At 39.6% G+C, this 144,179-nt stretch overlaps 3 protein-coding genes across 3 annotated transcripts; 1 reads left to right on the plus strand and 2 right to left on the minus strand.

Annotated features, from left to right (window-relative positions):
- Positions 1 to 8,528: 8,528 nt before the first annotated feature.
- On the minus strand, positions 8,529 to 39,081 carry PROS1 (protein S; the record flags this gene model as incomplete). The annotated part of the gene is made up of 15 exons (XM_080613642.1): positions 8,529 to 8,674; positions 11,286 to 11,499; positions 12,279 to 12,427; positions 14,572 to 14,740; positions 15,842 to 16,009; positions 16,989 to 17,178; positions 19,271 to 19,389; positions 21,904 to 22,025; positions 26,722 to 26,847; positions 28,712 to 28,834; positions 28,987 to 29,109; positions 32,513 to 32,599; positions 32,918 to 32,942; positions 34,038 to 34,195; positions 39,003 to 39,081. The coding sequence occupies 15 exons, from the start codon at positions 39,079 to 39,081 to the stop codon at positions 8,529 to 8,531; spliced, it is 1,998 nt and encodes a 665-aa protein (XP_080469768.1).
- A 772-nt stretch (positions 39,082 to 39,853) lies between these two features.
- ARL13B (ARF like GTPase 13B) lies at positions 39,854 to 78,674 on the plus strand (the record flags this gene model as incomplete). Its single annotated transcript, XM_080614208.1, has 11 exons — positions 39,854 to 39,894; positions 44,390 to 44,553; positions 46,193 to 46,263; positions 47,874 to 48,123; positions 68,443 to 68,548; positions 71,090 to 71,292; positions 72,065 to 72,161; positions 73,333 to 73,564; positions 74,047 to 74,163; positions 74,628 to 74,696; positions 78,598 to 78,674. Exons 2-11 carry the CDS (start codon positions 44,495 to 44,497, stop codon positions 78,672 to 78,674), a joined length of 1,281 nt encoding a protein of 426 aa, XP_080470334.1. The 5' UTR covers positions 39,854 to 39,894; positions 44,390 to 44,494.
- Positions 55,666 to 56,544, minus strand: STX19 (syntaxin 19; the record flags this gene model as incomplete). The annotated part of the gene is made up of 1 exon (XM_080614210.1): positions 55,666 to 56,544. The coding sequence occupies one exon, from the start codon at positions 56,542 to 56,544 to the stop codon at positions 55,666 to 55,668; it is 879 nt and encodes a 292-aa protein (XP_080470336.1).
- Positions 78,675 to 144,179: the final 65,505 nt, after the last annotated feature.

A 144,179-nucleotide genomic window follows, 5' to 3' on the forward strand; every position in this document is an offset into this window, starting at 1 on the left:
GCTGTGGTTTGGTGATTCGGAGCAAAATGTGCCCTAAGGCTTAGCCCGAGAACATCAACTCATTTTCTCTAGTGACCTAAGACAGATAACTAGAAGCTAAGTTTCCAAAGGTGAAAGGCTGCTGTCACTAAGCCACTGCAGCAACTTAATTGAATGTTTTCTCCCAGCTCTAGCAGCAAAGGGTGCTTTCACTGTTTGTTCTGTGTTGGGATTAGTATGGAGTATTTGCCTGACTTGTCTCCAAACAAAAACTGTAAAAGAAAAAAAAGCTTGCAATTACTTATTGAGTGCCATTCTGACATATCCAAGGGTCATTCACACAGCCTTCTAGTCGCTCTAGGTCAAAACTCATTTCTGCTTTGGTAAATCACACCCAGGGTGGCTTTGTTGCATGTTATGACCTGTCCCAGATCTACAGATCATCAGGCATCTAAATTAAAGAGCACAAACTCCATAGTGCCTTTTATTTCTGTTTTCCTGCAAAGCTCCTACTTTTTGGCTTTTCTTTTTTTTTTTTTTCTTTTATTTTTGTTTTTTAAATTATTTTTACCAAAATAAGACAAATATAAAGGTCTAATCCACTATGTTTTGCTTCCTTTAGGTTTTCCAATTTCTAACTTGGCACTTAGGTGAAGGAGGAGCCTAGAAAGGGAGTTACCAGGATGTTCATTAATTTCCCAGTAGGGCTATGCAGATGAGTTCACAGCCTAAATGTGATAACCCTATATGACCAACCAATAAGAAAGAGAAGCAGATTCTTTCCTGGTTTATGAAACAGCAATGGAATTGGTAACTGAATACCAGTGGCAGGCTCCACAGAGCAGGTGGAAGCTGAGCCTGGAAGAACCCATCGTGCCTTGTAGGCTGCAAGTGAAGCTGCTGCACTGGCAGCTGCCGTAGCCATTATCTTATTGCTAAGCTAAGCAGGCCAGCCACGTACATTGGCTGGAATCTCAAAACGCTTCATTTGTACTCAGATGAACTGTGTGAATGTTCAGTGAAGGGCAGCACATCGTGGACCTGCCTCCACTGGTGTGGATGGTGGATGGGAAACTAATACATGCAAGGAGGGGACTGACAGACAATAGGGAATTTGCTTTCAGGGCAGTGGAAAAGACTTTTCTTGCTATAAAGGGAAAATAAAAAGGTCGGGAGCAGGATTAGCTTTTGCTTTATAAAGTAAGGTAACAAAACTGGCATTACGCTCTAGTGAAAAGCCAACCTTGTGACCAGCAGCACAAAGCCAAAGTCATTGAGCAGACAAAGCCTTGGAGCTAATATATGAAGGTGCAGAATTGCTGTGAGGATATTTGCAAATCAACACATTATGCTACGCATTATATATAGTACAATGTACAACAGACATGGGAGGTCGTCAGGTTTCTGGATTGTCTGGAAAGTTGCTTTCTCTCTCTCGGAGTACATCATACTTAGCAGAGACAGGTTAAAATTGATTTCCCAATGCAGTACTGTCACAAGAGGTTTTATTTTTGTTTGAAGTCCGACAATCTTTAAACCTATTGCTTTTCTCCTCTGACTGCAGACATAAACCTCTCCGCTTGTACCCTGGTAGATCTTTATCCTGGTAAAGCATAGCACATAGTTTAAGTCTTGGCTTTGAGATACTGTGTGTAGATCAGGTTCTTCTGGCTTGTCACAAGATAGATTTAAAGAGGCATGAAGGGTAGGTAGTGGCATGGTTGACTTTCAACAGCAGGTGGATGCCTAATGTCCTTTTGCAGCCTTAGAGGTCATTCCTTCGTGTATTGTTTTGCCACCAGCCCATATAAACACTCTCCACAATTTAGGAGTTAAACCCATAATTAGCAGCAGAAAAATTCGTGCACATAATGAACTAAAAACAATTGGTTCTGGGCAGAGGCACAAAGTGCTGTGGGATCTGTTGAATATTCATTGTGCATATTCCTGAGGTACTGATGCCCATATTTAAAGCTTCACTGATTGGGGTTTTTGGGGGGAGTGGAGGGTGCTTTTCAGGTCAAGCCCTACAGCAGGGTATAAGGTAAGACTGATTAAACCAATTTCATCCTTGGTCAGCATCAGTTTCTTCGGGCTTCTGCAGTAGCCGGACATTTGAACTGTGTTTGTCCTTCTTCGTTGTAGATGAGCTGAACTACGTTTTCAGCTCTTGAGATCATCGGTCGTAGCTCTGCTTCACCAGCTTCAGGTAACGACACCATTGAGAGCCAAAACAGAGTAAGGAACTGCTGAATGAATCAACTGCTGATATCATTAGTGGTGGGGAACCTGGGACTCCTGGTATCTTCACCTTTGATAAAAGTCCAAAGCCAGCTCCAAGGAAAGATTGCTACAGAGCATGAACATTGAAGTTACCTGCTTTACAACAACAATATGATAATTAATAATAATATAATCTTATTATAATATATAAACGATATATAAATATATAGATATTATAAATAATGAATAACTTAATCAATGATTGGGCTTTTCAGGGACATGTAAATAGCTTACCAACCCATCTTGCCCCAAAGGATTGGGATCAAATTCTGTCTGCTTGTTTGATAAAAATTCAGCCTGTGTTCCTAATTTTTTGTTGGGTTGTTTCTTTAAAGTCTTCCTCATGTAAATAAAGTTTGGAAAATGCTAATGCAAGGCTCAGTTTGCTTTAAAAAGACCATAGAAAGTGTGCTCATCTTAAAATGTTTATTCCCATCTGTTGTATATTTAAAGAGACAATCTTTTTTCATATAGAGCACGCTTGGAAATACTGTTCATTTATCTTTGTCTAAGAAGCTAAGTGGCTACAAAAGCAGCCTTCACTTGTGAAGACAGGACAGCAGTCCCTCTCTTGACTGTTTGACCCAGACTAATCTCATTTCCCATATGCAGCGGAGCACCCCAAGGACTGAGGTTTTTGGCCCACGCCAGCGGATGGAAAGACAGTTTGGGGCCGATCCTGATGTCATCCTGGTTCACATCTGTGGAAAACAGCAAATACAGAGTAATGACTTCACTGCGAGGAGCTCCTGAAGTTGCCAATGAACTACTTAGAAGTGCTCTGAAGCACTTGTGAGAGCGTGTGTAAACCTTCACTGAGACACAACCTTCATCTGTGCAGCTTGCTTAATGCCTCTTGCCCAGTGTGGTAATATAGAGTCATGAACTACAAGGTGATGGGGTTTGGCCTGTTTCAGGCAAACAGGTTTGTTAAATCTACACAACCTTCTGCTCCAGAAGAAACCCTTGAAGGAAAAGGCTGGCTTCCACCCAGATTTAAAAGAGGAGATTGCTTTTCAATGGGCTGCATTAGTAGGAGTCTGTGGCCTACAGGCTATAGAAGAGTAAGGCTTGCTCTAACAATAGCTTTTTTTCCTTTTCTTTTTTACTTTACCAGAGTTTTGGCTGATAGGAATCATACCAGAACTTGAAGAAGGAAGAATTCTCCCTTGGAAACGTAAGGTAGTGTTGAATGGTAATCAGAAATATTGGCTGTTTTATACATGACCAATTCTTTCCCAGGGCTTGTTTTAAGCAAAGCCATTTTTATTCTGTATCTTCTGTGTGACCCAAAGCTTGCCATAATTCGCATATAACTTGGCATGTGTCTTACAGTGGTCATTTTATGTCCTATTAATTAAGGTCTTACCTTTAATATTTATGATATCATAAATAGAGCCATTAGTAAGCTCTAGAAGTATTGCTCTCCAGTCCCATGGCCCTTACCACCTCTTCAGTTTACTTATACTGGGTGTCAGCATTGCTGTTAGCATGTGCTTCCCTCACTAGTGCTGTGATGGGCCTTCGACAGAGGAGGTTTGACCCAACTGGAGAAGAATGAGGTTGATTCTGGTCCTGTCTCCAGAAAAGCAAGTTATATGGCTTTTTGTAACTGTGGAGTTGTGTATTGTTGTGTTGGGTCTTGTTTACCTCTTAACTGGAGAATGGGAGTGAAGGGAAACACTGCTTATTCATGAGCATGAAGAAACAAAGCACTGCTTTGAACTGTTAAAGCTTGTGGAAGCAAAGCAAGATTCTTCAGTGCTTCAAGGACTTGTTTTGCTTATAAAGGTGAGCAAGAGATTTGGTCTATAGCAGGTCTAGCATCACAGACTAGAGCCTTGTACTTCAATTACTCCTTTAATGACAGCCTGAAGTCCTTGTTTAAGCTCCAGTTTACGTTTGTAAAGCTGGCCTTTGGTGCGTGTGGGGAAACACAGCCCTGGTTTTGAGCAAACTGTTGCCATGTTGGATGACGTACAAGTGCCAAGTGAGGTTAAAAAGTGAGGTGTGCTTTTAAAGAGAGTTGGTTATGTGTCTGCAGGGGCATGGAGTGTAAGAGAGAGGAAAGGCAGTGAAAACTGGACCAAATTCACTTTGTGGGTTTTGGTGAGTGTGTTGTTTTGTGGTTGGGGGTTCTGGTTGATGTAATTTCTAATGGGATGGGGTTTTTGTGTGTGTCCTTCCACACACACTCAGCCGGACTTGATAGAAGCCAGTGCACCAAGGTGGACTGGGCTTCTGCCTGTTTGGTACTTCCAAACTCAAGAGGCAGAAACAAAGCATCATGCTGCTTCAAAACCCTTCTGGCACAGATCGCCACATAGGATGCATTTATGTCAGCGTATGATAATGGTCATTATGCCAACGGTACTTCTTAAAAGTGTTTTTGCACGTTTGACTTTCCCCAAATGCACATAAGTGCTTATGTGAGGGATGTGGTGGTTGTGGCTTTTGCTTTACATGTTGTAGTTCCCATGGTCCTTATCTTGAGTGACAGTGGGGGTGGTATCTGTGGCTCTGCAAACCTAGGATGCGTGATACTGGTTTCTTATCACTTGTGTTTTTAACATGCTCCTAATTTCTTGAGATCCAACAAATTCCTTGAAAAACAACCCAAAAAAGATACTACTTTTTTTTTTAAGCCACGTAATTGCGGATTACATACAGCTGAGTTGATTTGCAGCCACTAGATTTAAGTGCCTATAAGCAACATCCTAGATCCATTACTTGGAACCCAGGTGTGATTTAGCTGCTTATTCATGTCTTCCTATTGAAATGTAATTACCTGAGAGCAGGATACACCTAGTGTAATAACAAGGGTATGGCCATTTTGTAGATGGGAAGCATTTTGTCAAACAAACAAACAGTAAACCCTGCTATTGTGAAGGTCTCAACTCTGGATGGAGTTTTTGGTAGAAGCTCCTTTTGTTTTCCAATGATAACACAAGAGTATTTCTTGTGTGTCTTGTTGGCACTTTTGCATCAATGTGTCAGGCAGTAAGCTGTCTAAAATGACAGGAACTGAGGTGACTTAGCTCTGAACTGCTGCTGCAGGACTGTGGTCAGGTAAAGAAGGTGGGACAAAATCAGAGCCTGGGTATCTCAGTTCTTTGTTTACTCACAAAGTGATGCCTCGCTTACCCCTTTGGTGTTAGCTGTTTTCCTTATATCGAATCTTTTTGGAATGTAACTGCTCTTTTTGGCAGATGAAACATGAAAATGTTCCCAAATCGGGTTGTTATTTTGATATAACAAGGTTGCTGAGGCAACAAAACATTAAGCAGGTGCATATGACTAATGACATCAAAGGACCAACATCAGTGTATTGTTCAGTGATAAGCAGGACTAGAATGACTTACAATGAGTTTGGTCTCTCTTTCTTTGAAGACAACAGTTCTAGAGCTAATCTGGAGCGAAGGTGTTTGCACTTAATCTACCAGGAGACATGCAGGCACTAAAGTATGCAAAGTCAAGTCAGATCAGGCACTTCAGCAGGAAGCTGCTCTAGCATAAATGGTAACAAATTCCATTACTAGATTTCATTTCCAAGGAAATTAGGCCATGCCGATTTGTAGCACATTGTGCACAGGAGATGGAAAAGTACAGAGCAGGCCCAGCTGTTCCGTATAAACACTGAACAGCCCTTACTAAAATGATTATGTCTAAAAATACAAAGAAATACATCCAATGCAGGAGAAAAGATGGGAATCGGTAGCTTTCACTGATCTTCTTTCTTCCCCATGTAGTTTTAAACAAAGCTTAATTTCCTCAGGCAATATTAACAATTACTAAACTTACAAATTTATCTAGAGAATATGGATGCCCGTTTGGATAGCATATTAATTTGAGCCAATTCGTTTCTTTGCTGGATTATCACAATCTCTTGAGTAAGCCATTTTCCACTAGGACAAGTCTTGCACAGCGAAAATGAACAGAGATATGCAAATACAACTTAAAATAAAAAGAAACTTGCAAATGTGGCTTTATTTAACTCTTACAAGAGGGAGGCACTTTTACATAAAAAAATGCAGAGGTTTTATTATAACTACAAAACCCTAAAATATTATTCTGTGGCAAGAGAAACGAATTGTGAATGTGTGAGAAAATGCAGTGATTTTTTTTTTTGTCTTTCATTTCATCTCTATACCATTTATTACACTTAAAATCCAAAACCTAAAAACCAAACAAACAGCAAGAGACAAGCCCTCCAAGACCTCCTTTTTCTTCTATTATCACAGGCCAACATAAGCACTGAGTACTGCTGACACTTTATTTTGTGTCCCTCATCTCTCATCATTTGTATTTGTTGTACGAGGCACAGACAGACCCAAGGGCTTTCAAGAATTCAGTGGGTGCTGTTGAGATACTATAAACGATCACATGTATTTGTCTTGATTCAGCTCTGATTTGCGTACAAAACCTGCTTATTTCAGTCAAGTTATTCATCTGCTTGGGCACAAATGAAGAATGTGTGTGTTGGGATGGCAGGAGAGCAGGGAGGGATGCTTTCCTGCAATTATTTCCCCTCCATGGACTCGGGAGAAATCAAATCTTTTTTACATGCCCTACTAGAAAGCTGAACTAACAGGTCACTGGTAATTAGGTCCTGGGTGTCAAATATATGGTATTGCTGGTGATAAGCAGCTATGTATGAACCAGTGCAGGGCAGGCTCGGAGGCTCTGCTGAGGCTGGTTGGTGTGCAAGTCTGAGCAAATCCTGTATTACATTATGCAAGTGGGAAGTAAAGTTAACAATAGCCTTAGACAAAGCAATGATGTTGAAAGATGGGCTCAGATTCTACAATACTAATGTTAGGACTTGACAATGAGAGAAACCTCGCTAACGTCACTGGGAATATCTCTGCAGAAAGGCAATCCTCAAAATGAATACTGTCACAATCCATCCTTCTGCACATATATTTCCACTTCAGTGTCTTGAGTGTAGAAAGCAAACCTCAGGTCAAGAATCCCGGCAGATAAATGTCTCTCCAGTTGATGGATGAGAGTATGTATTCATCGCCGACAGCAATCCTCTTGCTATTTATTTGGTTTGGGGCTAAAAAAAACACTAGGTGAGCTGAACAGAGTGGTTTCTGGTTGTGTGAAAATGAGGTTGGAAGTGGAAGGAATGCTCAGAGGATGTTAAAGTAATATTAAAATTGCTTGAAATAAGTACACCTGAGAAAAATAGTATTTTTCTAATTACCTCTTCCATTAAAGTGGCTGAGCGGAATATGGCTTTGCATTCTCATGTTACTAACAAAATTTAGGCTTTCAAGTATGTCAGAAACACAACTGCAACAGGACTTACAAATACATTTCTTCTGGGGCTCTGTGAATGCAAAATTGACCTAGATAAAGGGAAAATGATGGACCATTAGAAGGTGCTTGGATTGAGGAGTGCTAGATTTGTCACAAATAGAAGAAATGTCTGCCATAATTTCTCAGCTTTACTTAGCCAATTCCAGTTTGATGTCCCGGGATGAAGACCAGAGCACATTCTTTCCGGCCATCTCCTGTTTTCCAGAATTGCCTGGGGTGTATTTTAACCAACTTTGCAAGTAAATTACCTGACCTAATCCAGAAGTCTTTTAAAAGTCCAAAGCTGAGTCCCTAAGACAGAAGAATTAAAGCTGGTACAGTAAAACAAGAGCTACTTGCAGAAATCGAGCTACTTATAAAAACATTTCGGTTTTGAAGTTGCTTTACCAATACTGATACAACTTGTAAACATGTTCACAGAGAGCTTGGGCTCCGGATTCTGTTGGGGCTTTTTCCTTTTCCTTTTCCCCAAGCACGGATTAGAAGATCTGTAGAGGTTTTTCTTTGTATGGAATGCTTGGAGAAGTTGAATGAGGCTGGTTTGGTTCAGATTCAAACACATGACCAAAACTTGCAACTTGTGGCTTGGTGCTAATATATGAAAACTAAGTAAAATTAGTTCTAAACAGAACTTCCTGGACTCTCTCTCCAAACTAAATATATCAAGAGCATAGTATGAACATGGAAGATAAATCTAGCTTTAAGATTTATCACTGAAATGAATAAAAGAATATCTTACTGAATTTTATCTTGATTGTCTCTTTACAGCTGAAAAGAGGGGATTTCCCTCACCCCTTCCTTCTATATAAAAGAGAGGAAAAACATGCTGCTGATTATTTCCCTGGCACATGTTGAGTAACAGAATAGAGACTTCATTATGGCATGAGACTAATTACACAAATTATATCTGAAAGAAAAAAGTTAAATTAAGAATTGAATGGTTACTGCATAATCAGTGGGCATGAGTGAGATCTAATGTCATTGTGTTTAGAAATGGCTTCATCCAGATCCAGCTGTCTGTTGTTGACCTCCACCTCCATGCAGCCATTGTAAAAAGCGGTTACTAACGTAGCACCCAGAGGAACATCTGCACAGAAACACATTCAATTTATTAGGCCAAGGCATGCAAATTCCTATGTATTTTTCAGATTAGCAAAAACATGGGGAATACTGTATCCTTATCCAATAGTCAGCCACAGCAGACAAGAGGAATTTGGCAGGGAACACTTAGGTTCTTCTCCTTTGTTTAAGGTTGAGATCAAGTCAGCAAAGCTGAGAAGGTCAGTAAAATTTGAAAGGTGCCTTCGAAGTCTATTTCCACTCTGAAACTGAGCTGCATGAATGTTTTTTGTGGTAGCATTTCCTCTATTAACAAGTGATCCAACAGTTTGTTTCTTGGAGTCCTCTGTTCTTGTCCTGACTTACAAACAGATGTTTATGGATCTAGAGGTCACAGAAAGAATCATCTTGCTGTTGCCAGAAAGCTACTCTGGATTCAAATCTGCAAGTTCTCAGAGAGGGGACTCCTGGGAACTCCACACAGTTTACTGCTTCCTTACTGCTTCTTCAAAGTGAGTCCTCTGTAAAAGACTCACTTTATCTGTTGCTAGTTTAGGCATTGTTTGGATCTGCTTCAGGAAACAATATGTTAAGTATAGAAATCAAGCAGGCATTGTTCTGAGGTCTTAGGGTACAACTGGATTCTTACAAGCTAAACTTAAGGTGACCCAAGTACATTCAGCAACTAGGATGAGGATGCTGATCTCCAGAGCATCATCTTTGGTTTCAGATGTTAACGATCCTATCCCTTCTAGAAGATAGACTTGATTGTCTGAGGAACAAGAAATGTTGCTTCCTTGTGATTTTTCTTTTTCTGTAAGATAAAGTACTGCACAGTCCTGTAGAACAGTGCTCTATTGCTCTTTTTACTCCCCTGATAACTCTGCTGCCATAGAATCATGCAAGTCTCATCTAGCTCGCACTGGTTGTGCTGAATTACTCAATAAAAAGGCATGCTCCCAGTGCTGGTACTAGTTTGGAGAAATGTGTATAAAAAATGGGAATTTCTGGTCTTATGAAATGCATATTTTTGTTAGCTGCCTTTTAACCATACAGTTAAAAGCATTGTAGCTCAATGTGGGGATGCTTACCTACTTTTTTATACTTTAGTAATCCCAGAGGCTTTTCAGGGGTAAGTTAGAGTGAGTAAATAAACTGGAGTAGCCAAACTGGCCATACCTGGGAACCTGAAGTAGTTTTCCTATATTACTTTTTCTTTCTTTGGTAGCAGAGGCTGTTGTGGAAAAGGCTTCTTTGGATGATGGGGGTGGTGGTGTAGTTTTTTTTGAGACCTTTAAGTGGAAACTCTTTTTGTGTACAGAGGTTTTTTGTATCTTCAACATGCAAATTAACACTTACTTTAGAGGAGCAGGAAGTGACTAGCTTCCTTTCCTAGTTGCTTCCTAGTTGCTTCCTATCTATTTGCAATAAAAGACTGAAGCTCTCAAAATGCCAATTTCTCTGTGGCTGGCAATGTACTAGCATCATTTAAATATCACAAAGATGAAGATGACTAAGAAATTACTGGAATATTTGTTAAGTTACTATGGCTCAGTTAATCTACTGGCTCTCTTCTACTACACAAATACTGACTTCATCTCTCTTTTAAAACTGAACAGGTATTACAAAACCACTATGGCTATTGCAGTATCTGACAGTACTGCACCTCTAGACAAGAGAGTCTAAAGGGTAGAACCATAATTCCACCTTCTTCTGCGCATGCTACCTTGGAAGAAATGCCTAAAGTGATTATCTCCAACAGGTATTTAGCTCCTCCTCTCTTTCTACTCCTATGTACCCTTGCCTCCTTCAGAAGAAACATACTGCAGATAAAGACCAGCTGTATCTGAGGCAGTGCTATGACACTGCAGCATACATGTGAAATGGAAGTTGATTCAAGACTATGTAGGTCAAACTCTTAGAATTTCCTTAGGAATTGTGACTTATTCTCCCTAAAATAACTTAAATGGAGGAAACGGAAAAGCTCTGCAGTAGTAATGTTGTAACCTTGGTGTCTTTATCAGTTTTCAAGATAGAGGATCTTGTTCTTTGAAAATTCCTCATCTCTGGCAATGCTCTTCTTATGGATTCACCCTAAAGTCAAACTATTTTATAGATAAACGTGTATACTTCCCAAACAAATTAATCCTTACACGTCTTAAGACTGCATACACTTGTAGCTTGCTTTAAACAAAGCATTTGCTGTTTCACCACATTTTCTGTCTCATCAAGAGTGCCGGTCATCTATTGCCCTGAGTTTCATTGCTGAAACCATATTCCTGACTCCTGCACTTCTGACAAGAATGCCCAGCATTCTTACATTGTTAATGCAGTTCCTAAATTGTGCCAGCTGCTGGCATTTCATAAATATGCAGTGCTCACTCCTCTCCAGCTCAAAAATCAAGACATCTCATACATCCAAATCTCTAGAGAGAGGTTCGTACCTTTTAATGGACCTAGAAATGCTACTGTTGAAAAGCAGGGTCCCTCAAAAGCTGAACAGATTGAATGAAACAAGAAGCACTTGGGGGGGAAAAAACCCTGTTTCTTTCAGTACAGTTACAGGCTTTCTCTAGCTTGGGTCAAGCTCAATATAATCAGGCTTGTACAAATAATCAATTAAAAGAAATAGAATTTACCTGGCAGGCCACCCAAGTAGGTAACAACATTTGACATCATTGCTTGGTGCAGGATAGACAGTTGCTCTGAACTGCTTCTGTCTGTGTGCGAATCAACAGACAGTTCAAGTTGCTGTTTGGTCACTAGAAGTCCAATTAGCACTTTCCTGGGTGTACATAACTTCTTTGATTCCAGATGTGCAACAGTGATGTTTCCAATGGTCACAATGATTTTCTAATTGGAAGAATGACAGGTTAGAAAAGGTGTCACATGTCACTTTAACACACAATTATACTTGGTTCTGATATGTTTTATATTTGGAAGTAGAAGGAAAGGTTAGAGCCACATTTTAAAACCTGGTACCTTAAGTAGGAAAAGTTATTGACCTGGATGTAAAATCGCTACCTTTGCTAATGAATGCCATTCATTTATATTCTTACATTTATAAGTGAGAATGTTCACTGTAAAAACATCTTTGGTATGGTTCTGTGGTGAAGTCCTTTTCCTTTGACAGTTTAGAAGTTAACCAAGTGTTCACTACAGGTTCTTATTTCAGGCAAAAGCATGGATTAGCCATGGTATATAAACACGGTCTATTTTGGGATGCCTGATGTGAACAAGTTAAACAGATGTAAATGGAAATATAAGGATGAAAGGATCAGTTTATAAATCAAAACTAACATGATGCCATTACTACAGTATCATCATTCGGCTTCTGTCATATTCCTCTTTCTGTTTTGTGCATTTGGAAGGAACGGTTGGAGAAGATGTGATGTAGTGGACAGTACCTGACATAAGAGCACTTAATACTTAGTCACTGATGTAGCAGTTATGAATAGTACTATATTTTCTGCACAACACTATATGATCTAAGTGCTTTTCAAAATATTAATGTATTAATGTGAGTAGCTCTTTTTAGTTTGATTTTTCATAAATGGAGTAGTAAGTTATGTGAGACAAAACCAAGAGATGTGACTTGTGCGGATCAGCTGCCACGATAATTGTAAGTTCACCTGTGAGTCAGAGGAGTTAGAGTCCACTATGGACAAAGCAAGAGGTACTGTCTCACCAGAAACCAAGGCAAACATAACACCAGTATCTGTGGATGGGCGAACAGTCATAGTCACATTTATTAGCCAATCTTCAGCATTGTCAAGATCATCTGTTTTAGAAAGAATAGTTGAAACAAATAAATCCTGCTGCTAATGAAAAATTAATATAGAGTCAAAAATTAGTATTTAATCTGCTCCCACTGTGGAAAAATTTGTACTAATCTCCAGAAACAAAAAAAAATCCCAAACAGTGAACTTGGAACTTTTAGAAAGTATAAGTCTTTAAAAAAAACCCAAACAACCACAAACCCCAAACAACAACAAACCTCACATCACAAAAAAACCCCCAACCTTCTCCATTCTAGTATGGAAGAGATGCCACATTAATTAAACATCAGCTCAAAAAGAAACATAAAACCCTACTTTACTCATGAATTGCTGCCACTGGGTAGAAGATGGCAGTTTTGATACACTTCACCCTTCCAAAGCAGCTCCACTACTAAATTGTGAGTATTTTCTGGTGTCCTCAACATAAAAAGGACATGGAACTGTTGGAACAAGTCCAGAGGAGGCCACAAGGATGATCAGGGGACTGGAGCACCTCCCGTATGAAGACAGGCTGAGAAAGTTGGGGCTGTTCAGCCTGGAGAAGAGAAGGCTGCATGGAGACCTCAGAGCAGCCTTCCAGTATCTGAAGGGGGCCTACAAGGATGCTGGGGAGGGACTCTTCATTAGGGACTGCAGTGACAGAACAAGGGGTAACGGGTTCAAACTTAAACAGGGGAAGTTTAGATTGGATATAAGGAAGAAATTCTTTACTGTGAGGGTGATGAGGCACTGGAATGGGTTGCCCAGGGAAGTTGTGAATGCTCCATCCCCGGCAGTGTTCAAGGCCGGGTTGGACAGAGCCTTGAACACTAAACACATGGTTTAGTGTGGGGTGTCCCTGCCCATGGCAGGGGGGTTGGAACTGGATGATCTCAAGGTCCTTTCCAACCCTAACTATTCTATGATTCTGTGATTCTATGCAGGTGCATAAAGTAAAGATGCAGATGGTGCAAGTATGATTTCATATGGTACATTCATAGAGAAACTAATAAAAAAAAAATACTATTTAAAGAGGTATTTGTCATCTTCTGTATCTTTTCTTCCAGTGTCTCTCCTCTCCCTGCCCCCTTCCTGCCAAATCTAGTAGCTTCTTGATTTCTAGTAGTTACTTAAGGAAGCAGAAATCCTAAAAATATGAGGCAAGGGTACATTCCTACACAAATCCAAATGGGTATGGAGACAGTGGGCTGTAACAGCTCATGGAAGGGCAGCAGTTAAATGTGGAAAGCCTATTGAGACGGCAGCAGGGGTGAGAACAGGAAAAAGAGGGGGTGAAATTGTGGTACCAGCCCCAAACAAAGATCAGGAGAAGTCATGGCAGCATGGGGTTAGTGAATGAAAGGGAGGAAAGTTGAGGAAACTTGGGTGTTATAGGAAACTGATATAAGTAATTTTTGAAGCACAGAACACAGGAAGCTGGAGACATCTTTTTGAAGCAGGCTACGGAATTTAAAGAAAGAAAATAGAAAAGCAAGAAGAGAATAGGAAGAATAGCAGACTATAAAATAGAATGGGACAGACTAGCAAGTCCTGGGATGAAAGGATTGCGGATCAGAGGAGACCTGAAGGACAGCAGAGTGTTTCAGATGGGGAAGAGTATAATGACAACAGGATTTGAGATGATGCTCAACAGATTTTTCTCATTTTGGGCTCATTTTGGAGATTCTGATTTGGAAACTTTGAAGTTAGGGCAGGTCAGCCAAGAAAGTTCTGCATTCAGGAAGGAGCAAGAGATGCACCTAAAACCTCTAGACAGGTTGTTCATTTAGAAGCAGAACTGCAGTGATCTTTTTCTCCATCCCCAATCTTCTTTTTTGTCAGTAATATGATAGTTTTCCCCATTGCTGAAGAGGAGACAGAATTAGATCATTGGAAAGTGAATGTGTTCAACAGTGCCTGTCCTTTGCAAGTAAAGAATCGCTTTCTAACCTGAAGTATTTCAGAAACTAAATGGATGACATCAATGGGACCAGACTTCTCATTCCAGCAAATTTCTAACAGGATTTACAGGAATCATGGCTGGATGCAGTGGTGTACAGCTTGTGTGGGTCTCTTTCTATCTTTTTTACCCTCCTTTCTTTTAACAATTCATCAGTTCCATCACCAGTCCAACAAAAAATAAAGGAACAAACAGCAGAATACTTACTATAGTTTATCTGAAACATGGCCATTCCAGTGCCAGGGTAGAAGGATCCTCTTTCCACTGCTACTAAACAGTGTTTGCTTTGTTTTTCTTGAATAACTTCTTTCACACCTGAGTGTCCCTGATTCATCAGGTTCCAGGCACGAATGCACCCATCTAGCCGAGGGTTAATCTGTAGAAGAATTACAACACGAGGTGTTTGCAGTCAAAGTTGTTTTACAAATGCTAATAATATGGCATTATTTTACATGTCAGCTTATTTCTGGGCAGCCACAACCAGCCTTATTGATGTGATAGGTTACAGCAATGACGGTGGGAGAAAACAAATGGAATGCATTTAGTACCTCAGCCTTCAAAAGGTATTTCTGATTTAACAACATTTTCCATTTTGATGCCAGCAATCTGTACAAAATGGTTGCTTCAATTTTTAAAATGCTGTCCCTTTGTTCAGGTCACAACAACTCTTCTGTAGCTGAAAGACAATGATCACTAGCACTGTTCCTTGTTTGAGGTTTCGTTTGCTCCTTGTACCGAAGTACAAAGACATTTCTGAGACTACCTTCTATCAGGTAACGGGATGTTGTTGTATTGCTTCCTATTTCTTCTCTCTGATTCACTTTTGACAAAAATGGGTTTGGTGGGGTGGGGGAAGCTGCAGTCTCTACTGTACAGCTACTTCTTGCACCTCTGTCTAGACTGCCAATTAGTTTGGCAACAACTTGACTGTACCCATCCCCAGCATAAGACAGAGCTGTTAAGGATGGAAGACTGAGAGAATCATGGGCCTTGTTTAGCCTGGACTATTATAAAACCTAGTAAAAATAAATGCCCATTGTGCTGCCTGAACAGTAAATTCCACACCTATTCCGAGCCTAGCCAAGGCCAGCACCAGAAACATGAATCACTGTGAAATGCTCCTGCAGCAGACATGATTGAGAGAATCTTAAAGCTATATTAGGGAATGGACTACAGAATCCTGAGAGATTAAGGCTGTGGGGATCATGGCAGAGGAGTTGGAATTAGACGCTCTTTAAGGTCCCTTCCAACCCAAACCATTCTATGATTAGATGGCAAGTTTTTTACCTAACTTAAGAGGGACCCCAAAGCTCCATGCATATTTATTTTCAGAACAGTGTTTTAATAATGTAACTTTGATTTTTCTAAATGGATTCCAAGCAATTCTTCCTTCTTGTGTGGCTACTAAGTAAATAAAATAAACCTAAATAAATGACAGAACAGTATTAATCAACATTACTCTTAGTATTTTAGTTACCTGTTTAACAAGAGTGTTGTCTGCTTTGCGAGGTAATCCTGCAATGTACACCTTAGTTTCCAAGAAGCCCTGTGACTGTTTAAAAAGAGTTCCTGGACTGTTAATACTCATCACGGCTTCTTTAGCTATTTTTACACTGATGCTGTGTTCCAGTTCTTCAACTGATATCTAAAATGAAATATAAATAATTACATATACATACAAACATGTAGAACATTTTAAATACTAATTACATACACCCATAGGAAGCATTACTAATGCTTCTCTAAGTGTCTGACTTGCAAATTAGTTTTAATGCAGTCAATATTTGCAGCAAATTCAAATCTGAATCAGAATGCTGTTCATCTGCATGGCCATGCACAGGAGGATGATCATCCATTCCAGCCCCATCCTGCCCTTGGGAAAACCCATGCAGCTAACTACACAGCTTTATGTGCTATAGTGTTTGCCAGAAGCTGATTTCTACAATTACTCTATATCAAGTCCACATTTGGCACACAGTTCACTATGTCTCCACAACCTGCTGCAGAGGACGGAATCTTCAGATGAAACATAGACAAAATAGGCTCAATGCTTGCTCCCACTGTTATTAGGCATCAAAGTAGATTTTTAATCTCAAGGAAGTTGCACTGAACTGAAAAAGGAGGTCTAAGCAGGATCCTAGCTTCTCTCACCCCCCTTTAAAAATAAACCCCAACTGATGTTAATTTAGTATGATTTATAGATAGTGTAAGTGACCAAGGCCTTTCACGTTAGGTATGCAAGCTTGAAGAATAAGATGGATTTCTGGTCTAGCAAATGTAAAACCTGCACTCTAGATACTTTACCTAATCTAATAATATCTCTTTAATCTAACAATGATACTTTATCTAATAACTGCACTTGACCATGCAATCACACTTTTTAATACTCTGCTGCTTTCTTTTTCATGATTACAAAGAATAATTCCATTGTTGCCAGCTAGTGGTAATTTCCTCTTTCTTTATTGTAAATAGATGTCACGATCTTGGTTGATTTTTAAATCGGAGATTTGAGGGCATCACTTTAAGCCTTTTTATTAGCTGCTCCCTGATTTACTTATCAAGACAGAGTGTCCCCATAATGGGTTAAAGAAAGGAAGGAAAGGGGAGAAGGAAACTCAGCTTACTATATGCCATAGTCCATCATTAATGGCTTTTCCGCCACTGGTGACTTTTGTTACAAATTCATTCTTGAACTGAACTTCAATCTTCCCATCGCGAAGAGCAAGCAAGATCCATGCTGTATTGTCAAGGGATTCTGCATATAGGATAACTCCCTCTGCATCGTATGTCCGGAAATCAAATTCTGCTGTAAATCTGAGTTATGAACAAGGAATCTCAATAAGAAGACAGGAAACATGAAATACTGTATAGCTGAAGATATCTCATTATATAGGGTAAGAAAAAATACTCATAGATATTAAGCTTTTGGTAACTCTGTATCTCAGCACCTCTGATATTTGCACACAATTAGCAAAAAACCCCAGAATCTAATGTAAGCCTTGTTCATACAAATCCACTGAAAAGTTTTGAGATGAACACCCTGAGCTGGGATTTGAAAAAGCCTTGGTTCAGTTCCCAAATCTTCTGTGAGCTGTACATTATAAAGGATATCACACTCCCTTGAGGAAGAAGATAGATGTAACATTCCTACTGCAGTTTGTGGAACTGTGTTGTGCAAAAAAACACACGATCTATCATGTGCTTCAGTGCAACAGGATTGCCAAGTGTCATCCTACAACAATTATAACCTAGCAGTTTGTTTTGGTTACTGCTGCCTTTTATATCTCATTCTCTAATTCAAGGATTTGCTGTCTGGATCTTGGCAGTTGGCTGAACTTGTGTATGTAGCAAAAAATGATGGTTTACATTACAGAACCGGCATAGTGGAAGAGAGTGTAAGTATAGTGAAAACCAGTCCTTGTCTCCTAGAACATTTGGATTAGATAAAATGGAGAAAGGATGAAAGGAGAAAATAAAACATTTGGAAATTAGGATCTCATTATGATAAACAAGTAAGGGAGCTGTAATTAAGGACTCGGGTCACTTTCACTTTCAGTCTTGTTCTTTGCCCACTAGATGTCATTGTCTCTCATGCAGACCCACAGAAAAATCATTCTGTTTTCACAGAGATGCTATTAAGGTAGTGTCAAACATTTATCATCTCAGAAAGGTCTTCTAGGAGAGCATTAACGCCTGGTCAACTTGGAATAGTGGCAGGGGAGAAAGTTCTCAATATTTATGTCCTTCTGTAAGGTTCTGAGGCTCTGGGGATCACCAGCTCAACAGCTGCTGCTGCTGCTGTCACCCTCAAATTGTTCGGTCAGTAAATCACAGAACACTACAATTTCAGCTGCTGCAGTGAAGAGGCCCACAAGTAATAAGAGGGTCACTACCATTAGCAATTGTTCTGGCAGCAGTAAAGGAAATCATATAAACAGTGCTCTCGACAAGGTACAGTGTTCTTCTGGTGTCCTTGGAACACCCTGTGAAAGGAAGCACTGGGGAGGAGAAGGCGGGAGTATTGGCCTGGTTTTGTTTCTCAGCTGTACGTGTGTAGCATGTCACAGCTTCTATCCAGAGCAGAAGTAAAGTAGCAGCAACATCCAAATGAAGGCCTTTCCCATATATGACTGGAAGCTATACAGTAATTATTTTCCTGTAATATCTGAATTTCATGTTAAGAATTCTGAATGCCTTCCTGTATCTGTATCACTGGCTCCCACCTTCCCCAAGCCCTGCTTTTTCCTTCAGAGGAAGAGTAAGCTTCTGTGATGGGGAAGCACCAATCTTTTTGCTCTCTTGTCCACAAGCTAATGAAAACTTACTGCCTTCAATCTTCTTCCTTTTTTGCCCATTCAAGTCTGGATCTCTGAACTTTCTCCCAGTCCATACACTGCTCCCTACAACAGCACTTGTAACCAGGACTGTAATGGCTGAAAGACTCCAACTCTGTTATTCACAGATGCAATCACACCTGAATACCAGTGGTACACGTTTTACCCTAGCTGTGCACTTTTTCCTGGCTGGGACATAGCTGCTATCACCTCCTACCTGCTTCTGAGGTCTCTGGAGGAAACCTGATGACCTATTAGTTATATAGCTATATAGCTGCTGCCTATACTGGTGAGGTGGCTCAAGGACATGGTACAACCAGTAAGAGATGCTGTAAAAATGACTCTAGACACATGACTCATCTGTCCACTTTCAAACGACTCCAGCTTCCTCTAAATGCTAATACATGTAGGAACCCAAGTTAATTCATTCTCCTCATAAAAGGTATCTTAACCTCTGGGGAGATGGTAATATCATTTACTCATGCAATGCGCTCTTTCTAAACCCTCAGAAAATGAATGGAAACAAATGTCCATAATTTCAGTGCATACTTTTATCAATAGCAAATGCTTACCTTGTGACATTTGGCAATTTAAACTTTAAGTACAGAACGGGAATTCCTATAAACTGCTCTGCCAGGTAAAGCAGTTCATAATTCTTTTCAAGGTTCAGTGGGATACATCCAGTAACAGACTGAAAATGGTAGAGAATAAAAAACTGTTGTTAATGCACTGTGATCGTTCATGAAGCAGCTCCTGTTCCTATTGCTGGCTGCTAGCCTGTCTCTTTTTTTAAGCAATGGCTTACCTCTGTTTTCTCTTCCTTTTGTTTTTTAAACTTCAACACTTATTTACAAATGAAGGGGTATGGTTTTGGTTTTGCTTGAGATGTCAATTAAATAATTGTCAATTAAACAATGCTGTTAGAGGACAATTCAGGTTGAAACAGAGTACTGGTGGATTGTAACTAATATTCCATTAGTTAGCATTTGAATCGAGAATTCAAATCCTCCATCAAGTACTTTCCTTTCATCCAGGACCTGTGACACTCACCTACTAGGGTCCTGTCAGGCTCCATTACTGGAGTTGTCTGGAACCTAAACCTGATCAGGTGTCAGAAGGGAATGGGGCAAGAACTGTGTCTTGAGAAGATTTAATTAACAAAATCAAAATCACCTTTTGTTTTCTTTATCGATATTGATGTACAACTATTCATAGCTGAATAATCTCTAGCATTACTAGAATAATTTACCTGCAATAAAAAGCAACAGTTTACAAGTAGATTAAGTAACAGGTCAACAGAAAGTGTTTCTATTTGGCTGTCCCTTGAATGTACTTGTCCTATTCAAGCTCTGCAAAGGAATGTGACAAAATTGACGCTACAATTCCTGCTGGAGTAGCACTGAATTAATATCTCTGAGAACTGTTAGTGGGGATACGGAGTTCTGAAGACCTACATTCTCAGAAAAACTGTAAATGAAATTCTAAGTACTTTTAGCAACTGAAAAGCCTATAACAGTATGTACAATGGATTAATCCTAATGCTCTAGCCAAAGTCAACGGGAGGAAGCACAGACAGCCAACTGCAGTAGCACTGAGAGGGGAAAAAATGGTGGTTATTCTTTTAGGTCCTCACCTACCTGAAGCTTTAAACAAAGACATTTATGTCCAGGAATATCTATTTTATATGTGGTGCAATTTTAAACCTGTCAAACTTCCAGTAATGTCAGGTATCCATTGTAAAACATTGTTGTCTTGTCTTCTGAAACTGTGATATTATAATTAAAGAAATATCTACAGTTTTGTTTTAAAAGTAAAATGCTCAAATCTCCTTTAGGTACAGGGAACTGGGCTTCGCATGTGGAGAGAGGTGGGAGATTATTCCTGAATGTGGTTTACAGCACCTATGTCATTGACTAGTAGGAACTTTAAAGTCTTTTTGATCTGAAATTATTCCTCAAAACACCCCTTGAATATCTTCTTTATGATGGCAGTATAGTTATCGCATAAAAGGGAATGATCAAGACTACATGTGAAGGGCTTTTCTGTTCTCAAAACAGGCTATACTTTGGTAAAAGTTAATGCAGTTCCCAAACTCTGACTTCTGCATTCACGATGCAGCTGTTTCACTAAACGTGGAGGTGTTCATCTTGAATTTTATGGCTTCTTCATTTTATGCCTGCTACAGTCACTTGTCTTCCGACTGCATGCATTTTCAGCTGATTAAACTTTGTTTTTATTATTCTTAAAAGGCCTGCAACTAACTCCCAGATAGAAAGTTCATTGCTTTTGAACACGATGTTAAAAATAACATCAAGCTATAAGATGCTCTTCCTATTTCATGAATAAGCAAAATGAACTATAATAACTGCGAGTGTTGTTCAGATACTAAGTTTCAGAAAGCACAAGCAAGGTCTAACACATACATGCTAGGACTTGCGTCAGACCTTGTTCCTACAGTTCAAGACCAATTTTGTTATACGATGTTAGAGGCATTTTTTCATTGGCGGTTATCTGAGCTCCCTTAGCATAACAAGTCTCAGCCTGCCTGCACCTTTCAGTGTATACAGTGAATCACTCACAAGAAAATCCCTGAATTAGGATTCTTGGGAGTTACAAACTTTCTGCTACGAAGAAGTATAAATGTTCAGACTGAGCAAGAACAGCTGGTCTTGGCTCAAAGATGTTCTTCAATTGGCAAGTATTCCTAAATGCTTTTTCTTCAGCTGTGGCAGATGAGAACTGTGGAAAACAATCCAGGGGTTTTGACCCAAACAGGCAAAGCACAGAGTAATTCTGAAAGAGTGAGCGAAAACTTTGGAGCAGTCTAAAGAAAACCTGGGAACACATGGACAAACGGAGTATTCTGGCTCTGAGTAATATGAACAGGAATTATTTGTTTGATAGGAGAAAGCTGGGCCTTCTTTTGGAAGCAGCAGGGAATAAAGATGACTGACTAAGGAAAGCTGGAAAGCCTCTTTTGACAGGAGTCCTGTAAATGAGCATACATGAACCGAGCATGCATCCAAATCCCTACCAGGTCTATTTCGTGAGCCAAACCACAGCCTGGAGTTCCCAGCACTTTCTCAGCAATTTTGAATCAGTTCTCAAATAGCTGCCTATTTTCCTTAATGTAACTTACAGCTGTCATGAAGAAATACCTAACTTTGTGATTTTCCACATGGACTTTTATATAGCGCAATTTTACCTCGCAATTCTTCAGGTCCTTAGAGAGCTTGTACCCTTTTTTGCCATCACAATAGCAGCTATAACTTCCTGGGGAGTTTACACACAGTTGAGCGCAAACATTTTCAGCACATTCATCAATATCTAGGAGAAATGAAACCATACAGAAAGATTTATTCAGATTATCCGTGGCACAGACTGAAAAGTAACACAATAAATCAATGGAATAATGGACAAGATGGATTCTCTGGCATAACATGAATCCAGTAGGTGTCTGCTGCAAAGCTAATCTAATGCTAATTGATGTCTCCTATGTAAAATTTGCAAACTAGAATTACCTGTTGGATATATAAGTAATCTGATAGAAGCCTTGTGTGCAGAGCTGGGGAGAAACTGATCTCATTTGTGAGGCAGTAAGAAGCTGAGCTTGTAAGGTGGCTGAATTAGTTAAAAAGACCTCATAAATCACTACCATTTATTGCAGAAATGCTGTTTGGGCCAGATCTCTTCCTTTCCCTACCAGATGTCACGAGAACATAGATTATTAAGAGTATATATGGCAAGTATGTGGAAAAAGGATATGTAAATCCAAAATTAAAATACAGGGTAAAAATACCTTTTAAAATAACATACAATAATCTCATAAATACTTAAGTTTCAGACAGCATCTATTTGTGGAGACCAATCTGATTTGAGCTGCAAATAAGCTAAACTAACTAAAGGAACTTCATTTTCTATTTAGTAGGCCAAATACAATAAATAATTTAGAAATGAAAGGCTGTGTAAAAGGCCAATGTAGCTGTTACATTTCTAATACAGAAACAAAATGTCTCCTGGGTAGAGACTCTAATGAGGGTAATTTTGGGCCTGTCATAGTTGGAGCCCAGCTGGCAACAGGTACCATGCAGCTGCTTGCTCACACACACACCCACAGCAGGATGGGAAGGAGAATCAGGAAAAAGGTAAAACCCTGTGGGTTGAGATAAGAAGAGTTTAATTATTGAAATAAAAGTAAAATATAATAATACAATAATAATAAAAGGAAATAGAGAGAGGAAGGAATAACACACACACAAAGTGATCCCAAAACCAAGTGATGCACAGTACAATCGCTCACCACCCACTCACTGACTGATACCCAGCCCATCCACAGACAGCGACTGGGCCCTCCTGGCTAGCTCCTTCAGTTTCTGCACTGAGCATGATATTCTATGGTATGGAATACCCCTTTGGCTAATTTGGTTCAAGTGTCCTGACTGTGCTCCCTACCCCTGCTTCTTGTGCTCGTCCTCACTAGCAGAGCATGAGGCTGAGAAGTCCTCAATCAGGCTAAGAGCTACTGAGCAACAACGAAAACATTGGTGTGTTAATCAGCATTGGTCTCTGACTAAAGCCAAAACATAGTAGTGCACCAGCTACTGGGAAGAAAATTAACTCCACCCAGCTGAAACCAGGAGAGGGCCTCAGATTAAAGAAACTGTGCTACTTGTTTTGAAACAAAGGTTAGTAAAATCATTCTGCTTATGATCATTTGGGGATCTGAAAAGGCCAAGAAATTCACCTAGGTATGAGCACACAGAGAGAAGGGAAAAACAGACCAAAGCCCCAACCCACAAAACCCTATAGCCTGCTCTGCTGGCAAGATGTAAAACAAAATCAAAATTTAACACCTTCCAATAAGCATTAGAGATACTCCAACAAACACCTCTCTTCCTATGCCCTTCCCAAAGGAGCACGACTGTGAGTACATACTTTAGGAGGAGGTGTTCTGTGTACAGGTCTTATAAGCTTTCCAGTACTTGAACACCTAGAAGTACAAAAGTAAAACTACAAGCACAGGTTAACCAGTAGCACTAGAGTAAATCTGGGTGCTGAATTCCCTGAAAGTAGCAGTTAATTCTGATCACCCAGTGCCTGCAGACAGAGACTTATGAGGTTATTATGAAAGCTTATCATGCAGTGTGACAGATGCATTTCTATCATTAAATCATTTATACCCCATCTTGAAGGGGTATATATTTCCCTTACTAAAATGAACCTGCTGCTCAGGGGTAAAGGTCCCCCCTCCATAGTGTACTATAGCAGCAGAGGGACAGCCAAGCTTCTTGCATAGGTATGAAGTCTCCTTCTTCAGCAGATGTTCTGGAATCCTAGAATGCTCCAAATGGCAGGATCTCCCTGTGCAGAGCTAATTGTCCTCCTATAGAAATGCTGATATGCACTGGAGAGGGCCAGGGCTTTTTGAGGTTTTATTCAGTTATGCTGTAAGTATCCTGGGTTTTGGTTGTTTGGTTTTGTTTCTTTCTTCCAAGTTGTAGTCAGCACCTTTGCATGTTTGAGCTTTCAAAGGCTTCCCACAGATCTGTCCGCATGTCAGTCCCACCTCATAGAACGGTCAGCAGAAGCTATTCGTAGAAACCCATGAATCCACACAGCATCCTGGGTTTATCCAGCTGCTTTCAGTGGAAGGCTAAAATAGCTTGCTTTGGGTAAGTTCCTAATATAAGATAGAATGAGCCACAAAGGAGCTGCATACCATGTCCCAGAAGGGAGCTATATAATGCTAGGGAAATACACTGATTTCCCCAAGGCGTGGATGTGGGTAGGCAGGGTTTTGTGTGTGTTAAACAATTAATGTGGGAAGGGGAAACCCTGATTCTTTGTCTCAAATTTTCAGACTGCGTGCTAGGGAGAGCCTAATGCATAAAATACAGACACACTCTGTGCTGTTTGATTAACTGGTTCAGTCGGTTCTTTAAGAGAAGTTCCCTTTTCAGAGAAGACAGAAGAAAATGGGCAAAGATATACCAGAATTTAGGCAGATATTTTCCATCGATAGTGTCTCCCAAAAGGAGGGGATGAAGAACTGTAGCTACATCTCCTAGGAACAGATGAGACAAAAACCCCAAACCCTCTTCTATTCCACTCTACTTGTATCTGTCATCACAGAGACAGTCATGCATACATGTATGTAAATTTGATTTTTCTAATAAGCATAACTGAATTTGGCTACCTACATGCAATATGACAATGAAAAGCTACTGTCATTTAGTATTTCTCTAATGCTACATTCCTGTCAGTTTGCACAATCGTGTCCTTAGGCTGGATTTGGTGACTCAATGTGGTTACAACGAGGGCTGAAAGCTTAGCAGCATAATCCTCCCTCTAGGAGGTAAGACTTTACTTATTTTAATGCCCTCATCTTGCAACCTTCTAGAAACTATGTTTCAGAAGAAAAACAGTGCTTGAATTCCATTTGATGTAACCCATGTCTCTGCAGAAAGTACTAAAAGGAGCAAGAATTAGATTAATTATTGTGAAGTTTTTCTCACTTCAGTGCATGCAGGGACACAAAACCGTCAGTAACATTTTAATCCCGTAGTAACTGGACAAAGAGCAGATGCCTGAAGATGTCATCGTTACCACTGTGCAAAGCTTTATCACAAGAAAGCTGCGTGAAAAGCCATGCAGCAAAAGATTCATAGGCAGCAAGAAGCTACTTTTGCATCCTTCTGAGCAATAACATAAAGGCAGCATTTAAATAAGACACCAATGTATTTTGCTTAACTGGCAATGTAGAAAATTCCCCTTTCTAGTAAAACTCTAAGAGCTTAGATATCTCTTCTACAACTGAAATTTAATTTCTGAGGTGTGTACTAAACAAACTTTAACAAGTAGAGAGAAATAAAGTATGTTCTATTGCGCAAATACCCCCATACTTGAAAGAGTTATTTTATGGTAGTCTGTGTATGAATGGTTTCTTCCTGCTTTACTGCTAGCTATCAGTACTTTCCAACTTCGCTGTAACTGTTACAGGACTTTGGTTTGAAATTCTTTCTTGCAGATTTTCATTTTGGAAAAGAATATTCCTGAGGAAAGATTCTTTCAGTGCAGCTCTGGTTTTTCGTATCCTTTTCTGGATGGTTAAGAACAATTTCATTTTGAATGTGGGGCCTTTATAACAAATACTTTATCCAACTGCTATGCTATCACTTCCAGCCTAGGATGGAGATCAGCTCACTCTAATGCTGTTACTCTATATCGTAACTAGATACCCCAAGGAAGGAATAGACGAATTTCATTTTAAATGGAATTCAGTGACCCCAGTGAAAAGCTCTTTCCAGTATCTGACATCTAAGGACATAGAAAGGACAGAGATGAGGACATGGTCCTGGCCATGAGAGCTAAATAAGCACCTAGACAGCCTATCAGATGGATAAAGACAAGCTTTTTAGGTTTTTGAGACCACTTGATTAAACATGGTTTTAATTTCTGGTAATTATCTCTTTCTAAATCTTCCTAACTGCCTTGCCCAGCTTGGAATTGCCAAATAAGGACTTTTAATTGTGTTTGCTATAGCTTGTCCTGAACTAGGGATATATATTAAACTGACTGATCTCAAATATTCCATCCTTATAACTGTAAAGATGATTAAGAAGTAGGTACAAGACGCTAGATCCTCAAGATGTCCAAATCCTCAACACATTGCTCCAAGTTATCTGAAAGAAACATGCTAGTTGGTTTGAGAGCTTGGATAGGAAGCCCTCTTTACACTGAGGCAGGAGCGTTCCCATCAACTGAGAAAGTTATCTGGCATACAGCAGGACATGGTAGTAAACCAGAAAACCTTTCAACATGATATTAAGTCATTCCACTACATTACACTATATGCAATATAGACTGACTGACCCTCTGAAAGAAAAATAATTGTGTCATATTACAGTAAACGATATGAAGGTACATCACCAGATGAGATGCTGGAGTCTGGCTTTTAAAAGGGATGTATAAGGGGTGGGGAGAAAAGAAAGAGAAAAGGGGTGATAGAGGGAGAAAGACCTACCTTCACAGTTCTTGGATGTCGCATTGTACGTGTAGCCTTCTGGACATTCACATTCATATTTCCCCAGGGTGTTTTTACAGGTGGCAGTCCCACAGATGTTTGGATGTAACAGACATTCATTTATATCTAGAAATACAAATGAGTTACTGAAAACAAGTCACTCTCTAGCATATCATTTTTCTCCTAACTCTATCCAAAACTGCAACTCATTGAGGTGGGCAAACTGGATCTTTCTTGCTATAGGTCTACCAAGCTTTCATAGCAGGCTATAGTTGCAGCCGCAAAGATCTACAGAGGTCCCTAAAAGGCACTTCTGCACACCCAGGAAAACAAATTCCCTGCCTGCATACCTTTGGCATTCTTTTGTCTGTTCTGTGAGTAACAGGAAAAGGGATGCATGTTCAGGAAGGCAGAGAGAGAAACAGCCTGCAGTTTTCCTACAAACTAAACCAGACTGAATAATAAAATCTTACCTTACAAAAAGACATCTAGAAAGCCAAGAGATAATCCTGTCAGAGCTTCTTACATGCTACAATCAATTTATGTCACAATCGCCTGTTAACTGGCTATGCTGACAGGTGTCCAAGTCCCTCACTCTCTGTACATCCCTCAAACCATTTTAGTGTCTATCTTATGTGGTGTTACCAATTTTTCAATGTCATTTTCAAAACGCGTATGTCACAACTGGAAGCAGAGTATAGTATCAATCTTACCAGAACTCCTGTAGACAGAAAAATATCAGATCCCTGTTAGTACTTCAATTCCCACTTGTTTGTGCAGGGCTCATTCTAGTTATCTCTGCGGCCTGTGGGACTTGTGGAAAAGGTGCTGCACAGGGAGAACAGATTCTGCCACCAGCTTGCTAGGATTCCCGAAGCTGTCCTGAATTTGATCTCCTATTCTACAGTTACCGTGGGTACTCCAAATTCCTAGGTGTGTAATTTTGTAGTTGGATGTAACGAAACACATAAATCTGGTTTATCAAATGACCAAATTAGTACTCCAGGTACTAAGATGTATTAGTGCATTTTTGTCTTTGATTAAGTTTTTAACCAACCTTCCCAGTACCTTTCCAAGAATTACAGAGATTCTTAAAAACTTGTCCGCTTGCGCTTTTTGATGAAACAGCAGTCTTCCATTCTGGAATTTCTTTGGGAATTAATTATTCATTCACAAAAATATATAGGCTAAAGGAAGTGACAGCAGGAAATGACCCTCAAGTCTGGCTTCTTGAATTATTTGATATTATCCAAAACTGTTGTTATAGTCAGGGAATAAAATACGACACTAAAATGGAATGAGGTTGTACTCTTTTTCTGACTACGCAATAAGAATTGCTAGTTATGTCAGTACATAGTCTCTGTCTGCAAAGGAACAAAGCATGTACGTCACGGCCAATAATCACTGACACAAGCATGTACAGAAGAAATATTCGGAGTGAATAAAAGACCAATCTTTCTCTCCATTAAGAGCATTTTCAGATTCATTAATAGTTTCTCCTCCAATGAACTTCAAACTCCCAAAAGAGTAGCATCACTAATTAGGAGTGGTTCAGCCTAACCCAGTGTTTACCAGACAGGATTTCCATGGAAACAATATTAGCTGGTCACACCACTCTAGATTCTTGTTTCAGCATGCTTAACGGGTACGTGAAACTAATTAGTGACCAAAGCACGCTTTACAGAGTTCTCGTAACGAAGCAGAATCTAATCTATAGCCTTCCTCTTTTTTCTGTTTGTTTTGTTTTCCCTTTCTAAATTGGTTTCAACCCATCTCAGTTCCTTGATCTGGTTCACTATATGGTTGCCCAAATGCCTGCAATGGTGCCTGCAGGAGGAATGCGCAGCCAAGTTGAAGCAGAACTGCATCTTTCAGAGGTAATGCAAGCTTCTGTTGACTTAGACCACTTATGAAACTACTGGACTAAATTCTTTCTTCTCTCCTAATGTACTGTCATGTAATGATGGTCCCCTTAAGTCTTACTTCTTACCTCCACAATCCCGTTTATTTGAATGCATAAAGTAGCCATCTTCACATAAACAACGGTAGCTTCCAGGTAAATTAGAACAACGTTGGCTACAACCTCCATTTAAGTCATCACATTCATTGATATCTAGAAGGAAAACAAAATAAGAATCTTTGAAAGGAAGGCATTATTTGACCAACTGTGTGTGGGTATACTTAAAGATCTGATACTATTAAATAATAGTAGAACTGTAATTGTGGTTTTGAGAACTAAAATCATCATGAGATTAGAGACTTTACCTTCTTCACATTTCTCTCCTTGCCATCCCGGTTTACAAACACACGTATACCGGGCTTGTCCATCTATGCAATCCTTATATCCATCTTTATGGCATGGCAGAGGGCTACACTGGTTTGAAATGTCTATGGGATAGAAAACATTGGAAATACTTGTTATTTGGGATTATTTTTTCTCAAGGATCAGTTTAGCCTGTCTTCTTCTTACCCCACAGGTACACTTAATGCAATAGGAAAGGGCTTGACATATAACATCAAGTACCCATACAACCATCTCGCTACTAGTTCTATTAGCAAGAATTTGTAATGACTGAGGAAAAGAAAAAGCCACTAGTACTTTGTCAGACGGAAAACAACTAGAAAATGACTTGCTAAACCATGTTAATCCCTGCAAGATGTGACCAAACACAGACTCGATACTATTTTCATTGCATTTTAAGGACATATTTCACTTTTTAAAGAACAGTTCCCTGTCCCATTATATCACCACAAATTTCACTAGAAAGGCCAAATTCTCAAGAATTCAAGATTATAGAGGTCAGTTTCTCTGTTCAAGGAGGGTCACATGTTCAGAGAAACTAATGCCTCAGCTTGCCTTCGTTTTCCAGGTCCTGTGGATGGACTGGATACATCAGTGTTTAATACTGACACCTTTTACAAGTATTAACTTCAATGTCAAACAAATTTGCATCTAAAAGAGCAACTGAAGTCTACATATGCTAGCAAGATCTCAGAAAGCAAGGCTCAAAAGACAGATTGGGGCAGAGAGCACTGAATTCACTGCCTTTTTTTCTCTAATCAAAATACATAAAGTTCATTTTCCCCACCATTTTCATAATTTTACATCAGCATAGCACATAAGGCATTGTTCTGTTTGTGTCTCCTGAATATGCTGGTAGCTTACCAAACATGTGTCAGTATAGTTGCCAAATAAATCTACTTCTAATTACATTCTGCTTCAAGTAAATCCAAAAGCCTAAAGGCCAGCCATGCTCCAAAACTCTCGAGCACCTCTAGAATAGGTGCTGCATGTCATGTAATATCCATAGTGTACACCAAAGGATGTACAGTATGCAAATTGCAGGTGAAGACTGACAGAAGAAATTGTGCAGAAGAAATAAAAAGCATGGTGTTTATGTGTGGATCCAATTTCCAAAGGCAAGTTCTAGAACTCTCTATGGTTTTTAATCCTTTTTGATTATTTCCAGCATTTGTAGGTTCAGGTACAAGTGTGTGACCTAAGCTTGGTACAAGCAAAGCATTTCATAAGTGATAGATGTGGAAGGCATCCTCAGGAACAAGCCTGACTGTAAACATCTCTGATCAAAAAGCAGTGATGGCTTGTGAGAGTCTGATCTGAGAGAAGACTGATTAGGTTGGCAGCATGAAACATGAGTAGATAGCATGAGGTGAATTAAGGATATAAAGGGCAAGAAAATTAGTAAATCAGTGAATGGAAAAAGGAGAACTGGTGAAATACACTAGAGGAAGAAGACAAGACAGAGTGGATAAGACTAGATGGACAAAGAGGTTATGTCCACAGACGAATGATTAAGATGCCACTGCAAGAACAGTAATGTAGCAGCCATTTGTTCTGAAAGCAGGCCTGATGCTCCTCTTTTCCCCATTTGGGGTACCTTCTGACCTCCTAGACAGCAACGTGACAACTAAATGTCAGAAGATATACTCTGCTTGTAACAGAAGAGGTGAGTGGCAAGAGATGTATTGCAGTTCCTCTGCCACTCAGGAGGCTTTGGTATTCAAAAGATGTGTCACGGTGAGATGGATAGACGTAAATGCAGAGATTTTTAAGTATTTATTTTTAAAAGCAATCAAGTATGCAGATTTACGGGGTACAGATGTTCAGGGTCTTAAAAATGCAACTTAGATACATGCTTGGATTAGAAAAGGATGAAAAAGGGTCTCCTATTCCTGTGAAAATTTTCCTTTTCCTTCCTAGAAGGTATTTAAAAGGTCAATATAGTCACAATTTTTTGTACTTGTTTATCCAAAAATGTATGCCTTTAAAATATGTGTTCATCTGTGTAGGTAATTTGGACAAATCTGAAAATAACTGCATTTCTGTCAATCCTGTCAATTCTGTTTGCATTGTTATTTTATTTCTCTGATTTGTTTCAGCTTGAGATTTTAATTCTGCTAATTCTTATAATTATTTCCTTCCCATTAGGAAAACCAGATTTTTGATTTTGACAATATCAAACCAATTTGGATCGGCAAGTTCAGAAAGACAAACCTTGTTTTAGAGAAGTTGATAGCAGTACGACAAAATCGTTGTCTTAACGAAAACACACTTGAAACGATGTCATATAGTTTTAATGGGAATTTTCAATTCCACATTCTCAGCAGTAGCTCCCTTCCATGAACGTGCATAAGTTTCATTGAACATTTAAGCCTTAGAAACACTTGTAAATGTTATGCATACACGCTTCTTTTTTATCCTGGTGACTGACCAACAGTAACAGTTTAGGTAACTTGGTTTTTATCATGTAAACCCAAATGGAGATATACAGTGACTATCCAGTAAGCTAGTTACTGAGTTTACAGAAACTCTGCACATTGACACAACCCTGCTAAATCCTTTCCTCCCAGGACCTCTAATGAGAGTGAGAAAGAGTGATATGAATGGGAGTGCATTTTAGTTTGTGACAGCAGTCGTGTTGGTCAAGTGATCTGGAAAATATGTTCTCCCATGACCATGAGCAGTGTAATTATTAAGGTATTTCTTTCCTGTCATTGCTTTCAATGATAAAAACAGTGTCAGACGGTTAAGTATCCCTATTCAAACTAACCATAAGCTACTTTGGTGCAACCAGGCTGTAAAGGTTTAAGAAGTTTAGAGAGATGTTTCAACTGTGACAAATAGGGAATAAGGTACAGATTACTTCCTGTGAATTTAAGAGGGAAAAAACCCCATGCAATTCCCACTGGACTTATAAATGTATAGGTGTAAAAAAATCAACTATTTAAGCAACATCACAAGTTTCCTAATATTTTAATTTTTCAGCTGGCAATGTTACCTGCTCCATGGAGGGATACAGTGTCACTATGAGTTGTAAAGAGTGATAGAAAGAAAATGAGGGCTAAGGAGTGGTAGAAAGAAAAATTAACCAGATGGCCTCTTCCCTTAACAGACAGAACAGGACCTGCCAGATACAAAGAGTCAGGCATAACTATTAAAGATGTGGTAGAGTAGAGAGGACATACTAGGGAACACTGGTGGGTTGGCATAGGTCAATTCCATGTTTCCAGAAGAATTCTACTTTCTATTTTTGCAGTTCATCATGTTCCTTTTCCAATATTCCTTATAAAGTAACTTACACTGCTTGCTCTGAAAATGCTTCATCTCACCCACTTATTTTTTGTCAATTTATGGTTTATATTATAGAGTTTGCATGAGTTAAATGGAGATTTGTTTCTTTTTCTGCCTATGTGAACTCTTTCAAGCCATGTGCATGTGTGTTCTTAGATGTGACTGCATTAGGTAAAGCATTAGGTAAGCAGCACTTACCAACGACACAAGCCCTCAGGTCAGCTGGAGAATCTGGAGTAACTGCAATAACCCTGAAAACTCCTGCTCGATGGGAGGCAAGGCAACCTGCAAATGCAAACCCACACAATCTGCTTATGATACAAACACTCACTTAGACTGAAGTTACAAGAGCTTATGCATGGCATCTTCAAAGAGTCTGCTCTCACAGCTTGAATTAGAAAACTTGTCTGGGCATATTAGACAGCTGATCACAGACTTCTGAGTGCCTCTGCTAGGATCTAAGCACACAGAACTGCACAGGAGCTACTACGCATTATAATCACATGGAAATCGTTCAAGCACTATGAGCAGAATAACTAAACTAGTATTATCCAAATACAAAGACCAGTGAATGATATACTTGTCCAGGGATCTCGTACTTACTTAAATATTTGGGATAAAAATATTCCTGCAAAAAGAAAAATAAAGAGTAAGAAAAATTTAAGGTAGATAAAATTGCAGCAAAATATATCACAATGAATTCTAAAATATATTGGTATTATTATTACAAAAGAAGTGAAAAACAAAAAGTCATTTTGAGTCATAGGCCAAGTTTTCTACATTACTATTGTTTAGGCTAAACCAGCAGATCATTCAATAAAGGCAAGACTTAGTAGAGAGATTAAGATACTGCAAAGTAATAAAAATTAATTGGGTATCAAAATGACTCTGAAAGTTATCTCTTTAAATGTGAAGATCTTGCCCGATGTTGTTATTGGATGCATAGCAGCATCCTTTATTTCGCTTTTCACCCAAAAATAAACAAAACCCCCTGGAATAGATCGAACATCTTGCATGCAATTCATTCCAAAGGAAGGGAAAAGTGTTACTAAATCAGAAATTGTTAGAAGCAACTGATAATTGATTACTGAAACTATTTAAACAATCAATATATCCAAATACATGCAATGGTATGAAAGACAGAATGCGGAACTGACACGGTCTGCAAAACAAGAATTCATATTAACCGCACATATTGTGCAATAAACCTTTTATAGTACAAAGTTGAATAAAATTTTGTTGTATTTTATGTAATATATATTAATATTAATATATATTCAATAAATATGAATATTATATTGAATGAAATAATAAATACGAACTAATATGAAGTGAGAATGAACTGAGGAACAGACTTCTCCCCACTAGGAAGGAAGCTTGCAGTAATATGTTCAATCCCTTCATTAAAAGGGTTACACTGCCCTGCATCCTTAACATAAACTTTTAATTGAAGGCAACAGAGTTTCCCCAGATGGCATGCCTGCAGACAACTGTGGTCTAAAACTGGTGATCCTTACTGGAAATTAAATACCTGCTCAGCTATTCTCTTTGCTTTACAGCCTTTATTACTAATTGTGAGGGTTTCATACACAAAGGAATTTCAAACTAGTTCTTGGTCTGCATGGTGCAATCCTTTTAGCTTTGCAGTGTGAATTCTGTGTACTTCCATCTTTCCTCTGCAAGGAACAATTATCTACCATGTAGGTATTCATTAGATACTTACAGTCTCAGGATTGTTTTCAAAGATTTCCCTGGCTTCTTCCTTATTGCATAATTCTTCAATGCACTCTCTTTCTAGATTTCCTTTCTTACTTTCTTCCATAAAGGAATTAGCTCGACGTTTCCTCACCAGGAACTGAGAGGCATACTGCTGGGATAAAACTTAGCAGAAACAAAAGAGCTCTGTTATTGTTTGTTTGTTAGTGTAACAGCTGAAAATTGGTGAGCACTGAGCAAACATGAGAATCTAACACAAAAATCTGAATTAAATCCTTAATCGGGAGTTGCTGTTTGCTATCATTCCGGAAAATGTGGGCAAGAAAACCTAGCATTCTGTTTTCTGTATGTGGGGTAGCTATTCCTAACCAAAAGAAAGGTTTGTAAAATGCTGTGCCTAAAGTGTAATTTAAATATCATATTCAGGACAAGATTATTACTTTTTTTTTAGGTATGGTATTACAAAGTGAGATACGTGACCAACAAGTAGGAAAAAAAGATGTGAAGCTTTTTATATTACCTGTTGCAGTGATCTAGGAGTAAATGCCCTGATCCTATTTAACTTAAGTGAGACCAAGAATGTGTCTTATAATTGCAAAACAGGTGAGAATGATATCCTGAGAAATACCAAGACAACCTATAAATACGTTCCTAGCTAACTTTTATATTTCAGACCTACCACAAGTCATTACTTACTTTTACTGTACCTTGTTATTGTCATTTTATTGACTTTTACACAAATGGTGAACAAGTAAGTGAGTTGAGAAATTATACTACAAATGAAATTTGTAGAGCACACAGCTCTACAGGGAAAACAAATTAGACTGCTTTCTTAGCTTAATTTTTGGGTATACCTTGTGATTAAGAGAAAAATGCATGAGCGTAATTGGAAGAAGTCCAGCTGATAGGCTTAAAGAGTATGGCTGGCATATGTTAACTACAGAGCACCTTATTTCTACACCTGCCCTTCTTCATCACCCTTTGTACAACTAAACCTCTCTGACTAGCACACTCTGTGAGGGTCATGAGACCCGCAGTGCAAGCCAGATATTGTATACATTCATACTCAGCACTAATCTACAAAGATCAACTCAAGCAGACATAGTCAATTCAGTACTGTTTATAAGCACGTAATACCTCAAACCCAGAGCACTTTTGAGATGTGCCCACCAGCCAAGTGTCAGAGAACAGCTTCCCACTGTCTGTGCACTAACAGGAAAGAAAGAACTTCAAAGGTTTATTAGAAAGAACAGCTAATGAGAACCAGAACCTGCAGCGAGAATAGCTTTCAGGTGACAGATGTAAGGAAAATCATACCACCCTAAACACATTTCTTAATGGTCTCCATCAAGTGACAGGGAACACAACTGAAGCACTTTGGTGTGTAACACTGGATAATGACCTGAAGAAACCTTTCTGTTACAGCATCCTAAATGTATTTAATGTGGGATAAGCTTGTGACTCCACACAGATGTACCTGCTTTCACTTCGGGAAGAATGATCTTCCTGGTAAGGCAACAGGTAAGATGTCCTGAGTATAAGTTGGATGCACTATAGCATACCTCCAAACTTTTGAAGCACACCTATGTCTCAACAAGCAACCAGCAACTTGCTTAAAAATGCAAGAAGAAGTCAGCTTGTGCCCCAGTAACACAGTAAGTATATGAGCAGGCAGCAGTTAGAAGATTCATTTTTTCTTATACACATGTTGATCTACATGGTGGTCTTACCAGAGAATGGGAAAAATTCTCTAAGGTTACAATTGATCCTCAAGGGAACTGCTCAGAGAAAAGAAAAGTCTTGTCTTACTTTCTGGGCTCCCACTTCCAGAAGTTATTGGCACAAAAGAAATGATTCAAGCCTGCTTTCCTCTTCTACTCTTTGCCACTTCCACAAACCTTAAGGTACACCATAAGTACATCTCAAATGCTGTTCATGTCTTTCAAGAGCTGGATTTGGATTCTTGGGTTGTTATGTATCCTTCATACAGCAGCTAGGAGGAGCAATGAATTGGAAGCTGCTGAAATTGTGGATCCCCTAGACCTTTTTTCTCAATCCATGAGCCCATCACTAACATATCATAGGACAACCCAGGCTGGAAGGAACTTAGAAAGATCATCTGATTCAGCCTTTCACGGGAAATGGAGCCTAGATGAGATTACCTGGCACCAAGACACATCTTGAAAACCTCCAGTGACAAGGATTCTATCATGTCCCTGGGGAAGTCATTCCAGTGAGTGATTCGTCCCATTGTAAAAAAATTACTTTCTTATACCGAGATAAAACCTCTTCCAGTACATCTTGTACATATTGCCCCTTGCCTTTCCCACGTGGCTCCTTGCAAAGACAGAGCCTCTGCCCTCTTTGAAGGAGCCCTTTAATACTGGAATATGGCAATGAGGTCCCTTGAGTCTTGTCTTCTCCAGGGAGAACAGGACCAACCCCTTCAGTCCCTCCACACAGGGCAGATCCTCCAGCCCTTTAATCATCTTGGTGGCCCTCCTTTGCACTCTCTCCAGTCTGCCTGTGTCTTTATTGAATTGCAGAGACTAGAACTGGACACAGGACTCCAGGTGTGGCCTGACAAGCGCTGAGTGACTGGGATGAACACATCTCCATCTCTGCTGATACTAGAGACTGGGAAAAAGCATGGCAAGCTGATGGGACACAAAAGACCTTATGAAAGATCTTCTGAGCCCCAGCCACACTGGAAAGCATACCCAGAATAATATTTTGATAATTTATTTATCACCAGCTATTGCTAGCAGTGTCATTTTAATTAACTTGGGTAAATGGCTGCATTTGTCATTACATAAAAGCAGACTAATAGGAAGGATGTCTCTGTTCTGAGGCAAAAGAAGTGACAACAAAAGGATAGAACTGTGCATTGCAACTGCTGATTTTGTTAATGCTGCAGATTTCTACCAGTGTGAGCATGCTGACATAGCTTTAGGGCAGAGGCTCTGTGGTGTAGATGAGGCCTCATCCACAGCTGACTGTAAACAATCTTGTTTTGACCTTTAGTTACAAGAGTTTTGTACACAAGAAAACACAAGAAAATTCTAAGCACGCACAGTGCTCTTGAGGACATTACACTAGATATAACACTGCTGACCTCATGTCTTCAGTTCAGTGGGGTAATGGAAACCGGCCTTTCCCCTTACATCCCAGCAGTTCAGCCTTCTCCTAAGCTCATTTCCTATGACATCTGAGTTTAAATAAAATATATAACTCTATACGAATTCCATAATTTTAGTGCAAATGTTTCAGTTCTTATGCACAGAATTAGCAGTGTATTTATTTAACTGTTCTTTCCTCACGAAGATTATAAGACCTTTGTTTTAAAAAGTAATCCTGACTGCTGTTGCTGCCCGTTTGACTACCGGAAACTCCAGCCCACTTCTGACCCTGCCAAACCAATAGTTAACCCTTAATGAGCTGTGTGTTTCATTTGGTACTCACTCAAGTGTTACGGCCTTCAATAACCTTAGGATTTCAATACCTGTAGTAGAGACACTGTGATTACTTATCAAGTACCTATTTAGAAGTTATGCTACTGAAAAAGAAAGAAAACTGGGGGGAAAGGGCGAGATCCTGTGGTTCCTTACAGCTGTTTTGTAGGGCAGACACAACTAGAAACCTACCACAACTGGGCTATTTAAACATAGCTTAGAGCTGCTTACCCCATATCCCAGTTATGGAAAGCAGTTCTAGCCTACTAGTGCTCTTTCCTAGAAGCTCCTGATAAAATGAATAGGGAGAACATGCACTACCACTGCAGAAAGTGGCATCGTCTTGTTTGTACAGCTGCTATACTGCAATCAGCTCCCTAATTCCAGCAACTACAGTCTCCCCAAATGCTCATCAGTGACATAAGTTTTATGGAGCCAACAAAACAAAGCAAACCAACTGCTGATGTTTGCTCGTTCCCTCTCCTTCTTATCCTAAAGATGTCCTTCACTGAATGCTGGACCAAACGCAGCTGAATATCAGAGAAGCAACTTTCCCTTATGATTGAATGGTAAATGCTGCATTAATGACACCTTTCTGGGTTTTGTTTGTTTCTTTGGGTTATTTTTCCCCCTGTACCAGAAATCCCTGGCAATGTTCAGAGCCAATAATAGGAAACTGGACTACATGGACCAAAGAAAGTTTTTGTGAGTAGGACAACTTCTGATTTCCCACTGTTCAAAAAGAGAAAACTGACAAGGTATGCAGTGAGCAAGATAAATGGCAAAGGAAGTGTCATGAAAACAGGATAAAACATTACGAAACATTTATCAGAAGATTTATTTTTAGGACTTGTTAAAAAATAAATTAGAAAATGAACTTTCATCTTCCCATGCTGTTCCCTTCACACTCACAATCCCTAGATTTCAAACACATGTCTCAACAGTAAACATTAGGTTTTTCTTCTGCCTGTTTAATCATTAGTAAACCACGTCAGAAACAGGCTTACTTTGAGCTGCAGCTCTTCTTGTTCCAGATACAGTCTTCTTTCACTACTAAGCTCAAACGTCTTCATGTCAAAGATACAAGCTTTGATTCTACTTTTTATCTCAAGCAGTTCTTACCTAGCCTGATAGCTCTGAACTTAGCAACAGCGAGGCCCGCTTGCCTGGATGCCACTCTCCTGAGACCGTGATCTACTGAGTTTTTATCTCCTAGGCGACTCAAGCGCTACCTGAAGGCACGCTCTCCCCTAAGCTGCAGACCTGCACTTCGGCCACAAACAGCCTCAGACCAGCCCCAAGTTACAGCTCGGCTGCCCTATCAGTAACCGCTAGCTTTCAGCGAGTAGCCAAACCCGACGGGATCAAGGCGCTCCAGTGGCACCTATCCGGGGAAGGAGGGCCGCCCCACGACCGCCTGCGGCATCCCGTCCCAGGGCCACAAGGACCGGCGCCAGCCCCCGCCTCGGCCCCGTCGCTCCCGCCCCTGCTCGCCTTCCCCCCCGCCATGCCTCACTCACAGGTCGCGGCCTCCGCGAGGGCGATGGCCACCGCCAGGCCAGCCAGCAGCGGGAGGCACCGCCTGCCCCGCGGCCTCATCGCTACCGGGGGGCGGCCGGGACCGGGCACGGCGCCGGGACTGCGCGGCTCCTCTACGCGACGGGCAGAGGAAGCTCTGGGGGCGGGAGGGAGGGGCAGCGGGGTGGGTGGGAGGCTGGGCCGTGTCCGGGCGGCGTTGCCCTGCGGGAGCGTCAGCAAGGCGCCGGGGGCAGCACCGCGGGGGCGCGGGCGGTTCGCTCCTGATCCGCATCGAGGCGGCGCCGAGGGCCGGCTCTAGGGGGGAGCGGCGGCAGAGGGGGACGCGGGGGTCCGCGGGCATCCTCCACGGCACCGGCTCCCGGCGCGCCGGGCACAGAGACCGTGAGGGGGATCTTCGCACCCGTGGGTACCGGGGGAGCGCGCTGCCCTCGCCCACTTATAGCTGATTGGCTGATGGTCCGCCGGCACCGAGGCAGCCGCCCGATTCGATTGGCTCACGGCGGGCCTGCCGCTCCTCGCCTCTCCGCCCGAGCACTGGCGTTGCGTGCCTTCGCGCTCCGCTGTTTCGATAAGTTTGTCCTTCCCCGGCTCCCGTTTGCGGTAACCAGGGGTTACCGGCCTGGTTACGCGTCCCCACTGCCTCGGAGATTTCGGTTTCGGCCAATGAACGCCTTCGCTTGAGCAGGGGTAGGGGGGGAACAGGGCACGTGACCCGGGAGCGGCCGGAGCCGAGCGGACAGCTGCGGCCTCCGCCCCGCGTTCCGCCGCTGGCTCCCGTCGCCCGGGGCAACGCCGGTCCCGCGGTGGCGGCCGAGCTGCGCGGAGCAGTTAACGGGCGGACTGCGCGGCCTCATCGCCTCGGTTGAGCGACCGGTAATGGCCACAGCAGGGAGACGCGGAGGCTGACGGCCTCCGCGGTTGCCGGGGTGAAGTGAATGGTTGCGCGGGCTGGCCCCCGGCCTGTCCCCGCCGCGCGTCGGGCGGGGGGGCGGGCGCGCCGGGGGAGCCAGGCGAGGAGACTCTGGCAGGTCGGGGGCGGCGGGGTTGCGCCCTCGGGTGGCTGCGCCTCCGGGAAGGGCCTGGGGCATCTCCCGGCGGGTGAGGTGGCCGCGGTGGAGGGGTCGCCCTGCTCAGCTGCCCCCGGAGCTCGAGGCGAGTTTCTTGCAGCTCCGCTCCAGTCTCGCTGTACAAAACACATCGGTGCGTGTCCGCAGTGGCAGCCTCGGGCTGTGGGTCGTTGACAGCCTGCGTGGTAAGACTTTAAGCAACAGAGAGTAGTTTTTCTCTGAAATCCTGATTTTATAGAACAAAAAGCATACTCCCGTAGTGCAAGAGACAAGCACAAGAAACATGCCCAAAACAAAGACTGTATTTTAGGGCTGCTGCTTTTTTTGGAAACAGAGGAAGAGGTGTGGAAACTCACTTGAATTGCTACTCTCATAGTAACTTCTTTATACAAGAGCTACAAGTTCTTTTATATATAAAGCTTTCCTTATGCAAGGTCCTGCACATGGGTCGGAGCAATCCCAGGCACAGCTACAGGTTGGGCAGAGAAGAGATTCAGAGCAGCCCTGTAGAGAAGGCTTGGGGGTGTTGGTTGATGAGAAACTTATTATGAGCCGGATTCAGTGTGTGCTCGCAGCCCAGAAAGCCAACAGTATCCTGGGCTGCATCCAAAGGAGCGTGACCAGCAGGTCGAAGGAGGTGATCCTGCCCCTCTACTCTGCTCTCATGAGACCTCACTTGGAGCATTGTGTGCAGTTCATCAGATGGCTTCGGATGGTGGACTTGCTGGTACCCAGTACTTTGGATCACATAACATACGGGCTGCTAAGTATGTGTAAGATGCTAATCTTAATCTAGAGTGTTAAGAGGTATCTGTCATGTTTTTCTCAGTCTCCATAGTACGGAGTTTCTCTGGCCTAAAAATGGGATCTTTGACATTCTTAGTCCTTGACATTGGTGCTGACCTGCTACCTAAATGGTGTACAGGCTTAACTACAGTTTTGTATCTTTCTGAGCTTGTGGGCATGTTGTTTTGCTTCACCTCAACAAGCATAAAGAAATTAAGCTGGCTGATACTATGCCGGGAACGACTTCTGAATGTCATTAATGCAACGTATAAAATACATGTATTGTGTTCCATACATGTTTCAAAGGTCAAGTCTCTCCACAATGGCATAACACACTGGGATTTGCCTCCCTACCGTAACTTTCTCAGCTGTGTTGAATGCCCTTTCCTCCTACAGTGGCATGGTTTGGAAGTTTTGTCACCTCCTGCCCACCCTGCTTTAGGGTTTTGTTTTTAAACAAGATTCCTCTGCTTTGACATAGCCATCCTCTGCTCTTTAGTCTTTAGCAAAGTTTTCTTCATGTCATGAATCCCATTTGAATAGTATGGGCCATATATGTGTGCTTTAGAGCAATTGTGTCACGATTTGCAAACACAGAAAATCTATATAATGTTGTTCTGTGATGATGCTCAGGCACTGAAAGTGTTATGGTTTTGTCAGGGCATTGTTCATTGAGCTGTTAACATTTTGCTTTTCAGCAGAGCTAGCTTGTGTAGCTGTTCTCAAAGTTAGCTTTGTTGGTACTGCTTGTGGGCTGAGGCCCCATACGCTGCATGTGGGTTTGGGGGTTTTTCTTTGCTTTGTTGGGGTTTTTTGTTTGATTCTTCAGAGATTGATTTTAATACTTGTAATAGTGGTAATCATCTTGCTCTCCTTTTTAGGAACTCTGTTCCTCTACATTAAGTTGTCCTGTGGATAGCTCTTCTCAGGTGCTCTTGTCGAGCAATATAAATATTTAAAGAGTAGCTGTTGTCCCTCCTCAGGAAGAAAGGAAGAAATCTGACCTGTTTCTGACATTGAATGATGACTGATTCACACAAAGGCATCCTTGAATACCGCAGCTTCAAGAGATCAGGAGGAGTTCTTAGTTTCTACCTGTATAAATTACCTAGAGCATCATAATTTGTTAGGGATAAATATGTTTCTTAGGGATAGTTTGTCAATTTTTTTCCACTTTAATTGGTCTAGACTGGGGAGATGACAACTTGTAGAAAGTTGTTATAATCTTAGTTTGAAGTTAGTAATAATTGAAAATGAAAGGAATGTTCTTTACGAACAAAAAAGCATTATGAGAAACGAACTTTAGGAAACTTGCTGTGGTAATTCAAAGTGTCAGTACTCTCAGTTAATCTATTCATGGAGGCAAGTAGGGAACATCTGTCTACATGTCAGCTGCTCTAATGTGAATCCAGTTGTTCTAACTTAAGCTACTGATCAAAACGGGATCTAAGATGATATGAGCCTGTGAGCTGCTGTGATAGAGCACATTCCTTCTGCAAGGGTTCTCTTCTCTTTGGAGATCACTGTCATTATCCACCAACTCTTGTCCTGTGCCATATGTATGGATATTATTTCTCTATTCCATAACCCCCACACTTCCCCAAATAGGAACAGTTGATGACTTGGGCTCCATCTCTGGAGGTGGGCACTCAGGGAAGGGAAGGTGGCATATTGGACTGTTAGGTGCCAAGACCCACTTGAGTTGAGTCATCACCACACTCATGTGGTTCCTTACAAGGCTCATCCTCCTTTGGTTCAAGTGGTTCCTGCTACACTGTTCCTATAACGTACAACTCAAATCATGAGTTATTTCTCTCAAGTTTAAATCTCCTGGAGTTACACCCTGGATTTCCCCATCCTTCCACGTTACCCATCAGGTGCACTTGAGCAAACATAATACCACAAATAGCTTGGCCTTATCCCAAGGGAGGAGCAACCTTAACAGCCTTTTCCAACTACTAACAAGCACTGGACTCTAATATGCAGTAAAATAAGCAAGCTTAGTGACCATCACAGGTGCCTACCAATTAACAACTGTAATGTGCTCAGATCAAAGCTGTCATTATCTTTAGGCCCACAGTAGCACCAAGAAGGACTCTAGTGGGTTGACCCTGCCCAACAGCATGCACCCAGTGACTTGCTCGCTCCCCTCTCCCACAAGATGGGGAGAAGATAGCAGGAAGATGAGAAGACTCATGGATAGAGATAATGGCAGTTTAATGGGGAAGGCAGAAGCTGTATGCTTAAGCAGACCACTGGGCAGATGTTCAGCCACCTTCCAGAAAGCAGGGCCTCAGCACACTCAATGGCTCCTTGGGAAGACAAACACAATAACCAGGAACATTTCCCCTTCCTCCTCTTTTGCCTGAGCCAGTTTGTGCTGTGCACTGCGTCACATAGTATGGAACGTCCCTCTGTCAATTGGTGATGGCTGTCCTGGCTGCATCCCCTCGCAGCCTCTTGCCCATACCAGCCTTCTGGGTGGAGGAAGAGAGGAGCAGGGCAGAGTGAGAAAGAGAGAAAGCCTTGGCGCTGTGCAAATACTGTCCACTAATAGCCAAAATATTCTTGTGTTATCAGGGTTGGTTTAGCCAAAAATACAGAGAATAACACCATACTGGCTGCTGTGAAGAAAAGAACAGCCGGACTTGGTACATCATCTACCAGGGAGGATGTGGATTTGAACTCCTGGAGTAAAATAGCCCAAAGCTTGCTGGTGGAAGGTCTTTACTTAGACAACTGCAGTTGTTCGCAGTAGGATTATTGTAGCTGAATAATTAAGGGAGTTTTAAAGCTTTTGCATTGTTGTGCGCTTGACTGCGTGGTTTGTGTAAGCTTTACTGTTTCATAGCTTAAGTGTGCATACAAAGAAATAAATATGCATGTGATCACACAATTTTTCTCTACTGTTTGTTCCACAGAGCAACATCAGAAAGATTAATATTCTCCGTTTCTTTATCCTGCTTGAAATGTGGGAAGTGGGATTGTAAAGTTACAGAAATGCTTGGTACTTAGATTTAATTTAGTGGCAATTACTAGATATTAAGGTGCCAGTTCCTCAAAGTACTCACTAGAGAACCCGGTTTCCTTGTTGTGGGATCTCGTTGTGTAAAAGAAATTAGCAGTTAAATGATTATATTGAACAGGTAGGACATTCTTTGTTTGCTCTTAATGTCTTATCCCATAATTTTCTTACAAGCCTTACTCATGCTTGAAATTGGTCCTTATTTTTTGTCAACCAGCAGAGCTGTGGGATGTGTTAGTGAGGCAAGCACTGGAATATCAGTGTCTTATTGCTCTAACTTGCAGGCTTCCTTCTGTGCAATAGTTTTGCATTATTTTTTGTATGAGTACTGTGTTACTGCCCAAATATGTAAAATGGGGGCAGATGAAGCATGAGACCATCGTGGGACTGACTGAATATGACTCACTGTGAAGAGACAAGCTGCTGCTAGGGAAATGGCTTGCCTTGGTTAAACATAAGGGCTAACTATGCATTTCTTTCTTTTTGCTAGGAGTGACAAGACAACGCCTGGACCTCTGCAGCCTCTCTTGGGTTATTCTGGCCTGTCCACATTGTTTCGGTAGCTTTCGTGTCTATTGATGGCTAATGAAGAGGGATGTTCAGTCTAATGGCCAATTGCTGCAGCTGGTTAAAACGGTGGCAGGAACCTGTCAGGTAAACATGTGAAAGTATTTTACGCTTATGTAATGACCTTCCAAAACTGTATTTCACCTATGTTTTACTTTATCTGCTATATAATATTGTTTCAGACTTTTTAATTCTGTGACAAAATCCATGGAATTCTACTGTTCTTGTTTGTTTCAGTAGCTTTTACTTTGAAATCCTGCATCCTTTTCCCTCCAGTTAGCAGACATGCACAGGTAGTACATAGTTTGTTTCGAACTGCTTGCAAACTATGGGGAAGGGAAATAGAAGCTGCACCACACTCATTTAGACTTCACAGTAATGTAGAAGGATTTGATGTTTTTTCAGTGCTCCATTATTTAGGTTTCACAGAAGGTGCTGCTGTGCAAAGAGCTGTATTGGATTGAATGACTTTCTGACATCACCAATGTGTTATAGACAATTGTGAGTTTATAAATGTCCATGGGTATTCGGGTTTTAGCTTACCGTTAAAGTATAATTTTCTAAGATCCTACTGTTAATTTTTAGGTTCTTTCCTCGGAGGTTTTTGGCTCTTCTGAAAGAACTGTCATAAATTACACTTCATATATGATGCTATTGCAGTTTGAAGTCCAGAAATAACAATGATTTTAGTATTCTTTCACTTAAAGGGGCATAAAAATAAGTGAATTCTTTTGACAACTCTTACGTCTTTGTGAATAAGGGAAACAATTGAGGTGTACATGTAGATATGTTTTTCCTCTTGCTTTGTTTAAAATCCTATTGTGATATCAATTCTAACCTGTATACCAGTTTGCTTATATAAAGTACTTGCTCAACACCACTGGTTTACACATTTGCACTTTAGATTGCTCCTGCTTGAAACAAAGGCACAATGAGTACCAGTGCCACTTATTTAAAACATCTGATGTTGTCTACACAAGTGTTGTGTACTGTATAGTGTTGTTCAGGTGCACTCGTTGAGGCAGAAATAAATTCCTAATATAGGCACAACTTTGAGGCAGAAAGATGGCAAAAATACAGGGGAATGGAAATTAAAGTGCAAAAAATTGTTAAAGAAACCATGATCACACTCCCCCCCCCCCCAAAAAAAAAGGATAATATTTTCAGTGCTGTGAAATTAAATTTCAACAGGCAGATAAAAGTTGAAAGCAAAATCGTTATCTTACTTGAAATTCACAGTACAGTATTAGACGTACCATTTCATGCCTTTGTCTGCTGTTCTTATCAGATGGTTGGACGAAGGGGAGATTTAGATAGCGGGGATAAATTCTACACTGTGAGGGTGGTGAGGCCCTGGCACAGGTTGCCCTGAGAAGCTGTGGCTGCCCCACCTGTGTTCAAGTGTTCAAGGCCGGGTTGGACGGGGCTTGGAGCAACCTAGTCCAGTGAGTGGTGTCCCTGCCCCTAGCAGGGGATTGGAACTTGGGTGGACTTTTAAGGTCCTTTCCAACCCAAACCAGTCTGTGATTCTGACACCAGATATGCAACTGTAACAATGCCTGCTACTTTGTATTTTGCTGCCTATTCTTTCTACTACTTTATGCTAAATTTTCTATGTGTGTATTAAAAAAACTTAATATAAGTGATGTCTATGTAGGGGAAAAAAAGGGTTTGAAATATCTTTTTTGTTTTTTCTTGTTTTTTCTTTTTTTTTGTCCTTATGGAGGAAGGTGACACTAATAATGGTGGGTCTTGATAATGCTGGTAAAACTGCTACAGTCCGAGGAATTCAAGGAGGTAAGCAATTCATTCGTTTATCATCTAAATGGAGCGTTGAAAGTGAGAGTATAATTACTAATTTTCCACCATTTAAATCTTTAAATAGTGCTTTATCTCTTAATTCATCTCTGCCTCGCATATTGTTGAAAGAAAATTTGGTGCTCGTACTGCCAAAAGTGGTACATATGTGGTTGCCAAAGTAAGCGTGTCACAGGCCCTGTTGCGTGAAGACCTGCAGATGATAAAAGAATGAAGGGATCTTACCTTTGAAACATAAAGATCCTGAATTTTGGTATCTGATAAATCATACTAGGGTGACTTAAAAAGTAGGTGCTCCTAGTCATATGCTTTATGATCAGGAGAACTAGCAGAGCAAGCTCCACATCTGCTAGTTGGCCACTGCACATCGTATTGAGCTAAGGTAGACCAGATAGTGGTAGTTCAACAAAGTTGCTATTATTCTGCTACAGCTTTTTCAAGGGTAATAGTATGGTGTCCCTTTTAACAGGGCTTGCAGAGATCAGAACCTTCAGTTAGGCTTCAGGGTTGATAAAACCAGTATTTTTGGCTGTGTACCAGCCATACAGACTATAGGGGGAGGATGCAGTTACATCTGCTGGGTTTTAGAACTGAAATATGTTTCAGTTCTTGGGTGTCTTAAACCTAGGCAAATCAGCATGGTTACCAAAGTTATATTTGCCAGAATAGATCTGCAGCTTATATGGCAGACCCTGTTTTTACATTGAAGATTGTTCATCATTGGAGACTTCACCGTACAATGGGAGCTGATGTTTCAGCAATACCCCTTTATATACAGCACCATCAATAAGTTTCACCCTTAACCAACCCTCATGTTCACATTGTGCTCTTTGGTAAGAGCACATACTTATGGCTTACAGTGCAAATCATTTTTCAGAATTAAGTCTGCTGAGTTTTGAAGTTGTAGTTTTCCACAGATGGGGGTCCCACACCCTTCTCTTGGTAGAGTCTTGACTTACACTGTTCTGGCCGAGGGGTCTGTCCTAAGTGCCCATCACAGCTGTGTGTAAAGGATTCTCTCGGAAGAGAAGCACGGTAGCAGAGGGCTAACTGCTCTTCAGAGCTCAGTGCTTTTGACCATGCCCTCATTTCTGCCTCTCAACAAGCTGAATTTTACATCTGTTTCCCTCACCTTGTGCTACCAAGCACATAAAACAGTATAGAGGGATCCAAGTAACTCACCCCTACAGTAGAGAGCTTAGTGGTGTGAGGCAAATACAGGGTTTCTTTGCCCTCTGAAAAGGGTGACAGCAAGCAAAAGTATTAAATATAAATCTATAGAATTTTAACATACTGCATGACAAACTAAAGAAAGTTGGAATTTTTTGTCCCCCTCTCTCTTCCCAGTGCCCCAATCTAAATTAATGTAAAGTATCTGGTTGATAGACTAGTGTGCTAATTTGAAGTTACCTGAGGAGAGGGAAAATATTAAGGTAAAAACTATGTGGCTAGCAATATGGTGTCACTTAACAGGGATGGTTTGCTCCATGTCTTTAAAATATTAATCTTGCTACAGAAATCATGATGTAAAACCCCCTTTAAATAACTAAGGACACTTTTTACTGAAGCCTTTCTTTGAACTCTGGCAGAGTCTCCTGAAGACGTGGCTCCAACAGTTGGGTTTTCCAAGATTGACCTTAAACAGGGACGCTTTGAAGTCACCATCTTCGATTTAGGAGGTGGAAAACGAATTCGAAATATCTGGAGAAATTACTATGCTGAGTCCTACGGTGTCATATTTGTTGTGGACTCCAGTGACATTGCAAGAATGGAAGAAACGAAGCAAGCCATGATAGAAGTTTTAAAGAGCCCGAAGATATCAGGAAAACCCGTGTTAGTGTAAGTAATGTTAAGAAATGCTCTCCTAATAATCTGAAATGTTGTAATTTTGACCTTTGATACGTCTTCTAAAGAAGTATTTATGTATAGGATAAACATAGGTGTAAAGAACACTAATGCTACTGTAACTTCAGTGCTAAGCAATATTACAGTTAGTTTGACACTATTTCTGAGGTATTTATGTATGCCAGTCTTAGCATCATACTAGCGAACAAAGCCTTTTCCCTTTTTCCCTCCCTCTTTCCCTACTTGCATATGGTGATATACTGAATCCATTCACTGCATCTGACATTAGAACCTATTTAGGCCTTTCTCAGGGGTATTTCTCAATCATTAGTTGCGTGGGTTTTTTTAAACTCTTTATAATTCTGATATTACTCGAAATGGGATGATAGGTTAAAGGTTTTTGCAAGTTCGGCATGGCAACATGGTGTAAAAATATTGTTACTATTTAGGCCTACATCGATTACTTGAATTGTAAATGGTTGATTATATTCTGCCATACCACTAATCCCCCAGCAATAAATGTCTTGTTTGCTTAACACATGGTGGTGCTGCTGATACATGATCAGCAAAATCTCATTAAAGAAGGCTTACTGTAATAGTATTTGGCATGTGCTTTTGTTTCAGTGCGTGTGTTTAAAAACAAGAAAGTTAAAGTTTATAATGTCTGGAGCCATTCTCTCACACAACAGGTAGATTCATGAATTTCTCTGCTTAAAAATCTAGTTTTCATGAAATATTGGAAATAACATATTTTAATAATTCAGCCACACACCACAGGTCTTTGGGGAAAAGTACCCTTTTTGAAGACACAAAATAAACCAGGAAAGTTTAAAATGGTTTATAAGGACAATATCTTTGTCTGGTGGGTGTAAGGCCTCCAGAATACAGTAATTACACAACGTTCCTGTGCTGTCATAAAGAATCTGTAAAGTGGACAGGCCTCTTAAGTAGCATTGTAAGGTGATCTGGCTAATTGTTTTGATCAAGTGGAGAGTAGTTCAGCAGGCTAATAGTGTTTACTTCCATTGCTATCTGAATGTTATTAGTACAGGAAGGCAATAAAACCAGCTTAATACAGCTAGTTTGACTCAAATCTGTCCTGAAAATGCAACTATGACAGCTGACAACTGAGCAGTGTTTCTAAATAAATACATCTTTAGGTTTTTCTAGTTGTTGGTTTGGTTTGGTTTTCTCATATAAATCTCTATGCCCTAATCCTGCAATAAAGTTTATGTGTGGCTGGCTGTAACTGCAGAGAGCCCACTCAGGATCAAATCCCAGCGGTTTTGATTCATTGCAGTAGCTAATTAGAAGGCAGGGTGTATTAACTGAGTCTTCTGGTGACTAAACAAGTTTGTTGTTTCTGCTGTCTAACTGATTGAGCCTCAAGCCTTTGAACAGAATTTGCTCTTGCAGTGTCTCAGTTCTGTGAAAGTATATAGTAGTTCTTCGTTTTACGCTTCCTATATCAGCCTGCATCTTGAGTTATGACTTCTTTCTTGTATTGTCTTTGTTTCTGTTTGGTATCTGTGTTCATGGCATGGCTATGCTACTCTTGGCATGTTCAAATCACTAAACCCTAGAATTGTTCCAGTATTTGAAGCACATCTTACATTGTAAAGTCTGTAAGTTGTGAAGCAGGAAGGTTTGGTCAGCAAGCACTAGTGTTTGTGGTGGGGAAATGGAGCACTTAGCAAATGAGATTAAACTGGTCCCATGCACCTTCCCTTCCCTGAAGATGACTTTGGTTGGAGATGCAAATCCCCGTCACTCCTACTTGCCAAATAGAAGTTCTGTGGCATAAGCTTTTTTCCCTTAAGTCCCTAAAAATGCAAATGTGTCGAGAGCAGAATAAATGAGACAGCAGGTTTTCAAATTTGGGGTGAAAATCAGCGTTTTTAATATTTCCTTCTAAGGATGCTGAGCTTTTGTTTTGCTGGGTACCTTGCATCCAGGTAGCTGTAAGTTCCCTAATGTCTTGCTAAGTTTCTAGTGGGTGCGTTTTACTCTCTGCATGTATGTGTGAAGTCAACTATTTGCTGAAAACAAAGCAGTGACCTCTGAGTGTTAAAACCAGGGAAGTTGAAGCTGACTGTAAGTAATATTCCTTTATCTCCCATGTTCTTGCAGTGCAGAGCACAATCTTTCTTTCTTTTAATAGAATACTGTTACAATTTCATGCCAGAGGAGAGAAACTTCTCTGTGATTTCCATGTTCCACAGGCATGTCTCTTGTCTGGATTGCTGCTTTCCTCCAGCACTTGAAATAAACAAGGAGAAGCAGAAAAACGGGTGTAATTTGTTTATTCTCGGATCTCTGTTGGTGTACAGATTTCTCCTCTATGTTATTTGTATGCTTAAATACAAAGTGGTTATTCATTAATGTTTTATTAATTATCAATAATCATCTTTAAAAGCTAATATAAGAACCTAAACTCTAGAGGGATGGAAGAAAATAGCTATGACTTCAGAGTGTGTGTGTGCTGAAGAGTGATGAAAGAGTTATTGGTGACTTGAACAGAATGAAGCAATTAGACTTTTTACGCTGGACATTCGTATTTCTTTTTAAGCATACATTGAACCCATGCGCCAAAATTTCAACTGCCAGGTCTGAATTTCAGTCTAATGCTCTTTACCCTAGTTTGTGCTATATGCAGTGTCTTGTACAGGGGTGTATATATGAGTATGCGGTAAGATTGGATGCAAGTCCATTCTGGACTTTGAAGGCAGTAGCAGAAGTGGTTGTATGTGCAGTATTGGGTGTATCATTGTGTGTACATACCATCTGCTTGTCCTTTTCTTTGTGTATGTGTACTTCTGCTAGATAGTAATCAAAAAGACAGAATGACTCTATTCTTTCACATTTATGTGCTTTTATCTATCTGGACAAAACTAATTTTGCCGGTTGGACTGGGGAAACTAAAATCTTCCTGACTGGTAACTAAGATGGACCTTTGAAATAAGCCATTGTTCATAAGGCAATTAGATTTGTGTATTTAAAGGATCATTCCAGTTATCAGTAGCATATTTGTGGCTATAATATTTTCCTTATTAGTTAGTAAAACTTGGAGAAGAGTTATACTGGAGTGGTAGCTATGGTGAGGAGGTAGGGATTTGCCTCTGGACAAGAATTCTGATCTGTCAGCATTCTCTTCTTAATCTGCCTTTATACCATGGATTACCTCAGCATATATAAAAGAAAAACTTGAAAAAGAAAATGCATTCCCTGTTAGGTAAACTAATGCTTACAGGAATGTTCACCCTGTTTTACTTGTAGAGTTCGTGGTGTTCAGAACAGTAGGCTTTGGATTAAGAACAGTGCGATTGTTGAATGCTTTTAGAAAATTGGTTGTTCAATAGTAATTCCAAAAGGAAATAAAATACAATTTGTATAACTGTGATAATGAATAAACACATTCCCTAATATACTCACCTTCTCTTCCATACTCTGACATCTGTCACTAGTTCCTGAAGTCTTACCATCTTTCTCCTTCGCTTCCCTTCATCCATTCAGCATCTCCTCTCTGGCTGAGTAAGCACATGCCATGTCTGGTTGTAGTGCAACAAGCACTCAGCTGTCTGTTGCCTTTGAGAACAGGTGAAGTGAATGAATTAAAACCAGTTTTAGTCTCTCTCTTCTAACCACATGAACTTGATATAGGTCAGCAGTTACTGTAGGAGCTAACTGTCCTTGCAAAAATGGTCTGAAAAAGTAGTTGCGAAAGAAACCTTTTTCTACTCGGGTAAGCAGATTTTGATGTGATATAATATATAAAACATATCATAGAATCATAGAATTGTTAGGGTTGGAAAGGACCTGAAGATCATTCCAACCCCCCTGCCTTGAGCAGGGACGCCTCACACTAAGCCATGTCGCCCAAGGCTCTGTCCTACCTGGCCTTGAACACCACCAGGGATGGAGCATTCACAACGTCTTTGGGCAACCCATTCCAGTGCCTCACCACCTCACAGTAAAGAACTTCCTTATGTGTAACCTGAACTTCCCCTGTCTAAGTTTAAACCCATTACCCCTATTGCTACAGTCGCTGATGAAGAGTCCCTGTCCAGCATCCTTGTAGCCCCCTTCAGATATTGGAAGGCTGCTATGAGGGACAGTACTTGTTACCAGTCTCCAGTTGAACATTGAGCCGTTGACTGCAACTCTCTCCATGTGGACACCCAGCCAATTCTTTATCCACCAGGTGGTCCATCCATCAAATTTATGTCTCTCCAGTTTAGAAAGAAGGATGTCATGCAGGAAATCATGCTGAATCGTGAAGTTCCTTCATCTAAACATACCTTCTCCTCAAAGATTTAGAAAAGAAAATTACATATCCCTAATTTAGATAACTGTGTGCTTCTTCCTGTAAAAAGATTATGTTGTTTATAACTGTGAGGTCTGTTTCACTACAGTAAAACCATCTCTGATGGTAACATTTAAATAACCTTAAGGAAAAAAGTTGAAAATCTGTTTGGTAAATCTGTTTAGGGGGTGGTATTTTTGGTTTGTTATGGGGTTTTTTTTTTAATGTTATTTTTTTCCCCAGTATTTCAATTATTTCTTTGACTTGAAATAGAACATTTCCCCAGCATGTTTTTCCTATTTTGCTTTACGTCTGCCAAAACAAGCAACAATCCTTTCCGAAAAGTACTGGGAATTAATGTCAATTTACGTCACTGCATGTTTGTATTCAACTTTATACTGTTGGTAGTGCTAGCAAGATACTGCCATGAATTACCATGGGTAGATGGGTCTCATTTCATAATGAAGAACAGGCTCTGTTACTAAAGAGTATGAGATGCACTCTTGATTATAGAGCAAAGTTGAGTTGGAGTCACTGGCCCTCTCTTTCTTTCGCCATCTTTTCTTCCATGCCAATTGATTGTATTACAGTAACGTCATAAGAAAAGTAAAAATGAGGATGACCCTTGCTCCTTATCTTCCCTGACAGAGGAGTGAATAGCAAGCCTGAGCGATATTCAGGGAGAAGTGGAAGCTCAGTAGCCTGGAGAGAGAATAGACTGAATTGTGCAATGTGGGCATAAGATTGGTATGAGACACTATATTACAGTAATATGGGAATATAAGAGTTCTGGTGTTTTTCTATGTGATACTTCAAATTTACTTGGTTCTGTGGCATCTTAGTATCTATCACCACCCCTGGAGGTATCACAGTATCATTTTAAGACAGTTCTCCTAATGTGCTGATGATATTGGCTGACTCTTGGTACAAAGTACTTAAAAATGTTAAACTTCATATTTGGCAATTGTTTTTACTATTCTGTGTTGCTACTTGATTTATGTTTGCTTTGCTCATGTAGGCCTTGTTTAACGCTAAGTGCTTAAGTAGGTTACCGATGTTACGTATGGGGAAATGGAGTTGTAGAAAGCAAGAGTTCGTGCAGTTCTTAACGTTCATGGGTCAACTCCTCCAACAGCATACTCAAAACTTAGACAGGCAGACAAGTTCAAACTTTGCTCTGTTTTTCTGTTGCCTTTTTCTTTTTACTTTCACATGAAATACATGTGAGAGGAAATAAAAGTCCATGCGCTATGGCTGATATTTTTATGTCAGACAGATTGCCGGGTGGGTATCTTTTTTAGTAGAAAGCTATTTTCTGCCTGTTATTTTGGGGATGAGGGATTATAGATATCAATATTTCACATTACTGATTACAGCTCTAGCAGCTTTGTGCGTAACGATGGAACTAAAAAAAAACCCAACTGCTGGAAAGTCATTTTAATGATTCCTACAAAATTTCTGCTGTTAACATTTTGAATGCTTAATATCCAATTCTCATGGTATTGTAAGTTGTAGCTAATACTATTTACTTTCAGTTAATAGCATCTCATATTGAGAAAAATCTTTCCACAAGTCTATCTGGTTTTCTTTCTGTTCAGTTCTTCTGCAGTGTGTTATGTATGTTTCTTTTCAGCCATTTCTAGCCAATATACAGCTTACAACTACATGGATTATTTACTTGTGTATGTACAGGCAGCTGTCTTCCTGAGTATTAGTGAAACTCAAGTTTTCTTCCAGGATTTAAAGTACAGCTCTTTTTTAACAAGACCAAGTTTACGTCAAAGAAACGTATCTGTTGTGTGAAGAGGAAGGGTTAGCCCAGGAACACACTTCTCTCTCGGATAAGGATGCTTGTGTGAACACTTCTGCATGGGGGATACTGCGCAAGCAGGTGATGTTGGCTGTATTTTAGTTTTCTCTTCTGTAACACTGACTGCAATAATCCTTCACAGACATACAGTAACGCCTTTCTGTTTAAGGGGCCAGGAGAGAAGGAAAGAGTTATGAACATTTGTTTTTTTCTAGAAGAAGAAACAGGAAAAGAAGGGCTGGTGTTTCTGTGTAGTGCATGTTTCTGTAAGTATTACATACATTTATATGCACATAAATATATATACACATCTGAAAGGGCGTATTGGCCACAGCAGCTTTTTTTGTCTGTATTGCTTATTGGCTTGTTTTTGCCCTTGGAACACAAAGGTAGCTTCCCTTACAGTTAAGGGAAATCATTTAACGGAATAGTATCAGTGCTGCTGTTATCTGATTTTGTCATTACTGTGTAAAGAATCTTTTTCACTTTAAGGTTGAGACCTCTGGTTGTACTTTGATAACATGTAATAATTTCAATTGAGATTTTAGGCTGTGATGGAATGGATCCAGCTATTTATAAATATTGCAATGTGAAAACAATTCAGTAGTGCCTTTTGATAGTAGATTGACTTTTAATATATTTTTTTTTACTAGATGCAGTTAAAGACATCTAGCATCACTTAGTGTCTGGCAGAACTGCTGTGCTATTTGCTCTGACTTCTCTGACTGTACCCAGATACAGTGGTATTGATTGTGTCTTTGCGCAGCATAAAGGAGCTCAGAAATACATTCCTGGTTTGATGTTTGGGTTTAGTGTTGTATGCTGTAGTTTTCTTTTCTTTTTGGAAATAACTTTTTTTGTCTCAGTTCCATTATTATTTTCTGTTAAGTTGTGTTAGAGCACTGTTTGTCATTCAGTTCCAAAAAGGATGGATTACAGGGCAGAAACCTGCATGTGTAGAGTTTCAGATTCATGGAAGAAAAACCCCTTAGATTTGAACCAAGTCAATGCGACTCCTAAAATCCCTCAAGACAATTAAAAATACTAATTATTATTTTGTAAACGGTAACTAAACCATTATTATTATGAACCCTGGTTTTGAGATTAACAGTATATCTTCAATGCTTTCCAAAAGCACGGGTAGTTTGTTGCCTCATAGTTCTAGTTTGGGCGGAAGAGCAAAAAAGTGGCACTTGTGTCCTTTAATCTTTCACCCTAGTTCATATGTTTCTGTGGGAAAAAAAATAGCATTCCTCCCATTCTTTTAAGTCTATTTGGAAAAACAGATGCAGTTTTTCCTGAGAACTCTTATGGAAAGGGAAACGGGAAGAAAAATTAAGCAATCGAGGGATCCCGAGACTGCTTTACAAGATCAGTTTACTAAATAGGAGCCATTCGTATTTCAAACAGTTTATTTCTTTCCTCATCTGCAGCACGGACAACACCAGCAGCATAATGCTTTGCAAGGGTTTCTTTTGCGATATTTGACTGCAAGGCCAAACTTTTCTTTAGACACTTGAGTGTATTCTTGAGTATTGTTCATACTGATTTCAATGTTGTTGATCATGGCCCCTTGCTCCTCCACCAGAACCGATATCTGGATAAAAAGTTCCTTTAAGTCTTTGACCTGGTTTTCCAGATTGACTAGTTCTTTGTGTCTCTGTTCAATCTCTGAAAGCTGAGCTTTGGTAATTTTGACTTCAGTGAGTAGGTTTTCATTGAAAATTTCCCATTTGCCTTGTTGGAGCATGTCATTGACTTCTTCCTCAGGGACTTCTTTACCAGCTACTTCAAGCTGGCGGAGAATAAATCGTCTGCATTTCTCTTGCTTAGCAGTTATAGCATCATTGTATGCAAGCATAGCATTTAGGTAACGCTGGGATAAGAAAGAATGTTGGGAAGCTAGAATTCTTACTGTGGCACGTGATGGCCCCTGCTCACTTTCAGCTTTTTTCACCGTTTTTGACAGTTCATCCAAACACTTTCGTATGTGCTCTGCTTGAATTTTTATTTCTCTTGCTATGTTAGATTCCTTTTTAAGAACACTGAATCTTCTCATTGAAGATACCAGGCTTTTTTGCTGTTGACTGAATTTATGGACTTCGTCTGCCAAACTATTGATGTCATTCTGAAGCTTCTGGATTTCATGCAAGTGCCTTTCAGTTATGGGCTCTTGTTCATAAATAATGGCCTGCTGTTCGAACTCCTCCTGCTCTTCTTCATGTACAGTTGCACCATTGTTTTCTCCAGCTATCTGTAGTTCCTTGGCTCTCAGTTTAAGCTCTTGGAGGCGGTCTCTCATGGTTTTGTGTTCAGAGGTTTTTTTACCCTCTTGCAATGCAGGGAGTTCACTATCTTCCTTTCTTTTTTCCTTGTTTCACTGTAATCAAAGTGTAACAACAATCAATGTTAGCAGTTATGTATATACATGTAAAGTAGTTTTGGAGAATAAAGCTACTTCCCTCTGCACTAGAGTAAGAGTAGAAATGAATTTGAAGTAGTAGGTATTCTGAACAAATGCACAAGATAGGTGGTGTCAATATGCTCCACCATTTAATCCAGATTCAGTAGGACTTAATAACCTAAAGTTTTCAATTTCTTTTCAGATGGGTATGGTTTAACAGTCTTTCCTCAGCTTCTTCACTGTTGTGTTTTAAGGAAATAGAAGTGAATCTGCTGCTCCGTGTTAGGATTCTCAGTAGGAAGCGTACACTTCAGCTGTTGAGGTTATAAGATAAACTATGTAATGAATCAGAGATCGGGTATCAGTAAACTACTTTAGCCTTTTAGTTTAGCCACACTGAAAAACCTTTCTCTATTTCTCCTTTCTTCCCTTGCTTAGGGAGTTAAACTGATAGTAACTGAAGCAACTAACTCTACAGCAAGACAGAACAACAGAACTCTTATATCATTTAAGAACTCTAACAATTTAACATGAAAATACTTTTTTATTTATGAAATGTACTTTGTGCACTTTAGTGGGATACAATTCATTACTGTTTAATAAAAAATAGATTTAGTGCTGTTTTCTATGCTAGCCATTGTGCAAGCCTTATTGGAGGTATAATTAAGAGAAAGATTCTATTGTGCATGCTTTAGAAAATATCTGAGTTCAACTATCTTTAATTATAGGGAAGAAAGTATTTTCCTCAAACTCTACACAAATGTCTTCCTTGGACTATCATCAAGAATGGAAAATTTCAGTACAAAAATAAAACATCTGGGACTAGAAGATGATGGGGCTTCTCGTTAAATGAAATACGTCTTTCAAAAGGCTGTTTATGCATAAACCTTACACAGTACTGTAGTATCTTTTGGCTGTTTTCAGAGGTTTCAGGCAGTCTGCTGAAATAATAGTGTTTTATAGGTGCATTTCTTCTTAAATCTCAATTCTAAAGATTTATTACTTCTTTTTTTTAGTGAGCAAATGCAGTATTCCTCTGTGGTATCCAAAAGGATGCATTTGTAATAACCGCAAAGGATCAATCCAGTAACCTGTCAATATGCAAACAATACTGGTACATTTTTACAGCTTCAAATGATCCTGCTGTGGTATCTCTGCTCCCTTATGCACATTGAAAGTCCCTAAATAGACTTTTGCATAATGTAAGTCATGGAGTTGAACAGTGTGAACATGTCTTCCACAGGCTTAAGTCTGGCTTGTCTGCAGGAGGGTTAGCTGAAAAACAAAACTTGAAATGCTGCAGAGATCAATTGAGAGAGATAATGTTGATATTCCACCCTACCTTGGCGTTCCCTTACTGCTTTCTTGTTACTTCATTAATGCCTTAATATCTGAATGTAGTGTTTGTTGATTCACATAAGGGGAATTGATAAAGCCTGGAGGTCATTAGAAGTTACAGTAATGTACTGAGACTTGTGTTCGGGAAAGTCTGCAAGTAATTTATGGGAAAACATTACTGGAGGAGGGGAGAAATGCAGCATGTGTTAGTTTTGTTACAGTAATTCCTCTTCATTGCCTAACTTGTGTATGTCCTCTCAGCAGAAGTCAGGCAATTTCTTCAAGATAACATTCTTTAATGGTGTTTCAGAGCTGCTTGGCACCACTGAGACTGCTATAGGGAAAGTTCAGTCTGGGGCATGTGAAAGGAATCAGGAGTGCTAAACAAGGCTTCAGAGAAGTGACCTGAAAATCTGTTTTCAGTATAGCCTAATGCATCTGTTGACCCGTGGTACTTTAGCATAGCTTGACAAGCCTGTGATTAAAAGCAAGTTCTAAGGACATCATTAATGCTTATGATATGAGGTGGCAAGACTTGTATCTAAGAGGATGCAAGTAATTACTGAAAAGCTCTGAAACATGCATGCAGTCATCCGGTTACTCCTTCAGAACACAGTACAGTTTCTCAAAAGTGCGGTTTCCAATTTTCTGTACGATTAATCTCCTATGGTTTAAAAGTAGGTTAAACACAAGAGCATATCAGGCTTCATCTTCAATTTGTGTATCCATTAACGATTGATGTTTACTTTTCAGTGCTTTAGGTGCAGTGGTCTTGAAATAGCTGTATTCCTGGGGGGGGGAAGCAGTGGAATTGCAGAGCTGCAAATATTCTCAAATATCAAACTTGCAAAGAAGTAAGAACAAAACATTTAAGATTGCTCTTAATGGGGATTTTTTTCTCCCTTGTTTAAACATCAGTTTCACAAAAGAGTGGAATGTAAGCGCTTAAACCCTAGTTTCATCTCTTACACCCTATCGGGCTTGCCTTCAAAACCTGCCTGAATGTGCTTGCCAATAAAAGTGGTTGATGATGCTGATAACTGACATGCATGATGGTTTCAAATAAATAAGGATGTCTTCATGACGAAGATAACCTTGGGAATTGTTGGCTTGAATTCCTGACTGTTCCACAACAAGCTCTATTCATAAACTGAGTCCTTGTTGTTGTCCTACGGGTTTGTGTGTATATATAGGGGCACATCCTGTTGTTCCTTTGATTGAGATGAAAGATCTCTTTCCTTGAAGTTTTTGTCAATAGAAGGAGAATATGCCTATTCTTTTAGAGCTGAGTAAAGGAAATATGTGGACCAAAAGCACTCCAGTGACATAGTGTGTCCCCTACATTCAATAAAACATTTTAAAACATGATCCCTCTGAAGCAATGAAGTAGCATAGTCTAGCACATCTTTTTCTTCATCAAAGGTTGGAAAATTTGGGTTAAAACAGCTAAAAGAGTGACTGCAGTACAGGCAAAGCAAATCATTGGATGAGAAAGTATTAGCTTGTTAAACTGTAGCTTCAGATTATTGACTACATGAGAAATGGCCCTAAATGCTCTTACACATATAAATCTGAAGAGCACTGGTGGGGTTTGCCCATGCTTCTAGCCATTCTTCAGTCATAAATACTGCTGTGTCATCTTTTATCTACTGACACTAAACCCATATGTTTGGAGATGGAACCGTAAGCTGATATCCAGTCTTTAATAAAAGACAATCTGTAGAAACGGAGTTGCTGTAATAATATAGCTGCAATAACTTAGTCAAACTGGAGTGGCACTGTGTCTTCTCTGTTCATGCTTAGAAGCAATGTAAGATTGAAAACATATCCAAAGAACAGATGGGGCTACAGGATAGATTTGAGGAGGAGGTGGCAGGGGTAAGGAAGGGAAAAGAGGAACAATCAGGCCCAATTTTTCTCAGTACCTAAGTTGTACTCAGAGTTCAAGGATTAATGACGTGCTTTCATACATGTATTTGGGGAGAAAAAGTAGGAGCACACAAGCAGCATTTCAGTTTGGCCGCTCTGATGAAGTGTGTCCTAAATTCAAAGATAATGAATTTGATGGAAATGAGTATTTGTGTATTATTATCGTCTTCATTTTTTTAAGGGGGATCAGGGATGGGGAAGGACAAAAAAAATCCTAATCCATCAAGTTGCAGGGTTCTTTTGCTTAATTGCAAAGCAGCCGTATAGAATATGCTTCCACCTATCTAATGTATTAGTTGACTCAGTAAACAAGGAGCTTACATCCAAAAATGAGATTTCAGCTGCATTGTTAAAATGTATAAATGGGTATATGAAGTAGATAAGTTGGAACTCTTGTTCATCATATGGAACTCTTGTTACTGGTTGTAATAAGATTTAATGGCTAATTTTTTTGGCTTTGATGGTTTTATTTCCTTCCCACCCTCTGACTTACCAAAAACTTCTGTTTATTTTGATTTCCCTAGTTTTGTTTGTTATTTCTTGGTTATTCAGTTCCTTCATTAAAACGCCTGACACAAAAGGCTCTGTCAGTATTTGATCTTTGATGCACTTTGCATGCCTCCTGATGTTCATTTCAACATACTGCCATCCATCAGGAGAAGAGGACTTGCAGGGTATTAAGGGACAGAACTCTTTCTTTAAGAGCTCTTTGAGATATGTGATCTGTGTTCTGCGTCATACTCCTTTCTTTACCTCTGCTGAAATAGCTTGGTTTTTTTCTTCTACAATTCCAACAAAAATAAGGGTCAGTTTGTTTTCCTGTTCATTAGTTATGAGCCGATTAAGGGCACTGGGTAGAGGACACTTGGAGGCAACATATCGCAAAGGAATTTCAGGTTACAAGTTATTGTTGTTATGATTATTACTATCCATTTCCAGGCTGAAGTGAAGTTACATTATAGCTCTGTTGTATGGCCAACAAACCTGTGTAACTGTTACTTTGGAGCACAATGGCTCTGAGTAATGTTTGCAGTCATACTATGGTCTGGAACATGATTGCTGCTTTAAGCTCCTTAAGTGTAGCGACAAAACATCAGTGATATTTCAGTTGCCTACAGTTAAATACCTACATTGCCTACGTTTAAATGCCTACAGTTTAAGATAATCAGTCTGTGGGAAAAACTAGTGCCTTGAGTTGAAATGTCAGTTGCTCCAAAGGGCTCTCTCGTGTGTTCTCACAAAAAAAGAAGGAACTTGTTTGATGTATTTTTGGAGTTTTGCCCTATTACCCACAAATATATCTGCAGGAACTAAAGGAAGCAATCTTACTATAGGAGATGTTTATTTTCTCCTTTGTTTAAAAAGTTTCCTCTAACTTGAATACCTTGCAAACAAACGTGCTTAAACCAAGGATTATCACAGCAAGGTGGCTGATGAAAATATCCCCTTCAAGCATTTCTGTCTTGAGATGATAAGTCCTTAGAAAAACATCTTTTAAAGTAGTTCTAAGTTCAAGTTTCTGTCTGTGGGAAGTGTGGGAGTGGTTGAACAGGAAAATACCAAAGGCAGAGAGCTTGCCCTGGTTATAAGCTTCAGAAACAGATGTCATCATATGTAGAAGGCAGCTAAATTGTATCAGAGTATATACAATATGATAGTGCAAAATCAGTAACATTTTCATTACAGGGGACGTGAGTCCTAATGGGTGTATCATTCCTAATACTAGAAAATACTAACACACAAAGGTCATTTGTATTTGTCAGCCTTTGTCTCTGGGAAATAAATAACCCGAAGCACATTGTTTCTGGCATTTCCTACTATATACCGTTGTAGAAATGCAATCTGGTTGCTTGTCCCCTTGAGACAATGTTACCCACCATAACTTCCATAAGGCTACCCAGTATGTAGGAGCATGGAAAGGCTGCATTTTAAGCAAGGTGTCTTGGGAGTTCTCTAAGTACTGTGAAATAGATCATGGCTGATGGAAAAATGTTGATACAGAGTAAAAACATGAGATACCAATGGAATAAACCAGGTCTGGGTATCCAAAGTTCAAAAGCTGGGTAAGAATGAGTCCAAAGTTGCTGGAAAAGTATAACTGAATAGTATAACAGTATAGCTGCTGGAGTAAGCCCTCCAAGGGAGATGTAGAGGGGGAAAAGAGACCTTAGTGCCTTAAAATAATTCAGATGTATTCAGATGGGTGTTTGAACAGAAACTGTGACACAGTCATGTTGTAGGAGATGTAGCAGTCTTGTGTTGATTGTGTGATGTTGAATGATATGAGAGAGAATGCTGAGAGAGAAGAGAAAGAAGTAATACAGGGTATGAAGTTTAGCATTTTGAGTGAGAGAATACAGCAGGTTGCGAATCATCTGTATTAAGGCTTTTATACTTTAAATATCGCTACAACTGTCAGTACTTCTCTAAAGTTCCAATTAGAAAAATGGGTAGGAGGTTGCTATTTTATTCTTTACAGTGAGGGTGGTAAAATACTGGCACAGGTTGCCCAGAGAGGTGGTAGATGCGCCATCCCTGGAGACATTCAAGGCCGGGCTGGATGTGGTTCTGGGCAACCTGATCTAGTTCAAGATGTCACTGCTCATTGCAGGGGGTTGGATTAGATGACCTTTGAAGGTCCTTTCCAACCCAAACTGTTCCATAAATCTCTTTTTATGAAGTATTTGGTTCGAAGAACACAGTGAGTGAGTGGCAAGTCACAGATTGTTCCTTGAAGTTTTGGAACCTTTGTTGTGTATGTGTAACTGCAGATGTGGAAGACTTGGGGAAAAGCACCTACTGCCATTTCCATGTCTACGGACAGCAATTCTCACGTTCCCTGCTGATACTTTGGTAATGGAAGTTAATGAGTTCATGCTTTCCCACTGACATAAGTCCACAGTTATGATGACGCATACTGCACTTACAAGTCTTGACTGACAAATCAGTGATCTCACGCTGCAAGCCAGTTAGTCTGTAGATTATTCTCTGTAATTGGTAAGGGAATGGAGTATTCCTCGATTAAAAGCGAAACTGAAGAAATGTAATGTTTTGATGCTGGGGTTTTTACCTATTAAACCAGAGATTTACTGCCAGTACTGCTCCTTAAGAGACCTCAGAAATGAGCAGCAGAGAGAAGTAAACTCAAATACCTGAGTTTGTGTATTTCCAGCAAGAATAATGCTAGAAATCAACACCTTCACTTAATTAGCTGGTTCAAATATGAGAGCTGCCTGTAGGTCATAGAAATAAAGAAGGAAAATTGTAATCTCCTTTGCCAAAAAAATCATATAATTAAGGTTCAGATAATGATATATATTTTTAAATGGTATTTGAAAATAAATTCAGAGCCAGAGAAAGGGCTGCAACAGGATAAAGGACATGTGGGATTCTTTCCGTTTATTAGGATGTATAGTTTGAATTCCTAATTCACACCTTTTTATTGCTATAAATCAGTTCAGGTTTTTTGTCTTCCTGACAGTAGAATTGCAGGCTCCAAATCTGTACTGTGCAACATCCTACTTTACATTCCCATTTCATGTCTTCGGACCATATAGCTACATATCACAGCCTTGGAACTCGCCTGTGATAAACATAAGGATTTCCAGGCAGCTTTTTAAAAGATATATCTTACAGGCAACTTTGAGTTACTTTAATGTTTGCCTGGGTATTGATAGATCAGGGTGAAATGGAGTATAAGAAAATAATTCATATTTCCAATTGCTTTTGGAATTACACATCCAGAAGCTGAACTTAATATTGTTGATATGAGCTCAGGCATCTCTTTGGATGCAGCCTATTTGATCAATGGGTATGGTTAAACTAATAGTAGAGCAGCGTGTGTCAAAGAAATATGGTTTGGGTAGCTATGAATATGATTCAGACCTGAGGTGAGAATGAGGCCACTTTACCAAAATGAAACAAATTATAATTGTTAACATTCTTGTGACCACTTCAAAAGGTAATACGAGAATAAAGGTCCTCTAGAGTTGCCTAGAGATATTATAAACAGGATGAGTTTAGAATCTTATTTCTACCTATTCTATTACTTAAATGGGACCTGGAGGAACTGCTCAGAGAAAAGGTTGAATTAGAGAAATGTCTCTCCTATCTCCCAGCAACTGCATGAAAGGAAACTCTTAATTGACGTTTGCAGGCAGATAATCTTGTAGCACTTTATTCACCAGTTTTTCATTATAGCTTACCCTAATATTCAAAGGCTTGTTTTGCATAAGAATTGAAGGCATGCAAAGCAAATTAAAGAAATGAAATAAGCCAGCTTATTCAAGAAAAGAGGCTAGTGTCAATCAGTAAAACGTAACTGATGGGTTTATCATTGTTGCCAACAATCTAGAAGGCACAGGGGCTTAGGCTGCCGGAGAAGCATGTAGTTTAGGGGGCTCAGAGCTTAATCTTAGAATGCCTTATGGGCTCCATAGGAGGCCCAAAGCTCCTGGCTAGGTCTCCTGTCTGCCTGTTTGTTAAAAATGTCAAGAATTTTATTTTCTGTGACTTCCTTGAAAAGCAAAAGAACTGCCAGTAACTGAAAAGGAAAGAACAAACAAAACAATCTGACAAACCACCATCTCCCTGTCTTTTTGTGGATCAGGAGTTCGACTTTTTTTATGTTTATCATTTTTTATGTTTAGCAAAACATAGGCTAGCAAACCTTTTCTTGCTGCATGGGTCGAGACCTCGCTTCCCTAGGACATAACATTCTACTGATTGCTGTCCACAGGATTGCCCAAGAAGAAAGGTAATAGATGAGAGGTGAAATTTGTGAAGGAAAAAGAGCTAAACCAACATTTAAAATAGAAGACCGACAGCAGACTGAAGAACATGGCATTGTTCTTTTGATTGCGTTGACTGCTGTTAAATTCGAAGGTTCCCTCTCTTTGTTTTCCCTAGAATGCTAATTCAGTCCCTCAAAGGTATGGCTTCTTGGAGTAGCCTTAAAGACAAACACACTTGATCTTAGATAAATAATTCTCATTAAACACACATTTTCCTAAAGTTGTTTTTAATCACGTCGATAGTTCTGATACTGTAATATTTTAACTTCAGGGATGCTTTGCTTTTCATTTATTCTGATGGCCACCATAGAGGTTCGACCCCAAACTATGGGTTTGTGATAACCAGCTCTTATTAAACAACCCCAAAAGCAGCATCTCTGAGACACTGATAACCCTCTCTCCCCCCACACGGTGTACCCTCGGCAGTATTTAGAGTTCAGTGTTTTGTTACTGTATGAGAATCCCACACAAATGGACAGAAATGCGTACGTTGGAAAGTAACAGTGTTTAAAAAACCCCTCCTAATCTCAAAGCAAGAACACAAACACACGCATGTGTGCGTACCCTCACACAAAATACCTTCTTCCCAAGTAAACCCTGCCTGTAACATTTCTTGGATTTTTGATGGAAGCTGAGATACAAATGTGTCCGGTTTACATTGGATTTTTTTTGTCACCAAATCTTTCTGTTTGTAAAGTAGACTTTAATGCTGATTTATTGGTTTTTCTCCCTAATATTTCCTCTTTGCTCGGTCATTTATATTTTAGAAACAGGTCAAGGAACACGCGTTCAGACTTTGTTTTTCTCTGGCATGTCTTCTGGCTTCAGAGAGAAATATTGTCGCTGAACTGTAGATGTCAGTTGTGCCAATGCACACATACACTCCCTTTCCACAGTGTTTCCCATGACTCTTAACAAAAGCTCTCTAGTTGCCTAAAAAAATCCCACTCGATATAAAAGCAGTTGGTGCCTACCTTTGCTTCATTTCTGGTGTAAAGTAAGTTAGTTACACTAAAAAGGTTCCAAATATACTTAATGTGAGATTAAAATAAACCAAGCATGATTTTATATGTGAAAGCTTCTTACTCAGCAAACTTAATGTGATAAACCAACAGACACTCTCCTGTGCTTTCAGGTATGTTTTGATATATACTGAATACAGTTTTCTAAACATGAAAAATTGCTATATATGAAGTTCTACTGACTCGGAAAATTAAAATCAAGGTCTTTCCTTTCAGATAACTCACACATATTCCCTGAAGGAGAAAGTTTGATGCATAAAACTTGCCTCAAAACCTAGCCTTCCTGTGCATGAGCAGCAGAGCTCTGAGATTGTATTCACTCCAAGGAATACTCAGTTCTTTGCAGGGTAGACATCCATTATTTGTTTGTCTTGACACTTAGGCACATTTCCATTCTAAACCACACACTACACAGTCTGTTTGTGATATTTCTAACTTTATAAACATTAAGGAAAAGAAAAGTCTTTACCTTTTAATCCTGTGCTGGTGGCTTTCTGGTTTATCCTTTACAGAGAAACTCCTGAGGTTAAACTTCAGTATAATCTGAAAAACATTGTTTTGAATGTTTGCCTAAGCAATGCGTCTAGAGTGGCATTCCATTAAATCTTTTCTGCATGCCTTCCACTTCTAGCTCTTTATATAGTTGTCCAAGGGTTCATCTTCAGCAGCAGTGGTGCGAGAGAAACTGACTTCTGCAACTGCACTAGACAGGCAAATTGATTACTTTCTACTTGGGGAATCTGGTTCTGCCTGTTTGAAACCCAGCCTTGCTGAGAGGCGGATCACTCCTGGAGCTGCCCACTAGCAGGAAGTGTCTGGGAGCTGCTCCCTAGATAGAGGCCTTGTAAGCTGGAAGTGGAGCACTGCCTACTTATGAAGGCCAAGTGTAAGGGCAGGGATTGCTTTCTTCCACACTAAAGCATGAAGGGGAAAGGAAGCAAGGGTGGGTTATGGATGTATTAATGCATTTACCTGAAAAGGTAAAAAAAGCAGTAGCAAAACAACGCCTTTTATCATAGTACCTTCAAATTATTTAAACTCCATTTATATGTTAGACCTAAAGGCTGAAGCGGGCAGTGGTGTACAGCAGGAAATGTGTGACCTGTACAGAACGTAAGGTGGAGACAGCTATTTGGATATGCTGCTTTTCCAGGTACAGCACCTCAGCTGTTACTTGTTTTAATTCAGTCAGTATTACGACAGGATTGCTGTGTAGAAAATGGAAGCTAATTGACCAAAAAAGCAAACCTTACACCTTTCAAGGTGTTAGATGTTAAAAATCAGCAGCTGCTGCAAGTCATAGGACATTGATGTCACACTCTCGGTGAGCTATGCAGTTTACCAACGTTTCATTCTGCTTCAGCTGTGCTTTGTAGAACGTGCAGTGCAGTAACACAGTAAATTGTTATTAACACTTATTGAATCTTCAGCTGAGAAAGGAATAGGCTGTGGCAACAAACTGTTTTCAGAAGTATTTTCTTCAATTAGATCTAGGTGGATTTACAGCACTGCTGAAGAATCATTTCTGAAACTAAGGGGCAGTGCCCTAGGATTTTCAGACTGTAACAAAGGTGGTTAATTAATTAATATTAAAGGAGATATTTTAATAACATTATTAATGTTAATATTAATAATAATAATATATAAATGATAAATATAGGTGCAATAATAATGATTGATAATAATATTAATAGTAAATAATTAATTAGTATTAAAGGAGATAATTGTTTCCAATCTTTTAATTACTTTCCATAGCTTTCCTGAATTTCATTTCAGTTTTTCCCTGGTTTAGCTTTGGCCTTATTTCATAGCTAAGTGCTGAGAGGATGTTACTTGTTCTAGCTGGTTGGTGAGAAGGGCTAGTGCCAGAGTATCATAAGCATATTGAAAGTGTCATAGGTTCTGTATGTGCACTGAACAACAGTTAAGGAATCTGCACTGAATCATACAAAGTATTGTAGAAGCACTCTTTCTGTTGAGAAGTGGGAATGAATTATCAAAGGAGGGGTGGAGAGGAGAGCCACTCCATCACTTCAGATGTTTATCCTCTTGAGTCTTCTTTGCCACCTTATCTATAAGAAATAAGACAAGGATGGCACTTCATCTTACAGAATGCTTATTTTGGCAGCTGTGTTTCATTCACCTTTTTTTTTTCTTGCTTCCTTCTATTTAATAATAAATAATAAGGTATGTTTTCAACACCCATTCATGCAAGTTCCTCCCTCTGCGCTTTGTTTTACTTGTGAGGAGCAGGTTCAAATCACTGCACATTACGTGTCAAATTGTTTGGCATCAGAGAGAAATTCTGCTTAGGCAAACCCAAGGTGATCATGAAGTGGTATTATGGGGGGTGAAATGTGCATGGTCTGGGAAGTTGTAAAGTTGGGTACTTTGATCTACAGACTCCAGCAGATTGTCCTGTGTAGCTTTAGATGTAGAACGGTACAGTCTTTTACATCCATCTTCTTAGCTGTAAAATATAATTGCTTTGTCTATTAATAATTAAGTATCTTTTAGTTAATGAAAATAGTGCATGGACTAACTTGTTTATTAAGTAGAAAGAAGAATGAAGAATTAAAGCTGAAACCAGGCATTTTCTCATTACTTCCTCCTTCTTCCCCTTCTTCTTGCTTTTGTCAAAAACTTAGCTCTTGGAGAGCTGGGAATCTTTTTTGTGTCAGGGTGCAAAGTGTTTCTTTTGATCTTTTCCTTAGGTTGGCAAATAAGCAGGACAGAGAAGGAGCTCTGTCAGAAGCAGATGTAATCGAGTCCTTATCTCTGGAAAAGCTTGTCAATGAACACAAGTGTCTATGTCAAATTGTAAGTATATTTTAAGACTATTTGTTTTCTAATATATATGTACATCTTGCAATAAGGTAGGAGAATACGCCACAGAGCATCAAAACTGAAACTAAAACCCTGCAATCCCAGCAAAGATACAGTACATATATCTGCTCTGCAGGCAATTCTCTGCTCACCTTGTTGCTCTGCTTCTGGATCTGTTGAAGAAATCTTTAGAATAGGGATCCTGAAAGTGTACCTGCTGGTCCATTTTGAAACCATGTAAGAATAATTAGTTACTGATGTGGTATAAAACTTACTTAATTGGACAAAAAGTTTTGTATTCCACCTTTTTAAAAAGAAGCAGGGAATGGAATTTGCCTGTGTTGACACTGAGGAAGGATCACTGTTCAGGTATGGTATTTGTCTCATTTTCATAGCTAAAACCATCATTTAGTCTGAGTCACCATCTGGCAAACACTGCAAGCTTAATCTGATTCCTAGGGCATCTAATTCCCAGCGCAATAGTCACTAAAGAACAGTGGTAGAGCTGGTTGCTCTGTATTTGTCTTAAAATACCTACATTTCAGATGTAGTGTTCACAGTCATGTTGGGAAAAAAACCCCAAAATAATAACAAAGGGATGGGAGGATCTGTATGAAAGCTACTTAATATTGGTCAATATTTCAAATAATTTGTGTGAATTCACAGACCCTGAGGTTTTCTTTAAGCCTTTGTTTTAATCAACCGGTTTGTTAGTAATGACTTGTTGGCTTTCCTTTAATGATCTTCTTCTAATGGCAATAAAAAACATTTTAAGAGATAAGGAGTTTTGCTGTAATTACTCAAAATGAGAAGGCAGTTTTGCAAAACTATTCCTGGGATTGGGGTTTTAGCATTTTAAAAATACTTTTAATTCCTTGAGTTGCAAAATTCATAGGGTAATGCGTATTGCTATTATTTTCTCTAGAAAGCTGAGTTACAGCAGGGCACAGCTATGTTCGTTAGGTCATAACGCTCTGCGTGCTTTTCCTCAGTCAGTGGCCTTTGCGTTATGCTTATGTAGCAGTCATAAAAGCAGAACTTGTGAGTTTGCCTTTATTTTTCCAAGGGACTTCTGTGACATTACTGTTTTCTGGCAAAGCATTATCCATATAAAAGACCTGAAAGATTCTTGTGTGCTTCCCGCTACTTAGATTTTCTTGATTTACGACATGTTCCAGTGAAATGCTGTTCTTGTTCTCCATTTATATCTTGGGTGTAATCAACAAAGAAACTAGATCACATGCTGTAAGTCATTTTAGCTGAAAGCAGCTGAGAGTCTTACATATTCAAATGGGCAGCTTCTTTACTAGGCTCATTACAGGTAAATGTGGCCCCCAGTTATTTCAATATGATGACTCATGGGGTGAATTTAAACAGGGGAGTTGTAAAAGGAGATTGAAATAAAATTAGGTAAGGACCAAAAACCCTTTATGTTTTTTCTTATTCTTTTAATCAGTTTTCTTCTGGATCTTTCGATTTCCCCACAAAATATTAAACCATGAATATCACGACAATAGTTTTACTCCAATCACGATGCATAATATTTTGCTTCACCCTTGTCCACAATACCTGTTCCTATCTAAAAACACTGAACTAGTGTCACAGCTTTTCTGAACCATTCACGCTGGATTTTATTTATCCCCTAGGTGCTTATGAACAAGTCAAACATTTCTTTCATACACTGAAGCTGAGCTGATTCTCTTGCCTCTCATTTTTTCCATTTTACTAGATAAATATAACATGGACTATTTATAAATCAACAGCAAAACAGAACATGCATATTTGTGGTTGATAAATTATATTTCTAGATAGACGCATAGATGTAGATGTGTAGGGAACTAAGTGTGAAAATATGCATCTAGCATATGTATATGTAACAGCTATGTGTATATGTAACAAATATATATATATATACAGAATCATAGAATAGTTAGGGTTGGAAAGGACCTTAAGATCATCCTGTTCCAAACCCGCTGCCATGGGCAGGGACACCTCACACTAAATCATGCCACCCAAGGCTCTGTCGAGCCTGGTCTTGAACACCGCCAGGGATGGAGCATTCACAACCTCCCTGGGCAACCCATTCCAGTGCCTCACCACCCTCACAGTAAAGAACTTCTTCCTTATATCCAATCTAAACTTCCCCTGTTTAAGTCTGAACCTGTTACCCCTTGTCCTGTCACTACAGTGCCTAATGAAGAGTCCCTTCCCATCATCTCTATAGCCCCCCTTTAGATACTGGAAGGCTGCTATGAGGGCTAGGGACAGATGTGCAAACATTTTTGTGTGCAGTATTCTAGTGTTTTTCGAATGGGACTGGAAAGAATGGAAATTGGTGGAACTAATGTGATTTGTGTCTGGGCAAAAAAAGCACCTAAACTTAGAATCCCTAAACACAAATTCATTTCCCATGCTTCTCAGTGTTTTGCAAGCTTCACAGTGAACAATAATTGTTCATCTGATTTCTTGGTTTTAATCAAGGAGTACAATTGGAACTGCATATGATTTGCTTCTCCTTTCCTTATATTTTTGCAGGAACCTTGCTCAGCCATCATGGGCTGTGGGAAAAAAATTGATAAATCAATCAAAAAGGGTTTATATTGGCTTCTACATATCATAGCAAAAGATTTTGATGCCTTAAATGAGCGCATCCAAAGAGACACTACAGAACAAAAGGCATATGAAGAACAAAAGAAACTAGAAAGAGCTGAGCGAGTGAGAAGGATACGAGAAGAAAGGTATTCTGTCTGCAATTTCTCCTACCTCCCCTTCCTCCCTTTCTCTAGGACACTTGATTGATTCCTGTGCATAGAGCTCATGGGTACCAAGCTATCAAGGATTTAAGCTTACTGAGCATACTGAGTTTTTCTAGCAAACGTGATTCCCTAACTGTAACTACATAAACTGAACAGTCTGGTACAAGTTCTCCTTTCTGCTTATTAGAATCTGAAACTATGAGAAATTATGGAGGTCTTTTAGAAAGAGAATAATAGGTTTTAGTCTGGCTTCCCACCACATAGATTTGAACGTAAAATCCAAACCAAAAATACCCCAGGCAACTGAAAACCTTGAAACAATGGTTAGAAAAGATCACTGGTGTGAAAATTTCAGCATACTGTTGAACAATCACAACCTTCCAGTTACAGATGTATTCTGCCACATATCTCGTCCTCAGAAACTGCTGCTACTTCCTGGAGTGCTGCTTGAACATTCTGGCACACGGCAGCGTGTTTCTACCTCTGCTGTAACACATACTCGTGCTTTATTGATGTTAGCCCCTGGTTAGCATGCCATTGTGATTTCTGTAGAATGCTTTTCACAATTCAGAAGCACGTTGTAAAAACCAGCTGGCATAAATCGGAGGGTGAGTTAGATGACCTAAGAAGTACGTAAAACAGCCTGGCTTCTTCATAATTCTTTGCTCATCTCCCCTTTTCCTCCCCACGCCTTCCCAAAAAAACCCCAAAACACTAAACCGACAACAACATAAACCCAAAAACAACGATAAAGGGAAAGAGAAGAAGGAAGAAGCGTACCTGATGAGGAAGACCCCGAGCCTGGGAACTCTGAAAACCCCTTCCAGCCTATATCTGCTGTAATCTCTGAGGTATGAGAATATGTGGAAATCTGGATCGGTTTAGACCTACCACTAACAAATGTCTGAGAGGTAATAAGAAAAGTAGTTCACTTCAAAGAGTTGTTCTCAGTTTGTATGCACAGCATTCATTTCTTTATTTTCTCAATCTCATCAGTCTTGTTTTATGTGCGTTGAATCAATGCTTTCATGTTAAGAAAATCCCCTGTTACTGATTTGGTGCCAAAAAGTTTTGTAGGCACGGTAAAATAAAGGTATTGTAAACAGCTGACTGAACACATTTCCTAATTAATAGGTACTCAGGGATGTTCAAGGTCTATTAGTTTCTTGGAAAGTGTTTTAGTGATGTAATGAGTCATATAAAATCTCCCTGACTACATAAGCTATTTAGATTTCTGAGCATAACCTGGTTTCTGTTGAAAACAGACAATTGAGGTGTTTTCTTAGCTCTGACACATGAAAAGGATATTAATATACAAAGTGTCTTTAATGGGTGTTTCTGGGATCAGGAAGTTCTTCTTTCCTGCACTGTATTTTATTCCGTTGACTTGAGATAATGTAATCTCAAAGAACACATAAACTCTCAGGAATTTTTCCAGTCAGTAGTTCAAACATTTGCTTCTCTCGAGGACAAAAGCGACCATATCCATGTATCTTGTAAAGTCAGCTACATGCACAGTAATACAATTTATAGTAACGTACAGCGTAAGAAAAGAAGGTTATGTCTGCAGGTATTGTAGAGACATGGATTCAGTGATATTGAAGCTGTGAAACAGCTTAACACTGAGTCTGTATGACGCAATTGATGTTTGTCCAAATCACGGTAGCAATTTCTGCATACTTAAGCTCTGTGCTTATGTATTTTAACTAAAACCATAATCCAACACATTAATAAAAGAGGAAGAAATTATGAGGCTTCTAACCTTCTGCTCAGGAATGTTGATGTTTTTTACATAGCTAGCGTATTTTGTCTTGTCATATGACCAAAAAGAAAGCAGGAAAACACTCTATAAACCTAAAGATAATTTCTTTTCCTGCTAATATTTTGAGGTTTTTTTTTTAGATGTGGGACAGAACAGAAAAATATTTTAGGAATATTTTGATTTTTAAAATAATTTTCCTGTCTTATTAATCAGGTTACAGCATTGCAAGTTGTTAAAAAGATTCTTATGCTTTTTGTTAGAATGAAAAACAGATTGAAAAGGAAAAGAAGCGGCAAAGGTTGGAGACTGAAAAGGCTACAACTGTCCTGAAATCTCAGACAGGACAGGAACAAATGGATGGCCATCACTTATCAAGTAGCAGTAGCCAGAACACAAATGACAGTAGATTAGAAGCGTGCAATTCTACAACTGCACAGCTTTTGCAGCATGAAGATGAGAACGAGCAGCAAGCCTCAGAATGCCTTGACTCAGGTGAACAGCTTTCTTTTTAATCATTTAATGTTGTTTAATGATAGAGATACAGTTCCTCCATCTGTCTGTATTATTTTTCATGATGCCATACATCAGTTTAATCTATTGAAAACATAAAAATGCATTATTAGGTTATTGTATTGGAAAATCTGCTTTGGAAAAGCACATGGTTGTTGGTATGACTGATACTGTAGCTGCACTAGTTTCGTTTTCATCATAATCAACTATGTGGTCCACTTTCCATCAGTACCAAGATGATTCAAATTTCTTTATGAAAGCAGAGAGTTTGCTTATATTTTATGCTTACAATTTATTTTCTATAACAAAATGTTGTATAAATTGTACATTTCATACTATTTTGTGTATAAGTGCGGACTGAAAATGCTGATGTATCTCATCGCAACAACTGTATTAGAAGATGATCTACGATATTCTATGAATATAATTTGTGGTACATAATGCTTTATTTCTGTTTGGTCCAGATAACAGCAAGAAAAAGAGTAAAAAACCAAAATTAAAAAGGGGCCACAGAGTAGAACCTGTTAATACAGAGGACGCTGTTCCCAAAAATCCTACACCACCACCAGCTCTTCCACCAGGTAAGTATACGAACAAACAATAATCACTGTCTCAGTTTGTGGTTATTAATCCTTTAAAATACTCACATGTGCATGATGAAACTGGAATGGTCTTCAGAGATATGCTGCTGTACCTTATTCGCTAGGAAATTTTTGGTGCAGTTTTCCACTTCATGATACAGACTTTCAGCAATGTTGGTTTGATTTACTGTATGGAGGAAGATGTTGTTATTTTCACAATAAAAAAAGGTCAGAATCTTGACTACTCACTGATGAAAAAGTGATTAAAAATATCAGTGTTTTAAGGGTAAATTGGTTTATTTTTAAAGTATTTCATCATTATTCACTGTCGATACAATATTTTACATACTTCTGGAATTTCTAAATGCTTTCATTTCTCCCAAAGAAAGAGAACTGGCTTCCATACATATTGTCAGAATCAAGTGCAGTCGTGCCATGTTTTGACTGTCTTTGTTTTCCTTTAGTTGGCTGGGGAACTCCCAAACTTAATAGACTTCGAAAACTTGAGCCTCTTGGTGAAACACATCATGCTGGTAATTGAAAATATTTTGGGTTTTGTACCTTTTTGAAGCATTTGCCATTATTTATTCACTTCTACATTAATTTCATTCTTCATCTCTTTTTATTTTTGTATTTATTTCTTAATGCCAGTTTTCATTGACCAAAAGCTAACCTTTTTGCTTAGTAGAAAGCATCTTTTTGATTTTTTCAAGTCTTATTTATTTTTTTACTAAAAAGGGTTAGTTCTCTCATCTTCACATATAGAATTTAAAGCGGAACAGGCAGCAGAACCTATTAATGACCTGAAGTGATTTGTACAGCAGCATTTACCTAATGTTATAATGTGCCATATAGCAAAAAGCAACGGGGCCAGTTACTTGGAGTCCAAACACGCACTGCACTCAAAATGAAGATTTCAGTGTGTTATTTCCATTGTCCTTATGTAGGCAGTTCATCGTTATCTGATGCAATGAGGACAGGAGTTGGGTTACCTGGATACTGGAAAAAGTGTGCGACACTGCAGAAAGACGTAAGCAGAACTGCAGAGATGCAGCAGGGCTTATTAATTTGGCATCCATAGTGGCTCATCCATATCCAGGTTGATCCTGCACTAAGCTGCCTGTTTGTTTCCACGCTGATCTTATGATCTGATCTGGAAGTGCTAATCACTTCACAGTGCTGAACCCAAACGTGCCCCATGTATTTCTGTAGTTCTGTGAAGCATAGCCCCGCATCCAGATGAATTTGCTGTGTGTAAGCTGATTCCTTGTGTTCCCTCTTGAGATAGTCCAAAATTTCTTCTACCCAACACTATGGTTTCCATATGGTTTTAAAAGCATAGTCTGTAAGAATTTTGTCATTGATTTGGGGGTGCTTTCTTGAGAGAAGGAAAGATAAAGACATGTAGGCATCTCTGAATTAAATGCATTATGATAGCTATTTCAAAAGGACTGCAATCCCAGCTATGAGGAAAAGCCCAGCAAAAATTTGATGGCAAAAGTAATGAGGCTTCCAGCTGAAAATTAGATTATTGGTCTGCTAGGGCAGGTGTTAGCGATAAAGCTTGGAATCTGCTGCTTTACCTGAAGAGGCAGTGTCCTTGAAAGTTCACAAACTGGTAGGAGAAATAAGTTTAATAACTGGAAATGTAAAGGTGTAGTAGGCAGAGTCACAATTTTTCTCTTCAATAATAACTATTTTCTGGGTTTGGAAGACCATGTAACATAGTTTTTTGTATGATCATTGGTTTTTATAGGCTCATATTCCATCTTTTTCTCATTTTTGGATGATAATTTCTTCATTTTTCTTTTGTTTTTATTTTTCAAATTTTGAAAAGCCAACTGAATATGGAGACATCTGAAGGAATATGAGAGGAGGGTAACCAAACGAAAACAATGAGAACACTTACACAAGTTGAACAAATAGAACATTAACTGAGGAGCTCACAGAGAAAGGAGCTCAGCGTGGCTGTAGTGATCCTTGAGCTTAACGCTGGCTTGAATTGATTGCAGTACTATCATGTAGTACAGCACCATGTGGACATACCTGCTGAAGTTCTGAAGTACCAGAACATGGAGTTTCTCTGCCAAAGAATCAAAAGAGGCCTAAGGGGGAGTTAAGATCTCTAAACCCTAGATACTTATTTTTTGCAGGAACATAATGAACGTGCATAAAATGTAATTTGTAGTCTTAATCATAAAACCATCTTGCTCTTCTTTTTCAAAGGCATATAGAGAGAAGGCGGCAAGAAAGAAAAGCCAGACGAAGAGGTAGGGAGGGGAAGAAAGGGAAGAGGTGGTACTCAGTTTTGATCTGTGCCTAAGGGAGGTGTTACCTTTTGTAGCAATAGCATGGGTGGGACAAAGAGGGGAAAAAAACCCCAATACTTAAGCTAGGTTCCCTGCTCGCAGCTGTGTAAGTTAGCAACCTGAGATCTGTGTTAATGTAGTCCATTTGTAAAGTAAGGGTAATAATTGGAATATTTTGGAATCGAATGATGGAAAAGATGTTGGCAGGGAAATAATCTCTTGAGCAGAGATATAACCGTTGAGATCAGATGAACTTTGGAGTGGGGTTGTTTTTTGATTCTCTGAAGTGCACTTTTTTCTACCTCAATACTGCATTCTGTTGAAGAATTGCTTTGACAGTTATTGGCCAAGTGGTTAAAAAGTCTTTGTATCTGGGGCAAATGAGCGCCTACCTTCATGTAGACCAGCCTGAAAAACTCAATTCCAGTAAGATGCCCAGTAGATATTTTTGTCAGGACTCCAAATAAAATTGTAAATGCCCATAAGAGCAAGGAAAGAAACAAAGTATTTAACAGTCTGCTTTTAAACGGTTAAGGAGCCTTGGTTATGCATAGAGGTTACTTTCAGGAGTACTCTCAAAGTTTATGTCCAAGAGTGTATCCATGAAACAGTTGATAGCTCCTCAATGTAAGTCAACCCCTGAAGCTTCAAAACAGGTAGGACTTTTTACAGTGTTGATTTCTGCTAGTCCGTAGAAAAACACAGGGATAGGTGTTTCTCAGTAGTCCCATGAATTCTAGCATGGATCTTTTTCAGTTAGGATAGCACTTATTCCTTTGGTTTTGTCTTAAAAAATGATTTTTGGGAAGTGTCACAAATATGTCGTAGACCTTGCTGCTGAAATGTGTAAATCAGTGCAGTGTGTGAGGTTGAAACAACCTCCAAAGGGCTGGGGTTTAATGCTAGGTGTTTTCAGAGACATAAATCTGTCTTAGTGATTTAATGTGCAAACTGGAAAAGTCAAGTGTTAGTAAGCAGGCTATTTAGTATATATATTAACTCGTTTTTGTGGTGTTCTTAGCAGAGAACATGATGTTGGATGTTTAGGCACAGTTAGCAGGCAGTGGAGTCAATTATATAAATCTTTAATTATACACTTATTTTCACTAAAGACTGCAATTTTTCCAGTCATGCTAATGATTTTAGCACAACACAGGGTAATGAGTCTCTGCTTATTGTCACTGGAGGATATATTTGCAAGAGTGATAAAGCTCTCTCGTTATAAGAGGTAAAATTGTCTGCCAGTCCTAAAGCCAGGCTTCAAGAAACTGACTAATAAAACATCCATTGTGCAAGTTTTCATTTACACTATCATCATTTGGTTTGGGCTTTTGTGTTGGCAGGCCATCAAGGCTTTGTTAGGGAAGAGGTTGTCTGTATAAGCAAAATTGAGATTTGAATGCTTCAAAAAGCTGCTTCTATTTTTTCTTGATTTCTACCTGTTTCCTCTTACCATCTTTCATGATACTATTTTGCTTGTGAAATGCTTGCATGTACCAGTCTGCATGTTGGGATTTTTTTTACTCTTAGATCAATCACAAATGTATGAGAATACTCCTTATTCTTTTATATAGTTTGATAACTTTGCCTTGAACGATTTCACTACTTTAAACTCCTTTACTGAGAAAAGGAAACATTGCACTTTTATCTAAAAATTCTTAATATAGTTCTTTCAGAACGTTATTATGGCTTTTCCAGACAGATGCCATGCATGAATGGTCCCTAAATTCTGGGTGCTGCATAGCGTTACTGTCACTTAAAACTTCATTGCAATGCAGACTTGACTACAGCAACATTCAAATTTTGATACTTCATTTGTTACTTAGACACTTTGGATGTCATTTCCTATTTTTAGGAATGTTTACAGATCACCTTTGGGCTTGATCTTGCAAATGCTGATACATGTATTCAAGATGTAATTAAACCCTGTTTTGGCCAGTACACCTCCAGACAATTAACTAGCACGGTGTCTGAAAGTTGCTGGTAGGAATTAGCTCTAAACTTGTAGGCCACCTTGTTTTCATTAAGAAAGCAAGAATTTACCTTATTTAAACATCCTTTAAGCAAGAGCGAGAATAAATGACAGATTAATGTGGGGTTTTTTTCTCTGCTATTTCTTATACAGATTTCTATGGAAAGCCTCTACCCCCGCTGACTCTACGCCAAAGACCCAACAGTGATACCCATGATGTCATTGCTTAACTGGATCATAAATAGCATTTGTAAAACATCATCCAAATGTTATTCCAGAAATATTTTTTTTGCTCTTGAAGGAAAATTTAAAAAATCACACACTTATCAGCTTGTTACAGAATAATTTGGTGACAATTAAACATGGAGTTCGCTCTGTCGTACTTAGTGCATCGGACTGTCATTTACTTTCCTCATCACCAGCTCTTCATCAGAATTTAGCATGAAATCAAGAAAGGTCTAGGTTTCCATGGATGCTCATATGAACATGGTATTAAATATTTATTGGGTTTACTTGTGAAAATACATAGCTGTAAACCTGAAGAAAAACATCTTCAAGAGCACGTACTACTGGATTGTACGTTCTCACCATGGCCTGTCTCGACGTGCTGCACAGTTGTTGGTATTTTTACAGCTAATAAGTTATTCTAAACCATTTTGTAAGATTCATGTATGTTAGGATGAATACAGGAAAGTTATGCAAAAAATATTGAGTATATTTTTCTAACTTTTTATAAAATTATTTGGAAGTTTGAGAGGACGCATATATCTGCTACCAATAAAACAATAACTAGAAAGCATTACAAAGCTGATAGTCACATGCATACAAATAGAGTATGCTTGACTCTTACATTTCTTTTAAGTAGCAATACTTTTTATTAAGCATTACATTACCAGATGCATATTTCATATTTCTGGCAATCTGAGGGAGGGGGGAAGGTAGAAAGGAAAGTTTAAGATAAATACTTTTTATACAAACTTAATGCTATTTGGATTGTCTGAAAGTTTTCTTATGTGTTGTTTTCTTTGTTTTGTTAGCCAAGTCTGCCATAGGTGATAAACTCAGTTGAAAAAGTAGAGCTGAATATTGTATTGTCAACTGGAACACACAAAAATTGGACATAGTGGAAGTTTTGCACTAATTCAGTCACCAGTTTTGATGGAAAACTGAATCGACCGCTATGCAGATAAGCTCCAGTTGTTTTTAATCTTAATAATACTAAAATACCATCTTGAAAACTAAAGAAACCCCAGATTTTTAAGGACTTCTATACTACTTCCATGCAATATGTCAACATTACAGTAAGCAAATCACAAGCAATGCATGTGCAACAAGGGTTGCAGTTGGACATCCTCCTATTTAAATGTTTTTCCTCTTACATTGCAGACAACCATTGGTACGTTGTGTAAGGGTGTATTGTTATGCCACTTACTTACTGTTTTTTACAGCAAGGATAAAACCCCCATTCAAGGGTTTTTTGAAGAAGCAGCACTTGATTTTCTGTTATGCTCTCAGTCTTTTCATAACATGGTATTACCAAATGATTTCAGTAGATGTTAAAACAACGCAATGTATATATTCAGCACTTAGACCTTAGAAATCTTTGCCATACACCCCTTAAGGCAATGAGTTGCACAAATAAACATCTACCAATTAATCAAAATGCAATTATTAAGATTTGTTAAAGAGTATGCTGGAATGGGGGAGAAGAAATTTAGTCTTAAGGATATGAGTTTGGAATAGGTGGAGAGAAATATTCCAAGTTTGCCAGTTTAGTGTAAGGATGAAACAATTTGTATGTGACTGTCAGCATGGGGATACTTTTGTTGTATTCTAATAGTGGCACACGGTTCAATTGGATTATTCTCAGGATTTAGTTGTTTTCACTTCAGACAAACACAATATTAAGTGGAAGGGGGGGGACACCATAAAAGTTTATGGGTGCAATCTCAATCTTACTCTTTATAGCTATGTTTCCACTTCACTTTTTTGGCATAAAGGCTTTATTTTTGCAGGCTTGTATATATATATTTAATAGCTTCAGTTTCTAGAAATGTATTACCCTTTTCTTTTAACACTTACCAAAAATAAATTAATGGAAGTCTTTATTAAAAATATAAAGCTAAATACCGCTGTGGCAACAACATTTGAGAAACTGAAATGTAAGGTGTTGATACTTACATGTGAAACGTGTGTTGTGTGCGGTGTGTGTGTGGACACCTGTATCGGGTTTGTTTCTGCCTTTAAAATAAATGGTACCAATATGTGACCAAAGTACTCAAAATTTTCCCTACAGTTTTGTGTATTAATATGCTCTGTAATTATTTACCAGAGTGGTTTTTTCAGTAATTTATACTACTTTGACTTTTTATTTGCTCAAGACATTTATATATAGAATAAAACTAATGCACAGCATCAACATGTTTCCCACATTATCATAAATTCACAGGTTTTTTGCAAGCAAGTCTAGTCATAAATGTTTAATAGCTGCAAGTCTCATTTACATTGCTAAAATGTACCAAATGGAGACCTTATAGACAAAATCTTTACATGTTTTTACAACTGCAATGTGGTCAGATTTGTATTATTATCCATTAGGTTTAGTTTCACATCTGTGTAAATCCATGTAAATAATGCACAGTGAGGGGCACTCATTGAGGTGAGACAAAAGCACTATGATTTTAGAGGAAGCTATTTGATAATCTGGTGATTCTATATCAATTCCACAGTCCTGATGGAGAATTAGAAAGCCTTAAAACAAGTACGGGCAGTAGACAGCTGATGCGGTCTTTCTAATGCCCCTCTTGTGAGACCTGGTTACGAGGACCAAGATGGAAGCAGCAGAGGACACCCACAGTGAGGCCTGTGTAATTGGCAACCCTCAAGTACATCTGTCCCCCTGTTGGCTATCAATGTAGCCATGGAAGCCCTGTGCAAGAGGCTTTGAGCCCTTGGTATTGCTGACCTTCTGGGCTGTGGACTCCATATGAGCTTTACAAAGGTAGTGGTGATTATCCTTTCCTTGGAACTCTAAGAACCATAACTATCCTCTAGGGGCCTATCTGACACCTGAAAATGGATTTCTCACGTTTGCTCTTTTAGATTACTTTTTAAATAAGGTTGCCAGAAGTGGTCTCATGACAATTTTCTTCTCCAGTAGAAACCACTCTGTATCCTGAGAACAGTTGTATTTGGAAACAATGATGTCACATTAGAAAAGATTGATGGGCACTAACAAAGCAAGCAGCATAGGAGCTTTCTTTTTCCCCCCTTTAGACAACATCCAAGCAGTATTTATCCACTAAGGTGTTCTAGTACTTTATTTGAAAGCCTAGTGTGTAAGTTCAGGATAACTGAAATTGCCATGCTGTCTGTTAGCTTCCTGGCCTCTGGAATTCATTCAACTTACATACTATATATTTACATCATTAGATGCATCTGTAAATGGAGTGAGGAACCATATTCTTAAAGTAAGTGTAATTTGAGACAAGTTTATCTTCGAATAGAAGAATCTCGTCTGGTAGGTTTTGTGCAGGTTTGGTTTCGTTGGTTGAGCTTTTTTCCCCCCGTTTTATCCCCCTGCTGTTCACATAAGCTGTATTTTCTTACTTAGGATTGCTTTGGCAACTGCTTTATGATAACAAAATCTGTGCTTTCCAGAGGATTTTAGGAAAGTGGACCATGGAATGGTTAGCAATTTTCATATACTCCGCGGTGAATATGAACTTAAGATCACTCCAAATTCTCTTCCTGCTGGACTAGCACAAAGATTTAGAGAGGGCAATGCTGAGTGAGGATGGGTAATGAGATATGAAGTCTTTGCATCAAGGTGTGAAGACCAACAAAGCCAAGTGGAGTTTAATGTTGGGCTCAAACCCACAAGCCTGACATTAAGACTCTCATTATACTGTTGTGGTTTTAGCTGAGATGATAGAGTTAATCTTAGTTGGTACAGTGCTGTGTTTTCAATTTATTATGAACATAATGTTGCTAACACACCAATGTTCTCATTGCCAAGTAGTGCTTACCTGAAGTCAAGGACTTTTCAATGCTCTGCCAGTGAGGAGGAGCACAAGATAGAAGGGCTTCAGGCTTACCTGAGCTGTGCTACTGAAATAACTAGATAATAGACTGAAGGCCTGAAGAAGGAGACTTGGGATGCATGGTTTAGTGTGAGGTGTCCCTGCCCATGGCAGGGGGGTTGGAACTGGATGATCTTAAGGTCCTTTCCAACCCTAACTATTCTATGATTCTATGATTTTGAAGTATATACATACATACACACGTTTTCCTCAAAAGGCAGTAGATTTTGCAGACCTCAAACAGAAGCTTAGTCACTCTTCCCAGCATGTTTGCATTTGCTACTGCAAAAGTGTCCTAAAACTTCTTGTGCGGAAAAATGGTCCTTAAAAAGTTTCCCAAAGACTGCTTAATCCCAGTAGCATTAATTTACATGATCTTCTAATCTACATATTTTGTATCCTACAGGTCATGCCATCCATGACTTTGATCTCCCTAAAACCTAGCAAGCTTTTGCTAAGTCTGGCCTAATAGAGCAAACAAGGCGAATATTGTTTGCTTGTGTATTTCTAAATTACTATATAATAATAGTGTAGACTCCATTGTTGCTTGCTCCAGAAACTGTGGACACCTGAAACTGAACAGTGGAAGTCACAGTAATGGTCGGTCTTTTCCATTCTCTAGGCTTGGAGGATGTTGATGCACTTGGTGTTACTTCTGAATATTGACTTGTTACTCAAGACATTTCAGCCATCACCCACTCTCTGAAAGTGTCAGGGGACAGCAGGGCATACACCGTGTCCTCTTCCTTTGCTTTCCTGAAAGGAAGGACATGCTTAGGAAACACAAGCTTGAAATAAGGTAACTTGTGTTTAAAGGAAATGTGTTAGCTTGAAAGAACTATGCACTGAGGTCATAGAGGAGTTCTGGAGATAACAGCAAATTTCGCAGCTCACGGTTTGTGATCTAACAGCGCACCCAGGGATGTTGAAACAAAGGGGGCCATAAAATCATAAAACAGAATATACAAACTTTTAGAATTAGTTTTAAGTAACACTAAGTGTAATGGCTTTGTAACAGTAGCAGTGGAAAATTACTGAGGGACATGATATGTAGAGGGAAAAATAGAGCACAGCTAGAGAAAACACTGAGAATTCTTGTGCAAGATAAGTCGTTATAGTTGACATAAAGAAAAATAGTCTAGAATAACGAGACATAGGGAGAAGGAGTATCCGGGAATGGCAGGTGTCCAGGATGGGCTACAGTTAAACTAACTGATAAGTAGGAAGCTAGAAGGATTATTATGTCTTTGGTGTTAACCATCCAATTAAGCTGGTATGAGCATCTACTGCGCGTGCGTCAAAGGCAGCCAGAAGTGAAGATTGCTGGAAGAAGTAAACGACCCTCACAGACCCCTACCACAATTTTGTACGCATGCGGGGAACTCTCTGGAAAATTATGTAATCCATACGTAACCTCATGAATATGTATGTATGCCCAGCATCTATATAAGGCAGTGTATGGAGCAATAGAGGGATATACACGCTAGGTGGAGCTATCCCCCGTGTCTCCCGGCGCCGCAATAAAGAATACCTGCTTGTCAGCTTGAAAACTTTGTTGGCAAGTTTGTTCCTGGAGTTTCCTCCGAATCAATGTACATGGTCACTTGCTATGGTAAGGGTAGCTGCTTAGGTGACAGAGATCACATTGGTTTGGGTTGGTTTTTATTAAGAGGAACAGCAGCCTGCCTTTCAAAATGTTCTGGTTTATCCCCATCGAGCCAATCCATCCCTTCAGCAGCACACGAGACAGGTTTGCAGCTGCATTTTTACGGTGCTATTGCAGTTCACCTGTTTGTGATGGGGATGTTGGTAGTGAACAAGCCATGTAAGTGAAGTCCTTTCTTCTGACACATTGCAAATCTTACTGGTTTCAGATGCATTAAACAACACCAATGGCACCATCTACAAGTGGAATAGAACCCTAAGCTCAGGGCAAGGCGGCTCATTCAGTGTACTTCTTTGTTTTATTGTGTGACAGCCTAGCCATTGAGTTTGTCTTAAACACAGCTTACGTTGTATAGTGTGAGGGCTAGGAAACTGAGCTTGTCTCAGGCACCATTTACATCTGACCATAGGAGGCCTCGCAAGAATTAGCACACACGAGGCAAACAATAACGATGTTAGCTCTAAATACTTCATAGACAGGATTGTTGTGACCCCTTTGTTTGAAGCTGATACGCCTCCTTTCAGGTCGTGACATACTGGTACAGGAAAATTCAAGTATTGTATGTATTTTCTTGTATGTTACTGGTCTTGGCAGAATTACAGCCACAGAGAACTGTACTTTTTATACCAGTTCTGTGTCTGTTGGTACAGCTCATTTAATAAAATGCCTTTCTGCTATCCTTTCACATTTGATATGTAAGAGGCCTCCACTGTACTCTTGGCTCTTTGTCAGGATCCTGATTGAAACATTTTAAATAAGCTTTCAAGTCTGATGGTAATTTGCACAAGGTTTGCATAAATGTCCTTAAGTCTTCATTAGTCAGTACCTGAAACTCAAATATTTATCTGTATGATTGCACTCCTGCCTTTTACCTTTGCACCTCTTTCCAGCCTGGATTTCAGAGGCCAGTTTCACCAGGTGGAAGCTGCATGGGCAGACTTTAATCAAAACCACTGTTAAACAAGGGGTTGCTCTTGCTGAAGGAGTTGACAAGTCCCAATGGGCATAGCAGCCTTTCAGTATCTGAAGGGGGCCTATAAGGATGCTGGGGATGGACTCTTCATCAGGGACTGTAGTGACAGGACAAGGGGTAACAGGTTCAAACTTAAACAGGGGAAGTTTAGATTGGATATAAGGAATGAAGTTCTTTACTGTGAGTGTGGTGGGGCACTGGAATGGGTTGCCCAGGGAGGTTGTGAATGCTCCATCCCTGGCGGTGTTCAAGGCCAAGTTGGATGAGGCCTTGGGTGGCATGGTTTAGTGTGAGGTGTCCCTGCCCATGGCAGGGGGGTTGGAACTAGATGATCTTAAGGTCCTTTCCAACCCTAACTATTCTGTGATTCTAAGTATATAATTTATATAAGTAATTCATATAAAATATATAATTTATACAAGTTATTTGTTTATAGAGAGAACAAGGCATTTTATAGATAGAAAAGGCATTTATAGAGAGAAATGCTGGTTGAATTTTCTTCACAAGGTAGAACTATCTTGATCACTAAGATCATGGCATCACTGCAGTGATATCAAAGCAACATGAAGATTTACAGTATGTTCACATGAAGAAACGGATAAAATCACTGTATTTATTTTACAACATTAAGAGCTCCCAGTTAGTGCTGTTGTAGGAACTTTCTGAGTAACATACACAAATATGCCATACGATTTAGACTGCTTTCAGTAATGATGGGAAGCAGAAAAGGGAAATCCATTATTATGATAGAGAAGTAATCTGCTTTCACTCTGGCATATGTAGTTTATCTGCATTCAGCCTCAGTGCTAGACTTAGACTAGCCATCATTTAAGTTTCATAAATAACTAACTTTCTGTCTACCTTTATTACTATTTGTGACAGAAGATGTACTTACGCACAGCGTAAAATCTTCTGTCACAAGTATTTTTTCCTCATCACTAGTAGGAGTAATGGCAGCTTGAAAAGGAAGTACCACCAATTCCACCAGGCTTCCAGATAGCAACAGTAAATGTAGTGAACACAAAAATATTCCACCAGCAATTCAAACATGACAATATAAACACAGATGACAAGCATGTTTCTACAGGTATACAAATTTCAGTGTTGAACAATAAGCAAACTCGAGAAAACAAATAGAGCCATTAGTTTTTTTCTGCAAAAGCAGATTTGAAACGGGGGAGAGGAGGAAACAGGTGGCTCAGGAGGGAAAACCAGGACAGTACAACAAGGAGAAAAGGTAGGTCAGACTTAACCTTTGATGTCTTTTCAGGATGTAAAATAAAGCAGCAATTCATGTCACTTCAGAGGAAGCAAATACCAGAATACAACCTTACAGACACATTGATGGGTTGACATGAAAAGAAAAGAAATCCATCAACTGATAAGGTTTGTCTGACATTGAGTCTGGGGAGCTGTGTCTGATGGCTCTGGCCTGACCAGCTGATGGAAATTTTATGAACTTGGACAGCAGAGGTTTTGACTTTGTGGGTGAAACTGTGCAACAGAAACAGTTTCATTTGATTCAATTCATTGGAGTATTGATTTTCAGGGCTGATGATTTATTAACGTTACATTCATACAGTTGGATCTCCTGGTAATGATGATGCTGTTACTGGCACTGAAAATAAATCACTGTAAGTCCTTAAGAGAACAGGAGTGCTTAGCTAACAAATTGGATGTCCTGGGTTTGCAGAAGCTTGGGAAATCCCACTAAGTGATACAGTGGCCTGCTTTTCCTGTGGAAGTGTTCTCCCTTTTGACAACACTGGACAGAAGACAAGTTTATTTAAACACACCAGTGAGTTTATAGCCTCATTTTTTACCTAAATAGCCAACTGAACATGCAACATGCGCATTACACATCTAATTCGACTTCTTCACTACAAAAGCAATACTATATGAAAATTAGGCACTGATCTAGAAGAATGAAATGCTAACCATTGATGCAAATGCTTACTTGTCTTGTGTGTGGAATACTCAAAATTCTAACCATAAACAACACAAGCAAGTTAGCAGGGACAAATGAATTTACAGACCATGTTTTAAAAATACCATTACGATCTGTGTGCTTCTTGGTGACATTTTTAGGCTAAAACCAGACGTATTTTCTATCAAATACCTTAGTATGCTAGGTGGCCTCAAGATTCTGGCATTTCCTCTGCAGAGGTAAAAAATCATTTGGAGCGTACAAGCAGAGAAGGTAATGTCAGCAAAACAAATATTCTCTTTGTGTCCAGCCCCAACAAGAATGACAGAAAGAAACTTATAAGAATCAAACTAGTCCTGCATTAACCATGATTGTAAATCAAGTGGCAAATAAAACCCCCATCTTTTCCCCATACAAATGGAGCCCTTCAGATTTAACGCAGTTCTCACTGAACAGAACATACTGAGCACTGTGCTTTATGTACTGCCGTAAAGTATAAAAAGGTCTAAATTTAAGGCCTTGACATGGAAATAAATTTGCCTCTTGGTCCAGTCACTTGCTGGACCTTCAAATCAGTTCAAGTCAAAACGGAGCACTGCTATAGCAGCTGTGTAAGATACCTCATCTCAGTGTGGCATTGAGACTTGGATTCTGTTCCATCTTTCCTATCACCTTATTCTCACAGATGGACTTTATTTATTTCTATAGGCCAGTTGAAAAAAAGCTCTGAGAAAACAGAAAACTGGTGTAGGTCCCTCTGCTCCTTAGTTGTCTCTTTTGTAGTTCCCTGGCAGACACCTCACAGACCACCTACCACTGAAGTGCAGGCAGCTTCATGGATGTGGAGGATTTCCTTCACTAGCACTTTTTCCTGTTGACAAGAATTTTCTACACATACCTTTTTAATTAAGGCTGTACTTGGAGGTAGGCAGCTCTTTGTTTTCTTCGCATAGGGAAATAAATGCAACCAAGTTCATCAAGACTCTACACACCACGGAAATAATAATGCCGCTCATCAGCCTGCTGCTGCATAACACTCCATAATCACTTTTAGACTGCCTGAGACGTTATCTCAAACAAAATGTAGACCATCCTCTATCGTAAACAAAGATACACTAAGGCTCAGTAGTACTGCACGTTACAAAACGGCATTTCTACAAGCTAAATTACAGGAAGCTAATAACTTCACAAGGGGATCGGACCTTCTTTTTTTACTAAAGCAAACCAGTTTGTTTTGCTTCCTAACTTTATTTTCAGGCTGGGTTTTTTTCTTCTTCATGTGAGAAAATAACCTTGGTAAGCATAATTCACTACAAGTCATTCTGCCTGTTTAAATCGTAGCCCAGGTACAAGTAAATAAAAATCCCTCAAAAATTGTGTCTGCAGTTACGCAAAACTGTAAATGAACTGCAGCCCTGCGCGCTAATTTGTCACATTTAGTCACAGCCTTGACAAAAGGTGTAAAAGAATCATCTTCCCTGAAGGACCAAAATGCAGTTGTACTCAAGAGGCGATAATTACCTAAAGCTCATTAAAAGATTCACCACACTCTCTACGCCAGGGTCAGACCAGCTATTGCAATACAGAGGAGGAGATGGGCAGCCCTTCCAGCAGCCCTTCCCAGTATGGAAGAGATAAGAGTGTTCTTCCATATTCTCTCTCTCTCCAATGAGTCAGAGACTGATGTTGCAAGATGTTAACCTGTTTAAGAATACGGGTAAAGTCCAACTTCCTGAAAAATACAGGCAGCTCAGAATGAAGGAGATGTAAAATAATAGCACGTGGCAACAAATCTCCCCGTTTCTTCCTGCATTTGTTCAGGATGGGTCCTCTCTCAGAATGGCACTCACACAATCCCCCTGGATTCCTCAGTTAATAGGAAGCGACATGAAGATGAGATATCTATACCTGCAGAAAACTCACTGAGTCAGAAGTTATTGGCTGTTTGGAAATGGGAAGGTTTTGCTGATTATGCAGGGCTAGATCTCTAAACATGAATCTTTTTAACTTCTGTATAATGCAGAGATCTCGGAGCTAAAAATCTGTGCTTGGCTGAATATAACATATTAGACTCTCAATAGACTCACACTGAAAATGCCAAATTGGCTCTAAACAAAAGAAAGGAAGAACCAGCAGAGATGCCAGACATGTAAATGAAGCATGTTTAATTGTAAAAAACTGCCGTGAATCATATTTATCTTAAACCCTGGCATCTCTGGCATGAGCTTTGCAGTAGCATACCATGGATCTCCGCTGTTCAAGGTTGGGAACAGCAGTGGCCACCTCCTCCTCCTGACGAAGGAGACGTGGAACAAGAACCGGAGGGGTGAACTGTGCAAAGGCTGCCTCAGCAGCAAGGGTGTGAGGCAAAGGGAGCAAATTAAAATGGTAACTCCACTGCTGCTCCAGCTGTAGTCCAGCTCTGAGAATCGTATTTCCTTGCCTCTTCAAATAAGTGCACGGAACATGCATTACACTGAAACCTGTGTGCCAGTGATGCCTAAAGATAGGTTACTGTGTGATGTTGGTGGGATCAGCAGAGTTGTTGAGCAGAGAAGCAGATAGAGAGGAAGTAATCTCATTCTCACCATTGTTCGTTATCTACCAAAGGACATTCTTGCCACTGATTTCTAGTTATACCCAGATTAGATACCTTCAGCTGCTTGTAACTACTTTTGTAAGCCAACATATCAGTATGTGAGCATTCATGTAGATGAAAAAATGTCATTATTGAACACCTGACTTGATTTACCTTTGACTGTTCAAGTTAAGTAACACTTACTCAGATGTGTCTGCCCAGTAAACTCAGGGGAGTGCAATTTACTTCTGTTCTTATCCAGATATGGCAACTCTGTCATGTACTGTTAATCTCCTTCACATCTGTCTGCTCTGATGGACTTGACTGTCTGAGCTATTTTGTCACCAGTACATGAATGTCAGGCAGCCACTTTCTGCTGAAAGTGACAAAGTTGTAAATCTGAGGTAAGTCTGTTTATCAGAGATTACTTCAAAGACATGTAGGATTTGTCCTAGTCAGTCTGCTTCAAGCCCCAAGCATATGGGAGGCTGTAGAAAGGCTCTCTGCAGCGGGTTTGGATCAGGCTCCATGAGTAAAAGCTCTCAGAAGCAGTAATGCAAGGCCCCAAAACCACATCTATATTAGTATTTGTGTCATACCTATAAAGTTGAATTAGTGGACCTGTAGCTGCTTTCCCTACACTTGCTTCATGAGCAGAGTGCCTAACTTAGGTGGTCTCAGTCATTCTCAAGCTGTCTCTTTTTCCGCCTGTGAAACAGAAAACTTAGGGAGATGTGTTAAACTAGCCAGTTTATTTAGGTCCTTCAACCTGTATGGGCGCTGGGAGGAAGCAGAGACAGAACAGCTGACCCAAACTAGCCAAAGGGGTATTCCATACTATAGAACATCATGCTCAGTATGTAAACTGGGGCAAGTTGGCCAGGCGGTTGCAATGGCTGCTCAGGGATGGGATGGGCACCGATCAGCAGGTGGTGAACAATTGTACTGTGCATCACTTGGTTCACTGGGGTTTATTAGTATTTTATTTCAATTATTAGACTTTTCTTATCTCAAACCATGGGGTTTACCTTTTTTCCCAGTTCTCCTCCCCATCCCACAGGAGAGCAGGGAAGGAGTGTGTGTGAGCGAGCAGCTGCATGATACTTAGTTTTTGGCTGGGGTTAAACCACGACACCACTTATCCCTACAGATTAATTACCTCCATATGCAATACACCTCTTCATAGCAAGGTATATTCTTCCACTGATATTTTAAGCGGGGTCATTCACTTGAAGCTAGGAAAGTTCTCTTGTATCTGACTGTATGAAAGCCTTTATGACCCTAAATCTGATGCAGCTCCAAATTTGTCTTGGTAGGTGCTTGACTGAAACTCCTGTTAGATTAAAGGGTGACCTATAATTATGAAGGAGTCCTCCTAAGAACTGGGAGAGATCAGTTCTTCCTTAACACAAGCATTGTTGCAATCAGCAGAAATGACAGTGGAGAAACAGAGCCAGGCAGAAAAGCATAAACAGATTAAAAGCAGAAGTGATTATTTTAGTATTTAAACATTTCTTGGCTGAAATTACATGAAATGCAAAAGCAGCATGAAAGGTCAGGAGAGATTTTTGAAAGAGTGCTCCAGAGGAAGGGAAGGGGGAAAAAAAGCAATTTAACGCAAAGATAGAAGGTTATGATGCATAAAAGATGAGTGCAAACAAGTGGCTGCCAGCAATGAACTGCATTGTTTTAAATGTTTAATTAATAAAATAATCTTTTTCATTAACCATTGCCACTGGGGAAGATGGAGTGGAAAAAAAACATGCTGAAAACAAAGCAGACACATTACTTGCTTGCTTGTATTTACATAAATGTACAAATCTGCAAAGCAAAACTAAGTGCTTATCTCCAATATTAAGGGATTGGAATGAATACGTGCTTATTACTACTGCTGCATGTACAGGTCAAGTTTCCTAAATAACACCAGAATATGGGAGTAGAGGGACCTTCGGAGACAGGCCAGTAGGTTGCCTGGTTGAATCTCTGCTTGAACTTTGAGAGCACACTTTATAAGGGCAGCCAGGAGCTTTGATTTCACTACTTGGACTGCAAACCCATTCTGAGTGAAACTTGTTTCCCATTTCAGAGCATGACCTTCAACCATTTTAGAGGTGCTTTCAAGAGATGCGAGATCTTTAGCTCAGGTTTTAAATCTGACCCATATGACACCACAGTTAAACAAGCCGTATACACTAATTGCCTGCAGAGCAAAGTCTGTAAGATGCACTGATCAACCGGTATGATTCCAATTGTTTTCCTCTCCTCAGAATTGCCCATTCACCTTGACAGAAGGCACTATATCTTCCCCTGCCCTTTTAACTGCTCAAAATGACTTAATAGATATCAAACTCCTGTAGTAAAATCTTGATCAAACAGACTGCCTTCTTGGCATTGACTATGTCGAAGCATGGGAAGGAGGAACCAAGGTAGCGATAGGAAAATACTGTTGCTCTTCAATCAGATGCTAGTAGATATCAACCTGATATGACCAGCAGCAGCCTCCTCCAGCAGTTAAAATCCTGTATTTTCCCAGTAGCTTGATCTCAAATGTGGACAGGCCATGTTCAGTGAAGATGGAACTCAGTAAGAACCATATATAAACATACGAAAGTTCCATGCAAGCAGTAGTTTTTCCAGAACTGATGCAACTTATCCATAGTTAGTCAGACTTTTACAGGGATCTCCCTGATCCAAAGACATTTATTCCAAGCTCTCATTATCCCTTCTCCAAATCACAGATACACCAAAATTTTTAAAAGCCAGCAAAATTTGCCAACAGAATTGTTTTGATGGGTTACAGGATGCACGTCTTCCTTTACTTTGTTGTAATACTGGTAGAGAAGGTACCTGAGGCAAATATCACCCTTAAAAGGGGGAGGGGGAGGAGAAAAACCAAAAACCCCACTTACCCCAGCACTTAAAACTACCAAAAGTCCTAAGCAACCACAATCAGGTCATAATGACCTCACGTGGACTATACCCTTTTTTGTACATATCTAACAGATAGTCACCTGCCATGAATCAGAGAGGATAAACCAACCCTTTGCAAGAGCAGGGATTGAAGGAGTTTGTTATTCTCTTTTAAGAGGAAAAAAAGTGAGCAGGTGGCCTCTGAAGGCAAAAGGAATTGAATAAAGGACCCGTATGTAGACATTTAACCTCTTTCTTTGTGTTCTCTGCTTAATGTGTGTTTTGTTATGCTTGCACACTCCCCTTCTGCCTTCAGCATTAGTCCACAAGGAAAGCTGAGCTGTTGCTCAGAACTCTGACATGATCCATGATTAAAGCAAAGCCTTGATCAAAAGCAGTTTTTAAACCCTCAGCTTGCTATTCTATGCAAGATGGTGACTTGGTCACACCACATGAATCAAAAGCCCAACTGGATGCTGTTGTAAACAAACCCACTTTAAACAACAACAACAATAAGGAAGAATGAAACTTTGATCAGGCTACAGTTAATTGATTAAAACGTCCATTTCATTGTTCTTTCATGTCTAAGCTTCAGTAAACAACATGAGAGAGCAGAACCCAGCATGCAGTAGCAGGAAGGAGGCCACAAAGGAAAGCCTGGCAAGTAAACAAAGATTAAAAAGAGAGGAAAAAAACAGATTATATGGAATAAATACAGAAACCTACTGTGCTCATGCCCAGAAGCTTAACCCAGTTCTCCAGCTACACCAATAAAAGGCAGAGAAATTTATAACCATCAGCAAAACACAGGCTCTTATTTGCATTTGTTTTCCTCACAGTAACCATACGAATTCTCTTCCACCAAAACCACAATGTGATTTGCGCAAAACTAACCTAGTATAATGCTTCCAATATGAAATGGGTTAAGCACAGGGAAGGATATTGACTTTCATTCTTATGAACTCTGAAAAGAAACCTTGTTTTGGTTAACAAATGAAGCAGGTTTTCCACCCTGTGGAAAAGCAGGATTGCTGTACTTGCAGTTTCTCTCTAATCTGAGAGGTATGAGGATGGTCCCCAAGGTTCAATGATTCTCAGAGACATTCAAGTATAGCAGCAGCAAGGGCCACTAAAATACTTCAGGATGCTTATGAGTAGTCCGAAAGTTTACAGGCTTCTTTTCTTGTGCAGTCAAAAGAGACACCCCTCCGGGCCCCCATCTCTCCTCCTCCTCCCCTCAGACAATTCAGCACCCTGATACTTCAACTTCTGCTCTGAATCTTCTCTTAAGAAAGTAAAGGCTTCCTCCACAGTTCAGATACAAAGCCTAGGGACACCTGCCTCACTTACCAAAGTCCATCCTTTCTAATTATTCCCCTCAGCCTTGAAAGTCTCCTTAGTATTAAATCCACTCATGCTTTGGCTTAATTTGATAATTTGAGACGCAAGAGTAATCTGAGACCAAGAGCTGCTCTTGGAGAAATCCCAGGCCATGTTTTTACATACAGAATAGCGTTCTTACTTCAGTTTCTGTTCGTAATAAAATGTCCTGCTTGGTCACACCTCAGTGTCATTTGAGCTCTGCAGCAGATTGAATATGCAAGAACAGGAAGGACAGAGAAATCGAGATGTAACCCACTCAGTTTCAAACGCTCTCAGGGAGGATCTAAAAGAGTAGTGGTCTGAAGTAAATCAGCAACAGCTAAACATAAAATGGCTTATTCTTACATGGAATACAGGTCCTGAAATTATCATGATGGGTAATAGATAATAAAGCTAATATGATTTGAGGGTAGGAGCTACTACAGGGCAACAAAATGATACACAGCAACATAATTCAGACATATAAATTAAAGAGATAGCCATAGAAGGCATTTATAAAAATCTGATCTGTCATCCTGAGAATGCCTGGTACTCAGCTCTCCCTTGTCATGGTAAATCACTGTGCTCACTTACTTACTAAATGTGTTTATTATTAAAACTTAACTAATTCACTTGCTCATTAATTCAATTGTTAGACTGCCTTTTCCAGCCAAGAATCACTAGCTGGATTCTTGTAGGGGAAGATGACTAACATTCCATTTCCACTAAACTAACGCTGTGTAAGAACCAGTAAGTTGAATTACTTATTTAGAAAACTGGCCTAGAATTAAGTTTTACTGGCATACTGCTTTCTTTCTGTGGACAGCTGGGGAAATCCTGCCTGTGCAGTTCAGTACTGTCTCTTAAATGAAAAAAGAGCATCAAAGAGAGGGATGCAAATAATTACAGTTAACACTCAGTGTAACTTTCTTAAATTATACTTGCTTCTCACTTCCAGTTAATTTTGATCTAAACAGGGACTGCATCAACATATTTCTGGTCACTCAATTTAAACTGTACTGTGAGCCAGAGCAGAAACAGCGCTAGGATAAAGCAGGCTGTTATTCAAATTGGAAATTTAGATTCAGGAGCTTCAAAATTTTATCCCTTGCATTGCAAAATGTGGCTTTACTTTATACCATGTGGCTACCCCAGCTGAGATCTTTGCCTTAAGAAACACCATTTTCCTCTGCGGTAGGATAAATTGCTGTTCCTTCCTCCAGCAGCTACTGTTTTCCTCAGAAAGCCTAAAAGGGTGTAAATCCAACCCCTCTTTCCCTGCTCCTGCTCTCCCTTCTCTTTTCTTTCTCTATTATCTGTTCTGCAGCTCCTATTCACCCATCTGCAATTTACAACTCAGCATCCAGGTGACTGGGAGTGGAGCCACTCCTCTCATCTCCAGTCCCTTTGGAGAGCTCTGCTGGGCCCCACGAAAGTGAGAAATTGATTCTCAGAGCCAACATGGAGTTCACGGCTTCCTGTGGCATAAATCTGACTTGTCTAATTACCCAGCACCTTCTTCACTAGGATTTCTTCTTGGCTCAGCCTTCTGGTTTTGCCTGCGCTGTAACTCACATGTCTGTACCGCTTTATGGCCTAAACCCTCGCCTATTTTGTTTCTTCCTTTTTGACATACATTCCCATCACACACTGAGCTTCTAAATCGATCAAATTTAAACCTCCTCTGGGAGGGGGAAAAAATAATAAAGTGTATTTTAAACTTCTTATTGCTGCATTAATACATATGAAATAAGAATGGTCCAGTTATCACAGCAACTGACACACTTGCAAGAGACAGTAATCACTGTCATCTCTAGACCTCCCTTGCTCCCCAAAATGGTGAGATTTTCTGCATAAAGTATGAAAGAGACAAAGAGTTACCATCACTGATTGAAAGATAAATGCTTTTATGGATCATACATCAGGAAAGCTTTGCACTGTCACAGATGGGTGGCTCTCTGTGTCCTCAGTCCTCGCATGAAGAAGTAGATGAGAAGAGGTAAACATTTGAGAAACTGTCAGTGCATGTAATTAACGGTCTGATTTATGTGCTGGTTAATTTTTGCCCAAGTGAATATTTGGGTCATTACGTACACCCCAAGTAGAAACGTACAGGGGCAACAACCAACTGACCTGCGTTACAAAGAGTTCAAGTGTTTTCCAAAAGCAAGTGTCACTACTATTAAAGCACACTGAAATCACTCTCCCTGGGGATGTTTTTCAAATCAGTGCTTCCCTTAAGGCAAACCACCAGCTAACCAGCACCAGTCCTCACTGGGACTCCATTTAAGAGCATGCATTGTGGCCACCAACCACATAGAAAAAGAGGGGGATGCAGATGCCTTAGGAATAGCATGAGGGGAGAAGATAGAAGATATGTGTCCTGTCTTTCTCAGCTTTCAACAATCTGCAGTTCAGAAATTTCTAATGCCTGTAAAGGTAAGGCTAAGTGTAATTGCCCTCATAACTCCCTTTTTCTTCTGTGAAGGGGTCTTATCATCTGAACCTGTGTACAGTTTGGGCTTCCACACCCTGGGACAAATAGCTTCTGCTGCAGTATCACACCCTGTGTGCTTTGAGCCTTTCAGATGACTGATTCATGGCATGCCTCTACTCCTGGCACTATGACAAACAGCAAATAATTATTTCTTACTCCAGTTTGTGGTGCTTATGATTTGATATGCTTCTCTCATAGCTGCATGCACCTCTGCATCTTTTCCAGGTCAAAAAAATACTCCCTAGTCTCTTTAACCTCTACCCACGTGGAACTCACTTCACACTTTTTGGCCACTCTGCCGCTCTCATCTGTACATCATATAGAATCATAGAATAGTCCTACTACGTCTGAGTGAGGCAGGGAATGCGCCCTGCACATGCTTTTCCAGAATGACTTTCCAGCACCAGTTGCATTTTAGCTTTTGAGCATTAAGCTCAAATTTTCAGCAATCTATCCCCTATACCACTACAATCCCTTTCCCAAGCTCATGAGAGTTAGTTCTGAGCATAATTGCCTTCTGTAGTGGAGCACTAGAAAAAAAACATACTCCTTACAGGTGAACAGCGTGCCCCAGTAATAGAACAAAACCAGGAATTATCCAGCAGGCCTCAAAGCAGAGACAGCCCACCAAAGTTTATCTTCCAGCTTCTTCATTCTTTTTAATTAATCACTTGATTAGTGACTGGTTCCAGCTGGGAACAGAAGTGGATATATCCAGAACACTGTTGGGCGTAACCAGCGTAACTAAGTTTTAGTTCAGAACCAATTTATACTGGCAGAAATCAAGTGTTTACCTGATACTTACACTTCTTCTTAATTTACCAAGTTTTTCATTAATTACCTAATGTGGGCTTTTCCCACAACCCTCTGCCATTTTGGCTGCTTACCTTACAGACATTGCTTAAATGTTCACAATTCCAGTTTTTTCTGATGAAAGATATACAACTGGAAATGAAAAGTCAAGACAATTCCCTGTTAAACCCCAAGTAACACTATGTAGAAAGAGAGGAATGCCCTAGATATCTAAGCACTAAAACAAAAATCAAAGACATATCATATGATGAAGGGAAAAAAGATAAAGAAAGAACCAAACTTCAGTCACAGTGGTTAGCCTCTGAAATCACATTGCATTTTGTTCAATTTACGCTTAAATTGTGGATCATGCAGCATCACTGCAAGGCTGCATACGTGAGAGATTATTAGAAAGAGTTTACAACTCCATTAAGTATCTCCAGCATTGGAGATACCTGAAAGAGCCTCCAGCATTGGAGATACTTGAAAGTGTCTCCAGCATTGGAGATACCTGAAAGTGTCTCCAGCATTGGAGATACTTGAAAGTGTCTCCAATGCTGGACATCACATTTTTTGATGAATAAAGTGAAACAATATCTTGACCTCTAAAGTACTGTTATTTTTCCTATCTCCATTTCGACTTTTGCTTAAAGAATACCAGTGACCCTGAAAGCATAAGATACCCAAATAAAATGTTTTAAAACCTGAAAACATCAAATCATCCAAATAAGTATACACTGAAGGACAATGTCATTGAGGATGAGGGAAGGGAGTTATGCCTCTCATGTAAAAGCTTAGTTGAGTTTTATTAAAGAGGAGAAAAAACTACTCCAAGGCTCCTAGCTATTTTATCTTGCCAACTTAAAAACTTGTGAATATAGTGGGTTTAAGTGTAAGTAGTGACATTTTTACCTTACATCATGGTAATGTAAAGTAGTGACATTACCATGAATGTCACAGCTGCAATAATAGCTCACTTGTGTCATTCTCCAGGTTTAAGTGTATACACACACATGGAGAGACAGAGAACTGCTGTCAGTTATATCTTTATTACTTCTACACTGACTGATGCTTTGTAGCCCAAATATACACCCCCAGCACCAAGTGTGATCTTTTTGTCCCATTTAACAGCCCAAAATGTACATCCCTAGCGACTAGTTGGATTTTCTGTTATTGCCTCATGCTTGCAGGGTGTGATATATGAGCTCTAGGCAACTGAGCTCTCCTTTCTGAGAACCATCAAATGAACACTCTGGAAACACTAAGAGTTGCCCAATATCCCATCTGACTCTGATTAAGCTTAAAATATAAAGACATAATCTTGCCAGTACTTATTGCTGCATATGTAAGTACTGACTACCATGATTTTGAGTCCCACAGATATCTACTCAGAGTAGATGCATTGCTATCAGTTGTAGCACTAAGTCACTAAATTATTGAGGAGCATTGATGTAAAGATCACACAAACAGATATTTAACAGGCTCAGTACCTAGGAATATTAGCTTCAGACAAAACAAGACTATTTGCCTGCAAGTACTGTGCGAGCAGTTTTCTTCTTTGCTATAGTGTAAACAGCTTCTACACCTTGGAAAGGCAAACAAACGCTGTGTACAATATATTTAATAACAGACCACTAAAATATTCAAATAATCAGAATTGAAGCATTAAGCCTCAAGCTAATAGCTTTTACGGATCCATTAGCTTGAGTAGTGCTGAATTTTTGCACTGGGCTAACATATTCGCACATACTGCCTCAAAGTTTGTACCTTGCAAGGTGGGTTTGCTAATTCTGAAAGATGACGCTAGTAATGTAATATCAGAGTGTGCCTGAACAGTGTCTTATGAACTGCAGTGCTTCTTAATCTCTGCTCTAATTTATTAATGTACTGTATTTCAGAAAGGAGGGGCTTTTTCAATCATCTCATTTAACTGTCAAAGATGCTTAGCACAAACACGCAAAAATATTAATTATTAGGCTATTGATGCATTTGTATTTCGCAAGTAGTCAAATCACGCATTTCAGGTTAATTTAAAGCTTAATGTCCAATTCATGTAAAACATTTGCACAGGATTTTCAAAGCTACTAATGTGAGTCAGACACAGTCTTGTGGTTGGTAATAGCAAATTTTACAAGGCCGCATTTCCAAAAGTAATAAAAGTAATTTCACTTCACTGAACGCACTGCTGTAGCATTTTTTATTTATCTATTTTTTAATGCAAAAGATGCTCAGTCCCTCCCATTACTGACTTTACCTCCAAAAAAGGACAGCTTCCTGCAGGGAAGCTCTTGCAAATCAAATGTATTTCAGCCCAGGACCGATGCTGCTGAAATCTCTGGGTACAGTCTTAGTGTAGATGGTTTCTCCTTGGGAACGGATGCATAAGATCCAAGGGGAGATAATCACACCCTGGACTATGACATTTAAATAGAATGGCAGACTACCACATATACCCTCTAGGTAAAAAAACAATCCTTTCCTGAGGAGCAGTTCAGATCATCAAATGAGGCTCTACATTTGAACTACCACCCAAAAGGAGCTGATACATCTCCACTGATTACAGGGAAAAATCTGCAAACGCCAGACCAAGTGTTTGTGTTGGAGATTTAAGGTAGCATGCAATTAAAATTCATCCAACAGAAATATACATATATATATATATGTTTAATAAGTCAAAGAACAATTGTTCTGGAGCCCATCAGAGCTAAGCCATGTATAAAGAGTTGCACTACCTGTCATATTCCAGGTGGGTACCTGAAATCTCATCTGCACCCCTCCTGGCAATGTACGGATGCTGCCACAGACAGCCCATTCACACTACTTTCCTTCGTATTTGCTAACCACAGCAGCAGCATAGTCATTTGTTGGTCTGAAAGCTCTGTTATGTTAAAAGAAAAGGTGTAAAGCAGGATAGGATCTCTTCCTAAGGACAGTCCAGCACTGACAGGGATTCTGGTTTTTGGATCAAGGGGAAGTCAAACAAGGAAGTTTTTCAGGGACCTTGAACAGGACCCTCCTAACTACTTGTTTTGAGGTGGCTTTCTTGAATGTAAACAAACCATCACAGTTTTACCAATACAAAGGAATAATACAGAAGAAAAGGTTTTTAAACTACTAAGCTAAGAGTATAAACAATAGGGAGGAAGAAAAAGGAGAAAAACCTGAGATAAACACAAGTAAATTGCTAGATAATCTTTCCTGTAGATTGCACTCCAGCTATATTACCTGTCCTGATCTTAATTATCCAAATGGCTTCATTAAACAAATGAGAAGTCTGAGAACCACACAGGAATATGTATTCTGATTTCACTCCCCAACCTGTTTGATTAATATGCTGCAAAGCTAATTTATCTCAAGGGGGAACATAAGAGTTGTGCTTCAAGTTGCACAGGTTACCAGTTGTTAACTACTAATACACCCAAAAGAACTTTTAATCTAAAGGGTACATTCACTACGCATATGTTCTCTATTTAATATTACATTTTAGGGCTGCTTAATTGTTGGTAACTTCTCCCTTAAACCCACCTATTTACAGCACAAATCTGAACTCTAAAAAATATGCTAGAGAAGTTGTGTAGACAGACTTGCAAAGTTCTACTTATAGGGAAACCTATTTTTTAACCCTAAAGCAAAGACATGCCTTACTTTGAACATGATAGGAACCTGGAAAAAGACTCTTCATATTTGTTTGCAAGCCTGCCTGACATACATGCTATGGTGATACGTAAACAGATGACAATATATGCTCCATAAAATAGGAAAAGATCTTCTTCATTCTCCTGCATATAAATGGACCAGGCAGTCTGCATGTGAAAAACAGGAGACAGTACAATTGGAAAAAAACCATAGAAGATAGTAGAAAATCACTTAATAAGACTTAAAAAGGAGTATCCTGTGCATCTCTTCAAAGCCGTGCTCTTGGCACTGCCTTACAGTTCCATAAAATGAAGTTTAAGAAGCAAAATGCACGTTCATCAAAGTTAAGGATAATGTGCAACTTCATCACAAACCGTGAGTACCTAAATATTGCAGAGGTTTTTAAGAGGAAAGAAGCTCTTTAGGTAGACTAAAAGGCTCATGAGACCCAGTTGAAAAATACGCAGTTGGTGATAAACAGTAGTACAAGTTGGCTTTGTTATTCTCTACTGAAATGAAAATCTGACTTTGTGAGATTAACAGAAAACCAACCTTTTCAACTGTGTATGATGAGTAAGTACACAAAATAGTCTAATAACTTTTATCTGCTATAAAAAACAAGGATGTATATGAAGGAAAGTGTATACACTTCAAGATAAGGAAGGTGCTTTGATAGAAACGTGGTGTTTGTGGTTTAAGAGTGCTTTTATTCTTTGGCCAAAAGACAGCTAACAGTACAAACACAATGCAAAAAACCACACTAAAACAGAAGTTTGAGGGTCAAGTTCTAGGAAAGATGACAATAAAGTAGCTGAATGATCTTTCAGCCCCACTGACAGATCCGTGTTTGACTTTGCCTTTCAGGACGTGGATATTCTGCCCTACCTCAGGATGTTTTGAGCGAAAGAAAGGGAGAATGCTTCATCAGGTACATTCATACCAAAAACTGTGCTTCCAAGAAAACACCTTCCTATATCCTTTGCATGAGATTATACCTTATCTGCTTCCACAGATACAGCAGGTCATGCCACATGATTTTATATCTTTTCAAGCTTTATGTCTTAGGACACTAGGCTCTTGCAATTCTATCATGTAAAAGGAACTTGTCATTATGCAGGTTAGCATAAGATTTACCATTGCTGGAGTACTACAGTTACTGTAAAACATCTCTTCCTGGCAACTGGCCAAGAGTAACACTAGAGTGATGAACCAGTGGCTTACTATAGGATTTCAGTTGCCAGCTAACCATGAACTTTGTTTGCTACCAGATCAACCAACATGGCAACGACAAATGGTCAAAAAAGTATATTTACTTATTGCAGTCATCATCAACTTTATTACATATGCTACCTGTAATAATATTTATATTAAATGATACATATAGTATCATTCTATTATTTATGGGAAATTTTACTTGATAGCTCTTCCGTGTAAGGAAATGTAAGGCTTAATTAGCCCTGTGGAAATAGACATTCTCCTAACTTTGTTTTCAAAAGCCTGGTAAACTCCTGATAGACATTTAACTACATGAAAGAGAGATATGCGCTGAGTTTAAGGGCTAAAGATTCAGAAATGCAGTGTTCCCAAAAGGAGGACTTTTCCAAAAGGAAAAGTCATGATTTTTCTTCAAAGATGCATTGAGCTGAATTGCATTTTAAATACTAAAAGGAATAAAGTAGAGCAAGAAAAGGTATCATCAAGGTGTTTCAGCTACTGATGAGATTTATAAGCGCATCTTTGGCTAGCAGCCAAATACAGACTGCACGTTCAAACACTTGCATATAATTTGGAATATTTCTCTCAGTGGGATGTTTTAACTGTCAGTGGAACATAGGCAATAGAGATAAAAACAGCAGATGGGATCAGAACATCGGTTTACTAATCCAACTGAAAGCACTCATATGAGAGGCAAGTTGGAAACAATCCTGGTGAAAAGTTATATTCAGGAATCTCAAAGTAAGTCCTTACAATACACAATGTGCCCTTGTCTTCTAGCATGGAGAGAGGATTTTACCCCATTCTCAATTTCTCTTTCTAATCCACATTCGCCTGCGGCAGGAAATAGAAAAAGCAATTTAATGTTTTAGAGTAAATTTTTAACAACGTTAGAATACCATTTTTTCCCTTTTTGAGCTTTGTGTGGCTGCAGGAACTTACTATCAAGCTTATAGCTAAATATTCTTCTTTTGCAAAACACACCTTTGCCCCTACAGAAATGATTCCCAAGGTTTATGAACTAGATTTGTGCATGCAAACACAACACCATTTTCAAGCAAAATATTTGCTTTTTTATTTTTTCCCTGTTTTTCATAACAATTAATACTTTCCTGTTGGTAAGAAAAAGGTACTGAAATAAGAAAGAACACAAGCAGAAAATATTAAACCAGGAGACTGGTTTACGCTACACTTGTACATTGTGGATGCTTCATCTTTTCAATTACAATTAAGCAAAGTTCCAATGGCCACATTAAAGAGGAGAGAAGAGATAGTAAAAGAGGAATAAAAAAGTGGAATGCTAGAAAAATTAATTTAAAAATAAAGAGTTAAGTGAATCAGCACTGGGAGATGTTGAAAAGCAGACATTTCCGATATGACTGGAAGCCTCAAAATCACTGAAGTTACTTTGCCAAAGATGAAACAGAAGCGAATCAACCTAACCACACAGCTTGGGTGTCACTGGCAAACTTGCTGATGGCTCACTCAATCTCACTGTAAAGAGCAGAGGATATGCAGGAGATGAGATAGAGACCAGTCAGACCAGAAGGTCTGGACCAGAAACAGATACAAAAATTTCACTGAAGGAATTATTATTTCAATGAACATTGCTGTATCAATAAAAGCCCCAAGTCAGGCTCTATCACGAAGAATCTCTACTGAGTTAACTAGCATTGTTCTGCAAGAAGACATATAAATGCTAGTAAAATCTTTACCTTTCCACCATGTTACCTTTACACTACGTTACCTTTACACTACAGGCTGCTGCTAAACCGTAGTGGCAGAAGAGGTGTGATGTACACAAGGTCTGCACAAGCAGGGTGATGTCTAGGGGAAGGTGAAAGCGACTGAGATGAATGGGGAAGACCCAGGTCTGACAAACATTTGCAAGTGGAAAAAGAGATGGTGAAGTTTGATTAGGAGAAAGTAAGTGAAGCCTTGCATTGAGCAATTAAAATTGCATTCTTCTGTCCACCAAAGGCCTAGTTTTCTGCCAGTTGAGCATTTAAGATCATGCTGAGATAGGGATTTTAAGAAAATTTATGGAAAATGTCAAAACATTTTTAAGGTCTTACAATGCCCTCGTACTTGGTTTGAAGATAGTAATTTGCTCTTGATCTGTTAAGGAAAAAGAAATAAATAATGAAAGAACAATCAAACGTCCTCTTTTATTCTGTTCCACCTGATAGAAAATGAGCAACAAAACCAAGGACTGAAAAAATATCTCAAGCTGAAGTCATAGAGGACCAGACTAGGGACATAAGCAAAAGAAAACGGAATTACAAGTAGAAGCTGAACTAAAGGTAACACCTATCAACCAGCAAATCTTCGGCTTTGTCAGACTCTGTAGATTCTATTCCACAGAGGCTGTCAGGAGAAAAATGGCACCTAACTGAGGTGAAATGCTTAATTTTGAGAATGCCTTTTAAAATTAATAGACTTCTGTTAGCTTCATACTGCAGCACAAAGATGGTTGTGCTTTTTCATGGAAGGCTTTGCTTTGATAGCTCAGGCTGGCCAGAATGGTGTGCAAGAATTTTCACTGCCTGGGGAAAAGAACAGGGAAGGAATCTGACTGTCGCAGGCATGTGGCAGTACTGGCCTTGTTTTGAAGCTCTCTCAGAAAATCAGGCAGTATATGCCAGCAAAGGAGGTGCAGAAATAGTGTTTGTTAACAAGTAAGAGAAGGTAACTGGTAAAAAACCAACCCAGTAACACTGACCTCTGTGCTACTGAGTTAAGCTTTTCCTCAGTAGATTCATCTATGCGACGCACTGACACAGTAAGTACACGTATGTGCTACTATTACATTAATCCATCAGACTGAATACACCATAACCTCTATATGTTTAGTATGTAGGTATTTGACAGAGAAGCAATGCAAGAGTTGCTCTGCCTTCAAAAAGAAGTATTTCAGAAGTTTGTGTTCGCCTCATAAAGTCCATCCTATGTAGCTCATGCACTGATTAAATCAATTCGATTTGGATTTATGAGTTCACCAAAAAAGAAGGGTCTTGAAGAAGGTGGCACCTACTGTAGGGTCTATTTTAAAAACTGTTCTACCAGAACAGATTTGTTTTAACAAAGCACTGAAGCAGTACGCCACGAGTAAAACCGGTCCTTATCAGGGTACAATGTCACACATCAATATTGCTCTGTGGTGTGTAGGAAGGCAATCTCAATAGATGAGCACATTCATGTACATTTACAGCTCTCTAAAACACAAACATGGAGTGGCTTGAACAGCCATCTGCTATCCTGCAGCTATTAATTCACTGGATGTCAGTAATTCTACTAGTCTCTCTCTGATCTTGGCGCATGAGAAACACTTTGAAGAGGAAGGTGTAAATCACCATGTTACAGCACACCCAACTAGTGCAATATTTCATCTTCTTCTCTGTGTTACTTCTGACACTGTAAAGCAAGCTACTCAACCTGGAGAGACAATATCAGCACCAGGAAAACATGTCTCAGAAGGAGGAAAATATGGAGACTGAGAAAGGTGTTGGGATAGAGCATGTAAGACATCTTCCAATTTTGATCCCTGCTGCATTGCCACAATGAAATTTGTGTAATAGATTGCTTCCATAAAAGCAGTTTTCCCAGTCATCTCCCCTACTGTTAGTAGTTTCTCAATCTATTAAAAACCCCACCATTTTTTGATGGACAATGTCAAGCTAATTGACATAACAGTACACTTAAACCTAGGTAAACTAAAGGTGATACCTTTAATTAGTGAGCTGGTTGGGCAGACAGGTGATACACCAGGAGTGTATTGAGATGTGTGGAATCCCCTACCCAGCCAGCTCCACAATTAAATATAACAGGTATTACAAAGGTAGCTAGAAACAAGAAAACAAGTGTAACCTAAACCCATCAGTACTATGGGGCTATAAGATATCTCCAGAAGACCTAATTCTGTTTGGTATAGATCTGCAAGCTGAAAACTGTTTAGTGGACTGCAAGGTAGCTGAAATAGCATTACTGCTCTGTATTTCTCAAATGATCAAGATGATTGTAGATCAAAACTGTTCCACTGGCTTCAGGACTGTGTCTTTGAATTGACACCAGGGTATGTTTCAGGGGCCTAGAGGAAAGCTGAATAATTTATTTGAGATCCCAGCACCTCTCTTTTTACTTGTACCTTTCCTTCTCAGTTTCTCCTGGTAATAATATTCTTGCTTCTGGGTAACTGTAGTGTGTATCACCAAGCTCTCATCACTATGATAGAAAATGTAGCTCTTCTACTGTCCTAGACGGACCATAAGGCCAGTATGTTTTTTTTCCTACCTGTCATTAAAAGCAACTGTAGAAAACTAAACCAAAACAAGCACTCTGACTTTGCAGTTATGCAATATGTAATAAATCTGATATCCAGAAATGAGAGAAAATTTTGGAAAGCAAAATCACCCAAACCACAGGGCTATTATTTACCCTTTAGAATTAAATTTCAGTCAATAAAAAACTATTAAGAATAATTGCAGAAAAATATAACTTAATTTCCAACTGCTTAAGAAATAGTGGAATGCATTTTTAGAGTGTTTGCGGGGAAATACAGCTTTGCTTCACCAGAGCTACACATGCTGTATCAGTTTTAAAACTGAACTAGAAGCAAAAAGTGATTAAGATAGATCCAAGAGGGTTTATGAGAAAGTAATGTAAGAAAAATTACATCAGAGACAAAAAGGGGACAAATGCAGAAACTGGAGCTATTGTTTTAGATGAAAAATTCAGATAAAGCTTTTAACTTTCCAGGCAGTTGAAAATGAGCAAGATAGTTGTCTATGGGGAAAGAAAATGAAAACCTGTAAAGACGGAAAGGTGAATCATAGCTGCAGATAGAGAGAATTCAGTTAAATTCATATAACTTCAGATGTAAGTGAAAGTTTCTGTCCTTACATAGAGCTGTAATTTCTTCTTAGGCTTTTTGTAGATGAAGTGTGCAACTTTTAGCTGTAATTTGGGGTGATTACACAACACACTAGGAAACAAGTGTTGCAGAACACACCAGGTCATGCAGATCTGAGACACATGCACACTATGGGATCTGTGGAGAGTAGTGGCAGTGGGGAAAAATGGCAGATAGCACTAGTAATGCTTGCTGACAGAACTGAATGAAACAAATTCAGGTGGGTTTTAATAACCTAAAAACATTCCCAAACTAGTCAATCAAATGGGTTCTTTACTTCTTATGTTTGTCCTAACAGCCCAATTTCAACCCTTTCTCCCTCATTATACCCACTGGAAAGTGATTTGCTATTATGTTTAGGTAGAGCTCTTTTGATCCGACAATGAAAAGGACTGTGAAGTTGTCCCCATGACAGACCTTCATATTACCAAAAAGTCTTTCTTAACTAAATCTGGAATCCTGCTCCAGCTTGTTATAGATTCTCACATAAGCCAATTCACCTGCAGACAGCGCTTTTTCAAAATGAATGGGAATAAAGGCGAATCTACTCTTCCTGCCTTATATGTTCATTGAACATTGATCTTTAACCTGCAACAGGCTAAACCTATCAGACCTCCTGCAATTTGTTTGCAGCAATCGCTGAGAGAACGAAGGGTCAATGCATTACAACGTCAGGTCTTGGCTGTTCCAAGCCCTGCTACAAGATGGATGGTATTGAACCTACACCTCAGAAAGGGAACCAAGCAGTTTCCCAGTAGCTGCCTCGTAAAGAATTATCACGTTTGCTCCAACGAAATCAATGCATATTTTACCAAACCCCCTTTCATTGTAGAGACATCAAAGCTAGATGATGCTTTGACAAAGCGGTACTTCGGTCTTCTGTCAATCAGGTACTAAATACCGATCACAAGGAAAGTTGCTGTTAGAGCCTCCAAGAGTAAAATACATATATATGAAGAGCACACAAAATAAGAAAATGTATATACATATATAGTAACTGCAGTTCTCTGTGATGTGTCACCCATATATTCCCTGATCTACTGTTCCTTCTCTGTATCATGTTATATCTGATAAGGTTATATTCTCACCTTCAGTTGAGAAGATGGATTGTTGCGCGCTTTGTGTCATTTACAAAGATGAAACAGACACACCGGGTAAAATGCAATCCTAATACAAATAAAATCATACCTAAAAGAATCTGACCTCAGCTGTATCGGTTAAACACACTAAAAATGGAACGAAAAAATCTTGCTTTTCTGAGAATGAATCTCAAAGAAGTTCTAGTCTTAGATCAATACATGACTAACAGCTTCCTAATTCTGCACAGCACCATTGCATCTATTTGGCAAACCCCTGCTTTGTAAATAAAGAACCAAAATATGGATGTTTCCTTTATGTCTGTTCCAGTAGCTTGAAACACATTTACTTGAATCAATTACTCTCTTGTTCTCAACAGTATCAACCTATCAGATGATTAAACTGTAATAGGAAACACTTAGCAATAAACCAAACTTAATCTAACTTGCTTCTTACTTTATGTGTTCTCATTCGCTTTATTTGGTGAAAGGATCCTGTAGGCATGCTGAAGAAATTCCCTTTTCTGACACCCTGTCCGAGTAGGTGAAATCCCTACCAGATTTAAAACCCAAAAATCTATGTTGTTCTTTGTGAGGTTTTTGCTGCAGAGTCAGATAGTGAGTTTATGAGTACAGAGCTTTAATGGCTACCAAATGAAATGCATTATAATTTCATCTAATTCCTCATATATTTAATTCTTCCTGCCTATGCTTTATCACTTTTTCCAATTACACAAAAAAACCCCACTAATGTAAAAGATAACCAGGAAATAACATTTGGAATATCCAATGGAGTTTGTTTACGTTCTGCTTTTATCTTGAAGGGGTTATTTTTGCTGATGGGGAATCAAAAAGCCCACAAAACAGCTAAGAAATGTAATAAACCCCCTGAACTTCAGTTTCCAAGGGGCAGCCTCAGATCATATTGGTTTGAATAGGAAAATACCTTTAAAAAACCAAACCAAAATCCCTTAAAGATGGTTTTTAATGCCTACAGTGCTTGCAAAGTCAATTTTTCCAGCAGTCATCCTGCAAGAGGAATACTGGCAGGAAAAATTCTCTTACTGCAGAAACCCACAAAATAAAAAGCAATCTCTGACCCAAGCAGTGCGCTACACTGACATCCTTCACACAGGAGAAAAGACGAAATGGAAAAAGAAATGAATTGTCTGAAGGTTCCTCCCCTTCACCTCACCAACTCCCAGCTCCTTCTCCCTCCTTTCTATTCTGAATATTTTGAGAGACGGAAAACAGAGCCCCAGAAGGAAGGAGGAAAAAACATAGTGCAAGGAAGCAAAAGAGATACGTAGCTGCAAAAAACTTACAGAATTATGTGAATAAAAGATGGAACTTTCTGCTTTTCTTATATAAATAAATATAAGCATATATATAAAACATGTATTTTTATATATATACCACCATAAATCAGATGGGGGGGACTTCTGCCAAAAATCAAGCTGATGAGGTTCAGTCACGGTCATTTGGAAACAGACAGGTCATTAACATTGTCTTAGGTTTCATTTTTTTGACATGATGACTATAAATTCAAGTCCAAAGAAGAATGCAGATTACATTCCAAAACACTTCAAACCAGTGCTCCTGTCACCACTGTCCCTGCCAGCATGATTAAAATATCTGGAAAAGGGAAAAGATTTAGATAGCCCCGTGTCCCTTCCTCTGCATCTCCTGACCCGATCAGCCATTTTAAATACATAGCCTCTAGCAAGAGATGGAAAACAAAGACAGGCACACCAATATAAGGTTTCTGAGGAGGATACTATACAAACCTGTGAATCAAGCAGCAGATAACCATGTATCCCTCCAATTTACTGATATGAAATGGAAGTTGATAGAAGGAAATAGCACAAGGCCACGAAGAACCATGCATAAATATGTGGTGTAGGACAAAGCGTCCCTTGTACATCTCCCACAGCTGCCACTTATTTTATGATACTAAAAAGAAACATTTATTATTGGGAAAGCATAAACCTGGACAAATTCAGCAGCAGCATGAGAACTGCGTTACATTTACATAATTAAACAAAAAAAAGAAAAGAAAAACACATAACAAAACCACAATTACCTTCTCAGGTCAGGGCTTGCACAGGACCTCAGTGATGGTGAAGTCGTGTGGCACGCATGTACACTGATGTGGGAATTTGAGCTAACAGTCTGTCCCCCAGGGCTTGCTAAGACCGTCTCCCTTGCTTTTGTTACACTCACTTGAGTAGTCATTTTGTAGGGTTTTTTTCCCCTGTTTGGAGTTAAGAAGCTCTACTCAGCCAAATAGCTCTTTATAGAGGCTGCTCTGCCATGTAATCAAAACATCTCACAAAAGGCTGCTCTTCTAGAAACGACAAATTAGCTTCATTTGAAATACTTCTTTGCTAAGCTCTCAAACAAAACTTAGAAGCAACTGGTTAAAGGAGAACCAACGAACCTCATGCTGGGTGCACCACAGGTGGTAATAATTATTTAATTAGTCCAAAGGCAATTCAATCAGTAAACAGGCTTGAACTAAATGATTTGGCAAGTACTGTGTGATATTAAGGTACAACTATAGCAGATGTTTAAGAAACTCTGGTTTTAAAGATTAAAATATTTTTAATACACAGCAACAGATTAAGGGTATGTGTGTATACACTTGCCCATGTGTTCATACTTTATATTAAGCTTATATATTGAAAAGTATACAGGATGCACAGCCACACTTTGGTTTTGTTTCAAATACACCCAAATAAATTAAACAGAAATAGACAATTTTCTTACTATAGCAGACCCCTGCCCTCTGGTACTTTTGATATTTTGATAAGAAAAAAAACCAAAGTAGCCCCTCAAAAAATGTTTTTATGACACATCACAAATTATTCAGAAGAGGTTCCAGTGAGATGTGGGCTCCAAAAATCAGTTTGCCACCATGAATACAGAAGATGCAAGTTAGAACTTCCATGAGTTGTATTGCTGCTTGTGGCTCTCCCTGGGAAACTGAAATCACTGGACAGTGAGGCGCTTCCAGAGTCCCCCTTGTAACCAATTTTCAATCTTAAGCAATAAAACCTCTAGCACCTATGAAAACAAAGTGGAAGAGAGTAGCTAAAATCGCTTAAATTTGGTAGGAAACCCTAGTGCCAATTTACTCTGGCCGGGACAGGAGCAGCACGGTGTCTCCTAAAAAGCTGAGTGCTCTGTCAGGCTAAATACCACATCATTCTGTTACTGTGGTCAAGAAAAAGATTTCAGATGATACCATACCAGTAGAGACCCAGATTGTGCTTTCTGTGGGGTGGCTTCCTTCTGTTCTCCTGCTGTGACACAGCTAATTCAATGGCTTTTGTTTCCATTTTGTTTCAAAGTGCCCCAATAGAGTTCAATGCAAATGACTCATTTATAAATGAGCATAACTAGACCCAGCACCTCTACCTCTATTTCTTTTCATCAACCATGCCTTAACAAATACATTCTTAGCTACCTTCACAGCCTTCCTTACCCCAGTGAAATACACAACTACTCAAAGCATCACTTCTTGTATTCACAATGGCTGTTTTGGATAGGAGGTATTTCCACTCCTATTTCTTTAAATTCTCCATGTTTTGGGTTTGTGTTTTTTCCCCTTAATATCTTAAAATCACTGGTTATGGGAACAAAGCTATCACAGTGGGTAAGGTTAAATGTTTGGTTTAAAATGGGGGCTTTAGAGCCTTCCCACCTTCCCTGAGGCATTCAGAGTCATCTTCAGAGGGAAACACCCTCTACCTTTCCTCTCTGTTTTGTTACCTATTGATGGAAAACTGAAGTAAAATACTGGTATCTTATGTATACAAGAAAATCAAAGTAAAAGCTACAAGAACTTTGCTACAAGAACAAGACTGAAACAAAAAGGCTGTGAAAGACTCTTTTGCTCATCTGGCAAAATAAAACAAAAATGGTGAACATTTCTGAACATTTTCAAACTTCAACACTTTGAACATTAAAGTGATGTGGTCATCTCCTCTGCTTATTAACACCGTTCCTAAATGTAAACCCAGGGTCAAGATAAGCTAACATTTATCCAGATAACATTTAACAGATAATATTAATCTGTGTTATCTGTTCTTGATCATCTCCTCTTCACTTCTCCTCTTTTTATGGAAGTGGACAAGACCTGGTGTTGCTGCTTTGAGAAGGGGGTTCCATGGAAATGTTGCTTTTGCATTCTAAATTATTTGGTTAATACAACTTTGGCATCAGCCCACTTTTTACACTTTTAGATTCTATAATGCCCAAAAACCTGATATGATTTTTAGGAAATATAACTCCACATGGACTTCAGAAAAAGAATCAGACACAAAACCCTATCAACGCTAAATAGTTCACGTGTTATTCTGAGCTCAGTCTTGCTCATCTAGAGCACTGTATTTCTGTGAGCCTGTTGACCAGTGGGGCACAGGCTGAATTTAGAAGAGCCAGCTGGGTACTTCAAGCACCAGTACATCATAAAAGACGCACTATGTTCCATTTCTGAGAATAGACTGATACGCATTTATTTTGGGGTTTGATCCTCTGAGATCTTAGCAACAAACTAACTGTGGAGACAAAACCATCTCCACAAACTTCTGCTTATCAACTCTCCAACTCTTTCCAAGGGGCACAAAACATCAGGGCCAGCAGCCCATCTCTTTGGGCCAGGAAAGGGCTGGGGCACACACCCTGGCAGGCTGGCTCCCCAACCCAGGGCCAGGGAACACCGCAGCTCTCCGAGGCCAGAGGCTGAGCTGCTGCTCCCAGACCCATCGAGCCAGGGGATGACTCCTTCCAGCTCTTGGCACAAGGCTCCCTGCCTGCTGCAGGGAGGAGTTTGTCTGCATTTAACCCTAAGGACTTTCTAGGTATCTCCACTGTTTTGCCTTTACAGTCCTGAGCAGAGCCAGTGGGCATTTGCGTGACTGACTGTTTGCCCAGGCTGCAGAGCCACTATTTCCTCCTCTGTATCAGGACATAAGAAGAAGGTGGAAACAAGCCACTGCAATCCGGATAATACAAAGGTGACAGACAGAAGCCAGAAAAAAAACCAGTAGAAACAATTAAAAAAGAATACAAAAATCAGCGAACCACCTTGCAAACACACAGGAATTCAAGTACTGCAAGGAAACACAGACAAAAGGTTGTAATAAAATAACCTTTTGAAAATGCAGTGAAGACAATCAATTGCTAGTATTTATTAAGACCTTTATAGACTAAAGGTTAAAAAAAATCATGCTAGCAAGGTTACTGAGAGTAGTGCAAGCTTTATGTGAGATGGAATTGGACTTTTCCTATTTAACTCATCCTATCTAGCTCACGCGGGTCAGCACTTTTCAGCTTGTGCTTTTACTCTTCAAGCAAGCCCTTGGTTTATTGCTTCCAGCACTAAGCGCTCAGTAATTCATATATAGGGAGTAACACTATTGCAGCCTCCATTGTGCAAGTCCTTCGCGTTGAAAAATGTACTTATTAATTGCCAGTTTTAAGTCACAGGATGAAATGTGTCCAGAGTAATGAATAACCATATCCCATTTCATTTCTAGAGAGGGGCATGGAAGGCCATGATCACTTCTTACTTCCCTGTAAAATACTATGGTCCCTGAAAGCACGCCAGTCCTTACAGGTTGGAAAGCCAACCCTAATCAGGATGACATTTGCAACAATTGGTATCTATGAGATTACTGAGTTAATCAACCCTTATGCTGTGGTTGAACATGAATTTTCTTGATTGTACACCAGCTTCCAGACCCATCAGGCTACCAGACCTCATAACACCTTCAGCAGACACAAAATGACATTTTCTTGTCAAATGTCATCGTGTGTCCAGAGCTCCATGAAAACAGGGTATCAGGTTTATATCTGGGAAGATGGAGTCCATGTTCACGCAGTAAAGCACTATATAAAAATCAGTCAGGCTCCAGACAATGCTTAAGCTGGAACTGGTTTCACTGTACACCAGTGACCAGGTGATGCCAGTTTCAACAGTGCTGTATTTATGGAAGTCTCAGAAATCTCCTCTTTAACAAAAAACTTGCATTTTAATAAGTGTACCTTCTAAAAGAGCCTCAGTGACAAACTAAGCCTTGATAACTATCACACCGCTTCTCCCCAATGCCCTGTACCAGTGATAGTCTGGCAGAGGCTGTGGATTAAGAGTAAATGCTTCATACAGCAGAAGCGCCAACGCGTATGTCATCCCTCAGATTTATCTCAACATACTATAAATTTCAGGACTTCTGTTTAAAAGGGCAGGAAGCAGGAGGGGGAGCGGGGTGTAAGCCCAATACGCTACTGGCTTCAAACACAGCTTGTCACTCTCTAGAGAGATGCTCTGTTTGTCAACACATCTCATTCTTGATGTGAATACCCGGCCTGCAGGAAATAGGCTTTCTCTGATTGAAACATTGAATGATGGGGAAGCTCTACGAGAGGAATACAATCCTTACATCACATGCATTTTGCTTACATTTTAAGACAAAGCTCCCAAGGCAATGTTAAACGTATCATTTACAATGCTGCACTCCAAGTTAGCTAACTGGTATGTTCCTGTGAAGAAGAAAAATAAAGTGAAATACAAAATCTATGTTTTATCAGAAATATTGGCTGCCTTCTGCTACGGTGAAATGAAACTTTTCTCAGATCCAAGTGCTATGGTGCCATTAGGGTTTTGTCCTGGCGCATGCATTCAAGAACGAAAAGAGAAATAAGAAACATTTTGTGAGAAATTCTGCCTATTTTATCTCTTATTCTGACTCTTATTATGGAAACCATTGTGTTTTCTCCAGAGGAGGGATCTATATTTAAGACTAAAGTCCCAAGCATTCGCATTTTGTCAAAACGAATCCCCTATAATTTAACAGCAGCTACAAGAACTACCATTGCAAAGCAGCTATGCTGATGCCAGTATTGAATTCCTAGGATCTTCCCAGACAAGCCACTGCAGAGAGTCCTCTGCCCGTCACCAGTGACTCTCCCTGTTCCTTATACCCAGCAGGCAGCTGCAGGTGTACATCACTTCTCCAGAGGGTGAGATAAAACCACTCGCTGCTCAAGAGGCAGAAAACCTTGTTTTTAGCAATGAGACTCCCTATGTGCAGCTGATACGAGCAGGAAAAGGTGGGTGTTATGCTGAGGAAGGGTCAACATCATCATCATCTCCCATGAACTGGCTGGGGACAAAGCAGGACCTGGCCATTGCAAAGGATAAAAGGCTGGGGATACAGGATGAAAGAGAGGGCTGGAAAAGAAAGCACAGGGAGTGGAGAAAGAATGAGCTTTGTAGCAGATAAGGGCAAGAGGGAAGAGGAAGAAGTGAAAAAGAGAATGATGACATTTTGGGGGCTTTTATAAAGGAGCTACTGTTAAATAAAAAAGGTGTAGGTCATCATTCAAACTTGACAATGTCAATAACTTAAATGTTATTGTACTTGGTACTGTGAAAGATAAACTTAAGAGGTTTAGATCTCTCACTTCTTTTACAACTTGGGGCTTAGATTCAGGTAAGGCAATTTACAATATGATCTTAAAGATTTCAATAAACCTGCAAGAAATGAAAAGCCATTTAGGTGTTGATGATGGTAACGTTTGTGAATGGTAGAATGGTTCCATATGAGAAATTCTGTATTTTTCAGATAACTCCAATACTTTAAGATTGGGATCCTAAAAAAATTAAATCCCTGTAAAAAACAAAATGAAATGTCTGTTCCCAGACCAGTACAGTTTTTCCATGGATAAGGGTGCACTCTAAGGTGGATGCCTGGCTTTAACTAAGAGATGATTGAAGTCACCAGACCTTAGCTGAAGTGGTTAATGTGTTTTTACAAACCTCAGTTTCCACAAAAAATAAAAATAAAAATATAAATACAAATAAAAAAAATAAAATTAAACCCAAAATATCAATCAGAATTATTTAAGTAAAATTCGAGGATGGTACGGGCAGCATCAGAAAATGTCAGGCAAACTGTCATTGCATGTACTACAACTAACCTCGACCACAGGTTTAAACAGAGTACTGCCTCCAAGACAAAACATGCCTGCTTTATATAGGTTACCCCTAGTTCAAAGTCTGCTCTCATCTATAGCTACCACAGCCTCAGTGGTACAACCAGGTGAAAACGACAGGGAGAAAAGATCTGAACTTTACATTTTCTGCTTCTCAATATCCAATTTTTTCCCTTCCTGGAAAAGCAAGCTTTTACTGCTTCTACAACCCTTGGCTAACACTCCCACACATGTAGTCCATTTCTGCTTTCTGAGTGTATACACTTCACCACACTGAGTTCATAGCACTTTATAGAGCAAAGCAACATATCTACATCTCAGGCCAGCTTCAGGTTCTCCATGATATTAAAAACAAAGAGATCCTGCGAAGGAAAGATGAACATATGTCCATATTAGAGTTGATATTTCAGGATATCTTAAGAATGACTGAAAATATCACACAGTAATGAGAAGCAAACTAGGTCACGTCCTTCCCATTTCTTATTCTTCATTTCAAACTAAGTATTTATTTGAATTAGTTTAATAAGGAAAACAGAAAGAACCACGGAAATCTTTAATTTCAGAGGAAGTACAGGCTGCTTAGCATCTGAGAGGGTTTTGTCTTGAGGAAGAGGAAGGAGAAAGGATATCTGAAGAAAAGGAGTTTGGAAGACAGGTGACTTTACTTGCATTCTGACACATAAGGGATTTTGTTAACTTCAGAGCTACAAATTTTGTTAGTCTCTGGGAGAATACATCCTCCACATTCACCTGGCCACATCTCCAGAGATGCTGTGGTTTGCAAGAGGCAGGTTGTAAAACCTTTATTATAAAGAATCTAAGTAAATCTTAAATGGTACCTAAGCTTTCTGAGACAATATGAATTTTGTGCATCATGTGGGGAACAAGTACTCATATTTTTGATGGCATGAAATGGATTCCATTCCACTCCTTAGAGAAGGCAGATCTTAAGCACAGAGTGATTTTCTCTTCTTTGCTGGCAATCAGTACTCATTTTATCAGTCTCACTCAAAATATCACGAGCATAGCAGTTCTGTAAATAACCAGATAAATTTGCCTTTTTACTCATTTCTTATTTTAAGGATCTGTTTAACCTTCACTTAATGTCTTTGCTCTTTGCTAGATGAAGCAATGATAAAAAATGGGGGGGGGGGAAGGGAGGAAAACAAACCCCAAACCTTTAAATTTAGCAGAAAATAAATGCTACAAAAATGTATCTGTTTGAAGAAAGCAAAATTTATACATAAAAGACACCATCAGACTTGCTTGTTTGTTGTTGGCATTTGAGAGTCTGGATACAAGAAATGGATGATTAGGAAAGATGTACAAGTCCCCAGACTTACATGGATTTTATATATAAATGCATTTAAATAGAGGGGGTTTTTTAACAAAAGAAAGTATTTAGAGAATAACCATCATTGTATTAGCACCCAAAACCAGTTTTCAGACCTATTTTGTGACATTCTGTGAAGACTGGTGCAAGAAAAATCTACTCCTAAATCACATGGATACAGTCAACACCCACAATGTAGTAATTTTCTCAAAGAATCAGTTCCTTCTATTTTCTTTGTAATGTTTTTTTTGTATTTAAGCTATTCAGATGGTACATTCCTCTGACTGTAAAGCTTACATCTGCAGCCATGAAAGCTGAGAACTTTTCATCTTTTCTTTAGGGAAAATTCATTTTCCTTATATATCAGAGTGAGCTGGGTAGTCTCAGTCTGAGCACAAGAGTAGCTTTCCTGTCACCACCATAGAACCAGTTCCCACTCTTTTCTGCCATTCAAAATAGCTGCCATTCCAAAAAGGAGAAAAGCCAATGCCAAACTACTTGAAAAGCAACCCTGCAATGTTAGAAATGAGTATTACTGAGCAAAACGAGAATTCAAGGAGTGTTTTCTGTGCACAGCATGGAGGCTGTTTACAAAGAGGGCTGCTGGAGCCCTGCATCAGCCCCTCCTGGGTGGGTCAAGGACCCCACTGGGGACCATCAGAAGAGGCAACAGCATCTTACTACTTTACATGCTGGGCTGCCTCTGGCACAAGCCCTTCTCCCATGCAGTAATAGGAATAAGTAGTGGCTCAAAGACATAAATGTAGTTAAATATCTATGCGATAGGTAACTTGCTGAACTGGTTTTGGCTGGGTTAGAGTTAGCTCTCTTCATAGTAGTTAGTATGGGGCTATGTTTGGAATTTGTGATTAAAATCATGTTGATAAAACAGGGACGTTTCGGTTATTGCTTACACAGCACCAAGGACTTTTCTGTTCCTCACAGCATCCCACCAGTGAGCAGGCTGGGGGTGCACAAGGAGCTGGAAGGGGGCACAGCCAGCACAGCTGACCTCAGCTGACCACTGAGGTATCCCAGACCAAATGGCAGTTTGCTCAGCAATAAAAGCTGGAGGAAGAAGGAGGAAGGGAGGATGTTCAGAATTACTCGTCATCCCAGGTCACCATGATGTGTGATGGAGCCCTCCTTTCCTGGGGATGGCTGAACCCCCGCCTGCCGATGGGAAGCAGCAAATGAATTACTTGACTTGCTTTGCTTGTGTGCCCAACTTTTGCTTTACTGATTGAATCGTCCTGATTTCAACTCATGAGTTTTCTCACTTCTGATTTTTTCCCTCATCCCACTAGGTGGGAGCAAGTGGCTTGGGGGGGGGGTGTTTGAGCTGCCAGCTGAGGCTAAACCACAACACATGCTGTAGCCTAGTACCTAACTACACACACAAGTCGGACAAACCACAGAAAGCCATGGTTACCCACCCTGGAGGATGCATCGGGCAAGCTGCCAGGCCACATTAACACCTCCAGCTCAGGTCAGGTCAGTTTACAAACACGCTGGAAGTCAAAGCCAAAAAAAGCTTTGCTTACCTCAAATGGAGGTGCTAAGATCACAATGAATAATATTCATGAAGCCAACTTGGCCTGGATCAAAATGGGACCCTGAACACCAGTGCATGAATTGCAAATTCATCGGTCGTGAGCTATTCTGACTGAAATTATTTGCCTGTAGGGAAAGGTCTCACCTTCAAGAAACCTCTGCTTTGCTTCAGCTGACCAGCCACAGTCACCACACAAATAATTAGGAGTAACTCCTCAGAGCTGTTCCTGAGGGAACAACATCTGCATCACCTCTGAGGGAAAACTAAAGACTCAGGATACACAATTCATAGGTGCATCTTGTAACCCAGAAATAGAGAGCCCTTTGAAAGCAGCATACTGTCCTATTCAATAAGCATAATAATAACTAGTGCTCTTGTAGGAAATGGGGAGCATAAATTCATAAGTATTGTTTGTGATGAATAATTCACCCAGCATTAACCATGAGTATAGCACACTGAAATACTATTCATGAACAGCATCCCATAAGCCTCTGATGACAGCTGAAGAAGAAAATAATATCTGGTATACTCACTGCTAAATTGTCATTAACAAAAACTATATAACATAGATACTTTCCCATCTATCTACTTAGATCTACAGTGCATTTTATACACTGGAACTGAAAGACTAGTTATAAAATGCACTGGGCCGTAGAAAATTCAGTCACTTTCTGAGGAGTTCACCTGTTTTCCCTGAGGCCTGGGTCCCCATCTGTGATAGAATTGCCCATCTCCCCTACTTAGGAAAGAAAATATTTCATAAAGGAAAGAGGATACCGTGCAGAAAGAGGGCTCCAACAAGCAAAGAGAAGCACCAAGAAATGTCAAACCAACAGTACAGAGTAACTAAACAATTAAAATCTAAAAAGTCACCATCACTAAGGTAGGTCATTATAAATCACAGGGCTTCACAGCGTTCTCCTGTTCTCAAAGTGCATTGTCCTTTTAGCTTTCAAAACTATGAGACACCAGTTAAGAAAATATAGAACCACTGCTGTTTTTCTACCCCCTTTCTACTACTGTGATTTCTATGGACAGATTAGTGGAAAGTACTGATTTTGGATGCTGCTAAAAATCATCGCACCACCATAAGTTATAGTTTAAGTACTAAAATGGGCCACACATCATAAAAACAATATAGAAAATTATGCTGTACTTCTTTTTTTTCCAGTATTAACAGTATTTTTCCACTATTAATATTATTCTCTTTCCAATAACTTCTTGTAATAATTTTTGGTAACACTGAAACAGAAAGAATGCCTGCATACTGCTTATGGCCTAGAGTTTTTCATTGATCTGATGTCTAATCATGGCTCTGAACTGCAGAGAGCAGCAGTGTGAAACGTTACAGATTGAATCCTAGTTCGGATGAAGCCTGAAAGCAGAATTTGCTATTGTAGTTGTGATAATTAACTTCACATTTTTATTAACTTATTTAAATCCTACATATTACCGGGGATGGGACGGAGGGGGAAGAACAACCAACAATGACAAAAAAAAAGCACTCCAACCCTACAACCTTCACCACACTGTGAGGCCAAGGAAATAAGAACTATTAGGTGAGGTGTGACTGCTTTGCCTGGGGAGGAGGAAGTGTAGGGAGGGTGCTGTAGTTTTAGAAGTGCAGACCTCAGATCTCTTATTTTCCTCATTAAACTATGACTAACTGCAGCACACAACAGATGCAGCAATACAGCTTTGGATAACAGCTTCACAGATACCACATACGCTCTCTTATACTTTTAATTAGCACTTTATCCTGAAGTATATGTGATGAGATTATTTAAAAGCATGGAATTCCCACAAGGCCCTGCACCATATCATTCCATGCAATTCCCCATTAGCACAAGTTCTCCATCTCCAAAATGCATTAACAACTTCAGGAATCTCTCATTCACGTGCAAAATGCATCACCAGTTGCAGGAGGGTAAGACAGGCAGAACAGCTCTTTAGGCAGTTTGCCTAGGCTATCTTAAAGCCTTTTCAATTAGTATTGCTCATGAAGCAGCACTGAATATAACAGCCCATGCTGGGCTTGCAGATGCTAGATTTGGTGTGTGTTTAACTAGTCATTGTCACAAAATAGCGACACACAGAGTTTAAGATGTTCTCTAGATAAGAATATGCAGCTTATAACTAAAAATAATCAAGTTTAGAAGGCGTGCACCTCCTACCTTGGTCCTAAGCTTGGGTGACATACTTACTTGTCTTCAACCCTGAGTTTTCATTTTCAGGATATTTTGGGAGATGGTGTAGATAAAGAAGAACTCTAGATCAGAACAGCTTCTTTCAAAATGTGACAATCTCCCTGTACTGAAGATCTGGTTTCCTGACTTGCTGTACCTTTAAGCTTAGAGGTTTTGTAGTTGGAAACAAAGTCCTTTTGGAGACAAAGCAAAATAACCAACCAGATAGAAAAAGAAAAACCCACTTTATGGACATGTAACTGTATAACTGTCCTCATTGATGTTTCCCATGCTTTCTCTAAGGCCTGCTGGGACCTGCTAGAGACAGACATGGGAACCTGCTCCTGTTGGTGTAAACCATCACAGTAGAACACATCTCCCTGCAGTTGCATCCTCTTCACTTAACCATTGTACAGTAAAGTGTAAAGTACCAACTGCTTATATGACTTCTATAAACATTTGTCTGAATTTGCTCTGTTGTCTCATGAACAATACAGAATTGAATTCTAGCAATAGCTTTTTTTTAGGAAAACACTCTCCTAAAAAAAACATAAGAAGCTCTAAGCATGTTCTCCTGTAGCAATGAAAATAAGGGAAAACACTAAATACATTAAAAGTTCTATTGCTTAGTATTGTTAATGATGAAAGAAAAAAATAAATCACTTCTTTCCCCTCAAAATCATCTTATTATTAATGTTAGAAGATAACTAGAAATACTTAAGAAAAGACACCACCAATTAAGTGGAATTTGACATCTTCAGCTGTATTCAATCACAATTATGCATTAGATGCAAAACTTTGGTGTACAGATGCTGACTACCGAAGGTTTTTAAACTTTGCAGAAGTACAGGCAGTAAAAAAGTAGACATAGTAAGTTTGGTTGGCATAAATAAAGTGAATTACAGCATACTCATACACAGGAGATATGCTGTTATTCAGAAGAATGAAATCAACCCTCTTTTTTGCTAACAGTAAAAATCCAAGGTGTGGTACTTTTCTTCAGTTTGACAAAAATTTTATCTGTGTAGTCAGTAAAAGCTGTATTTTAATACATGAAATAAATATGTCTAAGAGATGCTTAAGTATCAAGTTTCTGAAGTGAGTAAATTGCAGAAACAACTGTAAGAGAAGTAGTTCTTTTCCCTGGTCATGAGTTGCAAACCATATGAAGCTGTATAAAGACAGGCTGAGAAAGTTGGGGCTGTTCAGTCTGGAGAAGAGAAGGCTGCGTGGAGACCTCATAGCAGCCTTCCAGTATCTGAAGGGGGGCTACAAGGATGCTCAGAGGGACTCTTCATCAGGGACTGTAGTGATAGGACAAGGGGTGACGGGTTCAAACATAAACAGGGGAAGTTTAGATTGGATATAAGGAAGAAATTCTTTACTGTGAGAGTGGTGAGGCACTGGAATGGGTTGCCCAGGGGAGTTGTGAATGCTCCATCCCTGGCAGTGTTCAAGGCCGGGTTGGACAGAGCCTTGGGTGGCATGGTTTAGTGTGAGGTGTCCCTGCCCATGGCAGGGGGGTTGGAACTGGATGATCTTAAGGTCCTTTCCAACCCTAACTATTCTATGATTCTATATTTGGATAAGGTAAGTACCAGGAGCAACATATTTGACTCCGTGATAAGGAACTCTAATAGAACTTTTTCATGTCAGCTTAAGTAAACCTGTAATAATTTCAGGATAGCTAGTCAGAGACATAGCTATTGGGACCAACAAATGATCAACTGCTGAGATAGTGGGAGACTAGCGAGATGAACAGATCGATTTGTCAGACATCTGCAAGCACAACTCGGGGAATGGATATTCCATTTCAGAGGTGAGACTTCCCTGCTCATAATGAAACCCAGCACAATGAGACTGAGATTTAATGAGCAAGCACTGTTACACAGAACAGGACTGAAAATATAAAAATGCTCCTAGACTATAATAATGTTACTATTCATTCATGCACTGGCTTGGAAGGAATCTCTAACACCTAAGCCTTGCAGAGATAGTTCAGGAAGGGTAAAGCATATCTGTAAATAAAACCGTGCAAAGTCTTACATTATAGTTTTAATAGTGATGTGCCAAATCTCATTTGTGCAGTGCCAAATAGGCTGAAAGCTGGATTAACAATAACCCACTCTTGGTGTTTTGTCGCTCTTTTTCCAGAAAAGCAGACTTTTGTGATTTCCACTTCTTTCTGAGACTTCCCGTACCTCAGATGTACCATTTGAAGTTTTACACTCCTGCCTTCAGACTGATACTTGAAACATTCACATGGCCTCCCACTCTGTTTCAATGATATTTTGGAAACTAAAACTCAATATATAAGCAATTCCAAAACATTTCCCCTTGTTATTTTCCCCTGATTCTCTTGGACATTGCCATTTACCTTACTCCCAGCTCAGTGGCAGAATTACCATTTACACTTTTGTCTGAGGATGGATTCACGTATGTTCTTCCTGTAACTGTTTCTGAGCAATGTCTGATGAGCAACCAAATGCCATTTGGGATGGGGAGTCAGTGAGCCAAAAGACAGTTCTGTTCTATACATTAATTATTTGGTTATTTAGACCAAAACAAACTAGATTTCTTTTTCTGTTGTAGCCCAGGAAAAGAGGACAACAATCTTCTTAACAATCTGTTAAGACAATTTTAACAAATTGTTAAAAAAGATTTAATAAATCCCTCTTCACATATCAGTTGCATAGCAGCCAATCCATAGGAACTAGTAACAGTCATCCAAGACTCCTCTGCTCATTGAACAGTCCTTAAACCCAACTGTTGATTTCACTTATATACATGTTATTACACAAAACTACCACTCACAGATGCTACTACATAAAATTACAAACAGAAACAGAAGAACATATAGATAAATGCATAATACGCATTTAGAGATGAGGAACAAGGAGCAAACAAAACACAACACAAACTGTGTTCATTATTCTGGACTTACCTGAAAATAGTTGTATAAATAACTCTCTTGGAGCGCATCTTTTCTGAGATCTGGTATGGAAACTGCAGTATGGCTGCGCCATCAGGAAGCTCGGGTTCTGATTTCTTCCAAAAGCTGATACGCAACAGGCACTGCCACCCCCTGCCATTCGCTTGACAGGTTTGGGATGTATGCTGATGGGAAAAATGCAAATATTGAGAAGTTTAATCATTTGTTTTCCCTAAGAAGGAAAGAGATACATAAAGTAACTGCTTGCTATTTTTTTCTGTCACTTCCGTTAAGCAGCAGTACAAACGCAAACCTAAAATTAACATCTTCGTTATGAGGGCCTGCTTTCTCTCCAGCAAGCACTGTTGTGAATTCATTTTTGAGGTGGTGAAGTAATGTGACTCTATGAACAGCAAATATACGCCAAGGGCAACTTCTTAAACCAGCTTAATAAAGGTAACAGAAGCAAGGTTAGTTCAGTTCCAAGTTTGTCAGTTATGGTCTCTACACCAGCTGATCACAAAGCACCAAAGCAAGTCAGAGTAGAATTTCACCTAATTGAAACCATACAGGGCTTGACCCTAAAGGGTCCTGAATCTGATGGGATCTTTTGTGTTGGGCAAGGGAGGGAAGGCAAAGAATCACATGAGTAATAAGGCAATATAATGTCAGCAAAGGGTTCGTTCCTGGGCAAAGAACTCTTAACTTTTCCCCTTACAGCTCAGTCATACTCTCATGACCACAAGTGTAGATCTAAGGTAAGCAGGATGGATGTAATGAAGTAATGAAGTAATTCAGGCCTAGGTACTTGGGAACAGAATTTGACTGTGCATATTAGTGAATGCGATCTATTGTGTTAATTGCTTCTTTAGTACACCGAAGCTGCGTGAATGAATACTTCCAACACATAGAGAATGGTACTATTTAAATGTTTTAGCACATGTCTTGCGTTGTAGACTTTCACATGTTAACATGAAGCACACGCAATTTAAGAGACAGCATCTGTACAGCAAAAAGTTTTTCTCAAAATAGGCAATGAATACAAGGTGCAAGAAGCTGCCCCATCCCTGGAATTGTTCAGTGCCATGCTGGATAGGGCTTTAAGCAACCTGGTCTAGAAGTTGTCCCTGCCCATGGCAGAGGGGCTGGAACTAGGTAATTGTTAAGGTCCCTTCCAACCTTAACTGTTCTATGATTCTATGGAAGTAAGAATGATGTTACTTTTACAAAGGGGTAGCTGAGGCATTGGCTTCCTGAGTTTCAGGCAATCTCCTTCACCCTTAATTTAAAGAAAAAAATACTCCAAATGCTGATCAAATAGCTGACTAGATTCTCCTTTGTTTAGAAAAAAATTGAGTGGAATAACTCTACAAATCCATGAGTACCTGAATTTATACTGCCATACTTGCAGCAGCAGAGAGCGCCCATTACTTGCTGTAACCCTCAGGCTCATAATGAATGTATGCCCAAACACTGTGTGACCTCTGAATGGTCTATAAATGCCCAAATTAGGAATTTCCATAAATCAATAACCTGTGTTTTAAAATGTACTTTTGTCCTTGCCTGTGCCTGTGTCAGAGGAGAACTGGGGCTACCACTAAGTTATCTGTCAAACCCTCAACGCGGCAAACAAGGATCTTGGTGTCACATTGCAGGGCTCTAGATGATCATGGTGATAAACAAAACAGCTTCAGAATAATCCAGTGTACTCACCAGGATAAAATGCAACTAAAACATCAGGTATTCCGATTTACCAACCCTACAGCATTTTTCAGGGCAGTGTTCAAAACACCCCCTTTCCACCCCCACTATTTTCTCTTTACAACCTGTTAAAATAACACCGTCTACAATTACAGGGTCATTTGTTATGCATGATATAATAGACTGCTAATATAAAAAGGCATTATCATTACTTTTGTCCTTTGTTCTTCCAGGCCAGAATATTGCATAGTTCTTTACTTTGACAGTTATTGCTTTTAGATTGGTAATAGAATGGTTTGTGTTGCTCATTATCTTGAATGATGATAATATTAGAGTTTGGGGAGCCTGCGTTCCCTGTTAAGTAAAGTAAAGGCTTCATATAATTTACCAAAGGTTATTACTGGACAATTACCCACAATACAGTTCAAGTCTAATAAACGTTAGCCACATTCACTCTTAAATACCACATCTCTAGTATGGTTTCTAGGAAGCTGCAGAGGAAAATTTATGTCATCTATGTGCATGGGAGGAAGAGGGATGTTTATATGTTCATATACATGGTTTTATGTGGATTTTTAACATTAATTAACAGGTGTCCTTAGGGAAATGATTTAATTCAAAGAAGCACCTGGCAATACAGCAGGGATTAAGCAAAGAATAGGAAGGGAGGAGAGATAAGGTAAAACCTCAGTTTTCCCCTTTACTATTACAAATAATGGGGTAAAATCCAGATTTAAAGTAATGAAATATGTATCAGATTTTGGCCTAATACTTTACATAAGAACTTACATAACAGGCTAATATTGTTAATCAGTTAAGCATGGCATGAAATTCAGAGCCTGATTTCATCCCTCCATCCCTTTTATCTCTGACTGTAGTTGACATCCCATCCTGACCAGTGGTCAGACCCCATTCTGGATGAGCTTCATCGCCTGCAGCCTGGGAGCGTCTCCCTCCCTAGGAAGGGTGGCTGAGGGATTTACAGCTGGTAAGCTTGCTGGGCTGGGAATCCTTGGCTATCCAATCCATTCCTGAGACTCACAGACATTTATATGTATATAATACTGTGTGCACACACACATATGTATACAAACTCTCACTTTTTTTTTGTTTGGTATTCAAGTTTGCCTGCAGCCATTTATGTTCAATTTATGTTCATCAGTTCATTTCTCTAACAGCAGCACTTTCAATGAAATGTTCCTTTTTGGGGCCAAGTAATAGTAGCTGGAGTTATTTGCCCTATGAATCTTGGTAGATTACTTTTTGTAATTTACATACATATCCAATTTCTACCAATTTTCATTGACAGTTTTCTCTTTGGACTTTGTTTCATTTCTATTTTTGAGCTGTAACGTTGTTTCAGACTTACAGCTCTCTGTAAACTTTATGATATATTCTGATTATAGTTATCTAGTAATGCCAAAGTGAGAGAAAAACCTTTAAATGTTACAATAGTCTGCAGAAAATGGAGTTAATGTTTCATGAAATAAATGTCATAATATGAAAACCATATTTTAATGGACATTTGTTCAAAGCCTCGGATGTTTCTTTTCTGACTAACATCGGTTACTATTCTTCGTATGAATCATAAACCCCAGATTGATTAGGTCATCTGGTTCATGCGTATGGCAATAAATAAGGTTAAAACTACACAGATTTGCAGTTATGATGAGCTGACACAAGAGGAGTACGAGTCTGTGAAGATAACTGTAGCCAGCTGACACACCTGCGACTGGTTTGCTCTCAAGAGGGAGCATATTGATGGCTGGTATTTCTGACGCTGTTAGTACAAGATAAGCTGTAAAGCAAGATAATGCTCTTCCATGCTGTGCTAGAACTGCTCAGCAGATGTTCGGGTGAAGCAAAGAGAACCACACAATTGCTGTTATTAGATCGCTTGATACTGCAATGGGTGGACAGGTGCAGGTAGGAGGTGAACATCTGTGGAGCAGGTTTGTTCAGCATGGGCCCAATCCTGCCGCTGCTCAGGGTAAGGGAAGGCTTTCCACAAACTGCTGTGGGATTTCAACAGGACTCAATGTATGCAGGCAGAAGCTGCACAGACTCATTCAGAAGCGGTTCACCCCATATGCACAAATAAGCTTGGCCCTTTATCTCATATCTTGTACATAGCAATCAGATGCGTAACACCTGAATGTGTCCGGTGCAGGGCACAGCTTAGTGAGTACAGCTATGATAGCACTGATGTCTGATAGGTGTGGACCTTCAAACTCTACAGCTTCTGTTAAAAACTGGAAAGCAAGAGGTGCAGTTTCAGCAGGGGGAGCTGGGTGCCTGGAGAAGGCAATTGAGCATTGCCCTCAGAGTCTCCCCCTCCCAGACCTGCAGTAACACAGAACGCATTCATGAGGATTTTCAAGATAGCCTGGGCAGCTTAGAGACACAAATCCCATTAAAATGAAATCAATGTGCTTGTTACCCCCACCTGCTTTTAAGACTTCAACTTGTTTTCAAAAGAACAATGGCATCATACATAATGAATGGGACTTTCACCTTTCCCTGTCCACTGGGCTAAAAATAGGGGGTGAGACCCACTGCGCCCAGCAGAGATTCAAGGTAGCAGGCAACTTTCACATATTACACAAGAAATTAATTCCTCTAGATCTAGTCAAAAAATGTATGAGCTTTTTCCTTTACAGCCATTGTTCGCTAAATGAAAGAAAAAGTCAGAAAATACGTGTTCAAACCTAAGCAATAAAAAGGGCTATATTTTGATGAACACTGTTGCATTCAGAGGAACAACAGAAATGTCCAACTGTGCAGTATTGATAATAGAAGATGGCCCAAAGAGACTTCTTTTCCAAATTGAAGCAGGATCCTCATAAAGTTGGAGAGACTGTACAGAATCTCATAACTGAGCTACACACAGGCTAAAATTCAGCCAGGGGAGAGAGTAGTCACTGTGGAGCTCAGTAGCCAAGCTCATGTCACCAAAGACTGCAAATCAAGCAAGGGAAAGTAGTATTGATGCAGTCTTCCCCCACGTGGATACTGGTGATGAATGCGTTTCAAATGCCAATAATCCCAACCTTTGTTCAGCATGATACAAGCTTTGTATTGCATTATTGGCAAACACCTTGCTGCTATTTGCCCCTACGCTGTTATTTGGCACCTGCCCATCCAGCCTCGCAAGGGCTTGCTTCTTTGTTTTTCCTTTCCACTGACTGTAATTATTTCCCCAATGACCTAGCAGACCTAGGAAACTTCTCAGATGAAAGTGACCTTGATGCCTAAGTCCATTTCCTATTTGTCTTGTTCAGTCTATTTTAAATGCGAGTTCTACTGATAGGCTTGGGGATTTATTTTAGTTGATTCATGTTTTTATTATCAGCTTCTTTTAGTGTAGCAGCCCCTAAAACAAAGGGCAATCCTTTTGCATTTGTTTATGCAATTTACACTCCTGCATCAGCTCTGTAAGGGAATCCTCCCTCTGTCAAATCTTTACTAGGATTTACCTCTCTCCAGGGCTCAGCCAGCACCTAGCACCTTGGCTGCAGGGAGCTGCTTGCTTTTCTTGCCAAAGCAGAGTTTTGAATTTACTCCTCTCTCCCCTAAACACAAGTCCTACTGCCATTCTAGCCCATTCATATGTTGGCATAGAACATCAGGGATATAGGTTCAAATCCTCTCTTATTCCTAGCAGAACCTGAACCTACACCTCTGCCAGGCCACAAACTGCCCTGAAGTGCAGATTATTGCTATTTTTTAAAGATATTTTACTTTGCACAAACAATTGAAAATGCCACTTTTCTCTGACTGAATTCACTTAATTATGTCTTATTAAGAAGTGGCCTGTTAAGTTCAACCATTAAGAGTTCAGGCTTCTCTGATACTTTTCAGTATTAGCCAAGATACATGAAAACAACACTTTTGGTACCATAGCAAAAGTCCCCACCTCTTCCACAACAAACTGATTGCAACATCAGCTTCAATTTGATATGAAATAAATATAAATATGCATCTCTCTCTTGCCTATAAACTCCTATGGCAGCAGAGCTGCAAAGGAGCTCCTGCTCTTCTGACTACAAGAGTTCAGTTTTAGCCCCCAAGAGCTTCAATGGACTGAAATCTGATGGCAAAGGCTTGCAGAACATGTAAGTGCTGCAGGAGTCCATGCGATTCAGTAACTCTGAAGACATACAGCAGTGGGTACCAGGCCAGTGCTGCTGTTGCATGATTTTTTCTCAGTTGGAAAGGTCTAGGTATCCTTTATTTTATATATTCTACAATCTACACAGATAGCTAAATTCCAACCTAATAAATGCATCTAGGATCAAAAGGCTCAACTAAAGTATGTGTGCAGCTGCTATATACATGCAATAGTACTGCTACAATGTCAAGTTCTGTGGACTGGTAATGATTTCGTCTTGTGGGGTAGGAGCCTAAGTCCTGAGCTAGACTGAAACACTTGGAATCTAAGCAGTGCTTTTTTGCCATTTGCTGTTGGTTTCCACATTACATTGAAACAATGAGGTGTTATTATCCAATATCAAAATAGAATATCTAGTTACAACATGTAAGGAATTGAGTAAACAAGGGTTTGAGCATCAAATTACAGTACTCATATTAAAAAGCATTATGCTAAGATATCCTGACATAACGAGCCTCAAACACAAGTCTTACCATTGGAAAGAAGTTTGACTTGCTGAGGAGAACATCCTGAAGTCTAGTTGGAAAGAAAAACGTTGTCATTCTTTGGGAAAAAAGTCTTACCTGGAAGAATGGAAGACTTTTGGGACCCTCTGAAGACAAAACCCATATTTACCCCTGCGGAATTTTACTGTAAGATGCCTAAATGAAACATTTTAAAGTCTATTATCCTTCAGGGTTGTTTGGTTTTGTTTTTACAAAAAGTCCCATGATTAATAAATGCTTCTTAGTCTTATTCCAGGAACAATAACATGTAAACCAAATAAACTTCTAAGCTTTTAGCGTTTTGCTGGTACCTATTAATAGTTACCTGCTCAGAAAAGAGGTATCTAACAGACAAGCTAAACAACGTTTATCATTACAGAAAATGATCCATCAAACAGGCATATATATTCAGGTCTTGTTCCTGCACAGGCAGTGACTTTCAGGGCTGCACACATCACTTCAAACTGGGGATGTCATGTCTGGATAAGTGTCCTCCTGAAAGACCCCCTCTGCCTGAGGGTATCAGCTTGGCCTGCCTCTGTTGCCACTGAGAAGAAACAGGTTTTTTTGGTGCCCATTGTGTCACCCTCAATTACAGCCTAATTGGTTGCCTGAAGAAGTTCAGATGAGTCATTCCCTAATGCTCATTCCTTGCCACTAAAAAGGTAGCAAGAGGTGGGAATAGCAGGTGTAGAGCTACATCTACGAGAGATGCCTGAAGTTACGTGAAATTAATTCTGCCAGATGTTTATTTTTATGAATGGTACTGACTCAAAAGACCAACGATACTAAGAAAGACAAAGCCCTGTTATTTCTGTTCGCTGTAAATTCTGGATTAGGTTTTGATTCCAACCCACCTCAAAAGGTAAGAAAGAAAGAGGGTAAAGACTGCTTTTCTTCGGAAACCACCTGGTGAGAGAACATCAGGATGAATGCTCCTAAAATCATTATTGCTTTATTTACATTTCTCAAACACCTTGCTTTTCTGAAGGAGTCAATCTCCACACCAGACAAAAACAGTCTAAAGCTGAGCTGCTCCATATCAGCTTGTACAGGAGAGCTGAGCCACACACTATGAAAGCTATCTGCCTAAACAGAGATTTGACTCTGCAAAGCAGAGAAAGACCTTACAGATTTGGGGTCCCTAAATCCATACAACATATCCTGAAAAATTCAGGCTTGTGCTTTTCTGAATCTTCAATTCGGCTGCCAAGAAATAAACTTATTTCAGGCTGATGCTATCATCATTCATAAAGCCACTACTAAGGGAAGGACTCCTTTTGTGAAACGGTCATTAAACCCAACAAACTCTCTCTGAATAGCTGGCACTGTAAGACAAATGGGAGAAATACTTGAAGGAATAAAGTTTTCATATAGACTGCATCCCTTTGTGTTCTAAGGCTGACCCATAACTTCTTTTAAGTAGCACACGTTAATAAAGAAACTGGCAGAAGCTAAAAAACACAGTTCTCAATTATTTTTTCAACCTAGTGTGAAGACATTCTGAAACTTGGCTTTTGATTCAATATAGACCAATGACCTAAATACGAATCTTTTTTCTTCAGAACTTTTCCATTCAGTTCTCTTCAGATTCCCATTCAAAATCCCATTCTTTTACAACCCTGACCTGCTATTCTAGACAGGTAAGCGTAGAAACATTGGTGCTGCTTCAGAAAGACAGAAGTGTGCAAGTCTCTACAATTCTTAGTGGTGAGAAAAGGGAAACCTACTTGGAGGGACATCTGTTTAATAGCAAGAAATCAGGAAGTATAGATAGAAGATGAATTATTATTTTTCCTTCTGGTTTAGTTGTTCTTGCTACATATACCAGCATTAACTCAGTTCCTCAGCCTACCACTGTTCTCTGTAAGTTACAAAGTCCCTTCCCCATGCTTCTTCCCTATCTGTGAGACGCTAAGGAAAAAGGCATGAAGTAGCAACATGAACTCTAGTAAAGCTTTTGATGTCTGCAAGTGAAACATAGAGGGAAAAGTAGCATGTATGCTACCTTAGTGAGATTACCCCTGCAGGGCAAATATAACTAAGCTACAGCCCAGAAACATATCCTAAAGCAAACATCTAACAAACATAATAGAACTGATGAGTTCAGAAAGGGGTGATATGCTGCCCTGAGCTAGCGGATTTTGTTCTTGTTAGAAGGTAGGGTAAATGCTATCACTAGAATAAATAAAACTCCACCAATAATAGGCCCCAACAAACCAACCTTCTCTTACTCCATTTTACAGCAAAAGTAGCTTTTTCTACCTAAAGATCACTGCACAAGTAAATTCTTACTTCTCTTCACACACCCTCTCACTCATGCATGTTTCTGTGTATAAAGTGCAATACTGAGAGCAGCCTTGAGGAGAAGGACTTGGGGGTTTGATTGAGTGCATGTAGTATGTAGGAAGTTCACACAAGGAGGGGAGGAACAACCAAAAAAACCTACACATAGAGAGAATGTACATGCTAGCCTGAAAAGCAAATAGAGCTACTAGAAAAGACATTAAAGCTTCATTTGCTGCTGTCTGGCATACAGACATTGTAGCAACTTCTTGGGTCTCTCCTTACCCCAAAAAGAACAAATGCAGGACTAGAGTTCCTGAAAACAAGTTTGTTCTTCATATACAATGGAGAGTTCTAAAAACCTTTGTCTCTAAGATGACACACCAGCTCTTCTCTTCCTCATTTTCTTTCAGTTGATGACTTGCAACCTTGCAAATATGTATCTTTTACAGTAATTTCATCTGTTACCAACATTTTAATGCAAAAACAGGTACTATTGTGCTTGAGCTGTAAAAACAAATCAGGCTTAACTTGCTTCTTTTGGCCAAGCGTAACTATTTCATAGAATCATAGAATAGTTAGGGTTGGAAAGGACCTTAAGATCATCCAGTTCCAACCCCCCTGCCATGGGCAAGGACACCCCACGCTAAACCATGCCACCCAAGGCTCTGTCCAACCTGACCTTGAACACTGCCAAGGATGGAGCATTCACAACCTCCCTGGGCAACCCATTCGAGTGCCTCACCACTCTTAACAGTAAAGAATTTCTTCCTTATATCCAATCTAAACTTCCCCTGTTTATGTTTGAACCCGTTACCCCTTATCCTGTCACTGCAGTCCCCGATGAAGAGTCCTTCCCCAGCATCCTTGTAGGCCCCCTTCAGATACTGGAAGGCTGCTCTGAGGTCTCCATGCAGCCTTCTCTTCTCCAAGCTGAACAGCCCCAACTTTCTCAGCCTGTCTCCATACAGGAGGTGCTCCAGTCCCCTGATCATCCTCGTGGCCTCCTCCGGACTTGTTCCAACAGTTCCATGTCCTTTTTATGTTGAGGACACCAGAACTGCACACAATGCTCCAAGTGAGGTCTCACGAGAGCAGAGTAGAGGGGCAGGATCACCTCCTTCGACCTGCTGGTCACGCTCCTCTTGATGCAGCCCAGGATACGGTTGGCTTTCTGGGCTGCGAGCGCACACTGAAGCCAGCTCATGTTCATTTTCTCATCGACCAACACCCCCAAGTCCTTCTCCTCAGGGCTGCTCTGAATCTCTTCTCTGCCCAACCTGTAGCTGTGAGTGGAGTCAACTATATCCAAATTTAGCAGCCTACATTTTTAAGTCATCTGTCAACCCAGAAATTATAATCCTGCATCGAGGCTCTTTGTGTTGTCCCTATGATCCCTCATTGAATACATCATTTGCCATTCTTTGTACTAAACTCATTAAATAACTTAGAAATGCATCTACTGCAAAATAGATTAAAAAATACACTGCAGCCAAAGTTGTGGCTAAACCCTCGCTTGGGAACACCTGGCCAAGTTTATATTGTGCACATGTACACCTTCTGTCAAGTCCCAATTCACTTTTCTTATTTACCAGCTAGGGACGATGACTGGTGGCACAAAACATGCAGAATGTGAATTCAACTTCCTGATTTACAATGACCTTTGCATAAAGAGAGTGCCAGAGTAGTGCTCCCAGGAGCTGTAGCGTACTTGCACTTCCCACTTCAAATGCACTTTGTCTTCTTTGAAGAAAAAGTCCATTAAGTCCAAGAGTAACACACATATTCATGTTGCTTTGGGATTTGCTGTGCTTGGTGGCATACAGGATAGTGCTTGTAGTTACATTTGGACTCACCTGAACAAGGCAAATCTAATATGCAATTCTAAATCGTAAAACATTCACATTTCTTTTGTGCACACCTGAGATTTAAATTACCTGTATAGTTCTGCCCTGACAGGTTTTAATTATTCACTATTTTTTGTCATATTTAGCATAGCCTCTGCATAACACCCGCTGATGTTTTGATGAAGCAATTTTACAGATATCATGGGGCTGTAAACTGGAAGAGCTCTCTTCACTGCTAGATCCAGTCTTCCACTGTTGATAGTAAACATGTATCTACGTTACAGTTCTCGTTTTCACATACTTGCTTTATAAAGTTTTCTGTCAAGGACTAAAATTCTTTTCTTGTCTTGTAGGAAGGCAAGGGCTGAAAGAGAGCCATGCCCATGAGCACCTCAGATGTAGTTAGCTAGCCAGAACCTCATTGCCTGTAGTTAGCTAGCCAGAACCTCCTTGCCTCCTGGTGAGACTTTCTAATATAGACAGAATTGAGCCATCTGCTTTCTACCCACTGAAGCTTCTCCAGGAGCAGCCATAAGGGACTGTCCTTCAGGCACTTTACTATGCTGACTTCTCTAGAGATGGTGTTATGAAATTGCCTGGTTGCTTCCATATTTTGCTCAGGCCATGTAAAATAATGTTCAAAGCATTATTTAGGCAAAGGGAACATTAGTCTCTCTTTCAACTCTATGCTGAAATGCAAGTTACTGCAAACCATATGGTTACTTTTCTATCACTCCAGGGATCACTAAAACAGGGTGCCAGCAGAATTGGATCAACAAGCATCAACCGACTGGAAGGAGAACAGGAGGCTTACATCTCTGTGAAGGGTAAATTCTAGCACTGCTTTCTACTGTGACAGAACCCACTGTTTGCTCTGAGGACACAGATACACCCTTTACAGTACTTCCACACAGGTGGTAGCACCCTCATTCTCCAGGCAAGGGACCAAAGAACAGATTTTTATAGGGTATTTATGCTGTGTTTACTTTTCTTGTTGTTAGTGTACTCTCAACACTTTGGATCAAAATGGTTTGCATGCCTTCTATTTAGCAGCCCAACCTCAACAGGACAGACAGCAAGTTGCAAGGCCATTCATTCACATCTTTTCCGCTCCTTGTCATTTCGGTCTTACAGTAGCCCAGAAGCTGGGACAGTCTCCTGAAGTCAGAAATATAGCTGTCACCTCTCTAGAGTTTCCACTAAAATCCCAGGGAAGCATAATAGCCACTACTTGTCCCACTTAACTCCAGCCAGTGCTTGCATCCTCATGGCCTGCATTTCCACCTCTGCTGCCACAAATCCCAATCTCCCCAGCAATATAATACCAAACTACATACTAAATGCATAAAGCCATTAAAGCAAGCTAAATGAAATAGGAAAGTTTTTATGACTTTTGCCCCAGATAGTCGGGAACAAGGCATCCCATTTTATTCAGGTGAGTGATGGAGCTGACATACTGTTGTTTAAAAGGTTGGGCATTGTTGTTGGGGTTTTTTTTTATCTTAGTAAAATCAGTGGGAATCAGTTATTCCTCATATGTTAATAGAGTTAATAATAAGCAACACCAAAGTCCAGCGGTAGGGTGTTTGTTTCCAGCAATGACTTTACATTTTGGATCTTTTTTGTGGTTGATTTTGTTAAAAGGGTGATGACTTGATTCTAACTTTTCCCAATTTACTCAGCCATTGAGATGGAGAAATCAAACAAGGCTCCACTCATTGAAATGAAATCTTCATGGTGACGTTTCAGTAGTCATTTATTGTGGCAGGAATAACAAGCCACAAAAACAATCAGAGGTAGTTTTATGGGAAGTATCATATTAACACAGTACTTGCAAAATTTTGATGCAGGTGATCCACTCTCAATCTCAGTCCTCTGTGTGGTCTACTTTAGAAGAAGACAAGACTATAGGGACAGACAACCCCCAAGCAAATTCTGTGCAATTCTGTTACAGCCAAGACTCTTCTGGCTGAACGGCTGCATGACATGGTCTCTTGAGCATCTATAGCATCCAGCTCCTGGAGTAAGTTATCATGGCAATACAGCAACCCAGATTTTAAAACTGCATCCACATCTAGATCACCTTCTCAAATAGAGGTATGACTCTATGTAATTGCACTTTGTTCCCCTGCTCACCTTGTGGTCCAAGAAAGCAAGCCATTTCTAGCCAAGCAGGACCTCCTATATTCTTGCCTTGTTTTGGCAACTACATTTCCTTAGGAAGTTTCCCAGGTTTGGGGGTTCATCTTTGAGGGTAGGAAAACCAATTATTTTAAATATTAAGCTATGATTTATAAAGGTGTCTACATTCCTCCCAGTATTTGTCAGACAGTATCTGTCTTGTAACACACAGGAGCTATAATCACAGACATATGAGATGCTCTTGGCACAGCATTTGGCCCTTCACAAACATCCTTTCACAGGAATCCTTATTTGCTGCCAATGGCGGAGACTGAAACGTGAAATCTGGACTCAGCCAGGACTTGGCAGCCTCCAGATGGAAACACAACCTCTCATTTGCCAAACCAACACCCTAACAGATTATGCTGTTACCCTTTCTCTCTGCTAGTGTCCACAAGCAGCTGAAGTGAATGAATTGCCTTTGTGCTTTTCATAAAAGAAGGCAGTACAAAATACCCATGCTGTTATACTGAGCTTCACCTGCTCTGCACTCATGGAGGGGCTCTGTGTTTACCTTTTGCATCCCTATCATCCTATTGTATAAGGTTGCATTTGCACAGCTGTGAGCATGCATGCTTAACATCTTTAATTAGCACAGAAGCAGTTATGCAAAGACTTTACACTGGTTTTGTCACTAAGGCATTTGTATAGCTTTTTTTTTGCTTTACCCCTATGTTTAGATATAGATATTATTAGATATTATAGATATTATTAGGATATTATTAGGAGGTGAAACCAGTAGGTTCTCAGGCAAAGTACTTGGGTGGAATTGGTTTATATTTGCTAAACGTGACCTGTCAGAAGTTATGGGAGCTGCTCAACTTGCTGGGAGATGCCTCAAAAAATAACCAATTGCTTAGCAGTTTGGGTTTGTTTTTTGTGATGTGGCTGATACATTAATGAGTTTCTAATTCGGCACATGCAGCATGGCTTTTAGGAAGATGAGATTGTGAAGGATAAGGAGAAAAGTTGACTTTCAGTTAGCCATCACAGTTCAAGCAAACTGGAGGGCAGACTCAAATGGATGTAAATACTTCTGCATCAACATAAATTGATAGAGAATGTGATGTGAGCTATTACAGTATAATGCATGTTTTATACTCATTTAACTGCAGCCACACACAGCGCTTTTACTGATGCAGTTATGTCAGTTACAGAAATCGTTTAAAATCTCCCAACCAATACATCTACATCACTAAAAGTTTCCAGTCACGAGGCTGGAAAACATGGAATTAAGGCTGAAAAAAACTGAGCACTACTTCTGTTTCAATCAGGTTGGAAGGAACCTCAGAAGGGCCCTGGCAACTTGATGAAGAGCAAATCAGTACTCCATTACAGCCAGCAGATCATACTCATATTGCTAATTCAATGGAATTACCTTAAAATATTTTCCAAGAATTTCACTATGAGAGACTCTTGTAACTGAATTGCAGTGACTGGAAAACCTCACAAGTATTCAAATGCTCCAGCCTGATAAAGCAACAAACCACAAACAGGAAAGTGCCAGCTATGACCCCTGTCAAGCAGTTTCCAAGCAGGACCTCAATGAACACAAGCGAAACTGGTATGAGAAACAGCAGCCAACAAAAGAATGCATGGCTTCAAATAATGTTCAGCTTGCCCAAGGCCTATGAAATCATGTTCAGTACCAGCCAAAGACAAAGTATTTCCCCTCTTAATGGCAAACTGGGCCCTGGGCAGCCTTATGCAAAAGACATGGCATTGCTCCCTTTGAAACACAGCTGGTAGGTGTGGATAGCATTCAGTCCTCCAAGTTCTCCAGCAAATGTCATGTTAATGTCTTCACAGAAGAGACTTATGTTCCACGTCAATCAGGGTATGTTTTTCAGTAACAATCAAAAGCAAATCTGTATCATAGCCAAGTAGCTACCTTCTTTTGTTGTTCTGGCAGCTCTCTCACTTATCTGTGGGCCTGTGTCTTTGTTGGGTTCATTTTCTCTATGTGCAATAGAAATCCTGTCTGCTGTACGAAGAGAACGGCTAGTTCTGTTTCACTCTTGGCAGCCAAGATATTGAACTTCCCCAGTGCTTACCTTTTTTGTTCTCCCATTCCCAAGGCAGCTATAAGCATTTTGCTTGCCATCCAGAACAGATCAGTGGCTGTTTTAGTTTAGATTTTAGCTTTTTATTATTTCCTGTCCTTTGGGAGTATGATCTTAGGAGCTGAAGACAACACAATTAGCAAGTCCTAGCTGGCTCCCTTCCTTTTGACCATGTATTTCTGGGCTGGATTTTCAGCCCATTGTGTTCTCTTCAACAGTTATTCTCATTTATAATTCCTGTAACCAGGCTTTCTTTTTCCCCAGCTGACTGCTCATACATAGTGCCATTGCTCTGGACCTGTCATTCATTAAATTATTTTCCAGCACGTCTGAAAGCATATAGCTTTCAATATACCCACAGACTCTCAAGTGTCCATTGGTGTGCACACATCACAGACTGCTGACTTTCAAACACCTGGATTAGTCTCAGCAGTAAATTCCAACATCACTTTCAGTAGCCACTCCTTCAGCAAGGACAATTGCATCAGCTACATGACAAATAGCTGTTCAATAGGAACAACATGCATGCAGTGTTGTTTAATTCACCCTCATTCACAAGTCAACAATGCTGGCAGGAGGGCAAATCCAAGTCACTTAAAATATTCACTATTACAACCCTGGCACAAGAGCATTGATTTTTGCTGCATCCCATTTTACTTTTATCGGTGTGTCAGCTAGCCAATTTTGCATCATTTTCCACTTCTTCTAGTGCTTTCTACCTTAAGCAACACCACTGGTTCCAAGGGGACTCCTCACAGCTGGTAAACTCTATGTACTGCACTAGAAGCACAAGCAAGTTTTCAGACTGCACAGCAAAGGGAAAGGATTCTTTTCCGTAGCTGCTTCCTACATCACCTCATTGGGTGTTTATACTCTCCTAATAATAAATACCATTGCCTCCATTTTCTAATGAATAGGTATGGAGATCTCATAACTTGATCTTGAGAGAAATTACATAGCTTGCAAATATAAGAGAAAGACATAATTTACCTCCAGAAGACGTACTGACATACCTCCAGAAGGTATGTCAATATATGTTTAGCTTAAAGGTTTTAACTGCCATAGAAATAAAAGTATGGAGCAAGCATCACAGTCACTGTTTTGATCTTAACGAATTTAGTTTGCTTATATTAAATTACCTATAAGTGTTGATGAAAGCAAAATGATAATTCCAGAGCACAGTAAATAAAATGCAATTAAAAGCACCAGCATAGCAGCACACCTGGGAGTTACATTTGTGCAAGAAAGCAACTCAGTAACAGACTGGGGAAACACGTCTCACAAACGTTAGCGTAATATCTGCAAAAAACCCTGGCAGATTTCCTTTAATTACGGCATAAATTTAATCAAAATACAAAAATCTCAGAAAGGTCTGATTCAGCAGCTTCTTCTTAATGCCAGTAAAATACAACTGTGGCCACCAAGCAAAATTAATCCTCTTCTGATAAATATCTGTGCAGAAGAAAACCTTTTCTTTATACTTCATGAATCCGTGCTTGTAAATGCAAACTTTCTCATGCACTGGTCACTGCACAGTAGTTAGAAAACTCCTATTAAAATCAAATGAAGCACTGTTGGCATATAACACCATCTCATCTTTCCAGAAATAGCAACTTTCACATATGTACCATATAGTCAAAGAACATTAAGTAGACCCGTTGTGAGTCATAACAAATGAGATTGTAAGCTTAACATATGGTCTAGAAGATTTAGAAATTTCTGTCTCTAAAAGCAGGATTAACAGAGCTTGCAAAGTCTCACTGAAAGAAAGGTACATTACTGACTCATTTAGTATTAAACAGTCACCCAGCTGCAAACAAAAACACAACTTTCACAAGGTCATTACCCTCACAGATATGACAGAACTTAGAACACATCTTAAACAGCTATTCCTACCCTTCCTCTTTTGCCTTGCAGTGGACAAGAGAGGTACATGTCAAGATCTGCATAGACAGACACACAGGGACTAAGCTGTGGGTGGATTTGAAGACCAGAGGGGCAGTTCATCTGCCAGAGGGAATGACAAAACTGGAAAAGAAGCAAAGAGGATAAAATTATCCTCCCCCTCACTAGTGAATCATAGAACCTTTAGTGAAAAGTAACTTCAAACCTATTTAAGTCCAAACCATGAAACTGCCCTGAGAACCCCAAGTGAAATGTAACTGTAAATCAGTCAGAAATCCAATTGCAAGAATGTATTCACTCACTCTCCCTGCATCAACAGCTGCATAATGTCACTTGAAGTACAAAAAAATAGTGCAAAAATCACATTAATTATATTTGCAGGCGATACTGAAAACTAGGGCAGTATTTGTAGCTGAAAAGATAATACATGGTATGCATCCTGAAAAACTGTTTTTGCAGAATACATCAATACGCCTATTTAGAAGATAAATTTAAACCAAAATGAGAGTACATGGCATGAGTAAGGTAGATTTGCTTAAGAAAATCTAGGACAGTAGCAGAGAACAGATGTTTTTAAAGTTTGCAATTAAGCAGTAATTGCAACAGAGAGAAAAAGTAGGAACTTCCTACCTCACACAACTCAGGCGCTTAGGAAGATATTTGCACTTTCTGGATGAGCCACAAGGTCCCCAGTTCTGTTGTTGATGTACAGCACTCCTGAGCTCTTTAGGGGACATTGGCAAACCCAGGTGTAAGACATTACCTTGAATTCTGGGTCCTTCTGCACAGGAGATGTGAAGTGAGTGAAAAAACCAGAAGCCCAACGTGCCATGAACAAGAGCTTGAAAAGATGATTTAGGAGAAAACTGAAAATAAAGTGAACTGGCTTGATAACCTGTTGGGATACACGACAGCTGTCTACCAGGAAGCACTGGAAAATGAAAGGGTTGCAATGGATGACTATCAATTAGATAAAATCAAAGCCAGGAAAACAAATCCAAAACCCAACAAAACAAGATCAGTACCAAACAATTTCTAACAGTGAGATGCAGAGAAATCTGTCAAGAAAAACCGTGCAGACCCCCTCAAGAAACTCTTTGTAAAAGAGTTGCCCAAAATTCCCATGCCCAAAGGGTATGTAACTGAAAACAATCTAGTGCTACTGGAGGCTGAGACAGATGAACTCTAATGTTTTGCTATGCCGAGCTTCTGGCACTTACACTACCAAACTAACACCCAAAAAAGATCACAACCAGAAATCAAAACAACAGTATCTTAAGGGGGCTTTTGTGACATAGCATCATCAATACAGACACAACAAGCAAACTCCAATCTAACTTTTACTGTGAGTCACTGAAAGAAAATTGGGTTGTAACAATCATTCCTGTTAACCGAGGAAAAAGGAGAGAGAGATGTCAGGGGAAAGACATGATTCATTTCTTGCATTCTCTCCCCTGGCACCTAGCACAGACTATTGACGGGGATGAGAAGGTTGGCTAGATGGGTCTTTCACCCGCTGTTGCAGATGTCATTTTCCTAGAGAAAGGAAGCTCAGCAATCAAGTCACACCCAAGAGACTGAAGAGAAAAATTGTCAGGGGTCTGCTTCAAAGAAAATGCAAGCTAATAGTATCTGCCTGCTAACTTAGGGATCAAAAGGGATATTAAATAGTTAAGAGTCTTCTGAGGTGTGTATCTCTCTGGGGGTTTCCCATCTCCCAAGTAAGGAGACAGATTGACACAGGAAAGGCTATGGTCTTCCCAAATCTAGACAGAGAGAAGCCCAAGGGGAAAGCTGAATATCTGCTGTTTTCAAAAAAATGAATAATTAAAAATAAACCCAAACAAACAAAAAAGAACCCACTACAAATTTTTTTTAGTGCAGATTTGCTCTACATAAGTGGTATTTTACATGCGTTTATTTATCACTATCATCTGCATTGCTGAAACACCAATGTCTCACAACCAGTGCTTACATTCAAAGGAATAATCTTCACTGTGAAACTAAACAGGAAAGAATTAAAAAAAAAAATAAAAGGGGAGAAGAGCATCTGATATACAAATAAAAATGTATTTTTGCCACAAACATTCAGCTAATCACAGAAGCATAGAAAATGGGTTTAGGAAGGGACATCATTAGGTCAGTTAGTTCATCCTTCCTCCGCAAAGCAAAATTCAGCTCTTCAAAAAACCAAAAAAACCCCCAAAAAACCTCCAAAAAAAACCCCAAAAGCCAAAGAACCTGGAAATTACCCTTCATTTTAATGGGCAGGTGCCTTGCACTGTTTTTCATGCTGTGGTGACAAAGCCAAGAGGACTGGTACTGACTGAATCCACATTTCAAAACAACAACAAATGAAATATATTCCTCTTGTTTGAGACTGGTATGCAAAATCCTTCAAACTACTGCAGTGAAGCAAGGGATGCACAAAACCTGAAGAATACCTATCTAATGAAAGAAATGAACACTATGAAATGAGTGATTCTTTGGATGCTGTGAGCACAAGCAGCCATGAATCCTTTTCAGGAGCAGTCAGAAATGCTTATAATGGCTCATAAATCTAAAGCTGGGGAAAAAAACCCAGAGACAGACAGAAAGTAAAGCAAACACTTCAATAATGGGGCATTTCCCTCACATGAGGGAAAGAGGTAAGAATTACTGGGTAGTGCCAAACAGGATGTTTAAGCTTTTGCTCAAGCATGAGAGAGTTGACACAAGAAACAATCAGTTTTATCTAATCTGTTGAGAAGATCCACATTCACAAATGCTCCGCAACCAAAGGGACCAGATCATTCCCTGCTGTTACTGCACTGAAGCTGGGGAGAAGCATAAGGTATGCTCGGATGTTCATGCATATCAAGTTCACTGCAAAATCTGGAGCGATCTCCCTGGCTTAGACTCCATTCTCTCTGGCCTTAAACATTGACCATCTGCCTTCAGACTCCTTCCCAGGCATAGTATGGCTTTGAGACTCACCTTTACAAGGCTGCCTAGAAAGGAATATATAAAAGAAATTGAAGTGCACATACTTGCATTTCAGCGAGGCGCTTACCACAACTCAAAGAAATAAAGGGGATGGGAGGATGACATCAGCAAAGTACACAGAACTACTTTCATGTCTAATGATGGCCACATGTAAAGCATCAAAGTTGTACCTTATCTGGATGTCAGAAAAGTTGTGAGGCCATGTCAAAAGGCTCGTAATTCACATCCTAATGAAGTTGAAGGGAATGTGAGCCTCTGAGTCACATATGTTTTAGACTGAGTACTCTTTTTCTCTCTTTCTATATAGTCATGTATAACATGGTATGTGGATACGATTTTGTTCACTTATTGCAGAATGGTTTGGCTTGGAAAAGACCTTAAAGATCATCTCGTTCAACCCCCTACCATGGGCAGGGACACCTTCCACTAGACTGGGGTTGCTCCAAGCCCCCTCCAACCTGGCCTTGAACACTGCCAGGGA

Source organism: Psittacula echo, assembly GCF_963264785.1.
Source record: "Psittacula echo genome assembly, chromosome: 3".
NCBI classification, from domain to species: domain Eukaryota; kingdom Metazoa; phylum Chordata; class Aves; order Psittaciformes; family Psittacidae; genus Psittacula; species Psittacula echo.